This window comes from Xiphophorus hellerii, chromosome 6, assembly GCF_003331165.1.
Source record: "Xiphophorus hellerii strain 12219 chromosome 6, Xiphophorus_hellerii-4.1, whole genome shotgun sequence".
Classification (NCBI taxonomy): Eukaryota; Metazoa; Chordata; class Actinopteri; order Cyprinodontiformes; family Poeciliidae; genus Xiphophorus; species Xiphophorus hellerii.
Genome location: NC_045677.1, coordinates 19,280,494 through 19,423,587, shown reverse-complemented (window position 1 = coordinate 19,423,587; position 143,094 = coordinate 19,280,494). Strand labels below are relative to the sequence as shown.

General features: G+C 37.0%; 12 protein-coding genes and 1 long non-coding RNA gene across 15 annotated transcripts; 9 read left to right on the top strand and 4 right to left on the bottom strand.

Moving 5' to 3' along the window:
- Nucleotides 1–40,476: 40,476 nt before the first annotated feature.
- On the top strand, nt 40,477–41,991 carry LOC116721733 (ATP synthase subunit g, mitochondrial). Its single transcript, XM_032565643.1, has 3 exons — nt 40,477–40,618; nt 40,867–41,027; nt 41,617–41,991. Exons 1-3 carry the CDS (start codon nt 40,567–40,569, stop codon nt 41,713–41,715), a joined length of 312 nt encoding a protein of 103 aa, XP_032421534.1. The 5' UTR covers nt 40,477–40,566; the 3' UTR covers nt 41,716–41,991.
- Nucleotides 41,992–41,993: 2 nt separating this feature from the next.
- Nucleotides 41,994–44,287, bottom strand: ift22 (intraflagellar transport 22 homolog (Chlamydomonas)). 2 transcript variants are annotated; one of them, XM_032565641.1, is made up of 5 exons: nt 44,024–44,287; nt 42,972–43,054; nt 42,680–42,763; nt 42,392–42,594; nt 41,994–42,312 (listed from the first exon to the last, which is right to left on the bottom strand). In XM_032565641.1, the coding sequence occupies exons 1-5, from the start codon at nt 44,060–44,062 to the stop codon at nt 42,164–42,166; spliced, it is 558 nt and encodes a 185-aa protein (XP_032421532.1). In that variant the 5' UTR covers nt 44,063–44,287; the 3' UTR covers nt 41,994–42,163. The 2 variants fall into 2 exon arrangements, with proteins under 2 accessions (XP_032421532.1, XP_032421533.1); XM_032565642.1 differs by having other exon boundaries at nt 42,972–43,020; nt 44,024–44,169.
- A 153-nt stretch (nt 44,288–44,440) lies between these two features.
- Nucleotides 44,441–52,882, top strand: LOC116721725 (outer dense fiber protein 2-like). Its single transcript, XM_032565634.1, is given in 18 exon segments — nt 44,441–44,673; nt 44,756–44,919; nt 45,030–45,153; nt 45,267–45,398; nt 45,503–45,577; nt 45,674–45,745; nt 46,065–46,181; nt 46,293–46,478; nt 46,563–46,672; nt 46,773–46,908; nt 47,873–47,983; nt 48,503–48,607; nt 48,916–49,074; nt 49,388–49,488; nt 50,052–50,100; nt 50,102–50,215; nt 50,331–50,456; nt 50,570–52,882. Coding segments are annotated over 17 exon segments (2,043 nt in total). The 5' UTR covers nt 44,441–44,673; nt 44,756–44,770; the 3' UTR covers nt 50,747–52,882.
- A 189-nt stretch (nt 52,883–53,071) lies between these two features.
- LOC116721730 (CCN family member 1-like) lies at nt 53,072–54,980 on the bottom strand. 2 transcript variants are annotated; one of them, XM_032565638.1, is made up of 5 exons: nt 54,553–54,980; nt 54,241–54,454; nt 53,815–54,153; nt 53,556–53,746; nt 53,072–53,428 (listed from the first exon to the last, which is right to left on the bottom strand). In XM_032565638.1, exons 1-5 carry the CDS (start codon nt 54,592–54,594, stop codon nt 53,219–53,221), a joined length of 996 nt encoding a protein of 331 aa, XP_032421529.1. In that variant the 5' UTR covers nt 54,595–54,980; the 3' UTR covers nt 53,072–53,218. The 2 variants fall into 2 exon arrangements, with proteins under 2 accessions (XP_032421529.1, XP_032421530.1); XM_032565639.1 differs by having other exon boundaries at nt 54,241–54,480; nt 54,553–54,979.
- A 1,062-nt stretch (nt 54,981–56,042) lies between these two features.
- On the bottom strand, nt 56,043–81,386 carry LOC116721737 (uncharacterized). The gene is made up of 3 exons (XR_004339678.1): nt 81,254–81,386; nt 58,367–58,376; nt 56,043–56,054 (listed from the first exon to the last, which is right to left on the bottom strand). It is a non-coding gene; the product is annotated as an uncharacterized LOC116721737 (long non-coding RNA).
- bcl10 (BCL10 immune signaling adaptor) lies at nt 58,474–63,801 on the top strand. The gene is made up of 3 exons (XM_032565640.1): nt 58,474–58,990; nt 60,519–60,807; nt 60,886–63,801. Exons 1-3 carry the CDS (start codon nt 58,940–58,942, stop codon nt 61,305–61,307), a joined length of 762 nt encoding a protein of 253 aa, XP_032421531.1. The 5' UTR covers nt 58,474–58,939; the 3' UTR covers nt 61,308–63,801.
- Nucleotides 65,243–70,056, top strand: LOC116721736 (mucolipin-3). Its single transcript, XM_075074326.1, is given in 12 exon segments — nt 65,243–65,522; nt 65,605–65,772; nt 65,848–66,001; nt 66,710–66,791; nt 66,865–66,961; nt 67,232–67,327; nt 67,446–67,559; nt 68,011–68,160; nt 68,256–68,357; nt 68,430–68,552; nt 68,652–68,858; nt 68,962–70,056. Coding segments are annotated over 12 exon segments (1,656 nt in total). The 5' UTR covers nt 65,243–65,285; the 3' UTR covers nt 69,088–70,056.
- Nucleotides 70,630–79,856, top strand: ssx2ipa (synovial sarcoma, X breakpoint 2 interacting protein a). Its single transcript, XM_032565635.1, is given in 15 exon segments — nt 70,630–70,728; nt 73,230–73,367; nt 73,553–73,713; nt 74,372–74,578; nt 75,199–75,309; nt 75,381–75,516; nt 75,602–75,677; nt 75,762–75,917; nt 75,919–75,943; nt 76,336–76,477; nt 77,199–77,335; nt 77,424–77,597; nt 77,677–77,794; nt 79,139–79,292; nt 79,409–79,856. Coding segments are annotated over 14 exon segments (1,773 nt in total). The 5' UTR covers nt 70,630–70,728; nt 73,230–73,333; the 3' UTR covers nt 79,551–79,856.
- Nucleotides 79,938–82,385, top strand: LOC116721734 (guanine nucleotide-binding protein G(I)/G(S)/G(O) subunit gamma-5-like). The gene is made up of 3 exons (XM_032565644.1): nt 79,938–80,136; nt 81,964–82,106; nt 82,257–82,385. The coding sequence occupies exons 1-2, from the start codon at nt 80,056–80,058 to the stop codon at nt 82,087–82,089; spliced, it is 207 nt and encodes a 68-aa protein (XP_032421535.1). The 5' UTR covers nt 79,938–80,055; the 3' UTR covers nt 82,090–82,106; nt 82,257–82,385.
- A 1,325-nt stretch (nt 82,386–83,710) lies between these two features.
- gpt (glutamic--pyruvic transaminase) lies at nt 83,711–106,025 on the top strand. Its single transcript, XM_032565636.1, is given in 14 exon segments — nt 83,711–83,904; nt 89,337–89,523; nt 94,293–94,382; nt 94,560–94,668; nt 94,849–94,982; nt 95,708–95,951; nt 97,994–98,073; nt 98,158–98,232; nt 98,234–98,295; nt 98,439–98,481; nt 98,483–98,614; nt 99,726–99,881; nt 101,015–101,127; nt 103,022–106,025. Coding segments are annotated over 14 exon segments (1,551 nt in total). The 5' UTR covers nt 83,711–83,869; the 3' UTR covers nt 103,113–106,025.
- On the top strand, nt 83,911–85,839 carry fuz (fuzzy planar cell polarity protein). Its single transcript, XM_032565637.1, has one exon. It carries the CDS (start codon nt 84,209–84,211, stop codon nt 85,478–85,480), a length of 1,272 nt encoding a protein of 423 aa, XP_032421528.1. The 5' UTR covers nt 83,911–84,208; the 3' UTR covers nt 85,481–85,839.
- A 14,383-nt stretch (nt 106,026–120,408) lies between the features above and the next one.
- Nucleotides 120,409–122,337, top strand: c1ql3b (complement component 1, q subcomponent-like 3b). Its single transcript, XM_032566411.1, has 2 exons — nt 120,409–121,029; nt 121,405–122,337. Exons 1-2 carry the CDS (start codon nt 120,409–120,411, stop codon nt 121,582–121,584), a joined length of 801 nt encoding a protein of 266 aa, XP_032422302.1. The 3' UTR covers nt 121,585–122,337.
- A 1,731-nt stretch (nt 122,338–124,068) lies between these two features.
- Nucleotides 124,069–129,580, bottom strand: pter (phosphotriesterase related). The gene is made up of 5 exons (XM_032566410.1): nt 129,466–129,580; nt 128,235–128,691; nt 126,844–127,109; nt 125,844–125,984; nt 124,069–124,352 (listed from the first exon to the last, which is right to left on the bottom strand). Exons 2-5 carry the CDS (start codon nt 128,664–128,666, stop codon nt 124,142–124,144), a joined length of 1,050 nt encoding a protein of 349 aa, XP_032422301.1. The 5' UTR covers nt 128,667–128,691; nt 129,466–129,580; the 3' UTR covers nt 124,069–124,141.
- Between the last annotated feature and the right edge of the window lie 13,514 nt (nt 129,581–143,094).

Here is a 143,094-nt window from a genome sequence, read left to right as displayed (position 1 = left end):
ATGTGTGCACTGGTACTGAGATATAAACTCCTTTATTTTTAGCATCAGCAAAGAGTTAGTCAAAGGAAGCAAAAAAATGTAGAAAACTAATTTATAAAGAATGAATTTTCCAAGGCATACTGAGACATAAAACATTTGTTCAGGTCAGCAGGTTAGAGTTTACAAATCCATTTTCTCCATCAATATATCCATCCATCCACTTTCTAGACATGCTTAATCGTTGAAGGGTTTCAAGCTGCCTGGTTTCTAGCTAAGCTGTTTATTGGACAAAAGACAAATACAGATTCCCAGGACAATACAGAGACATAGTACAAACAATTTGCATCATTTACTATGAATGTAACATGACTTTAGTGTTGATTTCAAGTGTACTGTTTATATTTATGTTTTATTACTTCTATACTGGGTGCTTGAGTATGACATTTTCACTTCAGTTAGGTTTTATCAGCCAGTATAATAATCATATATTATTAGATTCCCATGCTCCTGTGGGTTAATGTTACTATAAAGTGTCATTGTGGTTTTTACTCAGAGTATGTTTAGTATGGAAGAAAAAAAAAATCTGTCATGAGCCTGGTTAGTTGGGCTTGTTTTGTGCTTTCTTTGTTTATATTCTTATTAATAGTAAGCCTCCATCTCATTTATTTGTTCACTCTCTGTGTCCAGCTTAGTTTTTTCTTGCTTATGTATTTATCATGATTTACTAAGTAGTCCTTGCTTTTCTTGAGCTCAGTGCTTTTCTTTGATTATTATATATTTTCTCCCCAACTCCTTTCTTGCGCCTCTCTGTCCTTTCCTCAGCCAGCCTGCTCTCTCCTCACACCTGCACCCAGTTACCAATCAACCACCTGTTTTCTGACAGTCAAACTCCTTAGTATTAAAGCTTCACTCCTTCTGTCACACTCTGCTGGATTCTTCCACTTATCCTCCGTTCACTCTCCTTCTCTCCTGGTTCAAACATGTACTGCCAATTCCTTTGCCTGATCCATGTGAACCTCATTATAAGATTACGTTATTTGTTATTAAAAGAGCATTACTTCACATTTTGTCTCCTGTTTTCCCTGAATTTGGGTCCAACATCTATACTATGACAAAATCATGTAGTACTAACTAAGTTTGGTCTTTTTCATTGGTTCCTCTACTGTATTAAAACAATGCAGGGTGAAAAAGTTGGCAGGAAGATGTGAAGAGCCTTCATGTAATACGATACCACAGACAAAAGGCTGATGCAGTGGGTAGGAAAATGGATATGAAGCAGATATGGATGGATATGAATTTTGTTTAGTCAAAATTCAGAAAGATAAGCACGAAAAAAAAAATTCAGTGGTAACTCAAGAACATTGGTCTGTTTGCCAACATCTGGCAGCAGAATAGAGTAACGAGATAAAGAGCAGGTGATTAGCATATCTACAGGAAACACACGCACAGCAAAGAGACAATGAAAAAACAACAGAAAATAAATAAGGAAAAGCTTCCCACCTAAGGATTTGGAGACTCATTTTAAACAGAGGAAGATGTTCTACCTCTAATGCAGACAAATGACACTGAAATGATGAATCAGCTCAAGAGTTTCATGCTTGAATGACTTTTCTGGCTTGTATTATGAAAAAAAAAATCAAAGATATAAGCTGCACATCTGGCAGACATGGATAAGAAGAAGAAATCCAAACTGCATCTGCCTTCAATGTAGGGCTTCTTTTGATAATACTCAAATAAGGGAAGTGATTCATCTTGGTACTTGAGAAGGCAATTACAAATCCATCTCTCATGCCTGACACCTAATTACACCGCACCATGGATGAAAGACTGATTTGTCCAGTGATATCAAAAAATTTGCTGTGTTTTTATAAAATTCAAAGGCCAATCAAACCATATAATCTAAAAGTGAATATTTTATTCTGCACAAAAAATTACATGCAACAACGCATGAAATATTGCTATAACCCGGTGATCTGCACAATTAATCACCTGGACATCTGCAACCTGATCAACCATTCAATAAATAGGTCCCACAGTTAGTTTACTAAAAATAAATGTTATGGGTGAATGACTTTCCTTTTGCAGACTCTGGCCCATAGTTGTGCTGATTTTATGCATACCGCTTCTCAGTTATAACATGAACCCTGATGTGACTCACTGTGTTTATATTTTCCACCACATTCTTCCCAGTATCGGAGGACACTGTAATGGATCTGTTTCACTAAGTGTCAGGCGTGGTCAGGGTCATTTAGAGCAGGTTCATGGCAGAAAGTCATCAGCAAATTGCTTCAACTTGCCTGAATGAGTCACTTGTCTGTGGTTTAATTTACTATCATTCTCCAAAAAACAAAAATACATTTACCAGAGCATAGCCCCGAACTTGGATTAATAGAGTGTATTTAATCTTTTTAACAAGCTAAGAGATAAACTTGTGTAACAATAGATTAACAATAGATTAGTGTATCTTTTCTTTCCTATTTAGACCAATTATGGTACATGAATCTTACCCACTCATTACATTTAATTTGTTTGCAGCAGCACAGAATGTTCTTTGTGAAAATTTTACATGACAAGCTGTTGAAAGCATTTTACATCCAAGAGAACAAATTATTCCTGAGTGTAAAGCTATTCATAAAATCACTCTACAAAGTCACTGAAGATCACTGTTCTCTGAACCATTTGATTAATTTAATTTCACACATTACATTGAATCACATCACCAATTAAAAATATACACAAAACAGAACTAAAAAATCTAAATGACTTGCTAATCACTAAGATTGTTTCAGGTTATTACATTCAAGTTAACGTTAACTAAATAGCATTAATTTATATTTGACAGTGTCATTATTAAATAAATTGTGAGCGGCGTTAACTCTGTCGCCGAGCATGCTGTGGCTGCAGTGTAGCTTAGCTTGTACAGTGCCTCAGTGTGAATAAGTGTAGTGAAAAACACTTTGGAGTCCTTTTAACTAGGTAAAGAGTGATATGAGTACAGACAATTTTCCATTTTACAAATTACATTTAAAAAAAATTGAAAAAAGTGTGTGCAGAAAAACAAAGTATGCTCACATGGTTCAGCAGCTTTCTGAGCCCACTTTAGTATTTGTAAGTAGTTGGCTTTCTCATCAGTCTTTTACATTACATTCTTATTTACAATGTTGCTTCAGTTAATTGAGATTTAATGACATGTTGTTTGTACAACACTTTTAAGGTCCCAGTAGACCAGTACATCATTTTGATCAGAGTTAGGTCTGAACCTTGACTAGGCCATTTTGCTTTATTTCTTTCTTGTTTTGCTAACAAGATCTTGTGTCATAACCCTGCTTCTGCAATGATCTCACATTTGACTGATGCTACAAAACAAACCCCAAATCATTATCCTACTCCCATTTGTTTGACTTTGATCTGTAATGCTATGGTTTATGGATAAGCATAATGGTATGCATTATGGCCAAACATCTAGCATCATAGTACATCAATGACATTAAATATATTAAACCTAACCATTACCAGTACACACCTAACCCTAAACCTAACAAAAAAAAAACATGTCATACTTTATTTTTAAACCTAATCTCTAACCCAAAACAGCATTGCTGCTATTTTCGGTTCAGCCTTTGGGCCCCATAAGGAGCAGTCGGTATTTGTTAGGAAAATAGTGTTTACACTGCCTCAAAAACAAGGTTACACACACACACACACACACACCAACACCCACACACACACCCACACACACCTATTTTATTGTCATCCTAGTCTTAATCGTAATGTTGACTTTTAATTTGTTATACCTTTTGCTGCTACAACAACTTCAAATTTTATGGGAAGGCACTCCACACGGTTTGTTTGTTGATATAAATTTGTCTAGAATTGTATGAGTGAGATCAGACATTGAAGCAAAAAGACCTGACTCATAGTCTTGACTCAATTCATCCCTAATGTGGTCTGTCAGGTAGAGGTCAGCACCAAGGTCCAGCTAAACTTGGATGAGAAAATTTAGTTCTTCCACACTAAACTCTCTCATCCATGCTATTGTGGAACTCACTTTGTACAAAGGTGTGCAGTCACATTTGTACAGAAAGGGCCATCCCCAAACTGTTCCTATAAAGTTGGTAGCATTAAATTGTCAAAAATGCCTTGCTTTGCTGAAGCATTACGTTTTATTTCACTGGACCTGAGGGGTTGAGCCCAAAGTCCTGAAAAACAGTCCCACACCATAATCCCCTCTGCACCAAAACTTTACATTTGACACAATGCAGCCCGACAAGTTCTGTGTTCTGCACAGACCAGACAAATGGATTCTCAGACACTCTGGAGTTCAGTGACGCCATGCTTTAGATCCCTGCATCCAAGGCTTTGCATTGTACTTGGTGATGTAAGGCTTGGCTACAACTACAACTCGCCCATGGAAACCAATTCCATGAAGTTCTCTACATACTGTTCTTGTACTAATTTGAAAGCCTCATAAAATTTGGAGGTCTGTAATTATTGATTTAGCAGAAGGTTGGCAACTTCTACATACTACATACCTCAGCATCTGCTGACCCGACTTGGTGATTTTATCTTTCCTACCCATTCATAGCTGTGTTGCTGTTGTTCCCAATTACTTCAACTTATATTACCACTGAATGTTCACCATGGAATTTTGAGAAGTGAGGAAATTTCACAACAGGACACAGGTGGCCTCCAGTCACAATATCAGGCTTGAATTCACTGAGCCTGTGAGAGAAACCAGTTATTTTACAAAGGTTTTTAGAATCAACCTATTTAAATGCTGGATTTTATACACATGTAAGTATAAAAGTGATTGGAACTCCTAAAGGCAGAGCACTGCATAGGTTACCCAATATAAAGCGAAAATGTACCTGTGTATTTGACACACAGTGTTTTTCTATTTCGGCTTCACCATTGATAAGAAATGTCAATCTGAAATATTTAGAGTTTTTGCACATTTTCAGTAAGATTTTGAATCAATGGCTCTCAGCTCTGGTTCTCAGGGACCAATGGGTCTCCTTGGTGTTGCTTACAACTACTTACATAAATGGGTGATTAAGCAGCACTCGATGGCATGCAGAGGAGGTCATGCAATCATTTAAATCAGGTATGCTGGAATGGATACACATCTAAACATGCAGGACGATTGGACCTGCTGACCAGGTTTGGAAACCACTGATTTAAATTATATTATTGTTGAATCTAGTAAGGATCAGATTATTTTAATGTGGTACTGATGCCTGTTTCCCTTGAATCAAGCAAACAATATGCTTTCTTCACCATAATGTTCCATATGTTTAAAAAAAATCCTCAACATTGTACCTGCTCAAGTTTAAACATGTCTGTTTTCCTTTCAAGACTATCATCCCTCTGTGTTCTTTATATCAACATTAATGGATACTAATTATCAAATTTAATTATTTTGTTGTACTATTGAATTTCCTTTATCCATGATTAGAGGACTTCCAACCACTGCTCAGCAGTTAAGTACAGAAAAACTAAATGAGACTCTACCCCTCTTTCTTTGAATCGACTGATCCATCGCAGTTATTTAAATATGTTTGTCTTAACTGATAAAGAAAACTGGGAAAATGTTGTGTTTTTCTAAACAGCTCTGGTGAAAAAAATAATGTATACTTTTACGTAAGTATTGCAAAGACTTTTGCCCTTTCTGCTCAGTACTTGAACACACCCAGCATGGACTAACAAAGCACACTACTCAAGTGTTTGCACGTTGCCATCTGACCTTGCTGTCTCACCAATTCACATCCCATTAAACACTGGGAAAACCGAATATTTCCTGGCACTCGAACACAGATAAAATAAAACAGTCTCATTCCTTTTCTGAGCATGCTTCTAAAAATGTCTGCATGGGTTTCCATGTGCAGGCCTGCATTGCTTGATTTATTGACTTTTCTGCAGTTCTAGCAGTGTTGTTTATGGAGTCCTTTGAAGATTTCTCCTTTACATATTGTTTCACTATCCACACCAGGATATGAAAATACTGACACCCTGTAAGGGCTATAAAAGTGTACAAAATGCAACCTTTCTAATTAGTCTGAGTAATACAAAAATGGATGTGGGGTGACAACTGGAAGAAAGGAGTGCAGCTATTCTATAAAATGTCTTTGGAGTTGGTTCCTGCTACAGTACAATCATTTCATGTGTCATATCTGGTGCAGAGCTGCTGCTGGCATAGCACACCAGACTGGGACCTAATGGCAGGCATTAAAGGGAAATTAAGGGGCCCACACTGTTTCAAACAGGCTTGATCTGCTTGGTAGTTGGCCACTCTGGTTGTTACTCTCACTTTTCAGATGAAACATGCAAACAGGAGGACATAAGACCAAGAGCAGCTCAGATTCACAAAATGAGTACAGAATAAACTGGAGTCCTAATTCTGCAACAGCATCTTGTTAGTGCTTTCTTTTCATACATCTTTGGAGTCTGACATTTTAAGCAATTTCTCTGCCAGAATCAATGAGAGCAGAGCTAAAGGAAGAGGAAGAAACTACACAAGAACCCTTTGTAGCACAACTGCAGCTGCCTCAGTACCAAAGGAGAATTAAAGTCATAATTACATTTACAGAACACAGTTTTCAAATTATGACTTTATCTAGTAAGGGAAAAACAAAACGACCAAAACCAGGTGAAAAACGTAAACATCGTACCTCGTTGTGTCCTCAATTGACAGCAACAACTGCCTTCAATTGCTTAATCCAGACACAACAGAGCGCTTCCAAGCATTGCCAGCGTGCTTATGGTCATGCCACAGCATATGAGTTTTAAGTTCTGGCATTGATTCAAAATCTCTTCATTCTTTTGAGACATTCACATGTGGGATATCTGGAGAGCTTTGGATTATTGTCCTATAACAGAAAACAAGTAGGATTAATTTCAAGGTTGTGAACGGATGGCTGGACATTTTTCTTAAGGATTTTGTGGTAGAGAAACTTCAACATGTCAACCAGGTCCACTCACAGTAAAACCACCCAGGCCCTCACAATACCAGCACAGTCATTGACTATTGGTATGATTTTCTTTTTCTGAACTGATTATTTAGTTTTATGCCAGATGCAACAACATTGCCTAAACCAAAAAATAGATTTTTTTATCTTGTCATTGTTGTCTGTCCTATAATTTTGTCATGTCTTGAGGAAAATTGTCCTGGGTTCTTCTGTGAACTTCTGAGTTGTTGATGTGCAAAATTTTAAGTCGCCAGATACGACAGATATGATGCAAATTTAAGTTGTTTTTGACATATACAGTATTTTCATCACAATTGACGGTAATATACGTAGTTACTTGATTGTGCTTTGAAAAAGAACCTCATGCCTGGAAGACATATAATACTCCCTTTAACAAATGAAATCAGAAATTGAAAATAAGTAATAATTTTATTTACAGAATAAATTACTTATGCTATTCCCCATTTTGTTACAAGAATGCAGCAAAGTGTTACACAGTCCAGATGCAAAAAACACAGAGGTTCCTCAAATTTAGCTTTTTTTCAGACACCTAAGGGTTAACACCTGGCTTACTCTTTTGTCAGTGTAATACTACACCATCTCTGGCCTCACACTGACATCAATTGCTGTAATCACCTAATTAAAAGGCATGACATGACATGAGCACAGGTAAAGCTGTCCTGCACAATAAATCAGAAAGTTTCTTCTTATTAAACTGCCATAAAAGAAATTAACACAAATCCTTTTAAAATCCTTCAGTGAATCAACACATTGATTCAATGTTTCTTTCTGAGCTTTGTTCAGTTCAGAAAGCAGACAAACCTTACAGTTGATATTTGTTTTTTTTGTTTGTTTTTTTTTGTAGCAGTCCAAGGTGTTTGAACCTCTCCAACCGATTGAGAATTCACGTGTTCTTGAACACACCCTATGACAGGCGGTTGGCTAAGACGGGATAAGGGTTAGATGGGTTACAAAGTATTTTAATTTGCACAGTTTGATAATGCTTCATGAAAAGCATAAATTAGGTGCTGGTAATTTCTTAAAAATGACAGTTCTTGTTACAGCAGGTCAGGATTAGAGTACTGATACCTCACCCTTTTTGTTACATCTCATAACCTTTCTTGCTTACTTTCCTGGTTCTTGTTAATGATCACCTAAAAGCCCTAGAGCTTTAAAAGTATTTAAAAAGAGTAATGGTTTTGATAGCCTGTTTAAAATTGAATTAAATTGTGACTTGGTTCAAATGACAGTCAGAAGGTGTACTTTGACTGTGCTCTCAATTTCACCATTTTAGCATTTTGCTTGTTTGTGGTTTGAGTCATTTGGCGCCATCTTTTTTCAGTGCAAAACCATGCCATCTACTAAGAGTTGTTTGGTACCACCAATACATCCATCTCTTTCCCTGATACTCAAAGTTTATTGTTTTTGGAGGATGCTGAGTTATCTTGCTTTTATCTGTAGTCACAGTCTGTCAGATCATAACCTAATGAATATGGAAAATAGATTAATGTTAAATTTGAAGGTAAAAATGTGAAATAAATTTGATTAGACATGAAATGTGATCAATTCCTTGACCATTTAGATCAGTAATTGATGAAAATATGGCATAATGAGCCATTGTTGAAGTACATATTGTTGAAGTACCTAAAATTGTTTTCAGGGGTGGAATGGAGGCAAGTATTGGCAAAATAGTGAACTCATGCAAAACTTATTTGCTAATGACAGAATGGGTTTGTTTGTTTATCAAATTTCTGTCAATCATGCTTGCAATATAAATGTTTTAACTTATATAATTACAGAAAATGGGTGGCAGACAAATATCAACTGAGGTTTGATTATTGTGTTATTCATGGCTTGCACAAATAAATGCATTCTTTTTAAAAACATAGTTTTGTTAATCTTTCTTCTTCTTGATACAGATATAATTTCTGCCTTTTAAGTGAAAGGAATCATAAGAATGTTGTAGCTTCATCTACCTAAACATTATGGGCTATAGGTTTTGTAATTGCTTTTCAGGCTAATTTAAAATTTACATTTGTTCTGCAAATCTTATAAATGATCAACAGACAATTCAAATCAAGATTAGTGCCAACTTTGATATATGTTTGCAACATTTAGATTTATAATTATTCATTCATAGCTGCAAATCACCTTTTTCTCATTAACTCACTGGACTTGATCTAATCAATATTTACCTGCCAGCGGTCATGTCTACTCATGCTGCAGTTCTCATGTTTCCTAAGTTTAATGTCTCTACCATAAATCCATTTTTGATACGTTAATTGGATCCATGTTGAAATATAATAATCTCCATAAGACTGTATTCCTGTCAATATCTCAGTGTTTTTTGTGTAGTTGATACCTGATGCTTCACATATCAGTGGAGTAAATTTTTCCCAGGCAGCGTTAAATCATTCTGTATTACCCACAGCTACCAGGGTGAACACAGTAAAATACTACAAATTTTTAAGGACATGAAGGGTGGTGTTCTTATTTTATGAGTTATTACTTTCATTCTCAAAGGTTGTGTTGGCAAGACCTTGTTTCACATTGTTTTACAGTAACAGAGGCAGTTGATTTGATTAAAATATAGATTTTGCTTCCAAATACATTTTAATATACTGTTAAGACAAAAAAGGTTAGCTGTGTTAAGCAGAGTGTCTAAGTAATGTTATGTGGATAGTTTTAGTCAATTAGAATTTGATCAATGATCAGAATATGACAAACATTTCTTTGCTTGGTAAAAATAAACCAAATTGTAAAACTTTTTATGTAAGCTAGTTTACTAAAAAGCCTAATCTTTTCTTTGATATTTGAGTGAGGGTTTCAAATTTACCTTTACAAGAAATAACACTCAAGTAAATGTTTGCAAATCCTGCGATGAGAGCCGTCCATGCAATTTAAATCTGATCGAGTTTAAGTTTTTTTATTTGTTATATTCAGTAATGTATAGCGGCAGGATAACACCAGAGCCAAGATTTCAGTTTACCCACAACTGTCTGGGACTTTATGATTCATCTGCAGAATTTTTTTCCCATCACATGCAATGTGAAGTCATAAAAAATGCACACATAATTGGTTGGGATTTTGATTTAGCACATTTCCTGCCAGAATCTTGACAGTGCTGTCAGATAACTGTCAATCATACTACACGGTGAAGTAGAGATTGCACCTAGATATATATATATATTTAAAAAATGTTTTCAGGCCTAAATAAATATTTGTGAGCAGAACTCTGTCATTTTGCTTTGTGAGCACCCAGTTTAGCAACTTTAATGAAACAATGGTTGTGAAAACGTTTGCCAACTTTGTAATTCACACAGTAATAAGTTTGCAAAGATACCAGAGATGCTATAATTTAAGTTTAATACTGTCTGATCAGATGTTTAAATCTACATTTCTGTTGATATTGATATTTTCACATTCAAAACATTTTTGTGGTTGTCTTTGTTCTCGTTTTGTATAAGCTAAATTAAAATGACAACCAGTAGTGTTGGCTAGAGTGCTCTGATTTTTCCAATATCTTTACCCAGATTGATGATTATTTTATTAAGCTGTTAACTTCTCTCGACTTACACTGTAGAAATAGGAAAAATGGTGGTTTCAAAAGTGCCTCTGCCTTCAACTTTGTCCTATTGAGTAGGAAGAACATTGATAAAATTGTCAAAGAAGTTGCTGCAGACATAGATAAAAATGATTGTTGGTAAAACGATCCTTTCTGCTATGAATTGAAATGTTTCATTCAGAGTAATTGAAAAAAGTCAACCAATGTCACAATAAAGTAGCAGTTTACCATATAGATGACCTAAACATTGACACAACTGACAAATAGACTATTATTTCTCGTGGCTCACAGCATAAAATGTGTGAAAATCCTGAATATGACTGAAGGCTTGCTAGTTCTGAAAAGGTATGAACTTGTTTGAATGCTTTTTTCAGAAAATAGTCATGCGTGATGATTCAACAACAGTTCTTTTTTACTGTGTGCATTTTAATCACAGAAGTCTCCAGAGGGTACAAAGGTTCAGGACCCTCGATGTCAAACCTTTAAAAGGAAATTAGATGAGTATCTGGAAAGATTTACATAAATAGGTGTAACAGAACCAAAAGTAGCATCACATTAAAAAGATGTTGTTCATTTGCATGCAAATTGGGATACTCTCTTGCTGGAAAGTACAATACAAAACACCAGACCTCTATTGTGCTCACTCCTAACTTTTATAAGAGCCAGGAGGGAACAATATAAAACATTCTGTTTTATTTTTAGATTTTGAAGATCATAATGAAAGCCATAAGGCTGCCCTTTTCCCTGAGAAAAATAATCCAGAAAGAGCTGTCAGAAGAAGCTTTACATGAATCTACAACAGGACAACAGCAGGCGGTAGTATCAGTGGGCCTGGCTGCACACTGCAACGCAGAGAAAGAGGAAGGAGCACATGTGCCAGCAATGGGATCCCTTTGCTTCCTTTCAGAAGAGTGACATTTGAAACAAAGAGCTCAGTTATGTGAACAGTGCTCTTCAGGGTAGACAGACGGACAGAGGCCAAATACTCCCAGCCCGCCAAGCCAGCCGCCCACGTAGGGTGGGGTCACTCCAGGATGACTCATTCATACACAAGGGAAACAGGAACACACACACACACTGCACACACACACGCAGTATAAGTATATACTGTTCCAACTTAAAAACATTACTTATCTGGGGCAAACATGTGTGCCCGTGCCAGACTGTGAGGATATGCCTAATGCAAACAGCAAAATGAAATAAATATCTGTACTATCTTCGAACATCTCTCCCTGTTATTGCTTTTATCCGCGACACAGGTGAAAGTCTTCCTGGTGGGGCCGCCTGTCTAGCCGCTGTCTCTCAGCACCTTAAGCGAGTGCAAAGCTTTTGTTTTCTCTTGCTATCTGGGCGACCTGCCAGAACAAATAAGACTTTTTAGCATTCGTTTCTAGGGCCATCCTTTGTAAGCAGACACCTCCTAGCATGGTTCATCGAAGAGGCTTTGTCAATATTTCAGCATCCATTTAGTAACAGTAAATTACACCAGGCAGACAAATAAACACCATTTACTGGAGTTTTCATTGGGTTTGTTTCACTAATAGTTGAAGAAAGCCAGCAGTGGCAGATTTTGCTGCTGGCCATGTACTTGAGGCTTGCAGTCTCTAAGCTACAGATTAGATTTGAAATATATGTTGCTGAGCCGTTGATGTTAATTTGATTGCTTCGATAGAGCCGGCTGTTTCCTGGCAACATAATATTTGGTCATAAGTGGAAAGTAATGGACAAGATTTGCTCTGGTTTCAATGCCCATTTTTATGAATGATTACCAAGCATGAAAGTTACCATAATTATATCGTAGGCACAAGCCAAGGGAACTCCCAGGAAAAAATACTTCAAAAGTTCTGGAAAATTGTTTGACCCAGGAAAATATATACTAGTACAAATACAAACTATTGTGTGACGTTTGCTTTTCTGCACAGGTAATAATAATTAAAGTACAAAACTATAAAAAATTTTAATGTGCCGCTTAAATATGCAGTTTGCTTCAAGCGACCAATGTAAGAATCGCTAAAACAAGCAGACAGCTTTGAATGCACAATGATCTTAAGCACATAACAGAGGATGGTAAAGCATATGCTTGTAATGTTACTGGAGTCTTTCTTGTGACACTGTAGAGGCAGCTCATGTCCCTGGTCTAAGCAATACTGTAACTAAAATGTTTTTTGTTGTTGTTTTTTTATTATATATTTGGATCTGGATGATGTTTTTAATAGCTGTTTCAGATAAAATGTTGCACAGTTTTGTTTCTTGCATCCTTCAATTGCAATCCCAATACGTTTTACTTTTTAAATAATGTCACTGTGCTTATTTTGAAGAATCATTCCTCTTATTCTTTTCTGACAACTCTATACTTACCTCTATTCCAATTCATTTTGGTTCTGATCCCCACTTTGGGACCATTTGTTTTTATAAAGTAGAGCAAATTAGAATAACTGCATCTTAATGATTTTAGTCATATGACCACATTCCTCTGCCGGGCACTATGCATTTCAAATTATGGAAAATACACATTTTGACATGTCAGAATGCAGAAGATGTGTCCAAAAATGCTCCAAAAATCAAATTTGAAGGGTTACAAAATACAGGAGGGAAAAAATGTGCAGCATCCTGTTGAATGACCTCTTAATAAACTTACACAAGTACTGATCATAATTAACTAACAAGAACTTGTAGTAGATAGGCTTGGCTCTATATCTATTTCCAGAGGGCTGTTTACTGCCGTAGCATAGTGTAATAATGCTTAAATTCCTTATGGACAACTACAATAAATAAATAAATTTATAGTTAAAAAAAATAGAAGAAAAGTCAATGGAAGAAGCAATGGACTAAAAATAATTACTATTTTTAAACTTTTTATAGTCCCTGGTTGAAAGATTATTTCTTCTTGATGAAAACCAGTCTTGAGCTGGATGCTTCACCATGTTCATCCAATGGAACATGACAAAGATACCATTTTTTCAAATTGATTTTTTGATATATTATCTTTATGTTCACAATACAAAGCAACTAAAAATGTACTCCTTAGACAGAAATAAAATCTTGTTACATTAAATTAAATGCAAAACTTCATCTGCATTTAATTTCTCTCTTTATGTTCCTCTTAAACATAAATAAAACTTTTTTTTTTCATTCCTCTATGCAGCCCAGATGGGTACAAATCATTTTAAGTATTTTACGTTTTATAGTTTGAACAAAAATGTATCTTACCCCAGGAAAGGAAAAAGTGTAGTTTCAACTGAGCTCACTTGCAGGTTATGACTACATTATTAAGTGCATGGCTGTGAACATATTTGAGAAGTAAAGTATGCACTGGAAAGTGGCAATGAGGCAGCCAGAAACAGCAGTTTGATATGTGCCAGGCCTCGCACTGTAAAACCCTCTGGATGAAAGCAGCCACTGAAGGGGCCTCATATTATAATAAAATGAGATCAAATAAATGGAGGGCAAAGGAATTGCTCTGGGATCACACATGTTTGATTAACGACAACCAGATGTAAGCAAACTGTATGATTACAGAATTGTAGCCAGAATTGTATACCCACTCAGACAGGAAAGAGATGGCAGCTGTTTGCCATCAAGACAAACGCACAGCAGCCTCAAACTATACGCCGCGGCAGTGCCTACACAAACACACATGAATACATGCACATGTTTGCAAAATTTACACATAATGCAGCCGGATGCAGGAGAATGTGGAGGCTTGAATGCATATACTTGGGAACTGATTCCTTTTATCTAATGTTTAACATGGGGGCCCACAGTACGCCTACCGCCATCTTAAGTAGTAAAGAACTTCTGCCAAATAACATAAACATCCTGAAACGACCGCCGTTCAGCAGTCATCATCATTTCCTAACAGAGCTTGTTGATTGGTTATATGGAGGGTCTAAGTGAGCCCCCAAATCCAGAAATTTCCTCTGTCCTCCACAGTTGTTATTTAGGGAAAAGACTTCAGTGTTTCCCTTTCTGTCCGTCGTCTCCCTCTTCTGGGTGTGTCTTTTTCTTCTTCTTTTTTTTTTTTTTTCTGAGGCAAACTCATGTGAATGATGTGGGCTCTCCCCAGTTGCAGTTTTGACTTAGTCCACACCCTTCAAACTTAAAGAGGAGTCAGTAGGAGGAGGTGGAGCAAGTAGAGCAACTGCTCCAAGCACAGTTTGAGCCTTGGACTTGAGCTCTGAGGCTTTAGCGAGCAACATGTTTGCACGCTGTGGCCTTCGTTCACTTTGTGCCGCGCACACTTTCACTTGTGGATCTCTTCAGTTTGAGTTTGTTTTTTATAGCAAAAGCTGCCTGCAGTCAAAGATATGTGTGAGTATGAGAACAACTTCTGCTTCTGTAGATTTTAGAGATAAAAAAGTGGTGCTTGAAAAGGTGAAAATGAAAGTTTGAATGTGTGAATGAGTGAACATTTACATTTATTAGAGCGCATTAAACTTATAAAAATCTTCATGCAAAGACTAATTAGTGTCATATTTTATTCACTTGTCTTCTGAATTTATTTATTTATTTTTTTACATAATTTAATTGTATTTTTTGGGGGAATATGTTTTTGTATTTTTCGATTTTCATTTTTCTGGTTTGCTGATAATTCTGTTACTGTAAAGAAGTGTTGAAGTGACAATTTCTTTGTAGACAAAGAAATGTTTACTAAATGATATTTTGAAGGAATAAATTTAAGTGGCGATTTCACGTCTATATACGAGCTACGACATATGTAATAAAACATATAGCAGTAAGGTCCATCTTGCTGTTTCAGGCGGCAGTATATTCAAATATCGGCCTGTTTTTGGGATCATTTTTGTTCATACAATTTTAAAGTTGCTTAAATTCTTTAAGCTAGAATTTTATGTACATATTCATATTTTTTGCTTGCTGCTGCTTTATTTTTGTTGGTGTTTTTCCTTTTTCTGCATTCTTGGGAGATTTTTTGGTTTTATTTAGTTGTGAACATATGGTTATTCTTGTTTATTTTACAGAACTCAAATAAATTATTTTAAGCATAAATACATATTGTTAATCTAGTAGAAAAATGAAAAAGCAGAGTGTAATTCCATGTGACCACGTGGCTTTGTCTTTTCTTTCTCATGCTTTCTGCTTTCCTTCCTCGCTCTCCATAAGTTGAAAGTTGGCACATACAGAGGAAGCAGCCAGCATTTTTTATGTTTTTTTTTTTTCATCTGACCTTGCTTTGGGCCCACACACATGAACAAATACAGTAAACAGACTTGCAGAGTTTTATTTCCTGTCTGATTTGCTTTTTACTTGCTGATCTGTGTTTTCTCAGAGATAAATAAAAACTCATACTGGTACTGTAACAGAACCCTGTGAAACTCACCCAGAATAAACACACCTGTCTCATTCTGTATGTCAGATATATTGAGACAGTCCAGAACCCGCTTAGCTTTTCTTTAGCACCGTAAGGCTTGGAACAAAGGGCCGGTGGCAGCAGTAGCCCATTACCATGACAGGACCTGGAAATAACTAGGGATAAGCCGGTACTGAAGCTCTGCAGCTGTTTCTGAGATTAATTTCTGCATTTTGTGTGAAAACAAATTTGTCAGAAAAAGCATAAAATGTAATTTTTACCTTTGCCACTTTATGATGTGCACAAAAATCTCAACATTTCCTCAACTAGTTAAGAAAGTAACAGGAAAACTCCAGTTTCTCAGGTTTTGGCTGTGGGGTCTCTGTAAAACTGCTTCAGATGTGTGGCGCGTCTAGTAAAATACACATGATTGGAGGAGCTTTGACTGAGACAGTGTCCAGGCCTCGCTTATTGAATTTTATTGGCCTGATACTTCATGAGCACTACAGGAGCTAGGAAAACCCACACTGTTTTAAAGATTATGTCGATTATATGCACTGACTCCAGAAATGCAGGGAGAGTGTGTGACATGTGGACGAGGTAACTAGCTTAGATTTCCACTCGGAAAATTGCGATAAAGGGCTGCATGTGAATAGACATTTCACATTTTAGCAGTTTTCAATTGTAGCATATTGTGCTTTCAGTTTAATTTGCTTTCCCGAGCTGCACATAGACAAGTTGACATAGGCCAGTGCGAGACTCTAAATAAAAATATCACTAATTAAATGATATCACAGTATTTTGTCAAATGTAAATAAGAGATATAGAATTCAGCTATTCTTTTAATATTTCAATGTACACCAGAAAAAAAGTATAATTAAATCTCATAAAAGTATTAGCAATAGTACTAGTCAAGTGTTTTATTTGCACCATATTAAACCTTTTTGCCATTCTGCTCAGGGTTACTTTAAAAAGTTATGGCTGTCTCTCTTTCCGAGCTTCCGTGCCGTGACTATCCTAGTTTTGTTTGTTTGTCTCCAGAAATGTTTCAAAATAGTTTAATTGTCTTTTTATGCAAGCAGTCTATAGGGAGTGAAAAGCAATAATTGGAGAAAGGGGCTCAATAACTCTGACTCTTCCTGTTGTATTTAAAGGACTTTACAATTCAGGAGTACAATGAAAAACTGGTTTTGACACCATAACCTCTTAACACCTTGGTATATCATGTAACTTGTAAATAGTACCTAGTTATTATCTTCCTAAATTATCCAAATTTCTCTCAATAAAGTGAAAACAGCACCTTGAGTATAAGAAGTCTGCTAAAAGGGGAAAGACACATGTTCAGTGAGGTGTTCTAAGGACAGCGACTGACGAATAGGAAAACAACAGCCAAGACCCAGACAAACAGAACACTAATGGCCAAGGAGAGTTTGGGAAGAAATGGAGGAAAACGGAGATGAAAGGCTAATCTTAGGTAGTGGCCATGTGTTGAAAGTGTGTGAGAAGATTTGTTCTTTTCAGACTTGTTTACAGGAAGTTCGTTTAAAAGTCCCACAGATGGCTGCATTCACAGAAAGGTTTTTTATTGGATTTTTCCGAGCCCCGTAAACTCCCTTTACCTTCATTTATGTGTGGGAAACTATGATTGCTCGTGCTGCTTGTGCTGCTTGGCTGAAGGTTGGGCTAATCTTTAGGGTCTCATCAGCTGCAGGTTCTCTGCAAATGTAACTGTCTGAGAAAGTTGTTCACTATTTGACGGTATTTTGTTGAAGAGTATTTATTTAGCTTGTTTGAAGTCAGCCTAAACCTTTGAGTAGACTGGAACGCTTAAAGCAACGATGTACAGTAGCTTGTAAAGAAGTGCAAAAACGAGTTCTATTTTGTTTTGTGATAATCTGACAAATTGAATACTAATAAGTTACATCAACTTGTCATGAAAAAATATTCAGCGAAAAATATCTTTAGAAATAAATTATGTGTAACATGACATAGTATTATGCTCAAATTCATTAACATTAATAAACCCTGTTGGCTTTTATTTAAAAAATGTGCAATAGTTGTTTAAATCTGCTACATTTTATGTGCAGAACATGGATAAATGCATCCCCATGCTGAATATTTCCTGCAAGCCTCCTTCTGCTGATGGATTGTACTAAACTTTATAAGGTCCATAAAGGTCTCTTTGGTTCCATGCACCCAAAGTAGCAATTTGTTCTTCCATTCAAGGCGAGACCCAACACTTTGGAGCTTTAGGCTGTAGCGGGCAATTTAAGCAGAAGCAGACGCTTTACCTCCCCCCCCCTGCAACACGTAAGGACGTAAATAAAATTAAGGGTCCTTTTTTTAGGGTCTTTCACCTCCCAGACTCGCCGTGATGTGGGCCTGCATTAGATTTAGTGGGCAAGGAGTTCCTGCAGAAGTGATTTGGCTCCTGCAGCTGGAACCGCAACCAAATTAATTTTGTTGATTTGTTTCACAGGCAAATGTAAACTATCTTATGCTTTGTAATTAGGCATATTTGGGAGCTTTTCTTACATTTACTTTTGCGCAGATGCTGACAATTAAGACTATCTGGAACAAGCATCCGTTCTAGGTTGTGCTTAGAAATGAAACTCTTCAAATGAGCAGCAGTGGAGTTGTTAAAGATGGATGTAATTATACAATCTTAGACTCCTGCTGGAGAATAAACATAATGAAACACCAGTCTCTTTATCTTTTAATGTTTACAATTAATTATAATTACAAGCACAATGTTAAAGATTAAAGTTTCCACTGAATTCTGCAGTCTGTACATAGTTTCTTTAAAGATGAAAATTAATTATTAAAAAAAAAAAAAGGAAAATAATATGGGTGTGACATCAGATAAAACCTGCCTGTGTAGAGACTGTTTCAGAGTTTAATCAGTTGTTACGGTGAAATCACGTGTGCATAAACAGGCTAAAAGAGGACCTAATTAATGCTTTCATTTTTCACAGAAACATCATGTCTCTTCTGACACTTATTTGTCTCTACATCTTTCTACTCTATTTAGCCTCCTGCCTTTGGTTCTCACAGAGGGCCAACATACCTAATGAAAATGCAGCGCCTCCTAGAGTTTCCTCTGACTTAAAACACCAGAAATGATCAAAATGTTCAATGGCTGCAGTTTAGAGTGGGTTACTGGATGCTGCAGGTCAAACTGGGATGAACCAACCATCTGCATGCTCCAAAGCACACCCTAGACCAATCATGTGCACCCTTGGCCCGCTCCCAGAAAAAGGGTCTAGCCAAAATACAGCACAGCTGAGGTTGTTAAAATCACGGGGTAATCACAAGAGAAGCGCTCAGGCGAGTAGCTCTCCAGCGAGCGAGAAGGTAAGCCGAGAGGAGTGAGGATTTGTAGAGCAGCCAACGAGGGCTCCGGTACAACAGGTCCATCTGTGCGCTGAGTGTTGGCTTAATGCATTCCCAGATTGCTGTGGCAGCTGCTGATGTGTCGGTGCTTTGGAAATAGATGCACTTTCAGGCTTCCCCTAACAGCACTTTTGTACTTCCAGCATACTTTGCTACCTGGTAATATCGAGGACAGGAAAACAGCTATTTTCTGCTAACTTCATTACTCTTTCTAAAAAACATGCCAACAGGTGAAGGTGAAAGGTCATCGTAAAGGGCTTCAGGGCCAGCTGCAAATGTGACAGTTTATGGAAATGTAGAACCTTAAGCTCTGACATTAGGGCAATAACTTTAATAATTTTGATAACTTGAAGATTTATTAGTGATGTTTTATGATATTATAAGAAATAAGTATTTTATGTATGTAACCCTGTTATCACCTGTTTTCAATAAGAGTCCTGATTAATATAATTAAGCTAAAACACACAAGCTAAAGCTTTTGTCTTAGATTCAAACAAGTCATATACTGCTATAACTCAAAAGCACCTTTGTGGTTTGTCATAATTCAAACTTGAACCTTTAAAGAATCTTCACATTTGCATTATGCTCTTATTTATTCATATGCTGAGTTTTTGCACAGGAAAATAGAGTTTGAAAGTGATGCTTCACCAATTATATTCCTGTGTGAAACTCATGCTGAGCATAAAATATGCACAGCATTTGTTTTTCACTCAGAGTAATTGTCTGGTGTAAACGGAAAGCAAGTCAAAATAGGTGTATTTAAATGCTATTATGTTGATTTTTATGCTACAGTATTTTTCTATTAGTTAGTTACTGTGACAGGAAACACCTGTTTTGCAACTTATCAGTAAGGAAATTAGTTTGTGTCTGTCCTGATTATGACAGACTGCAGGAGAGGGGAATATGGGCGAGACAAAAAGCAAATGATAAACCTCCAACAAATAAACAACTGTGAATTTCCCTCTGGGATAACGTATATTCATTCATTCATTCATTCATTCATTCATTCACTTCACTCACTCATTCAATTCTAACACTAAAACAGCTTAACTGGGCTTTGAGCTGGAAAAAGTGATCAAAATGAAGGCAATAAGGTGGGGTTAGTTCTTTATTTGTTTAGGTTTACCTTTGTTGTGTCTAGTTTGGGATTTAGCTTTATGGTCCAGTAATGGGGCTGCAACAGGTCAGTAGAATTTCAAGCATCTGCAGCTTCAAGACTTAAAAACATTGTGTACAATCTACATGAAAATATCTGCATAAACCTTACATTAGGAATGAATTGATTTATATTGGTGTGGTGATCGATTTTATAGAAAGAAGAGGTTGTTTTTGTATGCTGTCCTAGATGTCAAACGATCAGCAGCTTTGCAGTCTGGAGGGCCTGCTGTGTGAGGACTGAGTTGCTTACTCAGAGTTTTGAGATAAGATAGGTTCCATGAGAAGAGGGTGACGCTTCCACCTAAATAGTATCAATAAATCTCCAATAAGATGCTGGTTACTTTTTGATAAGAAGTTGCTTATGGGCCCTGATTACTAATATAGGGACAATATCAACAATCTGGCCTGCGTACAATTTTTAAGAAGATGACAGCTTCTTACCGTTATTTCCCAACTAAGTAACCATAGCAAATGTAATGATAGTTTAAAGTTTCATAAATTAGCACTAGAATAAATGTTTTTGAGATTGTGTCAAAGTCAGCTTTGCCCATGGCCTCACTTGGACTAGTTGTAACCTTTAACCAACTAATTAGGGTTTAAACTAAAGGAAAATGCCAAGTCAATTATCTACTTTAGATTTTTAATTGCTATTAAATTCTCCCTTCAAGCATTTAATAGTATTTCAGTGAAGTTTTTACAGTTCAAAGGGGCAGTCTGTACAGTCTCGTGAGATCTCTCTTCAGTCTATCTGCACTTATTTCAGGGCGGCATCATGGGACACATTCTGAGCAACAGGCAGCGATCAAAGACGCTTATCTGTTTTGTTCTCTTTGCCATACAAGATAAGAAGAACTTGTGATCAATTTCAATTCACTTAAAATACTTTATTGATCTCAAAGAGAAATCAAATTAGAATAATCAAGTTAATTCTTATAAAAAGGTTTTTTAGAACTCTACTGAGGTTTCCCCTTTCAGCAACGTCTCCACTCAAATGCCAGATGGAAGCTGAAGTTTGCAATAAAATCACAGCTTCAGACAAGAGCTGTCACTGCTTTTGAATAATCTGCAAGGCATTTGATCAGCTCAAAATCTAGAATAAACTCAAGCCTAGTGAAAACTGAACTGAACTATTCTAAGGAATGTTCAAATGTTTTGAAACTGACATTAATATATACGTTAGAAATAAAAGTTTCAAAAATCATAAGTCGGCTTTGACAAACTTTTTATTTTGTAGTCAAATAAATTCAGTCAGTTTTAGTGCGCTGAAGTAATCTGAAACATAAACAAAATCTGATCAAAAGGAGTCCAGATTCCATAAAAGAAGAAATCATTTACTTTTTAAGCAATGGCAACATCAAACTGACATGCGATGGAGGACAGAAAAGACCTCAGCTGGCTGAGCTGCTTCATTTATTAAATTCTGGGTACTTCTTTATTTAGTTGACTGATTAAAGACTCTGGGATCTTCTGGTTTGTAAAAATTGGTCTGGTGATTTTTTATGTTCTGGTAAATGAAAATATTCTTAGTGAGCAAAAAGCTTGAGCAGCATATGAACAGAATCTGCAGGTCAAGAAAATAGGAATGAAATTAAGACCTAATTGAGTGGAACTCAGAGATGCATCATCCTTCAGTGATCCCCTCTGCCAAGTTTCCAGCAGTTCTTGGCATTAAAATACTATTATTTGTCAATTAAATTCTTATTTTTTGTGGGGATTCTTTAAAGAACTGTGTTATTGATCATCACCTATTTATCATTTTGTATGGGTTTTGGGGGGTTTTCCACTACAGTAATATTTGGTCAGAGTTAAGTGGCCTAATACGCACACAAAAGACAAAACAAAATTACTACTTCAAAATAAGATATAGTAATCAGTTAAATTCAAGGGAAGATTATTATTATTTTTTTAAATCTAGAATCATAAAGTCTCTAGCTCTATTGTTCAAAACTCCTGCTAATGATTTCTTTTTTACAACCAGTATTTCTTAGGAAAATATAATTATGGCAAGGTGAAATCCTTCGAACCATGATGGCAGAAACATAGTAGTGACAGGAGAAGGCTAACACTTAAACATTTCAAAGTAAATCACAGTGTCATAAATACCACCTTTCAAAAAGCATTAGGATGAACACCAGGTTTTCCTTCACGGTCTATAAATCTGCTTTTTTGTGCAGGAAGAATGAGAGGCGGGAAACATGAGCGAACATTGGAATCAGCGAGGAGAGTGATTGGAGAACATTAGTCATGTACGAACTTCCTGCTTTTATTGGAAAATCGAGGCGGCGAGGCTCCTAACCAGACCAATTGTAGCTCATTTAGTTGTCAGACCGTCATGGTTGAGAGGCAACCTAAGCCCAGGAGGGACCTGCAATATTTCTCATTGAAATTTGGGCAGAATTTTTCTTATATGGTCATATAAAACTTTTTTATCAATCCATTCAAGTTAAAAATCCCCAGATTGTTACCATTTATGTTTTTTCAACCTTCACATGGTTGTGAACTGCCTTCTATGTTGAGGCTGGGATCATTAATGCACTAGCCCATATTTCCATTCCCAAACTCTGCTGTAGGGCTGGTGGTTCAAAAATGAAGAGATTCAGAAAAGGGAATATTGATGAAGATGAGCAGAAAGCACCGAACTATCTAGTTTCTGAGACTGACTGTCAGAGCCAAGGTCCAAAAATACATTAGTCCATGTCTATTACTGTCAGCCAGGCAGACATTTACTGCAGGAAGGCAATTAGAGAACAATTTATGCTTTTATCATACTTTAAAAACTAGCTATGCTGACCATGTACACTTGATAGAATAGTTTCTAGGTCTGGAAAAGGACAGAAGAAGTGAAGAGACTGGGGAAATGTTTGTATTTCCGGATATTATTCTTTATCCATGTCAGTTTATATTCTCTGAAACTTATTCCATTGTTTTAAACTTTCTTGATTCCTTTCTTTATTTCTGAGTTTCTATGGTTTAAAATCTATTCTTTCCTCCTTGCCTTCATTTTTTCCTTCCTTCTCTTGTTCTTTCCTTTGCTCCTTCCTTCACTCCTTTCTTCCTTACGTCCTTCATGTACTTGTGTCCTCCCTGCTAAACCATTTGAATGTTCTTAGTGGATATACCTCCTTCTGTCCCAAACACATAACTGGATAACTGTGATTGTGGTTATAAAGTTCTTTAAATGGTAGTATTAAGGCCATTTGTAACATTATTATTCTCTCTCAGTAGCACCTCCTGATAAAATGTCCTAAAGCCAGAGAAATCTTTAACTAGAATATCAATATCAGAGGAGCGGGAAGGCAGCTGTTTACTCTGGACCAGTCACTGAAATTTACTCTTTTTTCGGTCACATACTGCTGGGATAAATATTTTCAAAGGCTAGTCACAGGCCACTCCTTACTCCTGTTTTTTAGACACAAAATCAGGCAGCAGGTCAGCTGTGTTACCAAGTTGTCAAGTTATATTATCTGCCTTTGTTTCCTGTAAGGCAGGAGACTGTGGTTTTATTTTACCCTCAAAATCAAATAAAACTAAGGAATAATAGTAGTTTCTAATAAAGGCAGATTAACCTCATAAATACACTTTATTACTTGGTTGGCTCAGTTTAAAATTCTTTGCTTATTTTATTTCTTTGAGTTAGTTTGGTCCTCAAGCACTCCAAAGGGATCTGAAGAAAATAATCAAATCTTGAGCCCATGTAGTTAGTGAGCAAGATATAAAATAGTACAGTATGACCTCAAACATTCCAGCTATTAGTCATCACAATTTCACAATTTTCATTTTTCTTACATAAATGTAAGCACCATAAATACCCTGAGCTGCACAGGGCTTCTTTGATTCCATTTCATTAAATCTTTACTAAATTGTCCATCAAGAAGCATTTGTAAACAAAACCAAAAAAAAAGCCACCAAATAAGGTGTCATCAGAGGGCTCTTAAAATAGATCATGACCAAATAATTATTTGATAAAATAAGATTGGAGCTCTGTCACTGTAGAATATTTTAACCAATTCTGATACGTCAGCTACATTAAGTGAGATCAAATATCAAACGATTCATGACTTACTGTAAAAGAAATTAACTTGTTGCCAGTTGAAATGTGCCTGGAGGTAAAACAGAGCAGCTAAAGAAAAAAAAATAGTTAATGCAGGTTTTTCAACGGTTTACCTAATGCTGCTGGGGTTTTATGTCTCAAATTAATCTGTCTATTCTAAACCTGAAATTGACAGGGGTTTTTTGTTCCCTTTGTACTGATCCATTCACATCTTCCTCATTCCTTTTTTCTCTTTTAATTGTATTTACTTTAGGTTTTAAACCCTGCAGGCCATACATGTAGAGGAACACGCCTAGGTTTGGCCAGTTGAAACAATATGTCAACACCACATTGTGTTTTGCAAATTAGCCTTGAAAAGCAACACAAGGACAGGTATCTCTAGGGTTTTCTCAAGGAAGTGTCTTAAATCCCCCAATCTCTTTTATATGCAAAATTATATACCATTCAGCAGAACCAATAATGTCAGTGGGACAAAACTAACCGAACAAGATGAAGCATAGTGTGCTTCAGATGCGTTGAAACTTACTTTGATTTAGCTCTGAAACTATAAAGAGGTTTTATTTATTTTTTCTATAATGTTAGTTACTTTTAAAAGGTACTTGAATTATTGTTATTGGATCACATATTCTACTTTATTGAATATATATACCACTTTACCACTTTATGCCTTTTGTGGTAATTAGCAACAGCCAACATGAGTTTGTGATGAAATTCCTTCTTTGGTCGGTTTTGTAGTAATTTATTTTTTCAGACTTTGAAGGACTTCATAAATGTCCTCATACATTAAGAGAGAACAATCAATCAATAACCTTTCTCTCTTCGTTTTATGTCATATTTTTGACCATTGTTCAGCAAAGTAAATATAACATAATGAAAGGGGGTAGAGGTTGTAATTCTCAGGGATAAAAATAACTCAGCGCAGGCATACAGAGCTCCAAAGCACAACCCTGATGGATTACTACCACACAATCTTATAAGCATTCAGTCAGCAGCAGATTTAAGGGCCCACAATCAGCAGGAACCTATAGATGTAAAATAGAGTTGTGTTTGTCCAGGTGCATCAATGACAGAAAACTCTTTCAGCACACACTTACACCACATGCATGACGTGTGGGTGCACATGTGTTAACATTTGAAAGCCCGCGTCTAGTAATTACGTAGTGATGAAGAGGGTAAATGTACTCTGTCACGCTGATGTGCGCCCAGACAGACACACCTGCAGTTCGAAAACTTTCTCTGTGTGTACTCACCTGCAGCGTTCCCCTGGCAGAACATACAACCATTTTTTTCCTCTCCTGTGTTTAACCTCTTCATTGCCTTTCTCCTCTTGTCTTGCCAAACAGGATGCTAAATGGTTGCTTTAGCTGGAGGGATTCCTGGCAGAGTGATTTGGTTGTGATGTAATGAAAATCACATTGCCAGGGATTTCCAACCAGCTATAGCAGACACACACACAAGTCTTCAGTATGTGACGGCTGCCTACAACAAGAATGAAGAATCTGCTACATTTCCTCCAGAAACAAATGCTCCTCATTTTGAAGCCCCTCTTCAAATGAATGCTAAGGAATTTGTAATTATAGTCCATAACCTCCTTATGGTCTATAGTACAAAAATTAACATTAAATATAAGTGTGTTTCTTTTAGTCGCTCTTAGACAAGAAAAAATAGAAGAGATCATCCCATTAAGGCAGGAAATAGCTATAAGGAAATAAATCTTGCCGTATTGAGGAGAATAAGGGAGATAGAAAAAATTCTAAAATTCACTAAATTCTCTGTAAAAATATACTACTAAAAATAAAAATGTATCATTCAATGAACTAGAAAAAGTTAATTTGTTTCAGAAACAAAATTACATCACAAAGTGAAACACATTGTATGCATTAATTACTCACAAACTCTGTTCAAAGTCATCAATCCTTATTTCTATCAATTGGGACAATTTCCCACTTGCAGCTAATGAAAATGCAACATTTCTGCTTTGAATATGACATCTGAAAAATTGTAAGATTCAAAAGTATGTTTAGCATCTGTTTAAAGGTCACTTTTTTCAAAAGAGACTTAATCTAATCAGAATGCATAATGCAATTTATAGATATTCTATTTTACATCAGTACTTGCGTCATGATTTTGTCTGAGGTGCCAATAAATATGAAGGGATTTGAAGGTCATATCAGGAAGCAAGAGTGATTATATGTTATGCAGTGGCTCTGTTAATGCAGGGGTGTCCAGCTAATACTATTTTTTGCTCATTTAAGTATAGATGGCACTTACACAAGGAGCAGAAATCAGACTGTTGTTTATTGACCGTTTCACACAAAAAAATACCCATTGCTTTATTTCACAGGTATAGCAACTTATGTTTGTGTTTAAAAATATATTAACTGGTATGGGTCCAACACATACTTTTTTAAAGATGACCATACCAAATCAGTCACTGAAGTCCAAAAGGTCTTAAAACTAAGAATTCTTTTAATTATGATACACTGATGCATGTAATGTTCATGAGTGGAAAAGACATTTAAAGCCTGTGTGCTCTAGGAGTGTTTCTGTGGATGAGTTTGGTGGAGGTGAAGGACTTAGCTCACTCGGTGAACAGTTCAGTGAAAGCCTGTGTTCACAGTGGCTAAGTTCCGCTCCTCACAAACATTTCCAGCTTTCCACTATTATGACAGCTGCGACAAGTCAACATGGAAACAAGGGCAAATATGGAATCATGCACTACTGAAGCACATCAAGACTAGCAAAGGTGCCATATTTGAAGAAACAAAAAAAAAAAACCCACAGAAATATACACTGTTTTCAATTTTGTGGTTCTGCCCCTGTCTTCCAGTAAAAATAATGTTTGGGTGTGCTGCATAACAGAAACACAAGGTTTCTAAGCAACATTTTGAAAATAACAGGCATTTCTGCTTGAATATGTTGGAATGAAAGTCTCAGTGGAACTCAGCATGTCACTCTGTTTCTACTCTCACCATTTCTTTTGTATAACACCTGATTGTGAGACCTTCCTGTGAGAATAAAGATACCAGTTAAGAAAAGACGCCTTTAGGCAGGGAGGGGAACTCTTACTCATAGAGGAAGGAAGTACAGGAAATGTCCCATCAGGAAAACAAGTAGCAAACATGATTGTGCACTCTGAGCTCATTTACTGTCTGGGTGGTCATGAAAGCAAAGCACTAATTGAGGATCTGTGCATATGTATGTGTGTGGCTAATATTTTTCCTCAAAGGGTATTTTTTTTATGTTATGAAAGCTGAAAAACTAATTTGAATAAACACTGCAGAGGAGTGAGAGGGTGAAATTTAAAATGTAATAGTTTTTGCAAGCTTTTTTTCAGCTAGATGTGATTTATATTCTGCAAATAACTCCCAATCAAATTGTATACTAAACAAATGTGAATAAACAAGAACTACTGCCTTTGAAGAAATTTGGACTTTTCAGATCAAATTTATGTTTGTTATGACTTTCATTCCCTTTGAGTTTTGATGTATTTTATGAGTTTTGTTCCTCATCATTTGTTGCCTCTTATAATATGGCAAACATTCCCAGCTTTTTCCCCCTTTAACTCGCAGTTTATTTTTGCACCTGGGTTTATTTTAAAAGCATGAAAGGCAACTTTCTTTATTGTAGTGTAAGAACACTCTGAGGAAATCCACGCATCCTACACTGTCCCTTTTACTAATACTAATTTGGCCCATGCTGCAACAGACTTGCTACCTGTCCAGGGTGACCCCGCCTCTCGCCCGAATCGTTCACTGGAGATAGTCACCAGCTTGGCTTGGATAAACAGCACTCTGTTAACAGCCAGCTCCTTTACCAAAAGGTCTTTTATGGCCTACTCTCCTGTGGAGGGTTTTCCTGACACTCTGCAGGACAAGTGTCCAGTAGGCCACTTGTCCTGCAGTGGCCTACTGCCTAGATATATTGCTATTTACACCATTGACCAGGTCATAACAGGATATATTGTAACGTCATTTTGTTAGTGCTTTGTAAAAGTGTTAATTTGAGGACAAATTGAAGTTTATTATGCAAGTCATAATTACTGAAATATACCAAAATCAACACCTGAACTATTCCACTCTATTTGTAATATATAGTTTCACTGGACAAGCTGCGAAGTTTATTTTAAATGACAGGTGGGCACAATATGACTTGAAATGTCATGCATGAAACCACAAAGACTATTGCTGCTGACTTGAGCGTATTTCCCTCCCTAAAAAATTGGATGTCTGGAGTTTTGTGATTCTCTTCAGAGGGACAGTGCTGGTTTTCTCCTTCTGACTGATGTTCAGTTGATCCAGTAGTCCAGTTTAACAGGTTCAGCTGGTGTGGGCAGCAGTTGTAACAGAAGCATTCCTTCACAAGCGTGGGAATTTCACTGTAGACGATCTATATATAAAGATTGTTCAAAGAGTCTTAGTTAGTGTTAGATATGTTGCTATGAAAAATCCTTTTAATGACTAACCTTGCAGGTTTTTTAAGACAAAAATCTTGCTAATAATGCTAGTAATGGCACGCTAGACAAGGCTACATAGCATAGCTCATTAAATGCTTTCAAATGTATTAGTGGTTTTTGATTAAAACATTTTATTGTTGGGTTACTTCAAAAATTATTTCTGCCACCTTTTCTTTGCATCATTTTAACAAAAACACTTAAATAATTCATACGAAAGAAGTTCCTGAATTTGTGTATTTTTTTGTGCTCACATTTACTGATGATATTGCTTTTTACTTCTCTGACTAGATAAGTTATTCACTTATTGCTTTGTTGTTTTTATCTTCTGTTGGGTAAATAGAAACACTGCTATTTTCTCTGTTTGTCTTGTGCTTTGTTATTGTAAAACTTGAAAAGAATCAGAATTTTCCTTTCATTATGACTTTTTATATTGTATATTTTGAAAAAAATATTTTTCATTTAACAAAATTATATTTGGATGTTGAAATATATCTTACATAGACTGTTTGAATGAACATGTAAAATCATAGTGAACATTAATTTTCAATCTTATTTTAACAATTTTTTGCCTCTGAAGTTTGTTCCTATGGTATTTAAATATGTTGTTTTATGTGGCATTTCAATTTATTTTTTTTTGTAAATAAACAGAAATCCACAGTAAGTACGAATTTTCCAGTAAAGTGACTAATTAACTTTTTAAATAGTGCTCTAAATATTTTAATCAAATATTTTCAGTCTCATTTGAGGCTTATGCTTCATAAAGCAGGGTACCTGCTGATGATAACAGGGAGGTGCAGGTGCCTGGGCTCAACCTCCTGTGCCTACTGAGCTGATAACAGTTAGATATTAAACAAATACTGGCTCAGTTCAGCAGGAACCGGAGTTAGGCCCTCTCGAGACACACAGCTGCTGCTGCCAAGCGGCATGGATCACCCGTCCAACTGAGATACCACACTCTGTGCAAAAACAATTTGCATCTGTAATTAGCGTTTGCTACGTACACAATTCAAAAAGTTGTTTCTAACTAAATTCATATTTTTCTTACTCCACTGCTCTATAACACATTGCACATTGCAAGAAAGGCTTCATCAATGCCTTTGTCATAGTAGCAGCCAGAACTGAGTGCAATCATCCATTAATCAGAACAGAGGAAGCATGTGAATGTCCCCACTCTCTAAGCCTCCCACTGCAACGCTTCTGATGGAGGAAATCTGCTTCTGTTGGTTTGGTATATCTAAAAGATCACAGGAGCAGAGTTTTTCCAGCCGTGTTCACCTCACTGTTCATCTCAAAAGTCCCAGGAAAGCACCAAAGGGTGTCACTTGAGAACTTAAGACACTTTCATTCAATTTCTTTCTGATTTTATGTGTTGCATAGACTTAGGCTTAAATCTAGTTAGTGTTAACTATGGCTAAATGTAGTTAGACAAGTAATGAGTGGATACTTTTCTGAATTATATTAAAGTCATCAATGAAATTGATGATGCAGTCAAAGGTTGTAATTTTGTATTTTTTTTCTTTCTTATCTTTCATTTTCCTTGAACTTTAAAATTATGTGCCACTTGTTATTTGTACTGTTGCATACACCTAAATAAAATTCAGTATGTTTGGTGGTCATAATGTAATAAAATGTGAAAAAGTTCAAAGGGTATGAATACTTTTGCTGGAGGGTTTATATTTTTACATTGCAGTGCTTGAAAAGAAAACTTGATCCCAAACATATATTGACACTGGCTTTCAAATAGATAAAGCAGTTCAACATTACACTTCTAGCGTGTCCTCCCCAAAGACCTAACCTCAACCCAACTGAAAATTTGTAGCATGTCTTTAAAAACTGAGCCTTTGCCTGGAAAGCAACTATCGGTAATTAAAATAAACTCTTTCCATTCCAATGAAAAGAGGTTAAAAATCCCACCAGAATTATACCAGAAGCATTCTAAAAACCCCAAAAAGAGTGTGGGTGAGGTTTATGCAGCAAAGACAAATCTGGCAAAATTTTAGTGCTCAAGGGGTATATTTAGTGCTGAACCTGTATTCAAAATATTGGCCCTATGTGTCTCAGGGAAAAAGGTTACTCACCCAAATCGTTCTTGTAAGATCATTCCATCCTGGAAAAAGAGTCATACAAATGGATCATTAAAATTTGTCATGAGTTTATGTTAGCTTGTCCTCACAAGAGCAATAATGCTTTATTCATCCACATACTGTGAGCTCATTACCTGACAATCATTTCAACGACCAGAGAATGTTCAAGTAAGGATTTTCCAAGCAGTTTTACAAAGTCAATGCTATACCTGTCATAACGACATAAAATGAGTAAAGGGACATAAACTCATTTTTATGAGACGTGCATCTATTACAAACACAGAAGCTGTATATCACTAATTGGACTAATAAAAAAAGGTAAATCAATGCAATACAAATATTCTGAGCTACGTTTTTAAGAACATTTCACTACACAATATAATTCCTTGTTGAGTATCCATACCCATTGAATATTTTCAAAAAAAATTTAACATTGCAAAATTTTATTTTTGTAATTTAATTTTACTTGGATTTTCTGTAAAATAATTTATTAATATTAATAAATGTATATAGTGGTTATTGCAAATATGTATTTGCATAGCCCTTTGCAATAACCACTAGGTTATCCAAAGTGCTTTACACAAACACAAGAAATAAAACAGGATAAAACACAAGGGATAGTAGAATAAAATAAAAAAAATAAAATAATGTCTTGAGTCTTGATTTGAAGAGGCCCAGGTCATAGGTCAATCTTATTTCAGCCAGAAGTTTATTCTACACTCTAGCAGCCACCACAGAGAAGGCTCGACCACCCCAGTGCTTTCATTTGCTTTTCCAACAAGCACTGATTTTCCCTTAGTGCTCAGCCATGGACACGAACAGTTAAAAAAATCAAATAAATACAATGGCGCCAGACCATTAAGAGCTTTAAAACAAACAATAAAAGTTTAAAATCTACCCTAAACTGAATTGGGAGCCAGTGAAGGGATTTAAGTAATGGTATGGTGTGATCATGTTTCTTAGAGCGTGTTAGGAGAAGGGTGGGAACACTCTTCTCAGGCAACTCTTAGTAAAGACTGGTTTAGAGAAGACCTGCACAAAGTAGCACATGCGTCGGGTAAAATAAATACTGAATAAGAAAACTTTTTTCTAATAAATGTATTTCTATTATTTTTTTGTGACATTACATGTACAGCACATGTTGACTATAACCCAATTAATCATCACCTACAAAAAATACATTAGTCCAACAGATATGGGTAGAAAATTGGAATGACACTACAGCAGATGTAATCAAAGCACTTAGAAAAATGTGTTAAATACTTTGTGGAAAACTGTTTTTTTTTTGTTGTTTTTTTTTTTTGGTAATGATAACTTCCAAAAGTTTCCTAAACTCACATGCATTGCTTATGTGTGACTCAACTTCAAAAATACTTTATTTAATATATTGTCTGTGTTTTTGTAAACCACACTTAGCAAAAGGTATTGTTTATTGTTTTCTCAATTGTTGACTGTGTGGTGTCTTCTATGACTTTGTATTTTTGTTTTTTTCTTTTATGATGTAAAGCACTTTGAACTGTCTTGTTACTGAAAAGTGCTATACAAATAAACTTGATTGATTGATTGATTGATTGATTGATTGATTGATTGATTGATTGATTGATTGATCTTTAAATTTGAAAGTCCTGGTACATTTCTCTGTTCATCACCACCATGAAATTTTCACCTGAAAGCATCACTTTGGGCACAGTGTTGTAGGGGTACAGAACAATCCTTCTTCAAATATGATATGGGTAAATATCATATTTACCCATATCCACACTGTGATTTCTTGAGCTTTACCGTGTTTTTCTTCAGCAGAGGGGCCGTATGCAGTGAGTATGCTTCTAAGGTCACTGTGGTTCAGTGCCTTGCTTATTGATTTTATGTAAAAATAATAATAATAATAATAATAAATTGCCATTTTCAAGTCTTTGGCTACTGAACAACTATTCTTATTTTTTTTTTATTCATCTACCAGAAAGCTTACCAGATGCACACGACAATGGCTCTCTTAAGGTGAATTAATCTACTTTCCAGATTATGGCTTCAGTGACACCCACTGAAACATTCAAAAGTTTACAAAAGTTTGTCAGTGGCTTTGTGCACGTTTTTCTTTATGTGTTGAATCCTGTACCATTACACATTCCAAAAAACTCAATTAACTGACTCATTTGTTTAAATTTCTTTGTAATCCTGGGTTACAAAATTGCAAACATATAGCAGGAATTTTATCTCAAATAAAATGTTTAAAATATATACTTTAATGAGAAAAATGTGGACATGTTAAACACCTGTTTATCAAACTGTAACTGTGAAGTGAAATATGCATATGAAAAGAAACATTTTGTTGCAAATAAATGCCTGATTCAGCCCCTCTGAGTCAGTGTCGTGTAAAATCACCTTTCTTTATGTTGATCTATCAAATAATATCTTTATTAAATAGATAAATACATTAGGGATTGTGGTTGGAGGTGACTTAAATCTGAAATAAATATATAAGTCACTGTAAGAACTTTGAGCAGAACATATAGCATTGTTCAACAACAGGATAACAACAGGAACATATAACATTGCTCCAACTTTGAGTGTGACTAATTTTTTGTTATGTATAAAATTAAATATTCAAATGCCTCTTATTGCAGTACAGAATGTTCTCTGAGAGTATCTTCTTCAACAAATGCCAAATCTTATGCTTAGCTTAGTGGATGTGAGATAATTAAGAACTGCAATTATGATCCTACATAACAGGTCTAGAACAAGAGAGAGGAGATATTTATTTGCTCCTCATCCTCATTCTTTCCACCATCTGGATTCTCCAGTCGTGAGTCACATACCTGTTGTTTTTTTTGCCATTTCAGATTTGCTTTAATGCAAACAGTTACACCTGTATCCCTGCTAACTTAACTCTTGTATAAGGGGTTCATTTTCACAGTTACCTTTCACATTTCCACTCCCACAAGCTCAATGCCAGCCGCATGCTGACTTATACAACGTTGAATCACCAGTCTGATTGTTCAACATCATGTATTTAAATTTAAAAATTGCAGCGAAGAATGATTTTCCTGGAGCCTTTTGGCATGACAAACAATTTTCCCTGTTTGAGAAAAAGCCAAGAAACAAGAGTCTGCTGGATCTTTCAGTGGGTGTGCTTGCATTGTTTCAGATTGTTGTTCAATATGACAGCGAATCATTTATAAGTGCCTCATGCCTACATGTTTGACAGCCTTCAAAGCATAAGTCAGCATGAGGTCAGAGGCTGCAATAACTTAGACAAACCCTAATATACTCTGTTGAGAGGTTTTACATAGTTAATTTGCAAGGAATTACATAGAGTGGCCAAATGTGGTTATTTCTGGGTGTTTTAAATCATTTAATGAGTCACCTGAGAAAAGTAATCAGAAAACTGGATGGGGTTTGAGGCAAATCAAGATTTTTTAATTGGTTCCAGTGTGAGATACTGTTCTGTTGCTCTCTTAGGTAGGTGTTGTGTGGTTTCTTGTTGCATATTTACTCAACTGAGTGTGATCATTTATTTAATTGAAGCTCATGTTTACATTAAAGCACTTTTTTCATATTGAAAGAACTTATGGTCATCCTTTAGCCAGGGGTGCCCAAAGTCAATCGGCCTGCATCCTGCGTGTTTTAGTTCTCTCCATGGTTTCACACCTGCATCAAATGACGGCTCGTTAGAAGGCCTAAGAAGAACATTGACATGCTGAAAAGATTGTTACTACCACCAGGGAGAGAACTAAAACATGCAGGATGCCGGCCCTCGAGGACCGACTTTGGGCACCCCTGATTGACCTTCCAGTTTAGGTGGGTGCCTTGGCAGGTTCCACCTGTTTCCACTCTTCCTTTGACTTGACCAGTTCTCCATAAGATGTCATAAACTTGGTGGTTTTAAACTCTAGTCCTATTTTAAACGTCTCCATTTTCTTATGGACCTTTCCACTGCATTCTTTGGTGTTCATGATGCTGTTTTTCCACTGACGTTTTCTAGCAAACCTCTGAGGCCTTCACAGAACAGCTGGATTTAAACAGAGAGGAAGTTACACAGAAATTAACTCCATTTACTAAATAGATGGCTTCTGAAGGCCATTGGATTCACTAAATGTCTTAGACAATATCAACAAAAATGGGGCTGAATTTATAGTTATATTGAATTCGTTAGAATGCATGCCGATGAAGCATTAAATATTCTCCTATGAAAGGTTTTCAAACATCAATCTGTGTTAACATGTTTCACTTAGAGAATTGAGTTACTGCAATTAATTATATTTTCAATATTTTTCTAATTAATTAAATATGAATGTATAGGCCACTATTTTTACATTTTTATTTTTGATAAAATAAAGTATTATTTTCTTGTTCTTCAAGAGCTAGTTGTGGCAGAATGTATTTATAAAATTAACTATTATTATAAATAGCTGTCTGCATTTGATGAGTGCTTCTTCAAGTTAAGTAATATTGAATGTATTTTCAGATAGTTGCAATTTGGTGATATACAGGTATAAATTGCTCTGTTTTGCATAATAGAATAATATTTAAGCACACAACTGTTATCTTTAAGGTTCTGTTAATGTGGTCCTCTAGAGTCTAGCCGCACAGGTGTCAAACTCCAGTCCTCAAGGGCCAGGTGTCCTGTTGTTTTTAGATGTGCCACAGGTACAAAACACTGGAATGAAATGGCTTAATTACCTCCTCCTTGTGTAGATCAGTTTTCCAGAGCCTTGCTAATGACCTAATTATTCTATTCAGGTGTGGTGCAGCAGAGGCACATCTAAAAGTTGCAGGACACCGGCCCTTGAGGACTGGAAGTTTGACACCAATGAGAGGGTGACATATAAAGTTGTGACTGGCCGGATTTGGTCCCCAGTCCTTGAGTTTGACATGTGTGATCTAATATATAAAATTCCAGTAAAAAGCATTAAAGTTTGTGGTTTTGTGTGTGTAAGACATGTGGCTTGAAAAGCTGTCTGTTTATTATGAAAAGTGCTCTATTAACAGGCTCGGCTGTCTGATTTGATAGATATTTAATCGAGAACCGTAATGTCTGACAATTAACTTTTTCAACAGCTGTGAGGCTAAGCGTTTTTCTCTGCCAAATGAGCCATTTTCCCTTTCGTTTTAGCATACTAACATCAATCATCTCCCCTCCTGTTAAACTTTCATATTGAGTTATTGAATATAACTCCATGAAGCCAATGGCTGGGCTGGGTTACAAATTACCTCTTTAAGATTCTCTTTGCAGGCTGCATATCTAAGCATAAACTGTGTAAACACGGATGAAAAATGTAATTAAAATATGTTTGGGGTAAAACTTAATGTGAATTGGGATTTCTTTTATCTGATGTGTATTTAGACAATCTAATATCAAATCTGAAGAAAACCAAAGAAAGGGGGAAAATCATTATCTAGAAGCCAAATAAACTGACTTAAGATAAAGATGCTAAACAGAAAGAAGAAAAAGATTAACTGTTTTCTTCAAACTCTAAAATATCTACAATTCAGATTAAAATAAATAATGTCAAAACTCCAGATATGGCAATTAATATCACACTACCCCCAAAATCCTGAACAGGGTCTGTAACTGTCTTCGTGGCATAAGGTACTGATTATTGCTTATAGTTTCTACTCATTCAGTCTGTGTGCTGATGTTTAATGCTAACTCTGACTATGTGATGTCATTTGTTTTGACCATGTCTGTATGTAGAAACCATATTAAAGCTCATTTTTACAAAAACCTGCCTTTTGTACATTGAGGCATCAACTTCTTAAAGGCACTGTAAGTACAAGACAAAGGGGATTCTATTTTACCTGTTTTAATATACTGAGTGTGTTTTAACTAACCAAATTATTTTATGTTGGCAAAGATTTATTTTGTTTATTATCACTGTGAATCCATTTAATCATCTTTCAATTAACAAAGTCTGATTTCATTGTGATTTCACTCTCTACTTTAAACGGTGTCTTAAGCTCAAAATGTCAGGTGGTAATTTTGTTCTATTAAAGCTTATTTAGAAGGTTACAGTCATAATTTTACCTAATGCTGTGGCTGAGTCATTATTTAGTTTTTAATTTGCTTCTCCCTCTGTACTAATGCTTTGAACAGCAGACAAGCCTACCATAAATTACGTTTTAAGTGACATTTTTATTATACATTGAAATGGAAAAAATTTGAATGGCTGCCTTTTCTTTTGGAAGTCATCCTATGTATTTCAGCCTGGGGTGTCTGGTATCTTTGGAAACTAAGATCATTCATGTTCAACTCAGAAGAACAATCAGAGTGTTGTTTCCAATAAAACAAAATTTCCACTAACAGACAAGCCAAGGGAGTGGAAATCAAATTGCTTTACATTAACATAACACAAGATTGAAAAATATAAGAATAGAAGCAACACCCAGTTACTAAAACTTATCAAACATATTTAAGTCCCTCCAAACTATAAATTTGAGCAGTGTCTTATAAAATTTTTTGCAGATAACGACACAAAACTTTCAAGCAGAATCATTGTATGACATGCTAAAGAGCTCCCCCTAGTGATTTGTATAAATATCTAATTGCTGCTCAAGTCCACAGCAGTAGTTGAACTTGCTAAAGACATCGATATGTGAACATTGCAATTGCAAACTAACCATACTTAGATTACTCTGGTATGGTTCTGCATTATTTAAAAACATCTCAAATGGCCTTATGTGTGCTTTATGTAAAGGTTAATCTCAGCAAATTAGAATATTTATTTAATTTATTTTAGTAATTCAATTGGAAAAACATGCAGATAATGCGTCCTAGGTGCATTATAATTTTCTGGTTTATGTCTTATAGTTTATGAAAACCCAACATTCAGTTTCTCTAGATATTTCAACCTCATTCAAGACAATTTAAAACAGATTTTAAATACAATAAATTCAGCCAAATATACAGTATATATTTAGTACTTGGTCAAGACGGATGGATTACTGCATTAATATGGTGAGGCAGGGAAGCAATCAGTCTTTTGCTCTGCTGAGGTCTTGGGAAGCCCAGATTCCATTAATAGTAATCTTCAGCTCATCTGCATTGTCAAGTCTGATGTTTCTTATCTTCCTCTTTACAATATTTTGCTATTTCTGTATGGGGTTTAGGTCGGGAAAGTTTAATGGTTTTGGATACCTTATTAAAGCAGGTATCTGCACTTTAGGCAGTGTAGTCATGCAATAAGTGTTCATATAGCTGTAAGCTAATGTCCACTTCTTCCTACTCCTTTTTAAAACAGAAAAGTAGTGGTAGGCTCATTATTTTGTGCTTGTTTATGTATGTACCAGTACTTGTTTTCTTGTTTTTAAAAATCTGTTTGAAATAAATAAATGAAAGGAAATAAAAATGAAATTAAATGAACATGTCCTACAGGAAAATGAAATCAGCATCTCTATAATATTTTATCAACAGTGAACATTGAAAATTTTAATATAATATTTTAATAACAGCTGCACAGACTCTGGCTTTACACAATGGATGGACAACTGTAGATGACAATTTCCACAGAAAAATCATAATTTTACTAGAGACAAAGTCAAAGTCAAGGGACTTTGACTTTGACTCTAGACTTTTACTTTCATTTACTTTCATCTGAAAGAATGTCTGTGGAACACTGAGCAACAGTCCAGATCTTTTTTTTCTCCTCATACGGGGTAAATCATTTTTGTTATTGTTTCTGATTTATGAGAGGATAAAAATGATAAATATGATAACTCTTGACCTTGTTTAGTAGCTTTTAAAGCACTAATTCCAGCTGCAGTTCACTTCTTGTGAATCTTCCCTGATTTATTAATGTATTTTTTCTTCAAAATCTTCTCAAGGCTGCAGTTATCCTTGTTGCATGTGCTTCTTATGCTATAACAGGTATTTATTCCATTCAAATTACTATTACTGGTGGTAAGAGCTTTGCTTCTAAGCAATGACCATTTGGTTAACAGTCCTTGGAAGGAGCATCAATGAATATTTGCTTAACACCAATCAAGTCATTCTCCCCATCATTGTGTAGGCCATAACATCCCATTAGCATTAAAATACATTTTTATTGGTTTTGCTTTGGGTCTTTTTATAGCTGTAAGCTATAATCATAAAACAAACAGAAAATAATGCTTGAAATATATCATTATGCAGTGAATATGTCTCACTTTTTGATTAGAATTGCAAACATAAAGTATTTTATGTGATGTGCTACTTTTTAGAAGTACCCTTAGTTCCTGCTGGTGAAATAAGATAAGAAACATACAAATTTAGTATGAAAATTCTTTTACCAAAAAATTATAAGCTAAAAAAAAGTATGAACATCACAAACAAATTAAAATTCCTTTATAGCTGCTTCCTGCTGCTCTCACATTGTGAAGTTGTATATCTTTTCATGGATTGTGAATGGATCATGGACTGCAGTGTTGCTTTAGTAAACTATGTTTAAAAAACTATGTTAATGAAAACAGCACCATATCACATCTAGGTTTTCATATTAGAAGTTGTCTAATTTAAAAGTAATACTTAAGTCAATGTTGTTTTCTCTAACTGTAATAAATGTAAAAATTCCGAAAACAATGTGAGATTCTAGTTGTGAATGAATGTCTTAAATTGCATTTTAAAACTCAAAATATGGTTTATTCAATTTAATCTTGTTTATGTAAAAAGTGTATTCTGCATTAATAAAGTTAAATGTTGGCACTGGACTTTATTTTTCTTTGTTCCAAAAGTAGATCTCAGATGTTTTTTGTTGGTAATGTTTTGTTTTGTAACTGTTTTGTTTCATAAGGGTAACAGGGTGACTCAGAAAAGAGTGACTCATCCTTGTAATACGTAAAACCACAAATGAGCTACATTTCAAAACTGATGCATTGTTTTACTTTCCTTTAATTAGCACAGTCTAGAGTACTCAACTCTCCAAAGATTTTCAGGATTTATCAATGCATATTGATAAGGCCATTGTTTAACAGTAATCTGCTTTAGTAAGAAGGTTACAGTAACTTACTGACAGCTGGATGCCACCAAGTTACCAGATAAGTGTTTAAGGCAATACTACAGTAATGTCATGTAGAAAAAATAAATAAATAAAAATAAAAAAAGCAAAATCACTGTGATTAATTTACAGTGGTAATGGTGTATTTTTATTACACCAGTATCCCTTCTGTAATTCATTTAAAGTGTTGCTGTATTTTGACTCTTTGTGAGTTGAGTGAGTCAACCAAACTATATCTGAAGATATTTTTATCATTTAAATGTAATGTTAGACGAAAAAATGAAGCCCAACATTTTAATGGAAAATAAATTAAATTAAGTGCTTTGGTTTTCTCTGTTAAATGTAGGTTATACTTTATTGCATATTGATTAGAAGATATTTTCTTCTTTAATATCAATTATTAATACTACATTTAACATGCATTCAAAAGTAAAGATGATTTCTCTTTTTCAAAAACATAATTGGAAAACACCGTTTCCTGTCATTTTGCCACACGTACAGTTTGCCACTCACAATATGGCAATTATGAGGCGTCACGTGTTTCACGTCGGTAGTTTTATTTTGAAATTCCCAACCCGGAAACTAATCTGATTTCCTCTTCCTTTTTCCTGTGGTGTGTACTTGGGAGAGATTCCACAATGGCTCAGAAAGTCCAGAAACTCGTTGCTAAAGTCCCTACACTTCTCGGTGGTAAGTGAACCATTACTATGTTTTACAAGACTTATAAAATGGGTTAGTTAATTTAAAACCAAGCCGCGTTATTACAGTTCGTCATACATGCTCAGGTTCTCTGTGACCTCTGCGTATCGTCACATCAGGTGTAAAAACAGAAAACGCTGCTGCAGGTTTTCCTCTCTGTTGTGTGTTTAGCTTTCAAAGCCGAAGCAACCCTGCAGCTTCTTGCTTCTCCGAGTAAGGTGGTCTATGCTTTATTGCAGCCGCTGTCACATACTCCAAACCCCGGCTAGCGACCTTCTGGTACTACGCCAGGGTGGAGCTGGTCCCTCCGTCCCCTGCTGAGATCCCCACAGCTATCGAGGCCGCCAAAGGTCTGGTTAGGAGCTACCAGACAGGACGCCTCGGACGAACCACAGTCAAAGTGAGTAGTGCTGACCTGAAGTTTTTCATTCACTTAAATTACGATTGATTTAACTCCATAGTTTGTTCTTTATGGGAGCTGAAAATATATTTACTTGATCTTTACCTGAAAACGCCGAGATTGTGAAAAGCTAGAGTGATAGGCGCCTTAATAAAATTGTGTATATAATGCTTGACCACAAAATAATATGTTGAAAAATTCCAGTAAATGATTGACAAGTATGAATGTCAGTTTGGTGGAAAAAAGAAGACGGTCTGGATTATAAAAATAACGTTCGACATATTATGAAAAGCTTGACATTCCAAAAAAGACATTATGAAAAAAATAAATAAATCAGTCTTTTTAAGAAATAGATTAACAGCAATTGATTATAATAAACTACTGGTGATCAAATCATATTGAACCACCACTGTGCAACACTGATGGGAAAACAATCTTGTTCCCCTTGAACCAGATCACAAGAGAAACACACTATGTAGAGAGGAAATTAATCATAATACCCTTATTTTATTTGGGCGGGGGGAGTAAGTTTGAATTTGACAAGAAGCACTTTTCTTACCTGTAAATGGTTTCCTTTGTTTTGTTTCAGGATGCTGTGAGGAATGGACTTGTGACTACTGAGGTGTTGATGTGGTTCTTCATCGGAGAGTGTATCGGCAAAGGAGGCCTGATTGGATACAATGTCTAAATAATGAATTTCCTCTTTTCACAAGGGCTGTGCAATAAATAAAGAAGAAAATATATCACGATATACAGCATGATCAAGAACAGTAGGGATTACATTCAATAGAGTTTATTAATTTTATGTCATTTCAGATATTTAAAACAAACTAATCAATAATTATCGACTGATATTAAACGCTTATATCGTGATACGTTTGTCAGCCATATTGCGCAGCCCTACTTCTGAGTATCACATTCTGAATGAATTCCAACTAATTATTAAATGAAATCATTGAATCAATCTTGAATTCCCTTATATGTTTTATTTTCAAACAATTTCCAAAAATATTAGGGCTACAAAATGTTTCATAATACCTCATGAAGATCTTAAGGTATTAGTAATGAATAATGTATTTCAGATGTTCGAGTCAAAGTGTATGCTAACTAAAATGGGTGTTTGGTACATTTTACTGCTATGTAATGATGGACATCTCCTCTCGCTCTCGACTCTCGGACATTGCTTTTACAACATTTCCCAAGTATCTGTAGAAGGCATGTCGCATATCTTCGGGCTCTTCCTCCAGATCAGAATGAATAAGTGGCAACCTGCTCAGGTTTGGTGCTGCGTCAAAAAATAAAAATAAAATCCATTAGTCCTGTAAGATGGACACTGATTTAAGAGAGGACTACACAAAGATTACCTAAAGGCAGACGGCCATGTTCTATCTCACTGCCAGGCTTGTGGTGAGCTATGAGTAAACACTGGCTTTCCAGCAAACTTTGAGTGGAGATGAAGATAGAGTGCCACGTCTCGATTTCTTTGAGGTGACTTGGGATATCAGGATTAAAAATGATCACTACACCGCTGCAGTCCTTCATCAGTGCAGGCCAGCAGGATTCAAATCTGCAAAAAAAATTTTTTACTTCAATTTATGGAGAACCTTATTTCTCATGGCAAGATTTAAATAATGTTTAACAAGTCAACTAACTTAAAATCCCCTGAGCAGTCCCAAAGTTCAACCTCACAGATCTTGTCACCGCTGCCCTCAGGCTGGGATTCAAATTCCAGGATCCTTGAGACAGTAGAGAGCAGCTGCATTTAGTTAACTGGAGTCCAATAAGCAATACAATTTTACATTAGGCCATGAATTTAAACACTTTGTGAACAGTTTCAGACTCCTCAGTGAGATTCATATCACATTACTTTAGAATATGTAATGGGAACTTTAAACAGTTAATGGTTAAGTGTAGTGCTCTACTTTTAACACAGGACTTGTGTACCTGACTCCTTGCGTTGGTCTGTATTCCCCACCCACGTTTTCTGTTGTGTCTGAAAGGAAGTTAGCAACAACGGTCTTACCACTCTAGAAAAAGAAACACATATGTGGCATTACATAAATTGGAATATCTTTTTAACATTTTGCAACAACACATTCACTACACAGTCTTATTTTCTTTAGTGTATGCAGCCAACTAGAAATGCACTGATAAAGCTTTTCCTCAACTGTTTTACTTGTCTGACCTGCAAATTTCCATTTTCTAAGGGCAATAAATATTACAAAATGTTTTCCTCAGCTATTTGTTTTAAAAGTGTCAAAAAAGAAGCAGTTGTGAATTCTATTCTATCCTATCCTAAAGTGTCCTATTTTGTTTAGCAAAACAAATGTCTAAGCTTTATCTGACTTTTACTAAACTTGAAATCGGTGTTAATAATCAAAAAATAAGTTATTAGTTTTGATGTATTAAATGAACAGTGGAAAATACAGATATTCTACTGTTTTATCCGCTGAACTGTGTTAAAGCTAAACAAGTAAAAACTGACCAACTTGGATCTCTGGCTGAATAACTGCTGCATCACTAAATCAAGTTCACTTTATAAATAAAATTAAAGTCGGGGCATTTATGCCAATAAAACTTAGTTCAAAAATTGTAGAAATTACACAAACAACCACCAAATTTAAGATGGTGTCTACGATGTATGTTTGACACCATAATGCTCTCAAAAAGATGGTATGAATATCATGGACGGGATTTCTTGCATATCTTTTGCTTGAGAATGTGAGAACTTTACCACAAAGCCACAAAAGTATTACTAATAATGTTGTGTTTACACATAAATATTGTAATCAAGTAAGTACTACTATTTTGCATGTTGGGAGGTAGAAATGTAGGTTGCCAACATTATTGAATACTACCTGGATTATGAGAAATAAGCAAGCTTTAGATTTATTACACAACGGAGGATTTTACAGTTGTAAATGTTAATACTCAAGATGACTGTGTACTTGTCAACACTTTACAGCTACAGACTGTAATAAGATAATAAATCTTACCTCAGTAGGACCTACGAAGAGAATTTTTGCTTTAAACATTTTCACCAGCCGATCATTAGCTTGTCCAGCTAACTTGCTATGATTAAGCCCTGGCAACGCGAAGCTATCGTACTCGGATGAAAAATAAAATAAAATGAAAAAAGTAGCAGTGGTATTTTCAGTATAAAACAAGCAACATTGGCTTAGCTGTGTAGATGTTGTCGAAGCTGGGTAGTCGCTGTAAACTTCCTTTTCGTTGCTATGGTTTCAGTCATTTCTTCTTTTCATCATTGGCTATTTGGAACTCTACTTAAATTTAACCCCGCCTCTTATTCCGATCTAAAGAAGCCAATAAGCTTTCAGTGAATGTGTTTGCGTCATTACGTTGCCTGAAAGCTAACCAATCAAGTGTAGATATTGCAACGAATGCATAGTTCCCATTGTAGTAGCGTCAATAACAACCAGAAAGCGTAATATTTGTCCTTTCAAAGCATATATTTGTAAGGGACTATGTTTAGGCTCAGTAAGAGCAACAAGTCTGGTGGTGGTCTTGCTGGTTTCATTGAACAAGCAAATGTTTAGTGAGTGGATCGAAATGCTTAGCAGCTTCTCAACCTCATCTGTTGCTATGTGTTGACCTTCGAAACCCATTTGCTGGCACAAGTCATAAGGTAAACATATTCTAACTATAAAATAAATCGCACAATAGTCCTATCTTTTCTCTTAGCTTTGACTGCTACTCTCTTATTTTAGTTTTCAACGTAAGGTATGTCTCCAGAGGATAAACCCCAAAGTTCCCCACTTGGTTTCAGTCACATCAGGGAGGATCTCCCTCTGAGTCGTCGTGACCTAGACAACAGCGATGAACCAGAAGAGAACAGGGCGTGCACTAGTGTCCAGGCAAGAGCTGAGTCTGGGTGAGGATGTGGAACACATATTTGTTTGTAAAACGCAGCATAAGCTGGGCAAAATATGCAGTATGCTCTAGGATACCTGAAGGTTTTCTCTTTCTCAACCTTGTTTTTAGCCCCGAGAACTTCAGTAGTGGGAAGAGCCCTTTTCTGAAAGTCCTAATAGATGCAGAAGCTGCTTCCAGCGCTGCAGCAATCCAGCTTGTGGCTTTCAAAGATGCAGTGGACAACGAATTTGCTGTATGCTTCTTTTGTGCAATTTTGTATCCCACAGATTTTGTTTTAAACATTTGCAATTTCTTTAGAATGTGACTGTTTCAGAACTGTAATGCCTTTTTTTATTATTATTTTAGACCTCTGGGAAGTCTACCAAAGACAAAAGCCAAATCACCCGCCAGAAAGGACTTTTGCTGGAGAAGTTGGAAGAATTCAGGCGTCTGAATAAATCAGTGCGACAGAAGCTAAAACAACTTCAAGATGCAGAGGTAGATTTTGCTTTTTAGTATGTTGATTACATTTGTAAATATAGACCAGCAAATAGAAGATGTAAACATGTTTTATTCATAAGTTTGACATTATTTGCTCATAGGTATATCGAATTGATGCTGACAGAAAGATGGAAACTTTACTGAAATGGATCAGAAACGCTGAAAGTGAAAATGAGGTGACTGTTTTGTTAAATCATATTTGGTCAAATAAATTTTGTAAATAAGGTCCGATGGGGGGAAATGACAAAATTGTCCTTATTTTGATCCAAAAGAATTTAAAAAAAGACCTCGATGAGACCGAGAAGAAGATTGGTAAACTGATGGATTTGCGGAGAGAAGAGCAGGTTAGAACAACTAATACTCAAAAATATAATCTTTTCCCAAGTAGGCATGGGCTGGTTACTACTACAGAGGTATTCTAAGTTTTTAAAATGTCATGGTTCTTAAAATGTTTAAGAATGTCTATGTGAGCGTTTGAAAATTATTAAAACAGCAATAAACTATTGTTGTAGCTGATGCTATCAGTAATAAGCAATATGAAAACTAATGTTACTTTTCATGTTTTAAATAAAAGCAAATAGGCCTTGTAACTTTTTGTAACATTTTTTAAAATATATGTATTTATATCTTTTAAATATTTTTTGTTGTTGTTCATCTTATCAGGAGAACATTAAAAGCTTAGTTCACACCACCAAGTCCATTGAAGCAACTCGTACTCACCTGCAGGGGCAGCTGCGCAACAAGGAAGCAGAGAACAATCGCCTGACTGTGCATTTACGGGTAAAAACCCTCCACCCTGTTAACTTGAAACTGTGAAAGAAAAGTTTTAAAATACATGATATTAAGATTTTTCTTTTTTTTGTTGTTGTTGTTTTGTTTGGTGTGTTACAGACCCTGGAGAGAACTGTAGCAAAGCAGAAGTCGGAGACTGATCAGCTGAAGACATCCTTCGCCTCCCTGACCAAAAAGGCTGTGAAGGACAAAGAATCTCTGAGGAAAGCTACGCAAGCACAGAAACTGAGAGCAGAGAGATTCGAAGCTGCCATAGAAAAGTGCAGTGCACAGCTAAAGGAAAGGGTATGAAATCAAAACAAATGTAAGTGCTGGTTGTACAAAGTCAAATGCACCTTCAAAACTCAAGGATGTTGCTTTCACTGTCAGGATTCCCAACTGGCTAAAGCCCGTTCAGAAAGAGACTCCAGGAGACGGCGAAAGGAGCAGACGACGGATGACAGAGAAAAACTTGTTGCTCAAATAGACCTTATGAAAAGGTTTGTGCTCTACACAGTCGTTCTCGTAGACTCCAGCATGCACATAAGACAGCTGCAGATTTATACTGATAAACCTCATGATATTTCTCCTCCAACAAAGTGAGTTAGCAGAGTTGACACTGAGGCTTCAGAAAGAGAGGGACGAGCTAACTGCAGCTAATGAAAGAATGGTGCAAAGCCTTGACATACTCATTGCTGACAACAGGGACCTCACCATCACTAATGCAACGCTCAAGGTATGAAGCGACACACAGCTTTTGTAGGGAATTCATCTTTTCGATAGTGCAGATTCTAAAGGAAAGAAATTATGGTTTGTCTAATGATTTCATGTTAAACTCAATAGATTAGAGTATCATCAAAAACTGCAGTAGAAAAAGTCATTGCTTCAAAAACCACCACACATGAACATATCCAAGGCGTGGATATGTTCATGTGTGGTGGCGCTGCAACTGAGATTCCTTGTGTTGATAAAAGAGGACGTGACTGCATTGAAGTCCGCTTCTGTCCCTTTTCTGTTTAGCCTAATTTAAGCTGCTTCGAATGTTGTCCGCGGTTCATGAGAGACTTAGAACAAGAATTATAACTGTTGCAGCTCATTTTCTGGATGAGGTTCATCCTGCATGTGGAACTTCTTGAAGCACTGACACCACCTGTGGTTCACGCCTTCTGACTCTCCCTAATTTGTTAAATGGACTTCGCTTAACAATCTGGTCAAGGCCATGATTATCCTTGTTGTTTATGGAAATTGTTCTACCACAGGTTTTCCTTACACTCAACCTTCCATTACTATTCCAAGGAACAACTACTATCCCTTGCAGAGGTTATGAATGATTCCTTGCTGCACAAGTGTGCAGTCTTCTATATTTCCCATGGTTGTATAAACCATAACGTGGTCATATCTTAATATTTCTTTTGCACATCTTTCTCCTATTGTTAATATATCATGTTCAGTTTTTTGAGATGCAAATTTAACAGAAAGAAACAATTGAACTACTAACTCTGTGAACTCTGTATTGACCAATACAATTTTCTCTTATTATATTGAATTACTGAAAAAAAAGTGCTCTAATTTCTCAAACAGCACATTTGCCTTCTATTTCTTCTAGTAGGCTACATTTTTCACGGCTGTTTTTTCTGGCATTTTGTTGCTTTTACTCTAATTCTGCAGCTGAAATTATATTTATTTATGCGTGATTGCAGACGTCCGTGGCTCAGTTGGAGGAGCAGCTCGCTGATTGTGAGTCGGCGCTCGTTGAAGAGAAGACCATCTCGCTAGAAAAGAAACATGAAGCGGAACAATGCCACTTTCAGGTCTGTGTTCTTTACAATAACAAAGGCTCTGAAGGGAGGTTACCTTTGGATTATATTTAGGATGGTGATATTAATTTTTGATCGGCCACTTCACAACTTGGTTTCAAGTCCAACTTATAGAATATGTCAGGGGGTTTTTGCCTTTTTTTTTTTTAACTTTTCTTAAAATGAGCACAAGGTTTTTATTTTGGTGGGGTTATTCCTGATTACAAATGAAACTGATTTTAAAAAGCTGTTTCATCTTGGATTGCCCAGGCCAGATTTGATATTATCATTTACATTTTAACTTCCAAAATGGTAAGATAGCCCTTCACCACACTGCTGAATCAGCAACCATCTTCAGTCCTGTGTTGTTTGGTCATTTGTGAAAATAAAATGCTAATAAAACCCAATTAACTGAATGTTTTGTACTCAAATATCCATGAAGCCATAAGCTGATTAAAAAACAGAATAATGTGGCCATATTATAGGAACTCTGTTATCACATTAAAGACTCAACTGTCTTTTTCCTTTGTCTAGGTTGCAGAACTCAAAGCTGAGATTGACAGCCTTCAAATAAAATATGCAAATCTGTTGAGGGAAACAAGAACGACACAAGACAGGAAAGAAGCAGAAGTTGAGAAGGTATTCCCACCTCCACATTTTAATCCCTTTAGCAATTAATGACTAATGGTTGATTGAAGTAGAAATTCTCGCATAACTCTTGTACTTTTTCTAATATAAACAACTCCACATCTCTCTCTTTTTTGCTGATAAATTGCCTTTCACTATGCTGTTAGATCTCTTCTGATAAACCCTCAAATAGTTTGTTTTAACAACCTAACAGAATGTAAATCTTCTCAGTCTAAGTAGCATGGATGGGGAGCTTTGCAAACTTAAAAGTGTGTTTATGCTGTGCCTATTCCCTGCACTGGACCCACCCTGGAGCCCAGGTCAGGCAGGAGCTGCAGGGACGCATAGAGGAGCTGAGAGTTTACCCTGAGTTACTGGGTGAAGCCGAGCAGAGTCTCCTCCAATGCCAGGAGAACCTGCGCAGGTTGGAGAGGCAGTGTTCGGAAAAATCAGAGTCCATTAAGCAACTGCAGTTTAAGGTGTGCAACGCCAGCTGTTGTCATCAGATGTAACATGTAAAACTCATTTACATATATCTTGCCACTAGGTGGTAGTACATCCCGTGTCTCTATTGTGCTTTCTTATCTTGATGGTTTTTCTGGTTGCAACCAACAAAAAAACCTGTTTGCAGTGTAGAAAATGCACCCCTGTGTGTATTTGTGCTGTGTGAGTTCTCCATCACTTACATTGTGTCTCCCACATAATGTATTCGCTAAATAATTATTTTCCCTTTTGAACGGTTTCTCTTCATCCAAACCATGTGCCTCAGAATTATACAATTTCTATTTGCAGATGGAGACTCAAAGTAAACAGCTGAGATCATCTCTGGAGATGAAAGAGTCTGTTCATGAGGCCAATGTGAAGGTACAAGAAAAAGTGAATTCTCTCCAAAGGTAAGAACACACACAGTGGCTGAACCAACCTTTGCTTAACTGACATCTGCAAGTCGACAGGTGTATGTTTCTATCAGCTTTGTACATCTAGTGGCAAAAATGTTTGGCTGCTCATCTTTGACAAACAACTTACAGACACGATTATTTCACTCACATGTTCAAAGTTACTTCTTTCCCCAAACTAACATTGTAGAAAAAAAGAAAGAAAGCTTGGAAAGCTTGAATGGGGAGTCTGTGTTTGTGCTTTTATTTTGAGTCTTACCACAAATTTGTTTTATTTGATTTGGGCCTTTGCAGCAAACAAATAAGCTTTGGTATTAACCATTAGTGTCAAACTCCAGTCCTCAAGTGCAGTTACCGATTTTAAATGTCCCCCCACTCCAGTGTAGCTCAATTACTCCAGTGTAATTTAGTTACATTGTAGCTAAATTATCCCACTAATGAACACATAATGTGATTCAGGTGTGTTGAAGCAGGATCTAAAGGCTGCAGGACACAAGGCCTTGAGTACTGGAGTTTGACCCCTGTAGTTTGAAGTAGACATAAATACCTTTCCTCTTCAGAAAAATCGACCAGGTGCAGCAGGAGAACCTGGAGCTGGTCCGGAAGCTAGGCGGCTCAGGACGAGGCCCTTAGCTACAGCAACCGGCAGCTGGATCAGCGCTCCTCTGAGTGTCAAGCTCTGAATCGGCAGCTGGAAGCTGCTTTGTCGGATGTCAGAGAGCAGGTGAGCTTCAGCAGTTGTCCTGTCAAACTTTGAAAGACAAAGAAATTTTTGCTCAGATTAAAAGAAACAATTAGCTTAAACCAACATTAGTGAGTTAATCATTCATTTGTCCCAGGTGAGTAAAGTAAAAAGCCAGACTTCCTCCAGAGAAGAGGCTCTGCAGATGAAAATCCTACAGCTTCAGGCTGAGCAGAGCAGAAGGAATAATGAACTGAAGCTTCTTCGTGAGAGCAAGCAAAATGTGAGCATCACATTTCTAAAATGTTCTCCTTTTTTATGCCAGCAAATGATGCAATGTCTGATAGTTAAGCTGATGTCCAAATAAACTACTGCTTGTCTGCCGTCGATCTTCAGGCGGCGAAACAGTTTGAGGTGCGTCTAAAGAACCTGGAGCTCAGTCTGGACCAATCAGAGAGCCACAAACGCAGCATTCAGAATTACGTTGATTTCCTCAAAAAATCTTACATGGCAATTTTTGATGAAGGGGTGCAAACATCAACTTTTGTACAAACATCATATTTCCTAAAATGATGGTTTCCATTTTTTTGTGTGTGGGTGTGTGCGGGCGTGTGTGTGTGTTACACTGTAATATTTATATCAAGTGAGAGTCAAGAAGAAGACATTTTATTTAGAGACAATAACTGCTGCATACAGCTAACGGTGATAACCCCAAATTTATAGAGGTTTTGATAGATATTTTAGCTCAGGTCCAAAGAGCGGATGTTTCATATTTTGTTAAATGGATGCATTCTGTAAAAGTGCTAGGTGCTAAATCCTGGAGCTACATTTTTAAACTGGTGCAGCAGAAAAAATGACCCTCATCTGTGCACTCTGATGATTTTTTTAAGAGAAAGTTGTTGAAAACAAAAACACCTAAGTTCATTTGGAAACTAGAATGATGAATGGTAAATTGTTTTATCCAAAAATTTACTTCCGATTATTAATATTTCTACAATGTAAAATTTGAACAATAATGCCTAATCGTCAATATTCCTTAAATGGCCTTGGCTACAGTAGTAAGACTCTTTATATTAATAATTTAAGTGGCAGAAGACATATCTAAACTCTTCAGGCACATTTTTGTGGCTTTAAGGAGTTGGTTTGTGTTTTCTGTGGACTATGAATGTTATTAAGTCTTTGTTTCAAAGAGTTGAGAGGTCAGAACCTCAAACATTTCACTGAGGATAATTAAACCCCGGGGTCAGTGGAGGGGATTTAGAAAACTAAGACTCGTTGTTTGTTGATAACAGGAAGTTGCCTGAAAATGCAGGGTGTTGCACAGAGAAAGCTTCCACTTCCTGTGTTTAGCATATTGTCTGGGTGTAGTTGATTTGAATGCCTGAAATCATCAGATTCCTTTTTAAGGACGCATCTTCAGATTGAGCAGATGGTTCAAGGTCAAGGGACAGATGGATTTTTGTTTCTAAGCTCTTTAGTCTAGCCAGTAGCCAGTTGGTTAATGACTTCTGTTTTCTTTGCACACACGATTGGTTTTCAGTCCTGAGCTTGCATCATGTCAAGTATGTAGATCAATTGTCAAATCTGATTAACTTGGGCTTGCCACATGTGGGACATGTGGCACTTAGGCTTTTTTGTCTTTGGTGAATGGTATATGGATTATTTTTTTGTGTTTTTTTTGTTTTGTTTTTTTTACTGGAAACATGTTCCTTATTTACCTCTTGTCTTGTTGGAGATCTCTGGCCTGCATGTACTCATTACCATGTAGTGTTATCTCTCTGTGATCTCAGCTTTATACACAAAAATGTATGTTATTTCTCAGGAACAGTGAAATTTGGTAAACAATCTAAAGAAAACCATATTGATCTTCTAGATGAAGTTGTACCTTTATAAAAGACAATGAAATTTCTACTAAGTGCAGCTTATTAACATCAAAACACAAGACACTTATATTTGCTTACTTTTAACACTCATTATACATTACCATAAAGTTATCAGATTGAATCAGTTCTGTTGTTTTAGTCCCTTTTTTAGGTTGCAGTTTTGCAAACAGACATGTACTGTTTATTATTTTTGCATGCTTGTATGTTACTTTTTTGTATGCAACAGTCAAGTTGTAGGTGAATGTACGAAAACATCAGCGGTGGTTAGGATATTTTTAATCCTCATAAATCTGCTTTTCCAATGTCTCAAAAACAAAAACATCTGTTTTTGCAGTGATTTGTGAGAAGACGTGGTGCATATTTTCCTTTTCCTTCTCAGCTGGTATGAGATTAGTGAGGCTGTAAATTAATTTATTTGTGAAGATCTTGTTGCTGGTTTGCAAACACAATTACTGAATAACTGAAAACTTTTGGGATGTTTTCCAAACACATCTTGTAATGGTAGTGGATTACTGTAATTAGTTTTTCTTGATTTAAATAAAAATAATAGTCTTTTTTTATCCTTTACCGTCACTGTTATCCGTCATAATCTCTAAATTCTCATAAACTATTGTTTACTAGATCTCTGTGTTCTTGCAATGATCTTTTAAAATATAAAAATCCCATTAAGAGTCCGAGGAAAACTGCACTTGTGGTTTTGTGTTATTTTATGCATTTGGTTTCTTAGATTCTTATAGCATCATTCTGTTCTCTTGCCTTGTGAACTGGTGTGAGTGTTTGTCAGTTTTAGAATAATGTCACATTAAATAAATTAAAAGAAGCCTTTGGTATTGTGTTGGTGTCATTCTAATTTACTTGCTGGACTGGCAAATGTGTCATGTTTTGACACATTTCTTGTCAATGACAGAAACTAAGCATTAAATTGATGTTTAAAAAAGTGTAAGTGACGAGTTCAAAGAAAAAGACCCAAACTTTCACAACATGAAAGGTTTCACAAAGAAGCAAAGCACAATTCTCCAATGCCACAAATGGCTAATTCCAGAATAATAGTTTTTATTTGAATTGCTCTAAGATTCACAGTTAGCGTTTCTGAATCGTATTAGAACGTCCATAGAGGGTGAGCAACATTTTTACTGCTCTTGGAGAAGTCCAAATCTCACAGTCAAGAGCCAGTCATTGCTACCTTCTTCTTAAAAGTCTGTCCAGACTTGCTTTTGAAATGGACAGATGGTGTCCGGGTCCTGTGAGGCCGGCAGAATCGGCCGTCTGAGCAGGACCTGCAGTGTTTCGGCTGGAATGTCTTCAGTCTATGACAACCACCATAAGACATCTGAATTGGATGGACAGCCTTCCCCTTACATTTCCCAGCTCTCTGGAACAAAATTTAAAAACTTAGACTTTAGATGTTGAACAAAGTTCTGTAAACCTTCTCCAAATTCTTTTGCAGAAATAAATCTGAATTTTATGTGTAACCAACATGCAGGACATTGCAAGAGTACCTTTTGGGGAATTTCTTTGCAGGGTTGGATCTCACAGATCTGAGTTTCAGTCACCAGTTGGCACTTGATATTGTTGTTGGTCATCCTGGAGGAAACCCCATGACCACAGGATTTGGAGCAGGGTGACCAGGCTGTGGTCTGAGACTGACACTGGACTCCTGTTTCAAGCCTCTTTGGATGATTCCTAAAAGCTAAAATTAACCATTTAAGTTAAAGGGGTCCCATTCTATTTTAACAATGTCAAAAACAGAATACTCACCTGTTAATTCTCCTCTCCAAACATGTGGAGGATCATTCTTGTTAGAAAAGTCACCATCAGATGGGTCTTGTTTGTACTTTCGTCTGTGTTTCCTTGACCCAGACCTTCTTGTGTTTGCATTATTGAGGCAGATGAGTTGTTCACAGCACCATCCTTTCTCATTAACCCTCTTCAGTTTTTTACAGCCCACTCGGTACATCAAAAGGTCACGAGTGCAAAGCGAGACGCACCCGACAGATCCATCCATGCAGGTGCACTGATATTTGCAGTTTGGCTGGAAGGTTTCCCCATTCTGGAACATCCTGCCGTTGAACTCGCAGCTTCTCCCATCTGATTTAGCTATTGGAAAGAAATGGGAAAGATTAGGTTCTGGGGGAGGAAATAGACATTTAAATTAGACCAAGAGAGGAGCAGAAGCCAGCGTGCCTCGACAGATGCCAGGTGCAAAATCAGATTTGCCCCCGAAATTGCACTCCAGTCCTTTTGCAGTGTCGCACGGTTGAGTTTTGCTGCAGTTGTCATAGAGCTGCCGTGCACAGACCTTACAGCAGCCGCAGTTGTCCAGCATTAGACTCACCCCTGCTGCACAAACAGGGACGTCAGATGGACACTGGCAGGCTTCTGGGCATGAGGCCGACACCTGAAGTGAAAGACTTCATCACTTTCCTAACAAAAAGTCAATTATTAAAAATAACTAATCAAACATCAAGTGTGAAGAAACAGGTATTACTTCCTCACCAGAGTAAAGCAGAAGGTCACAGATACAAAGATTTTCCACATCTTCCCAAACCAACTCTCCTGATCAGAATTGGCTAAAGCTGCCAGTGAGCTATTCCTTTTAGACTCAATCCCCTTTTATCAAGCAGATCTGACGCATGTAAAGCAGAAGAGGTGTTCCAAAACTGTGAGAGGAATGCTTCGCTCCCTGCCCTGCCATGAGCCCGGCAGCAGGAGGTTTCGCCCTCCCTTTGAAAGAGGGAAACCTGGAAAACCGCTCCCTTTAGCTCTGTTTCAGTTTAATGGAAGCCTGGATGGTATTTCTTTTCTCACAGGACAGATAAAATAGGCAATTTTACTATACACTTTTAAATTTATAGCTGGAATAAATTATATTACAGTAATCCCCTTTGACTGATTAATATTTCTGTATTTTCAGTTGTGCATTTTTTTCAAGAAACGTATTAGTTTCACATCTTTTTTTTTCTTTTTCAGCTTTACTCTACAGGGATTTTGTTTTACTTGACAAAATGTTACAATAAACTGATAAGTATCTTCCAATAGTGAATTCTATTATGTTAAAATTGATGATCCTGATTATTTTAGACAAATAACTGAAAGAGACTTTCTAATACAAACATACATGTAGGTTTATGATGGATGGAATGACTTTCAGAAGTATGTATTATTGGGTTTACGCTTGTGACTTTCCCAAAGCCTGATGCTGCCATTACTATGTTTCACTATGAGGATAGTCATTTCATTGCAAGGTGTAGTGAGACTTCTTCTAATGTCTATGTTATTACCAGGGCTTTCCTTTCTTTGCATTCCTCCATGAACACCAGACTTGTGGACGTAGTTTATTTGTCCACAAAAACCCCAGGGGAACTTTACAGTTCCACCAAGGGAACTCTGGTGAACTCTAGTGGAACCAGAGACAACACAGGACTTAATTTTATCAGATAAAGTGCATCTGATGAAATCGGATTTAACCTGATTTTCATTTGTGGTTGTCATTTTTCGTTGACAGTTTTCCTGTGACTATTTAAAACTTTCTAAGTCATACACTAATGTGAATTCACAGTCCTAGTCACTTGTTACAAAGTCTTTCACATGTAACTTACAATTTGAGGTCATTAGAATGAGGCTTACATGTGGGGTTGCCTTGTGGTTGTTTCAGATTATTTGCTGCAAGAAGCTTTCTGATTATCTCAGCTGTGAATTATCTCAGTTTTTAACCAAAGCACTGTGTGGAGGTGTGTGTGGGTGGGTGGGTGGGTGTGTGTTTGTGGGGGTGTGTGTGTGGGTGCAGTAGCATTTTCACATTTCCTGTGCAGCAGACTATTTCTTATTTGTTCTTGATCTGCCGCACACTATGAAGTTATCCATGCAGCATGCACTTATTACTGACACATAAAATATTCTACCATTAGTCCACACATGGCCTCAACATCAGGGCACTACAAGTTCTGACATGAATACTGAAGGGAAGCTACATTCTTTTATGCAGCAACTGAATCTTTCTCTTGGCTGAGGAATTGGCTAGATTTTGACTGCTTGAAGAATAGTGCAATGGGTCTTTGTATGCCAGTGTTAAAAGTGAAGGGTGGAATTCCAATTAGTCGCCCTTCAAGGTGTGAGGCGGATTAACATTTGTGTCAGTGTTTGACTTTCAAATTTAGCTTTCTGAAGTGATTGAAGCAGAGGAATTATTTATACTTTTTAGGGAGGACACCCAGCCCAATAAAATCAGAAAGGATCCCTGAAGCATTACACTTTTCAGAATGAACATTGCAAGGTCTCTTTGAAGCAGCAACACAAGAGGCATCCTGCTTCATCCACATCAAACAACGGAAATCAAGATGGAAAATATGTGTTTTCTTTTATTGGAAAGTCTGAGAACAAAAGGCTGTGGAGAGCAGACTGGCACTGTCTCGTTCTTATCTAACTGAGGTTGCAAAAGGCCTTTTTGAGTCAGTGCCAGCACATAAAGAGCAAACAAGTGAGAGCTTGTTGCAGTCAATCATGGCAGCAATTTGCTCACTGTTGTGGTTTTGCAAGGGGGAATTCTCCTGCCAAAGATGTGATCTAAAGAATGTGCAGAACCATATTAGCTGAAAAGAACATTGGATACATGATAGGCAGCTGGAGAATATGAAAAGACTTGAGATGTTCCCTTCCAACAGAGAAGCATGTGACAACGCCAAGCCAAAGACAATGAGCCAATTAACAAACATATTTGGAAAAGTACAGCTGAGGACATTATGTTTCAGGTGATTAGAAGTTAACTACTTTTGCCAAAAGCAGTCGGTAGCGCCTGAGAATTTCTGAACATGAGATGATGATAGCAGGATTTACTGAGCTCAGATTGTAAGACAGAAATTCAGAAAAAATAAATTATGATTTTTATGCATGGAGTCACTCATCACATTTGCCAAAATCACAATTTATAGAGGTGTCAATTGTGCTTTAGGTTAGCTATTACTGTGCAACAAATAGAGGAAAATGTGTGCAACTTGTTTTTTATGAGGTTTAAAATGTAAGGTAAAATAAAGAAAATGCATGATTATCTCAATTAACACATGAAACCCTCTAACATTTATCTTGGTTTTATCAGCCACCAAAAACAAATTTTAATGCATTTATGTACAAAAAATATGGAAGTTTTCAGTTTTGATGGTATTTTATTTTCTGTTGATCACCTACAGATTACTGGTTGGAGTTCATTAAAGAAAAATTGGACAATGCCAGTCATTGACATTGTCTTACCAAAACACTGCAATGGCAAATTCTTGTAAACCAGGTTCATTCAGATAGAACAGCCATTGTCATTTTGAAATTACTCAAGCAGACCCCCAGTCATCTGATTGCAAACGTAATCAGTAGTCTCATGTAGGCAAGTTGTTTGGCAGAGAAAACAGCAGCAAGTATTCAAACTGTTTCTTGCAAATGTGTAGATGTTTAATATCCACCACTACTCTGCTGTATCCCATGGATATGAATATTTTCATTTAGAAATAGATCATAAAATCAGTTAAGAGGAGTAGCTTTTGACCTTCAATTGCTCTAAGACAGCAAGAAAGAAAAATATTTATTTATTCTATCTGCCACCAGCCAAGAAACTTCTACTGAATTAATGACTTGTTTTGAAGACTAATGTGCTATAATTATATATCATAGTCTTGAATAAGGAGTTTATGAACTCCTGGAGAGAGATAGGATGGCAAAGTACAGCTTCAGGGGGTAAGTTATGTAGTGAAGATGCAAACATAAAGGAAACAAGAATGATATTATATGTCATATATTTATAACATATAAATGCATTTTTTTTTCTCCGAGTCTCATTAGTTCTAAGCTACTGTTCTCAGTAGGTTTGAAAAACATTGTGAAATATCACAGTGGCTTTCTGGAAAGAAAATGATGAATATTGTTCTTTCTGTTGGCAGTGTGTTGCCATTTATGCGCCCCCTCCCGCAAGAAAACAACTGAAATTGTGTCTGACCTTTCAACACCTATTTGAAGCTGATGCATTTCTGTCACACATTTCCTCTAGAAATGGTGGGCAATGACAACATTTATCACACCCTGTGTTTCTCCTTAGCTTTAAATCACCACCTCTCAGCAGGGCAACAGAATGCCATCAACTCCTCTGCACTTGGATTGGTTTTCTGTTTGGGGATGGCTTTTGTTTGATAGGGTACAAACTGCATTGCAGAGCACTATAAAAACAAGTGTAGCATAGACGTCATAGGAAAGAGCCCTTAGTTTGTGAAACATTTATATTAAAGGGAAATTAAATTAATTGAATAATTTTGTGTGATCTGTGGGAGAATACAAAATGGTATCTTGTGCTTGTACAAAGTCTTGTCACTAGAAAAAGAATATTTATTTATTTATTTAAGGCATTTCTAGATAAATGGAACTGTTGTGAAAAGGCATCCGACAGCGCCCTCCAGTGGTCTGAACGAGAGTAGCGCCTAACCTGGGTTTTAAAATGTTTAAAAGTGAAAGATCTTTTTTCACCAGCCCTGCAATCCAAGAAAGTGGGAACTTTTATCATTTACTGTCAATGAAGGAGTTCATGTTTAAGTTTTTCTGTCAAAAAATGGTAGTAGATGGGCACATGAGAGTAAAAGTGAAGCTGCTGTGAGCACTTCTCTCTTCTGGCGTCGACGTATTATAACCTCGACACAATCAGGAAGTCCGGGCGTTTTTCCTCCGTGATTGAGATAGAAAACTTTGTTAGAAAGGGAAAGGGTCGGCTTTTAGCGATTAGTTATGAGGTGTCACATCTTTTAAGGGTCGCCGATCATTCATTGATGTCGTTTATTACACGGTTTTAAACACGTAACTCACTATTTAGGTCGTCGTTGTTCACCCGGAACACCTGGATTTTGATTTAAGAGAGATGGATGTTTCTCACCTCACTGAAGATGAAATGGCAGAGATAAAGAAAGACGTGAGTACGATAAATAGGTGATCAGCTGGCATCAGAATAAAAAAGTTTTTGAAAACGAGGTAAGCGGCGTGGAAACAACTTGACTGGCACAGTTTGTGAGCTTTGTTTGGATATAAAGGCCCTAATAAATGAGGAAATACTTCACCACACCCTCTGTGTGTGTTCATGTAAACACCCAGTCCTGTCAAAAAGATAACAAATTGAAATGCACTGTACAACATTATCAGTTAAATAGAGTATTAGAAATGTTGTCAGGGGTGAATGTTAGAATTGATAACTATAGGGCTTTTCAAATGTTTCCATACCTCTTAGACATTTCCATAAATGTTTACATTACAGCCACATAGCTCTGTAAATTTTATTGGGATTTTATGGAATAGACCGACACAAAGTAATACATACTTTTGAAACTGATGGAAAATTATTTATTTGTCTTGTTCTTGCATAATAATAATAGCTTGCTATTGGATGAAGGTCTGGACTTTGACTGGACTATTCTAACGCATGGATCTGCTTCGATGTACATCATTCCATTGACCTGGCTGCATAGGGATAGAAGGTTAACCTATGACTCAGACTCATTTTTTATTTATTTATTTATATTTTTGCATGGAGGGAGTATTTTTAATTTTTTTCCCCAATAAATAAATAAATACCTCAAAGCTTAGCTCAAGGTTCAGGATCTCTGAGATGTATGAAACTGGATAAATATTTCCTGACCGTTTTGTCTAGTGCCTGGTTTGTCAGCACCCATTTCACAGAAGGCGCAAGAAACACAAAGAAGCTTGCTGCTATGTCGTAAACATTTAAATAATCCAGTGGAAGTGAGAGTTGAAGGTGGTTATTGCTCTGTGTCCCAAATCAGATATTCCTTTAGTAAAAACATTAAACAAACTTTGCTCGTTGTTGGTAAAGCAATGAAAATGACGCCGCGGAGAAGATGGAAGAGAGGACATGAAAGTTAAAAATCACCAACCCTTACATGGAGGCCAAAAGGTTACATTTTCATTTCATCTGACCAGAGCAACTTCTTCCATGTGTTTATCATGTCTACCTTTATAGCTCATGGCAATTTAGAAACAACAAACAAAAATCTTTCAGCAATGGCTTTCCCCTTTCATAAAGTCCAGATTTATCAAGTTCATAACCAATAACTGTCTTGTCTGCAGCTCTTCTAGAGTTATCATGGGCCTTTTCGCTGATTCTCTGATTAATGCCCTCTCTGCCTGGCCTGTTGGTTTAGGAGGCTGGCCATGTCATAGCAACACTCTTTACAAAGCTTTGGATATTGTTTTATAGAGTAACCCTGCTAAACCTCCACTTCTTTCTTCCCGACCTGTCTGCTGTGTTGCTAGATATTCAGTATGCTATTTGTTCACATATGTTCTCTGCGATCTCTGGGGCCTTCACACAACGGCTGCATTTATACTGAGTTGACCACTAAGATCCCATGCAAAGTTATGAATCTTTCTGCTTTGTTGTTAGATATTATTTTTGTCCGGTTACATGATTTCTCTTGCATTCCCAGGTGCTGACTAGACTGCGGCATTACCTCTGCGACAAGATCAGAGCAGACCGCCACCTGGACTACCTGCGTTCCCGGAGGATCCTGACCCGGGACGATGCGGAGGAGATAAGCTGCCGGACCACGCAGACCAAGAGGACGGCAACGCTTCTGGACATCCTAGCTGAGAACCCTCGGGGTCTGGACGCACTGATTGACTCCATCCGGGAGATGCGCTCCCAAAACTTCATCATCACTAAAATCACAGACGAAGTGCAAAAAGCAAAAAACGAGAAGATCGAGTCTCTCAGAGGTCAGTTGGTTTATGCAATGAGCAAATGTGTGAAATGTTCTTTACCCACTCTTCTTTATTGTGTTCTCTGTCAATCAGCTGCAGGGGCTTCCAGTTCGTCCTCTGACAGCAGCTTCAGCACTCTGACCACAACAACTGACCTCCCCAACACCTTTTCAAACAACTCCACCCTCCTGTTCCACCCAGATGGGGAGCGAAGCCCTTCCACTTCAGACCTAGCCAGCTCTCTCAACGTGTCTTCGTTACAGAAGTGCGGAGACTTGCCCTCCGCAGCCGGGGCCAGCCTCGGTGTGGCACCCTCCTCAACCTCCTCCAGCCTCCCCAAGCCGGGGGACCCTGGGGCCCCTCCACTGCCAGACGAGGTCATGGCAGAGTCGCCCTCCAACATAGACGCCACGTCACCGGGGTGCACCAGCAGTGGAGGAGATCCTAATTTCCAGCCTCTCCGGTCGCGCTCGCTCACCCCAACAATACACATCCCTCAGTTCACTTCTCTGTAGGACACTTCTCATCCAGGGACAGACCCTTTAACTCAATAAGCACACCCATTGTCTCTTCAAACTCGTGCTGTACATCATGTTTCACGAACATGATGTACGTGAAACTACACGTTACCACTAGGCATGGGCCGCTGTGAGGTTCTCATCATGCTACCTACTCAAGCATTTTGAAATTTATAACATGATCTAAGTACTTTGATGTAAACAAATAATTTTGCCATCATATGCTGCTAAAATAATGTAACATGTTGATGTTTTCTTCCTTGTTATTTTGATTTTTAATACATAATCTTGGATAGAAATGTAGATTAAACACCTGCTAAAATTAGATGTAGTTTTCAAGTGCTTATGTTACACCTTTTTGCAGCTTTTACTTTTGTACAAGAGTGCAGTTTTAAATCATTTTTACTGTAAAGAGTGATTCCCCACCATGACCAGACATGTTCTATTGCCACTGAGATCATCTAAGAGCTGGCAAATCTGGCTTTTCTTGCAAGCAGCCTTCCTTCAGCTAAAGGCAGTGAGCAGCAACAGGTGGGGGTGGGGAAACAAATCTCTGCACTCATAGCCTGAGAAAACCTCATAACACTCAAACACTTTATCTGGTGTTAGATTAAAAGGATTTTGAATTGAAGGAGAAGTCTGATTACAAACTTTTGTCATGTCTTGATAGGATTCCTTTACTTCTCACACCTTACAGGGCTCCTACACAGTCTGAAAAAATATGCAATTTGATCTCAGTATTTTCCAGGTCTAAAAAATTGTGGAAAAAGAAAAAGGGGTATGGAAGAAAATGCGTATTTTCAGATTAAATTCTCTTGTCTGTATTTTAGATCCTCCTTCCTTCCTCCCTTCTGTATCTCCTTCATTCCTTCATTTCTTCCTTGTGTCCTGTTTTCCACCTTTCAGACTCCCTCATTTAAATCATCCATTGCTTTTAACCTTGTGTCCTGGTTTCCTCCCTCCTTCCTTTAAATAACTTATTCTTTCCTTCATTTCATCCTTGTGTTCTTTCTTCCCTCGCTTATCCCTCCTACTTTATTTTCTTTTTTGTGTTGTTGGCTCCCACTGTCCCTGTCTTTTATCCCACTTTTTCACTTTCTTACATCCTTGTGTCCTGTCCTTTATTTCCTTTTTATTTTTATCCTTCCTGTTTTCTTCTTTTTCTTTGTTGTTTCCTCCCTCCCTTTCTATATCCCTCCTATTTTTTTTCCTTCCATCCTTGTGTCCTACCTTCCATTAACGCTTCTACTTTCTTTACTTTTGTTCCCTGTACTTCTTCTCTCCCTTATTTCCTTCCTTTTTCCTTATGTCATTCCTCCCTAACTCCATTATATCATTCTTCCTTTCTTTATTTCTTCCTTGAACCTTAGCGACTTTTGGCTTTACTCAGTCACCAAAAACTCAAGTTGCTCCTGCCGTTTCTCTGGCAGTGAATCAAAATAATTTTATTTGCAATGTAGGAATGGTATGATGGGAACTTTTAGCAGTTTTACATACTAACTTTTGTAAACATCAACAGACTTTTAAAGCAGTACATGGCCCATGCCTAGATATAACTAGCTCCAGTCCATGTTTTCATAATGAAAATGAAGGTATTTAGCCTTATAATGTGTGTATTTTGGACTCTGGCACCACAAAATATATTTTTTAATATACATATATTTAAATGTTTTAACACAAAAAGATATGTAAATATGTTGTCCAAATGAATTGTACTACTGAAAAATAACAAATTATAAATTACAACCAGAGAAAATGTTCTAACTACAAACTTTTAATTTGCAATAGTTTGAATTAACATAATGTCATAAATTCCACCTTTTTTATAAAAGGCTCAGAAAATCTGAGTCACCAACAGAAGCTTTGTCTACTTTTTCTTCTCATATTTGTGGTGTGATTTCTTCAGAAGTTGTTGGGTGTGAAAACATGGCAGCTGCAGTTTAGTTGATGGAAGAGGTGTTTCCTGTTGTTTCTGTGCATTACTGCAAGTGAACAAGAATTTATGTCACAGTATCTTCACTACAAGTCTGCAGTCATAAAACACAATGTGAATAACTAATACCCTTCTTTCTTGCAGATCTTTGTATACGACTTGCATTGGTTGTATCCTAAATATTTAAAAGAATCAGATAGTGTTTTTTTTCCCTTTTGAATATGTGGTTCATAAACCAGCTGTGTGGCAGACAGTGGTGGTTTTTGCATTTTGGTGCTTTATAGGCTGAAAAAGTAGGGACACTTCTTCAATTAATTAACTATCACTGGTAGAAATACATAGAAATAAGTCACAACTGCACGGGAACATGGCCACTCGTGGGACAAAAACTATGAAACAAAAAAAGTAATTACATAGCTTATCAGAAACATTGAGACTTAATCCATTTGTTTTGGTTTTATGCTTTATCTACAGTAAGGTGGCCCTAATGACAAGAAAACAAAGACATATGCTTTTTGTGTGTGTGTTTCTTTACAATAAAAGATTTGACAAATATAACATGGTGTTCCAAAGAATCTTTATCAGTGTAGAATTGTTCAGTAAATATGTGTGATTTTGAAAATGGGGTACTGAGCTCTACAACGGACAAGAAGAAAAAAAAAAACATTAAAAATGGACCCTGACTTAGTTTAAAACTTTTGCAAGATCCTGACTTACTTTTGCGAGATCTTGCTAAAGTAAGTCAGGGTCCATTTACTTTTATTTTTTTTCTAGATGTCCATTACAGGGCTCAGTAGTGATGAAATGCAGTCCAGACATCTTTTTTAAAAATCATCAGAACTGCCATTAAAATTGAGCTAACTCTTAAGCTGTGAACCAGAAACCTAGAAAAATGTTTTGTACCATTGCGTATACTGCAGAGAGTGCCCATCTTAATTGACTGGACAATCAAACAAGTATTAGAAAACTTCAGTGTTACCTTTATTTATGTTTTTGCCTCCTTGCCATTCCTCAGGTTTTGCTCCCCTGGTTAGAAAACCATTTAACCCAAATGAAAAACAGTGACTGGTAGCATATTCATCATATTGGTTACAGTGATGACTGTCTGTTTTTCATGGATTATAATATTCCTTTATGATGCAAAAAGCTGAAAAGAACACAAAAAAAATGAATGGAAGAAAAATGTGCCAAACTAAAATAACGCAAAATATTTTTTTCTTTTTTGTACATCTCAAAATGTGTTTATTATGTTTTTGATAGTTTAGATTTGGGGTATTATGGTTACTTTATTTAATTAAAAAATTTCTCCAACCTGCACTTGGTTAGTTTCTGGTTGTGCTGCGTCTGACACTGGAAACCTTTTTTTGTGTGTGTTGTGGAAAAACTGGAACAACACAGAGGAATGACAGTCACTGCGGTGAAGACTGCTGTGACGCACTGTGACAAGCTGCTTTTTAAAAATCACACATAAGCCCCACTGGATGGACGATTGCTCTCTGGATCGTTGGTTCTCATCAGGTATTGCAGGTCAACTTTATGTTTTTATTCAAATTATTCTGTAGACATATTAATAATATTCAATAGATAATTAACTATCACTGGTAAAAATACATAGAAATAAGTCACAACTGCAAGCTTTATTGGGTTTCATAGCTTTCAATCTTTTTTGCTTGTTGTAACAAGTTTTAAGCCAAATGTACATTTATCAGTAAAATTATAAACCAACAAATTTTTTGAAGAAGCTTTTAAAATTTGTTCTTTAGCTTTCTCCTTTGAGTTTCTGTCTGTGCTGCAATGATCCACCATGACACTAAATTAAACATAAGACATCTGTCGCTATATGTTTATGTTTATAGTATATGTTAAATGTTCTTATGAAGAAAGTTTATGTTTCTGATGAAGAAACATAAACCTTCAGCCAAGACAACAACATGTAGCAAAACCAGTTAGATAAACATCAGAATGACTGGAATGGCTGATAAGGGTTCCTTAAAATTTACAGTGTACTCTGTGCTTTGCGGTCTACTTGTCTGGTTTATCTGATGCTCTCCAGTTTAATGGAGGAATCTGAGCAGCTGTTTAGCCAGAGGTCAGAAGGGAAGAGGTCCAACGGGCACTGCAGATGGAGCACTCACTCCCTGGATTCAAAGGCAGTGGAGGATTTCAGGAGGAGGCTGAAGTACTTTTTTATGAATCCATGCGAGAAGTACAGAGCCAGGGGTCGGAAACCATGGAAACTCATGTTGCAAATATTGAAAATTGTCATCATCACAGCACAGGTGGTGTAACATATTTTCTAGCTTTGTTGTTTTATTCAACTGGCATAGATTTGTTGCTCATCTTACTGTCTCATTGTTACAGCTCGTCTTCTTCGGCCTGAGCAATGAAATGATGGCTACATTCAAAGAGGACAATCTAATGACATTTGAACACCTGTTCCTGAAAGGATTCAAGGACCACTGGCAGGGAAACTATGTTCTTTATACTAAAACCGACCTGTATGATCATATCTACCACATCATCAACACGGTACATGAATATGAAAAAATGCTTGGGTTTTTTTGTAACATTGTATTAACATTGTGTTCCACTCCTTTTTTTCAGTACGCCAATCTTCAGAACCTGACTTTAGGAAATCATGCGTATGGGAAGATTGATGGCAAGTACACCCCGCTGTCCGTCTGTCAACTGCTTTACAAAAACAGCACCATTGATCCAGAGAGAGACACCTTCCACATTGATCCACACATTGATGAAGGTACAGAAATCAGACCTGCTGCAGGTTCAGTTCTTTATGCAGAACATTTAGAACCTTGCAGAATTACTCTAGCCAGTGCACTGTTTTTTTTTACACAACAATCACAAGAACAGAGCATTTTGCAGTAATTTTATATGGCATACCAATTGCTACATAAAGTAGCAAGTAATTTGAAAAGTAGGAGTAGCATGATAGACAGTTTCAAAAATTATTTCTAAGAAAAACTGGAAAATGTTGCATGCATTTGTAATGTTATTTTTGCCCTAATCTTGGCAAAAATAATTCAAGCTTAATCAGACTGAATATGAAAAACAATTTTCAAGCTATATCCCAGACAGAAGTCTAAATTGAAGTCTGGACTTTGATTGGGACATTCTAGCACATAAATATGTGCTGGTTTTTAGTAGTCTATTGTTTTCTAATGCTACTGTTTGCTATGTCCCTAACATAACTTATAACAAACATCAAAAGGCTTTCTTTTATTAATCAGCTTTCTATTTGCCAATCTTCGTTAAGGGTCAGGCGTGTGGAGTGTTTTTATAAAAATCTGACTCAAAGTCAAGACTGGAAAATAATCACAACGTGCCGTTTCATGTGACATAAAAAGAGGAAATAACATATTTAGTTAAATTAGTGTTGAATTCTTATCCTTATTCCACTGCTGTGCTAGCTAATGACATCTTTAAACACATTTATCCTCCCCTTCAGAGTGTGTTTCCGTATTCCCGCCGACATCTCTTGACAATACTAATCTGGAAAAACACATCAACTTCTCTGTAGATTTCAAAAGGTAGGAAATTCAAAGCTGATGTTAAACCAGCTGACAGCAGTGATGTCTGCTGATTGCAAGTCTGTGTGTTCAGGCTCGTGTCAGTTAACATCAACTTCACTCTGAAAACCATCAATCTGCAGACTGTGAGGCATCATGAGCTACCAGACTGCTACAGCTTCCACATAAAGGTTGGTGAGAACATCTGATAACCGAAATACCATCATATAGGAAATGTTAGGAGTCTAGACCGATCTACAGACAAAGCAATGAATTTTACATTTACCTTATTTATTTAAAATCTTCTTAAACCCTTCATCACTTTTAATCATTAGCATTTTCAGTGTTTTATATTTGCATTTTATGGAATAATGATTGAATTAGTGAGTTAATTAAAACTTTAAGCATGTCCCACACATTTGAAGTGCATAAAACCTTTCAGTATTTTTCCTCACACACAGATCATATTTGATAACTGTGCACACAGTGGAAAGATAAAAGTGGGTGTCAAAAATGATGTTCAAATTCATGAGTGCAAAGACTATAACGTGAAAGACGCCTGTAAGTTTTTACCCACAACTTATGAAATAAAATGCTTACATTGCTTATTTAGGATGCAGAATAATACATAAAGTAGGAATAAATTACCTGAAAACTGTGGCTCTGGTTTTGCAGCTGTGAAAAATTGATTATCTCGTCTTGATGTTTGATTCCTTGGTCATCTTCGCCTGTGTTGCCTCCCTCATTCTCTGCACGCGATCTATTGTCAAGGGCATTCAACTCCAGTTTGTAAGTTAAAGAAAGTTGATCTATCTACAATGTTTGCTGCTGTAAAGCTCAGTCATAGTATTATTTGAACAGAACTCACAGTTAAAATCCCAGCAACGTTTAGCACCATATTAATAGGGATGATGGTAAGACAGATTGAATAAATGAGTCTTGTTTATACACGAAGAAACACCTGGGTTACTAATTAAAATTTCTAGACACTCTGATCAATCTAAAAGGATAAATAATAATTTCCAAAAATACTTTTGTTGTACATCTTTTATAGGAATTGGAAGGGATAGTAGTAAGTGCACCACAATTTTGTTATGAAAAAAGTATTTTTATATATCTTTGCTAGAATCTGCAGTAAGTTTTGAGGGCATTGTATTAGATTAAAAGACAAGCTCATTAGAAAAAAAATTCCATTAATATTTTTTTTCTTTCTAACAGTGTACTATTTTCTTGTATCCAGGAGTTCAAAATTTTCTTCCAAACCCACTTCAATAAATTGGTGACTTGGTCAGAACGCATGGAGTTTGTGAATGTCTGGTATATATTTATTAACATCAGTGACACGCTAACCATCACTGGGTCAGTGATAAAAATAGGAATACAAACCAAGGTTTGCTTGAATTTTATTGTTACATACTATGAGCATTTGTTAGAAACTTTCAAAGAGGGGCTCACAAACCTTTAATGCAACTTTTCACTCTATAGTTCCTGACCAACTATGATGTCTGCAGCATCTTACTTGGAACAGCCACCATGCTGGTGTGGATTGGTGTTATTCGCTACCTTGGTTACTTCAAGAAATACAATGTAAGAGCCTTCTCCTCAGTTCTGGATAATATATTTTGTCCAGAGAACCTAAGACAACTCACTTCCCTTCAGATCCTAATCCTAACCCTGAGGGCTGCCTTTCCTAACGTTATCCGGTTTTGCTGTTGCGCTGCCATGATCTACCTCGGGTATTGCTTCTGTGGTTGGATTGTCCTTGGACCTTATCATGACAAGGTAGGAATAATTCACTTTATGAGTGTGATGAATGGGCCTGATCTTCAATTAATCACCAGATTATTATCCAAAAACTATTTTATTGTTTTCATTTTTCAGTTCCGAACATTTAACAAAGTGACAGAGTGCCTCTTCTCTCTCATTAACGGAGACGACATGTTTGGCACCTTCCTTAATATGAGAGACAAGAGCTACATGGTGTGGCTTTTCAGCAGAATCTATCTATACACCTTCACATCTCTCTTCATCTACATGGTGCTCAGCCTGTTCATCGCCCTCATCACAGACACCTACGAAACCATCAAAGTCTGTTTCTGCTGATATTTTGTAAATAGATTGTAAATGTACATTGACATTAAGGTCTATTTTCATGTGACATGCTCCTGTTTTTTTTTTTTTTTTTTGTTAGCATCACCAGAAAGACAGCACCCCAGTGTCCCTGCTTCATGCCTTCATAGCAGAATGCCAGAATCAGCCTGAATTTGGACAATATCTATATGATGAGGAGTCTTCAAGCTGCTGTTTCTCTCCATGAGGCTGGTTTCAAAGAATTGCAAGGATGTTGAGTTAACTTTGAGGACAAAGTTGTTGCATATAAATGTCTTTGGAAGTAGCTGGTGATAAAAATGTCTGAAGGTATTTTTCAAACTGCCCTGTATAATAGTGTAATGCAAAGGAGAAGTTGTTAGATTAGCCGCAGTTTCCTAATTTAGTTTCACAAAGACTTGTTTAGAAACCAGTATAATGATGAATTGTAAAAGGATGCTTGCCGTCTTTGCCATGTTTTAAAAAAAGGTATTCTGTATTTTAGTCATACATTTTGGGGTTGTTAAAAATTTATGTTTGAGTCAATGTTGACCGCTGTTTTATTCAGCACTCTGCTGTCTTTAATCTCATGAAGTCTAGTTAGGGGCTGATTTCTAACAACTTTTTTGGGACCAAAAACGACATCTGGAAACTCTGATCCAACCCCTCATAGACATTTTCAACATTTATACTGTGTCCCTGTGGAGAGATCTTGCAAGAGATGTTTTAATACTCCATAGCAAGAGGGATTATATAGATGTTGAAGAAAAGTGGCCTCCGAATGGAGCATAGAGGAACTTTGTGTGGTCTTTGTTTTTTCTAATTTATAATTACTAAATGACACAAGTTATATTCAAGGTCCTGGTTCTGTTTTCAAGAACCAGGACCTGGACAGGCTAAGAAGTGTAACCACTTTTTTACTTCCTTGGTAAAGTTCACTCTTGGGTTTTAGAAAGAAAGCTCTGACTGATTGTCATACGTCTGATTCAAGAGCAAGCAATGTGACTTTGGGTGAGGGGATCATTAGATTGGTTGGCCAGTTAATATGTGTTTTGTGGAACTTGAGAAAGCTTACAACCATGTCTCTCAAGGCATTTTATTGGCATCTTACACTGGATATAAGATAGTGAAACAAGTTTTCTCCATAGTTTGATTGTCCCCTAGTTGTATAAATAAATAATACTCATGCATTTATTAATCTGTGTGCTGTCATTTTGTACAGTTCATGCACTAAATGTGACATTTACCCCATCACCACAGGGGAGCATTGCAGTTTGTAGAACCACACATAAGGATTAAATGGAGATCATCCATCCATCCATTGCCTGTACCTGATTATCCACGCAGGATTACAGGCTGGGCTTCATTTAGTGGCCCAAATGAATATAATATGTACAGTACTGTAAATAGTAAATATTATGTGTTAGATATACATTTTTTATATTTAAGGTGGTTTAGATATAAAGACTATATCCAAGACTATATCTATATATCCCCAGACTATACAGATATTGTCTGGGGCACCAGATTGTCCGTGAATGTTTGTGCTGTAATATGATGTTATTATACAATACAGAGTTACACCAAAGGTGGCGACTATCTCCTGTCGCCACTAGGGGTCATTGCTGTACATTTCTCCTTTAGACACCTGACAGCATTTTCATCTGCATAATCATTCACCGCCGCACATGTTTGTCCAATGTACGTCTGGCACACTGGTTGCTTAACTACGTTTCCTCCAATAAGAAAGCAGTTTAGTTGGATGACACCAAAACGATAGTCTTGATAAGAGAGAGAGGAAAAAAAACACAGCTGCTGCAGAAGGCAGAGTGGAACCTGTCGGTTGTTTTCTCCCGTTGGCTGAGTTAAGGTAGTGCTTGTATGTTGTTTAACGCTTCTAGCAGGCTGTAGACTGAATTCGGTTTCAAAGTTGTAGGTTTTTTTTTTTTAATGCAATAAGGTCTCAATAATCAAAGTCTCACCACCAAACTTGGGAAGGTTAGTTGACCTATTTCACGCCCTACATGAGTGATTGTGTTTATGATATTAGCAACGAACGAACAAACGAACTTGTTGAAAGGGGGACGTTAGCTACCGGTTTAGCGTATAAAATTACAATAATACATCATAACCGCTTGGCCAACTCAAATCTAAAGTTAGGTGAAATGACGCTATTGTTTTTACTTATTAATAGCCTTGCTAACTCATCACTGTTAAACGACTACACGTGTTTAAGTCGTAGTTTAGTCAAGTTAACTGGCCATGTTACGTTTTGTAACCCACTGTGTTATCTCTGAAGATAAAGTTCTGTGTATGTGTGTGTTTTCTGACTCAGCTCGATAAGAAAGCAAGTTATTTGAGCAGTACTTGCGCGCATACACTATTGTCAGCCAATTTTCTTTGCGTTCCTGAACACCAATGCAAGTTTTCTCGTTTGTTCACACTCACAAAATGTACATTGTCGCTGTACACCAATGGGAGTGGCTGTGGTCGTGTCTCTCTGGCTCACCCTAAATTTCCAGGGCATTTTATTTGTGTAATTATTACCCCGAAGATCTAAAGGTTTAATATCAATTTAAAATAGTTTTAATAATAACTCGCATGTTCCACTTCTGACTAGTCTTATACACTGATTAAGCATATATATATATAAAACACTGATGGAGAAATGAAGAACTGATTATCTCTCCAGCATGACTCCTGTTAGTGGGTGGGATGCAAAGACAGCAAGTAAAAATGCTCTCAAGGTTGTGTTATTAGGAAAAGTTGGTAATCATACAGCTTTGAGAGAGTTTTCTGCTTCCCATTCTTCAGTCTTGAACCTACGAAAACTAAGTAAACAGGTCTGGTTGATTATTGTCTAGGCTCAAGATTATTATTTATTTTTTTACCATTATTAAGATTTTACCTTCTATTGTGCATGCTTTGCTTATCTGGGGAACACATTACACCCCATACGTTACATGCCATAGTACATCAACCAAGATGTACTATGGCAGAAAGGGTAAGCCAGCAGAAGCAGTGTGATGTTTTGGTTCAGGTTGTTTTTAGAAAGCCTTGAGATGTTCCAAAGAATGTAAGCATCCATGTATGTATGCATGGATGCTTGCATAACGCGACAAATACGTTATTAATAGGCAATATATTTGTTAAAATATTCAATATACTAAATATTTACTAAACTTTGATCCAGAGATGCTGGGAGATGTAAGCAGAGGAAAAGCTTTAGCACTTAACTTCTCACAGTGAGCTAAGCAAGGTGAATGGCATCAACTAAATCACTGTCTCTGGTAACCAAGCAACAACCTGAAAGTTGAGTAACCTTTGCAGCAGGAGGTTTAGGTTTTGCTATCATGCTTCTTCATAACTTCTTAAAAATAAAAAGTGGCATGGAGTGAAAACTGTGGATAAAACAGGAAAGGTAGCTCTATCAGTGTGGCAGTATTTCAGATATTTAAAACAAACAAACAAAAAAAACTTATCAGTAATTGTCCATCAACAATTATTGACATTGTCCAGCCCTGTGTGTTTGTTACTTTGACAATTTCCACCTACCTAAGCAAACTGCAGATGGTCTCTCATGGAAACTGTATTCTGTGATGGTTGTGGCCTTGTTGGACTTGATAATGTGCATAAAGAAAAATGTTCATACTGTTGCACAAAGAAATTATTGTTCAGGAATGCTTAGAGGAGCACAAAGAGAGTTTCAGGTGTTGACTTGGCCTCTTGTTTTCCCTTATTTTATTTGAGCACCTATGAGACATTGTGGACAAATGGAGCCCATCTTGCAAGTTGGATGATTTAAAGCACAGGTGTCAAACTCCAGGCCTGGAGGGCCACTGCCCTGAAACTTTTAGATGTGCCTCTGCTGCACCACACCTGAATAGAATAATTAGGTCATTAGCAAGGCTCTGGAGAACTTATCTACTCAAGAAGGAGGTAATTAGGCCATTTCATTCCAGTGTTTTGTACCTGTGGCACATCTAAAAACTGCAGGACAGTGGCCCTTGAGGACTGGAGTTTGACACCCCTGACTTAAAGGATCTACTGCTAACTGTCGCTGTAAACCAGTGGGAGTGGTTGTGGTCACATTCCCCCACTTGTTGAGGCTCTTTTGGCAACTACGGATCAACACTGTTGGGCAAGTGGTTATGTTATGCAGTGATTGGTGCATTATTCCTTCTAAACCCTCTCTTCAGAATAAAATCAACCTATCCCTTTGCCATTTAAATACCAAGGGCTGACATGAGATTGTACTCCAATCTCAGTATAAAACCCCCTTCCAGGGAAATCTGTCAGATAATCCTGTGTGGCTGAAGCATCAGCACAGATTATTGCTGGTCCGTCTAATGGTTTGAAGCTGTTTTGCAGGGCTTTGGTCCAGTGAGATCTTTTGATCGACCGCCTGACTGCTCATCTATCTCAGTGCTGATAACTCATGACCTCACATCCACGGGTCCCAAAGTTTCTGTTCAATGGGGGAGTGGAGAGCAACTAATGCATATATGGGTAAGTTTCTTTAATGTGCTGCAGTATTTCAGGAATAGACAGGCCCATTTGCCTGTTCTTTTTTTGGTGTTCTGCTTTAGGTGACCCACATTTTTGTTCTTATTTATAGAATCAACCCAGTTGATAGGAGAAGGCACAATAGATGCAGTGTACTAACTATTTCTATGTTTTCTCTCTGTTCTCAGAAGACCCTGAGATCTCAAGCATATCACATGTGACGATGTCTCCCTCAAGACATAATCATGTGCCGGTGTACTCTTTGCCCTTGTTCAGAAGCTCCTACAGTGTAATAAGTGCCTTTTGCACTGAAGATAATGTACCTCAGAGCATTTCATACCTAAATCAGGTATGAAAATGTCAAGGTTCAGTGTGTTTTGTGATTAAGGTTCAATTAACATTAAGATCCCACAAAGAGGGAATTTCTAATTTTCAAGGTGACAAACCAGTTTCAAAGTGTCACAATTTAAATGAAAGTTACAAAATGTTTTTCTTAAAAATCTGGTAGATGGGCTAAGACCTAACATAGTTCACTACCAATAAAAGGCAAGAGTAAGCCATTGCACATTTTCACACAGTATTTAGGAATATATATAAATTTCATCCAACTTGATCAGACCTTTTAAATGGTATTAGGCCTCAAAATACTTGAGTCCTATGGAAAATGTTTTGCAATAAACTGCAAATATAATTTATTTTTTTGGCTGCTTTAAGAAAATCCACCTTAGATTTCTATCTAAGGTGTAGGCGCAATAGTTTGGGAGTATGAATTTATGACATAATACAAGAGATGCTTAAACCTGCTTTCAAACAACAAATTGTACATCAGCAAAGAAAACTGTAAAAATCTATTCTTTTGGATACTACTACTACTACTTTTTGGATAATTCTTTTGAAACTTCTCAAAATTTAGTCGAGGCCTCCCAATAAAGTTTGACCTGTGAACACTAATTTATGAAACAATCGATCATTTAATGATGCATTAAAGAACTCATTTATCTTTCCAGGAGCTTGCCGTGCTCGGCCTCTCCATGTGTATTGAGGCCAGCTCATCAGAGGGAGCGAGCCTAAAAGCGGTGCCAGTTCTAAATGCCATGTATGAATTGCTCCAAATTCATAAACGAAATATGTGCGCTTTAGAGGAGATGGAGAAGGAACAGTTGAAGAAGCTGAGCACCTTAGAGCATATTCAGATAAGCAATTCCAGACTAAAGGCAAGTATGTATGGAACCTCCATAAATTTGACCTTTTACATGTGCATACACAGATTTGAAATGACTTGTAATTATTCACAGTCACTACATGTAGATGGCTTAAACTTTTTTGCTTTTGCATTTGACATTGTCTCTAGCCGTTGATCCCTTTGTTAGTTTTGCAACAGTGTCTTATTCTGAAAATGTTTGGGGGGAAATTATAGAATTTATTTTTTGTAATGGCTTCTTGAGACATGGTGAACATGGTAGTGTTTCTGAGTTGGCCTCTCTGTGTCGAGTCAGAGTAATAAGCTGATGGACTGAAAGGCAGAGCCAGAACTAAGGAGCTCAATTGGGTTTATCAGGCCTGATCCACTTGTTGAAAATGTGGTTTTGTTTATTCATCTACTGAGCTAAGAAACCAGATGTTCAGGGACTCAGTCAAGGTCTTTCAGAGTTGACTCAAGACTTGTCAGTTTGACGTTGTGTTAAACCGTTTTGTGAGCAACTTGCCTATTGTTGAGTTGGAACTACTGCTTAGTTTTTAAATTGCACAAACCAGTTTTAGGGCGGAGGCTTTTGGCTTGAGAAAGAGCTCTTGTAGCATTACCCGTATTGTTTTGTTTCTGATTTTTCTTCAGGAGCAGTTGGAGTTGTCAATGAGGGAGAAGTCGGGACTGCATGAGACAGAGAGGCAGCTTCAACTAAAAATAAAAACTCTACAGAGCTGCCTAAAGACTGAAAAAGAGGAGGTACTGTTGAACATTATGGTGTGCTTTTAGTAGTAAAAGCCTGACCAGGTTGTCTCCTCAAATCTCGACAGGTTCAGAAGCTCCAAAGCATTATTGCTAGTCGTGCCTCTCAATATAGTCATGATGCCAAGAGAAAAGAGAGGGAAGCTGCAAAACTGAAGGAACGCCTCAGTCGGCTACTGATTGACAGAAAAGAAAAGAAACTAGGTAAATCTGCTAATCTTTAAGGAATTGTGTGTTTAAAACTTTAAATCCAGGAGCAATTAGTGCTTTATTTTTATTTTTTTCATAGCTATTGATGTTCTGAATAGCTTGGGGCGATCAGATGGAAAAAGGAGTATGTGGAAGACAGCAAAATTGTCAGCAAGGTATTGTAGAAACCAAATCCCAAATAACTGTTTTATTTGTGGGACATCTGTAGCCTAATTGCATGCACAACTGTCATTCTGCAGCCATGAGAGCGAGATGTATAAAGTGTTGCTCGGAGACTACGAGACGAGTCGGAAGGCTTTGATTTTGGAAAATGCCGAGCTTAAAAAAGTGCTCCAGCAGATGAAGAAGGAAATGATGCACATTCTGGCTCCACGGCAGCAGTCCACCAGCGGAGCCTGCTGCTGATGACAGCCAGGAACAGGTTTGTAAACCAAACATTTGTGGAACCCATTTCACCTGGTAGAAAAGTTGTGACCATGTCAGGATTATAGGCTACCATACTTTTACACATCTTCATGGGAGCAATATCAGAGCTTTGTGATGTTTCAAAACATTGACTTTGTTTTCCTTGAGACACTTCTAACTAATTTTGGTCCATTGTTCATCTGGAAGACCCATTTCTACCTGAGCTTTAAATATTACTTCAATATTACCACACTTCTTTCCCTCATGATGCCGTCTAGGTTGAAAAGCTCACCAGTTGTTTTTTTTTTTTATGCAGTGTATGCAAGCGTCTGATTTTTACTATAATTTCTCAAAAACTAAATCAATGCTATTGTCTGGTTTTACCTGATTTGCTTTGTTTTATTCAAGGTTGAGTCGGATGAAGAGAAAGCAGGGAACGCAAGCAGGGAAGCGTTGGACCATTCTTGTGAACTTGCCAGGGAGCAACTCCTCAACAGCATCCGCCAGCAGTGGAGGAAACTGAGAAACCATGTAGAAAAATTAGACCAAGGTACAAGTGTTGCTATATCATTTTCTCTATGCTGCATAATCTTTTTTTCACCATATTTAGATTTATTTTGGCTTGGGTTTTTTTTGCTGTTTAGAATGTGAAAATTTTTGTTCATTGTCATGCAAACGTTTTAGTAACCTTGAAACTTTAAAGTAACAACCACAAGCTACAATGTATTTTTTGACAAGCATAAAGTAGTGCACCATTTTTAAGTGGTGCACTACTTAAAAATGTAGTGCACCACATTTAAGTGGGCTCTAATGACTTGATGTGCAAATTGCTTTATACCTTAGTAGCTGAGATGCTAAAGCTCATGTAGAGTAGTGAGGATGTTGTTTTTTATATTAAAAAATGGGCATTTGAGAATTCATATTTTGTCGAGTTGATGCTTTTCAAAACCACAATTTTCTGCAGTCTCAGCCACTAGTCATATGATATATATCTACAGCTTTTATTTAGTGACTGTTTTTTTTTTTTTAACCCATTCTTTGAATAATAACTTGAGGTCAGATCCTCAAGTCTTGTCAGAGATTCTTGTTTAGCGCTGGACTTCAACTTTAACACATGAATAGGTTGTGATAGAAAAATTTCTGCTGCTGGCCAGGCTGAGAGTGAAATCATGTCAGATAAAATATAAATACACACAACCCTGTTTTTAAAGGAGGATAATTGCTTCATGCTAGGAAGGAAATTTTGAATAATTGGTTTTCTGTTGTCTTAGCCTCACAGGTGCAGAATCAGATGGAGTCCAACAAAGAGACTATACCTTTGGAAACTCATGAGGATGAGATGGAGAGAATGAGGCAGGAAGTCCAGCAATGCAGGGAGTTCATTCATGCACAGCAGCAACTTCTCCAGGTCAGTATCGGCTAGTTTAAATGCAAGATCAAGTCTGTTAAAGGTGAAGGTTAATGTTTCACTTTTTTTTATTAAAATTTTTTATTAGCAACAACTAAACACATCATTTGATGATGAGACAGCAGCTCTCCTTAACGACTGCTACACGCTAGAGGAAAAGGAGCGTCTCAAAGAAGAATGGAAACTCTTTGAGGAGCAGAAGAAAAACTTTGAGAAGGAAAGAAAAAACTTTACTGAGGCTGCTATTCGATTAGGGCGAGAAGTATGTGTTATCATACATCATTTTAACTTTAAGTGGTGGAATTACTTTTATTTAATTAAAAATATTTTGTATTCCACAGAAAATGGCCTTTGAGGAAGACCGTGTTGCATGGCTCAAGAATCATTTTTTGAACATAACGCCATTTACAAATCGCAGGAGATACTCCTCATCAGATGGTCAAAGTGCCTTATCAGTTAGTAAGTCTATTTAATAAACATTTTACTTGAAGAAAAAACTGTCATGGATACAATCATTTAACAAAGTAAGATTTTATATATAAAGTGATAATTGCCTGCTCCATACAGGTTATAAGTATGGTAAAGTGCATAAAAATATCTGAATTTATTTCCTTAAACTTTCAACTAAATTGAAGAAATTATTTTAAAACTGAGTACACGTCATGTTTCATAGTTTAAATAACAAAATCTAGCATGCATAACTTAAAACTTTCTTAGTTGTGACTTGCTAGTAGTGTCTATGCACCACTCTCACTTTGACCACATTGTCTTCATCACATGTGGTTTTAAGTGTTGTAAAAGTATATTCCAGACACCTTGTGCCATTTCATACCACAATCAAGTAACTATGTTGCCTTCAGTAGTTACGACAATGCTGTATATATTGAAAATAACTTGCACTTCAGCAAAAGAGGCAAGTAGCTAAGCACGGCCTCACTGTTTGAACAAGTTGAGCAACAGCAACGTGCTTTTAATTATATACAATTATTTAAGGGATCTCTAGCAAGTCTGAGCATGTCTATACAAGCACATGTTTTACTTTTAACAGAATGCTAGCAAGGAAAAATTTTAGGAGTGGTCTTGAAGGTATTTCTGTCCATTAATCTCCTCAGAGTTTAATAAAACATAAGAGTTCATAATTTCTCACAGGGAAACATTTACGCCAGATTTCAGTCTCATCAGGGCCAGTGCAGCTTCACTGAGACCGTCCGTTGCTGAGTTAAGTTTCCAAAGATTTGAGAGGTATGCACAGATTCTAGCTAAGACCCAAGTTAGCTTATTGAATGTAAACTTGATGGGACAGGAGGGAACATGAACAAATGCTGTTTTGATTTTGTTCATGATTTGACCCAGATCTAGTGAGCATCGGTGACACTGGTAAGATTGTATCTTGAGTAGAGCTGCACATCTTATTGGAATACAACAGCCATCATAATGTCACAGTAGCAAAGAACTGTGGATTCGGTAATAATTCACTTCCCATGTTATTTCAATTGCCACATATTCATGGTCTACAAGTCATTCAAATACTGGGTCATTTAAGTGGGCTCTAATGACTTGATGTGCAAATTGATTTATACGTTAGTAGCTGAGATGCTAAAGCTCATGTAGAGTAGTGAGGATGTTATGCTGAAGGGTAAAGTATTAATTGTTTTTATCCAAATGTTTGGCAATAGTACCCCAATTACAAGTTCTGGTGACATTGTCCTGCCGCAACCTTAAGTCTACGAATATGTCATTACAGATTTCTTCTTTTTTTTTTTTTTTTTTTTTTTTTTTCTTCTCATATTTCTTACATGGCAGGAAGCGAACCAGAGGTTAGGATGTCTTCTGCAAAAGCAAAGAGGTCCAAGTCGCCAACCTATACTACATTCTCCACTCCTAAACCTTCACGAAGTTCTCCCATGCCATCAACAACTGAACCTTACAGGACTCTCTGCCTCCTATCAGACAGCAGGTGCTTATGTTTGTGTTTACTATTTTATTAATACTTTGTTTCCTTTCACTACAGCTTAAGCGTTCTTGCTGAATCACAAATTTCTGCATAATCTCACCGGTCTCTTCTAATTTCAGTTGCTCCAAACATTCAAATCGGGGACACTGGCTTGAGACGAGTACCGTAGAAGATGGACACCCTCAGATCAAGTCTAATCTCCAAGCTCGCACTGATGAAATGAGTATTTTTACTTTTGGTGAAGATCACAATCTCACTTAATCGGGGTGTCTCTGGTGCCTTCCCCACCCCGCTCCCTATTCTGAACACTAGCATTGACTTATTTGCCCTGACACAAGTGATGAACTAATTTTCTATTGATACATGGATGATGGATCACTCACCAAAGCTGATTAAATAAGCACTTTATAGAGTTCATTTTTATTTTACAAACTGATCAGCACTGAAATTTTAGATTGTAAGGTATATTTATATATATATAGTGAGTTAAATGTATAGAATTTTGAAATACGAAGTCTGTAAATTATAGGTTTTAATAAAATGGTGTAAATGAAAGTATAATTTATACTTCTGACACAATAAAGCTTTTCTTTTCCAAATGTTTAATTTTCTCTGTACTTTGGCGCCCTCTGGCGTCCAAAAACGGCAGCAGTAAAACAACCGGAATCCGGATGTTCCCATCTTTTGCTTTTGTTAGAGCATCGTCGCCGCAAGAATCGCTACTATCGTTCTGCTTTGGAGACAAAAACGTACAAACGCACAAAGAATGTCCAGCTCTTCTAACTTGACCACTATGAAAAAGGCGGTACAGCAGCTTCGCTTCGAGGCGAGCATAAATAGAGTGAAGGTGAGCAGGAGTTTAGCTGGTTTTTGTGGCGAATGTCCGAGAAGTGTCGCCCGTTGCACTGATCCGCTAACACTAGCTAGAGCTTGAAGCTATCGGCCGCATCTAGGCCATGATCAACAGGCATAAGAAGGTAATTTTGCTTAGAGTTGAAATGTAAGGAATGTTTCTTTACTTTGAACATGTAAGGAGCAGAGAATGTTGAGGGTTGCTGTTTGTAGTATCAGGAGTTTCTAATGCGTGTTAACTTGTAAGAGGAAAAATACAGCGCGTATAATTGTTTAAAAAACCACTCAAGTTTTCACCATAAATCTTTCACCTGCCTAACACTAAACATAAGGGATCTTTTAGCTGGTCATAAAAGTTGAATATTGACAATATGTGTTACTTATTTCTATTACTGTACTATATGATCTTTGCAGAAGCTAACAATAGTAGGGGTACAGGTCCCCCGATATCCCTGGGTAAATAATTTAGACTGGTTAAGATATATATATTTCTTTTCAAGTAGGGGGGTCTGAAAATGCTGCAGTTTAAGAAATCATTTAAATGTTGATTTACAATTTGTGGCAAATGTGTAGGTTGATTTAAGAATGTTTTAGGGTATTAAATATGCAACAAGTATTTGCACTTGTACAGTATTTATTTCATGGGTGTATTCAGCAACACCTCAGAATGTTCAAAAAAGCCTAACCTAAAGGGGCATCACTACTCTTAGAGCAGCTTAACTAAACATTGCCAGTTTTACAATGCATAACTTATTTCATGGAGCACTGTGGCAAAAGAACCATGAGATATTTCCATCTGTCAGCACCACGCCTCTGTCACATGGTGTGCTTTGCGTTGTCGATACCTGACAGAAATTATTAACATGCCCCTCCTCTTAAAGCTGCAGTAGGTAACTTTTATTATATATATGTATTTTTTTTTCATATTTATTAAAGGTGTCACTTGACACTAAGACATATCTCCTGGTTTTGATTGGTTGTTTCTAATGAGGAGTGGTCCATTTCTGCAGATTAGAAATACAGGAAGGAGAAGGAGGAACTTTTTTTTTCTTCACAGATTTGTCTCCCACTGTGAGGACATGTTAATTTTAATAAATATGGAAAAAAAACACAGTTAAAGAGTAAGACCACAGAGCAAGAGTTAAAATGGGATTGGTAATAAATTGTACAAGTGTAACATTTTGTTAGAGCTTAATAAACAGGCACTCCCTTTCATTTAGTTAACAAAATATTAAATATATGGTCTTTGATAAAATGTTAATGAAGTTGTTGCAATAGATTGATTTTTCCGCTCCTTCTAATAAAAAGCCGCATTTGTTTGATGAGAACTTATTAAATGCAAAGTGACCACTACAATGGGATTTCTTCAGGCACTAATGGGGAAATATATCAATACTTTTAATGACTTCCTGAAAATAACAAATGCTGCATTTCTACATTCCTAAAGCACCAGGCCCATATAGTGGGAGATGATCTGTTTTTATAGCGATGCTGCAATTCCAGTTGGCTTGTATTCAAACTGATGCAACAGGTTTTCAACTACAAGCTTAAATGACACCCTGCTATTTTTAGTGATGCAGTATTTATTCTACTAGTACAACTCCACCCAAGAGATTAAAAGAGCTTTAAGTATTTGTACAGTTTAACTCATTGGTATCCTGCTATAAGACTCAAATTTATTATTCCTACTTTTAAATGTACTTTTTTTATTGTAATTTCCCTTTGGGATCAATTAAGTATGTTTTAATTGAATGGAATTTTTCTATTTAATGGCAGTATATGTATTTTTCCATGAAAGACCTGATTCCTCTTTGGTTGTCAGGTTTCCCAGGCAGCTGTGGACCTGCAGCAGTTTTGCTTGCAGAATGCCTTGCAGGACCCTCTGCTCACTGGAGTGTCCTCCAGCACCAACCCCTTCAGGCCGCAGAAAGTCTGCTCCTTTTTGTGAAATTACCCTCTTCATTGGTAAGTAGGCCATACATAAGCATGCACAATCACATGTATGACTAATATATCTGTAAAGTAGCTTTAATACTCTGCAATGTTTTTGCAAGTGTTCTTTTTTTTAAAACAAAGTCAATTTACTCTGCCTGTGGTTGTTTCTTTGTCCTGCAGGCCTTCATTTAAACGTTACAGGGAAGTTGACCTCAGCACTGCTCCTCATGCCAAGCCATTATACTGCCACGGGAAGTGTAGAACACATTGAAGTCGAATCAGGAAAATAAATTATTAGGAACATTAGAGTAAAGGAAGTTTGTTTTTTTTCATGGCACACTGTGTTTTTTAAGTAATTCATTGTGCCTTTTTGTATCAATCTGTTGTGGTCTTTTTTTTTTGCTTTGAACTTTTTGTATTTAAAAATAAAAAAATTCATAACTACAAAGTTTTTTTTTCTTTGTATTTTAAAATGTAAGCGGTTTTATATGAAAACATTAACAGAATGAAGGAGCCAACAGAAGATTACAGCTGTGATTTTTTGCAAAGATCCTTGACTTTTTTATTTGGTTATTATAGTAATTATTGGTAATTATTAGAAGCAGAGATTCGAGAAGAGTGAAAATGCAGAAATAGTATGGATTTTATATCAAATTTATCCAGCATGTAGTAAAGATAAAATAAGGCTACATGCTATATTAAATACAAGTGATGGGATTTCCAATTAATAACACAAGAAACTACTTTGTTAATATTAAAAGTAATGTTTATGGTAGCTTATGTGATTCAAAAAGCTTAAGAGAACAGTAGGGATTTATTTATCACAGGATCATATAATCTTCACATAAATTTCCAAAACTATTTATTTGGTGAGATTTCAACCCTCCAACAGACATTAAAGTACAACAGATATTAAATTACATTTTACATGTAAGCAATAGTTAAAAAAAAAAGAAGTTATATTTGATTTTTTTTATATACTTTAATCTTAAAGTGATCAGTGTTGACTTCCTACTGAAAAATTAATTTGCCATAATTTATGAATTTCTAAATAAAATAGATTAAAAAAATGAAAAAGTCTAGTTCCAGGCGATGCACTTTTTTCATGGATAATATATAATCTTTTATATTTTTTTACACCAGATTAAACAAATTTTTAACATGTGTCCAAAAAACTTGCAATGGCTCTCAAAACTACTTGGACCTCTTAGAAATCACAGATTTTTCCATGTCGAAACAATTAATAATTTCCAAACTCTTAATGAAACTTTCCACCTTTAATGTGACATAAATACTGAACAATTTAAATGAAAATGTGCTTAGTGGGAGAAAATGTAAAAGTTAAATAAGGCTGGTTGTGTAATGATGAACACCCTTAAACTAACACTTTGTTGAAGAACCTTTGAAAATAATATATATGATTGTTTTAATAAATAAATGTTAATGTTTCAATAGTTTAAGTTTTGTTTTGTTTAAGTCAGAGATGGAAAAACGACGTACAGTATACGTAATACCATGGGGAAAACATCATCAGCGCCATAGATATACGGCACTGAACGTCACCATAGAACGTCATCTGCTCGCGAGCCCGCGAAGTTATTAAATTCCACTCTCGCGAGATGTGCATACCGGATAGTCAGTTCAGTTCTTGGACGTGAAAGACACTTCCCGGATCTCCAGGAGCTGAACCCAGGTCTGTGTCCGCATTCCGCTCCTCGGCGGCTACAGCATAGGTCGTAACTTGGAACTGCTGCTCGACCAGCCTAATGAAACTGCCCTCGCCGATGTGAAGAATGAATCATGGGACAGCGTTACTGTGGAAACGACGGTAACCTCTTTTGTTAATCTAGCATGTTTAAATACAGCTAGAACAAACAGAAACCTAGCGGCAAACGAAGCGGCTGTGTGGGAGAGCGTTTTATTGCAGTTATGTATGTCGGTTGATTTCTGTTTCCTTCATCATCCAGTCATTTACGCTAACGGCTAACCGTTGCTGATGCAACACTGGGAGTTTTTGCCTCTGTTATTACACAACCGGCTCAATGAAACTAGTTAATCGAGCGGTTTGATAATTTGCCACCGTTGAAATACGAGTTTGTTTAGTTGGTTGATTGCAGCGGTTGATTGTGGTGATGCTACAGGATGGTTCTACCCAACTGCTCTGCCTCACAGCCAGCAGCGGGGTTCCTCTTTTCACAAGGGGGGCCTCTAAACAGCTGCCCTTCTCAGTCATCGGCTCTCTGAATGGGGTGCACATGTTCGGAGGAGGACAGGGAGCGCTTTTGTCCTCCTGCGAGACTGAGGGTGGGGGAAAGGTGGTGTGGAAGGTTTTCCACGACAGTGTGATGCTCATCGCTGTGAGTGGAGGTGGATCAAGTGGAGCATACAGCGGGGCGGAGATGAGCCGCTTACAACGCCTCTTGGAGAATGTTTGGAGCTGCATGGTGCTGGTGCTGGGACAGGATGAGCTGGTTAATCTCAGGAACATTGAAAGACTCAAGAGGGACCTGCGGTCCTGCTTCTGCCTTATCGATCAGCTGCTGGAAGAGAAGCACCAAGGAGTTCTGGGAAACCTCACACACTGTGCTGATTCACTGGTTCCTCCAAACCCAACTCCTCTCCAAGAAGCTTTGGATGGCTTTGCTCAGGCTGCAGACAGCGAGTTCGGGTGCCTCTTTGTCCATGGGAGGATTGTGGTAGCTACTGAGAAGTGGTGGCGCTTGGCACCGCAGGAAGTTGTCTTGCTGTGTGCCTTGGTACGCACCTTATCTGCATCTGGATCAGCTTCCTGCGATTACCCAGTTTTCCTCCCTCAGGGAAGCCCCACAGTTGCCCATCGCCTGCTCCGCTTCCAGCTGCTCCCAGGAGCAGATGTATGTGTGCTGTGTGGTCCCACCCCATCCCTGCAGAAAGCTGAAACCGAGCTGGTGGGTCGATTATGGTCCCCCCTCATAGAGACCCTGAGAAGCTGCCTGGCAGTCGGAGAGCGCTGCTTACCAGGCTCTGTACCTCTGCGGCCTGATGTGCTCGCACTTCTTCTCATTAACCGCGAGACCCGTCGCTCAGTCTCCTGTGTGCAGATTTCATCTCATCATCCACTGAGTGACTCCTCACTATCCAAATCCCGCTGCTGGGAGCTGCTGGAACTATTTTATATCTTCAGCATATCACGCTACTTCACCCAGGATGAGACGTTATGCGGTTCACCAGTGGAAAGCACTCAAAGCAGCCACACAGAAGACTTTCTTCATGGATTCTCCCACCAGCCTCAACAATGCTATCTAGTAACAGAAGATTGTAAATGTTATGGATTTCAGACACAGCAGCACCAGTTTTTTCTGCTAATGTTGCCATCTGTGCCCACCTTTGCTCTGCGTACAGTGGCTACACAGACTCTCACCTGATATAATTTCTGCAACAGCGTTTTAATTGGACTGATTTGTTTTAGTTACACCCACAGCGACAGACCTAATGTTTATTTGTTTGATGGAAACCAAAAAGCGATTTGATATCACCAAGAGAACTGAAGTAGGTTGTTGATACTGTAAAGACGCACCAGGGTATTTTGATTAATATTATTTACAATCAAGTCACTGTTAGAGATGTTTCTGAACTACACTGGCTTTTACGTTGCTTCTGTTAGTATTGAAATCTGACTAAATTGGTTTAGAGATTAATGTGAAGAATAATGTGGCACTTTGATCAATAGGTGCCTGCTGTTTCTTGTTGACTTACTTACTCATAAATATTACCATTAAGCTTGTGTGTTCTTCTTTTTGTTTTTATGAAATGTGTGTTATATCATTAAAAACTATCATATCCCACATTTGCAGGAAGCAGTGGGTAAATTATGAAACAAAAAGCATTATAAAGGGAGACTGGAACAGTCGAAAAACCGGGTCCATTTCAATCTTTTAAAACAACTTTAATTACAAACAAATACAATAAATAAATGTAATAACACAGTTGATAGTTTAGTCATTCTTTTTATTTATATATTAACTTTAAATATGGCCTTTAATAACATCCAGAAACAGCTATAATACTGTTAGATCAATAATACAGTAGACACTTAAACCAACAAACAGGCTGATTTGAATCCCTGAATAATATTACTTAAATAGGCTCACAAAAAAGTGAGATTTGCCAAATGTCACCATTTGGCAAATGGTGTTTCAACTTCTCAAAATGTATTAAACTGTTTGGCCCATTGCACTGCAACACCTAACATGTATTTACATCTCCATTTGAAGGAGTACATGTTGGAATACAGGCTTTATTGAGTCATTATTCCAGTATTTGGGATTAAATACTGAGAATGTTTAATCACAAAGTCCAGATTAGGAGGCGATTTCAGAAGAGTCAACAACAACTTGGTATGCCATGAACATGTGCCTGTGGTTCTATAATGACCAATGTTTTACATGTGCAAATGATTGGCATTTTGTCACATGATGACACAACTGATGTGCTTTATGTAAAGCGCAGTGTTTTCACGTCGGCAGAAACACTTCTCTTGGAAATGTGTACAGTGGTGGCTCTGTCTGCATTCCACCACACAATCTTGGATGAGCTGGACAGGCATGCAATGTTGACAATGCATCATCAGATTTACCCTGAAAATTGTACTTAGCGATGCACACTTGCTTATATCCCTAAGGTGAGCTAAGTATAGCCAAGAGCTGGTGAATGTCACTGTATTTGTTCCATTTGTATGACTTGTAACATTAGAACATTTTCGGCATTAATGACTGTTTTATGCTTAAACAAATCTCATTATTTCTCAAGGTAATAACACTGAGGGGTTTTGGTCAGGTCCTGGAACTGATAAACAGACCTGGGTGGTACTCAGAAGGGAAAATGGATGAGCTACAACAGGAACGACAGTCAGAAAGGCCGGTGCTCAATAGTTGATTTGCATTTGCATGGCTCCCAGCAACTGCTTTTAAATATGAAAGCCTCACCTAGGCCCAAGGGGAGGAGGGTGATAGGGCAACACGGACACACAGTTTTTGACAATTTTTCGCAGTTCCCTACAATTTTCCATTCTGACAAAAAACTCTTGCCGATAGCCCTCAATCTCTAAGCGCACGGCAGCGCTAGGTGTCAATAACTGTCAAAAATCCCACTTTTTTTTCTGGTGAAAGTTTCATTAATATAAAGATTTGTAGATTAATAACACATTCCTTAATATGTGCATGCTTAAATCAGTTATTACATGTCTTAAAGGGGGTAAAATTGCTAAATCAAATTTCTTTTAAGTTACGTTTGATATGTATAGCATTTTTATGACAACTGAAGGTAACATAGTTGACTGTGCTATAAAATGGCACCATGTGCCTGGAAAGTACACAATACTGCCCCTTTAAATAATGACATTCAATTTCAGGCAAGTTCAGCATAGGGCTATAGAGATTTTTAATACAGAATAAATAAAATATGCTCTTTTGTATTCACATTGCACAACTTTACAGAGCACACATGAAGGTAACTAAAGAGCACATGTGATTTATTGCACATGATTACTGAAAAGTCTCATGACATAAGGAATGAAAGACCTCCAGAAGTGCTGGGTTTTACTCTGTGGATGCTGCAGCAAAGGATGTCAATTTATCAACATCTTTCTCTCACCATCTAACTCAGCATAGTCTAGTGGCCGATCCAGGACAAAGCTGACTCTCCTAACCAGCCTATTGATTCTCTTTATGTCCCTCACAGTGTTCCAACACCATAAAACACTGCAGACACCACACTGTCCTAAAATTGTTTTAGCAGTTTTTTACACACACCAAGAGACCCCAGTTTCCTCCATCACAAGATGGAGGTGACTTTGACCCTTCTTGTACAGAACATTTATGTTTGAGAACCAGTCCAGTTTGTTTTTGAGGTAAACACCCAGGTACTTATACTCTTTCATAATTTCAATGTCCAAGCCATGGCCTGGATTTTCACTGGTGATGTCTGTATGGACTTCATGCAAAAGTCAATCCACCATCTCCTTTGTCTGTCATGCTTGTGAAGGTTGTTGGCCTCACATCAAGTAACAAAGTTGTTAATCTCCTTGTACTTCAGGTCGTTCCCATAAGATATAGCCTACGTTATCATCCGAGAACTTCTGAACATGGCAGTGGTCTGAGTTGTTTGAAGTTCGAAGTGTACAGAGAGAAAAGGAAAGGTAAGAGAACTGTTGCCTGAGGTGCCCCAGTGCTGCAAACTACCAGTCTCAAACACAGTCAGAAAGCCTTCACATACTGTGGATCTGTTGGTGAGGTAGTCCATGGTTCAGGCAGCCAGCTGATAGTCCACACCAGCTAGTTCCAGCTTCCCCCTCAGCAGAGTGATGGGGATGTTGCTATTATGGAAAATGCAGCATTAAGAAAAATGCAGAATATTTAAATGAATGTTATTATTGCAAATATTTAAAAATTATGTTGCAATGTCATGTTTTCCTTATACCATGCAGCTCTTAAGTTGCACTAAGAGGGCCTAAGCATCCCCAGTAATACTCCATGCAGGAGGAGCATTCAGAATAATGAAGGCGAAAAATAAGCCTTCCAAGTCTCCTCCCAAACTGCATGGAGCTCAGCATAAAAGAGAATGAAGCAAAGTTAGAAGATTCAGTTGACCGTCTGCCTGAATTTTCCTGAGCTGTAGTGGTTCAGTAACCGGAGAAGTGGCTCTGATTGACAGACTGACGGTGCGTGGGATATCTGGGCGAGAGTGGGAGGGGCGAGGGATGAGATAACGGGCTTATGAAGCAGCAGAGAGGGGTGGGATACGCCTTCTGGACGGATTTAACAAACCCTCACCCCCAAAAAACTTTCTGAAGTTAAAAGTTTGTTAAAGAGTGTGGATATTGTTGGGTTACTAGGCGCCACCTTTTGGCTAATGCTTTATCGAAGTCGCATTAGAAAGGTCCAAAGGTCTGATCGCTCAGGCATTTTTAAGAGCGCGGAGGTGCCAATTACGCCACTTTGATTTCTCTGTCCGAGGAAACCGGCGTGGTGCTGGTCGCTGTGCACCTCTGTGGGATTTAAAAAAAAAAAACAAAAAAAACTTTACCAGCTCTTTAAATCAGACTTTGTGTAACATGTCTGCCACGCGTGTGCAGCTTATTTCACCCAGAACCCTACGGCTTCTAAGCCCGGGGCGAAGCGCGCTGTTCTTACCCGGCGGCGGTGGACCGCATCGGGGTGGCGGTGTTCCCGGGTTCCGCTCACTCATCTTTCCTTCTCTGTCCTCCTTTTCTTCTCCCGGCAGAGCCTTATCCAGTTTGAGCACTACGCGGCGTGGACTTCCCAAAACAAAAATGTCCGATAACGGGACGATGTCTCGGGGCAAGGTGCTGACCATCGACAACATGAACCCCACAGTGAAGAAGGTGGAGTATGCCGTGCGGGGGCCCATCGTGCAGCGAGCCGTGGAGCTGGAGAAGGAGCTCAGTGAGGTTAGTATAGCAGGCCAGCTGATAAAAATACCATCTGGAGCCTACATGCTTACGTTGTTTGTTGTGCAAGTTCAAAATGTTTGTGCTCTCAAGATGTATTTCTTAATTTGGTCTAACGTGGACATTTAACAAAAGAATTTGATCTGATAATCAAGAATCCAGCGTATGTATTTAAATGATAATGGAAATGACTGTTAATGAAAATGACCCAGATCTAGTCTGCAATCCCTGTCTGACAGACGAGTTAAAAATAAAATACTGTTTGCCAAACACATGAACATAAAACGGCACACAGAACAGATGATGTCAAGAGTTAAAATGTATGAGGAACAGCATCAGCAAAACAAATGCCAACAAGGAAAACAACAATGTAATATTTTGGGTCTAATCCTACTTATCAAAGTCCACCAGTTAGTTACTTATTCTTGAATTTGATCGCTCTTGACAAGCTAAACGAGTCTGATCATGTTAACACAGGTGTGACAGTGTCACTTTCTTTGACAAATTAAATGTTATTTCCTACATTTCTAGGGCTCAATGTTTTGGCTTTAAAAATGTCACTTGTTTATGAAAGCACTGGAATTCCCCACCAGAATTAAAATACATCAATTTAAGCTCATGTACATTTAACCTGCTTCAGCCATAAAGCAAGTTAAATGTAATTTAAAACCTTTTATAAACTATTAAGTTAATTTAACTGAGTTGTTTTTTGTAATCTACATAAGTTCTACATTTAAATACATTTTTTTATGTATTGAATGTAACATACTGAAACTTTCAGAAACCCGTTGTAAGCTACCTTCTGTTTGTCAAATTTTTTTTTTGGTCAATTATAATTTTCAAATTATAGTTGCTCATGAAAAAGTCTAAAGCAAACTGTTTATACAATCTTCTTATGTCTTTGTTACACAGTTTAATCTCAGTGGCTTAAAGCAGAGTTTCTCAATACTTTTCTAAACCGTTTTTGTAGAAAGCACCGATCCAGTTTCCTGACCAACACCCATTTCTTTTTTCTGTAGCACATAAAGAGAAAAAACATTCCGCAGGTACTTTGACAAATTAAAAAAATACTAAATCCTACATTAAAATACAGTGAATAAAGCAAATCAAATTCAAATAGCCACTTGTTTGAAGTTTTTTATTGCTGTGAATAGAAAAAATCTAATTACCTAACTTCATTTTGCTGCATTTTTGAGTAGGAAAGATAGACCTGCTGATCACTGATCAAAGCCAATCGAAGGAAAATCTATTCAAATCTCTGTGATTTTCTGGTGTATCTACACTTTCAAAATAAATGTACTTATTTTGTTTTTCATTCATTTACTTTTAAAACACATCTCCTTTATTCATGAATGCATCACTTTCAGAGAAATGTGTCTTCTGTGAATATGGGAAACAGTCTTCATCTCTAAGAGATTTTCTTGTAGCATTTATCATTTGTTTCCAGTTATTATTTTCCCCATGATGAATCCCTCCCTGTTGAATCCCTGTTTATGGTGATGTGGCAGCTGTTAATGTACCAAGTGCAGTCGGGTGTGAAAACTGTCTTCTCCTGAGTGCTTTTGCTGAGAAAAGAATAAGCATGGGACTGCGTTTCTGTGACGTGTCCTGGCTGGGAGTGTAATGATAGTGGTAACCTTTTAACCAGATGGTTCACTGGGCCCCACAGATGTAATGCTCTGTTTACTCTGACACAGGCTTGTCCTCATTTGATCTCCCTCTTTATTGGTGCGGTTATTTGGTTTTCTTCCAGCTAATTTATTTTCTTCTCAGCAGTACAAAAGTTTGATCAGGTGCTATTGAGCTGACATGTTGATGCTCAAAAAGCAGAATGCTTTGTAGCTGGCTCTGGCTTGTAAAGCTCAGCAGGATGTTGAAAGACTTTTAGTGATGAATCAATGCATTTTTCAAGAATTTATTAGGTTTTATATAGATATGCACCAAATAATATAAATCAAAATTTTTCTCACTCAATTCTTAGTCTACAGGTCCACCAACCATCAGTATCCTTTGATGCCCATTTTGTTTTTAATTAAAACCACATAACATGTGCTTTGGTGCAGAAGTATTGACACCTGTGTAATTCCTTTTTTTTTTCTGAATAAAAATAGGATTCAAATCAACAGCCTCTTAAAAAAATAGATTTTTTTTCACCATTATAGTTCAAATAAAAATAATAGAATCAACAGATCATTACTTGACGAAAATTACACAACAAATCTGATCGATACATCTTTGGAAGCATAATTGCTCTCAATCTTTCACATTGTTCAGTACTTTACATAATTACTGACCTGATCATTATTAAACTCATAACAGTTTTAGATTTCAATAAAAACAATCTCCTCCATTTTTAATTGCTTAGATTATAAGGCTTTTCTTTGGATGGTGTTGGGTTACTTTGGGAAACAGGTCACTGTGGTATTCTCTCTTTTGTCTAGGACTTAAACACTCTCACACAGTAAGGTACAGTGTAATTTGCTGCTCATGTTACCTACATGATCTTTTTTTCAGATAGACTGGACAAGTATTCCCTTGTTTTTAACATAATACACAGTATGTGTTACACTCTGCTACTCAGCCGGTGCACTGCTAAAAGTATCATGTGAAGTTATTCCATTGCAGCTTTTGTTTTGTCTTAATGAGGCACTTGTTGATAACGAATGAGGACATTGTAGAGAAAGTAGCCAAGGTAACGGACACAAAGCAGTTATATTAGTCAAATTTCATCCAATGTTTGAACTCAACTCAAGCAGATTGGCCTAGTACAATTATTTTAAATGAATATTTTTATTTTAGTTCATATCAGTGACTGAAAGCAATAAGCATCGAGCTTCTCACGCTGGTTCAGTGGTGCAAAGGTTAACATGTTTCAAAGAGGTCACCATCCTGAATGAGAGGTTCCCTTCACAAAGGGGGGAGTTATTCACATATTTTGATGTTATTGGCTCAGCCACGGAGACGCCTCTCTTACGCCCAACCAGTGACGCAGCCAAAGGTCCAGGTTTCGTAAAATCCAAGCTGGACTGGATTTATCAAACAAACAGGCTATTTTGATTGCTGCGGGGCGTCAGAGTTCCTGAGGTTCCTCTGGTGGCTTCTCTCCACATTGTCTCCCTGTTTATGATCTCTGTGAGCAGCTTGCGTCAATTCTGTGTCTGCAGCTCCAGGAGCACCAGAGTTCAACTTTCAGCAGCAGTAGTCGATGGACTTTTCTGCTGTCCTCTTATTTTAGTAATACTCTTAGCTCTCTTCGTGGTTTTGATTTGCAATTTGCTCCTTCCTTATGTTATCTTGTTCTCTTTCAGTTTACAGGGAATAGTTTGAAGGCCCTATTAAAATATGATTTTGTTTTACTGTTTCAAATGTTAAGTATGATAAGAGGCTTTGCTAATGTTGCAATTTTGTCCCCATATTTGTACAGTCTGTCTTCATCAATTCTGTTTCAAATAGACAAAAATGTGTTTTCTTTTTTCTTTCATTCTACTGAAGTAGTTTTGGTGTCTAATCTTCCAAAACCACTTTGCTTTTTCTTATGGACTTCTTGATAATTTGCTCTAATGCATTTATTATGCAAATTATTTACTTTATTAAGAGTGTTTCAATAATGATAGCAATCCTGACCAAAAGTGAGGAAGCAACAGGGTCAACAGACATAGTTAAATTCCATTATTTGTCAGATTACAACTATTTAAATTTTTTTTTTTTTTTATTTGGGTTTTAATGTGAATGGACAACACAAGTTGAAGCACAACTTTAAGCAGCAGGAACGTGATAGATGTTTTTAAATGATTTTTGTAAATAAAAATCTTTAACGTGCGGTGGGCACTGTTCATACACACCCTTATCTGCTGGAAGGTGAACCACCCAGACCTTCTCAAAGCTGGTGCACTTCTCCAACAGGTTTTCATCCAGGATTGCCCTGTATTTATCTCCACTCATCTTCCCACCAAGTCTTAACATCATTCCTGTCTCTACTGTTGAAATGCTTCCCATCAGCATCATTCTGCCACCACCTTGTTTTGCTCTGGAAATTATTTGTTCAGAGTAATTAGGTTAATTAGGTTAAGGAGTAATTAGGTTTGCATGTTGGAAAATAAAAAGTTCAGTTTGGTCAGATTTAAAGAGCACCCTGTCCCACATGTTTGCTGTTCCACACATGGAACAGCAAACATGTTTGGAACTTGTGCTACATGTGTAAAAAAACAACAAAACAAAAAATATGTACCATCTCTTTTCAATTTTTTTTCTTTGGTTATTAAATTTCTATATTCTATACTACTCTTTTTCTCTGACTCTATGTTTTAAGTAGCCTCTGCATTTTCTGCAAAAAAAAAAAAAAAATGCAACAGGAAGCCACTGAAAACACAGCTACTGTAATGCTTCTGTAAATTTCCGGTGCAATCTTGAAACTGGGGTGTTTTCTAATTCAGCTGTGAAGTGTTTTCCTCCTCAAGCAATTCTAAGCATAGTAAATCTAAAGACATTAGAAAAAGGTTAGCATTTCGTATAATTCTTATAAATTGCTGTAAAGTAAACTGAGTTGATAGTTGGTTGTAATTATTTTTACAAGTGTGTTTATGTGCTGTAGCCTTGGTTTCAAGGTTGTTTATTTGATGAGTTTGTAGTCAGCTTCCTTGTTTTTGAGAAATTGAAGTAGTTTTGATATTTCTAATCATTACTGTAAAAGAAATTCCATAAATTAAATTATGTGAACTATTCAAACATCATTTCACCAAGGTTTCTCTATATTCTTTTCATATATTCAGGGAAGGAAGAAGCCCTTCGCAGAGGTCATCAAGGCCAACATTGGTGATGCGCAGGCCATGGGCCAGCAGCCAATCACTTTTTTCCGACAGGTCTGCTCCTCTGCCCTTTCTCTAATTTTTCTTATAAATACAACAGCTCAGATTGTTTTTTTAAAATATAAAAACAGCTTCACCCATAATACATAGAAAAATGCCCTTTAGTTTTGCTGTGCTGTGTGATACATGCTGGATATCAAATCATTTTGCCAATTCATGTTTGATTTCAAGGTGCTGGCGCTGTGTTCCTATCCTGAGCTGCTGAGTGACAGCACATTCCCAGAGGATGCGAAAAGTAGAGCATGTCGCATTCTGAACTCCTGTGGAGGGAACAGTATGGGTATGTATGGCTGGGATACACCTTTTTTTATATACTCAGAATACGTTTTAAATTTAATAACTAAACCTTGCATTACAAAATTTAATGCTGACATTGCACATTTTCATTTAATAAAAGGTTTTCTGCGAATGATTATTTTTGTGAAACTTTATCATAGCAGCATTTATTCTCACCCTGCAGGTGCCTACAGTGCAAGTCAGGGCATAGGCTCTGTACGTCAGGATGTGGCTCGTTACATCGAAAGGCGTGACGGCGGCGTGCCCTGCGAGCCAGACAACATTTACCTCACCACAGGGGCCAGCGACGGCATTGTGGTACTTGATTAAATCTGATTCAATTAATCCTTTATTTTTGCTTCACAAAATAACAAGGTGTTATGTTTTCATTAAAAGCTTGTAAAATATACAGGTCTGTGTAAAGGTCTTCAGCTCATTTTCCAATAAGGTTAACTTTTTTAATAATCTCTTTAAAGATTAGAACTCCTGAAAGTTCTTCAAGCTTTCAGAAGGTATTTTTTATTTGTGTGAGTCATCATATATTTTCCATCTAATTATTTTATCTGAATATTTGAAAAGAATTCTAAAAGGATTGTGTTTTACTTTTTTTGTAAGGAGCATTACTGACCCATGAAATATTTAAGCATAAAAAGTAATAAACCAGTGTTGACATAACATGTTATCATATCACCTGTTACAAAGACACAATATGTTTCTATGACTTTAGTTAAAATTTCAAGAATTTAAAATACAAAACAATCTGTCTGATATAGAATAGTATTTTGAAAGGTGAAAATTTGGTTCATTTGTTGAGTTTTAACATTTTTCTAATTATTACACTAACTGACCAAAAACATAGACAGGTGAAGGCAAGCATTTAAGATGAAAAGTACATAGCAGAGCAACCTAAGTAAAAAAATACCATAAGTTAACATTACATACTGATTTCATGCTTAGTAGTCTAAAGTAAAATAGTTCATTCTGGTCCAGCAGGTAAACAAGGTAAATAAACTCTTTGAGTGTCCCCTGTACTTCTCTTTCAGACCATGCTGAAGCTTCTGGTGTGTGGAGAAGGTGCAACGCGCACAGGTGTCATGATCTCCATACCTCAGTACCCCCTGTATTCAGCTGCGCTTGCTGAGCTCAGCGCTGTGCAGATCAATTATTACCTTAATGAAGAAAAGTGCTGGAGTCTGGACATCGGTGAGCTTCAGCGAGCTTTGGATGAGGCCAGACTCCACTGCAACCCCCGCGCCCTGTGCATCATCAACCCTGGAAATCCCACAGGTACATTTTTATCACTTGTTGTTAGGCCTATAGAGTTGATGCACTTGATAATGTTATTGTTTATGTCCTATAATACAGTTAAATTCATAGTAACAGAACAGTCACAACAATCACAGGCTGTGATAAATTAAATGGATTCTTGAAGAACATATGGGTGTCTTTTTACAAGACAAACATAGGGAGCTAATCCTCTCAAATCATTTTTATAGAAATTTACTGAGCTCTAGATAAACCATCTATAAGTACACATTTATGGTCTGAGTAACTGCAATATTTTTTTTATTAATGATAAAGATAAGATGCTGGCATTTATACCTGAAGATAAAACTTTTATATTCTAATATTAAACCCTTACAGGAAGTAGCATGACTTTTAGTTTTTCCTTCTATTACTTATTGCTGCACTTAACATATTTCCTTTATTACACTCACAAAGTCAGTTTTTAAGGAACTGTAAAGAACATGCAGAGCATGCTAAGTGGATAATTGCTAAGTACACAAAATGTGAGCAAGGAATAGTCAATATGCTATTGAGTTCTTGTTACCTGAAAGTTGCTGATGCATTCTGCACTCATGACCAGCCAGGATTTTTTAAATGATTTTGCTTTGTGAATATTTTCAATAGTGAAACAAGATACATAAAACTAACTATGTACTTAATTCCAGTCTGAATCTTAAAGTCTGTACTTTTTTTTTTTTTATCCCAAAAGGATCTCAGTTAAGACCCACAATCTTTAATTCATAATGGAACTCAATTATATATAATAGTTTCTTATTCTTCTAATTTTTGCCTTAATTTGACATACATTGACATTTTAACCAAGCTAAGAAGATCTGAGGCATCTTTACTAAACAGATGTATGGAAAATAATAACAGTTCACAAATTTTCTCTTTTTTACATTCTGAGATATTGGATTTGTTTCTACCAGATCATTTCAAAATTGTTAAGATCTGTGTCCGTTGCAATTATATAAGATATATTTCAATGTAGTGTATTGTATTAGATTAAGTAATTTACTGTCACTACACAGCACCCTATTAATATTCTGTTCTGATCAATTATTAAGTACTTAGATTAGGGGAAGAGGTGAAGTCACACCTCCTGTGTGAGCAGTTGGTGTTACACAGCTCCACTATTTGATTGAAAGCAAAGAGAAAATGATTACTGTAGGCATTTTAAATGGTTTTTAGCTTCTTTTATTAGTGATTTGCACAGTTATGATTAATAGCAATTGAATAATTTTTATATAACTCAGATCAAAATAAAAATTGCAAACATCCCAACATTGTCTGGATTTCCTGCTGGGTTTGAAGATTCTCCCCTTAATTTCCAAAAAAAATACATATCCAAATTCAGTCTGATCCATGACGGATGGAACTGGACCCTTCAAATGGACAAAAACAGAATAACTTTGCAGCAATACATTCATCTTCCTGTTGTTTTCAGAAGTTTCCCCCTCTTTAAAATGAGTAGCCTAAAGAAAGAGCCATCATTTCTCAATAGAAACTAATTTTCTTTCTCTAAAGCTTCTTACGCAGTTTGTGCTGCCTCTTATGTCTGGTACCAAAAGCAGCCTACTGACCTTCCCTGCAGAAACAACTCTAGACCTGAGAGTGTTGTTAGCTTCTAGGTATGGATTGGATTTTTAGTTTCCAACTGGCTGATCACTGATCCGGCCTGATCAATTACAAAAGTGGCTGATTAAGGTCATCAGCCAGCTTCTCTGTGCTTCTCCACAAACAATTACTTTATTCTATTTACAACAAAGCAAAGAATTGGAATTTTACAGAATTTGATAAAAGCGAAGTATTTTCTTTTTTGAAACTAATTCAAAGTCCATTTGTTTTCTTTAGGTATTTCAGCAACTCCTCTGTCCATTTTAATTTGTGATATGTTGTATTTATTTTTTTCATTATTAAGCAATTTAAAATGTAGGTACATAGCAAAAGGTCAGGAATTTTTTTCCACATTAAATATTTTGAGAGTCCATTGAATCCACCAGATGGCAGCAGAAGCTTTATAATGGTTCCTTCTCTTTTAGGTCAGGTGCAGAGCAGAGAGTGCATTGAGGATGTAATCCGATTTGCTGCAAAAGAGCGTCTCTTCCTCATGGCCGATGAGGTACTGTCACACATGTTTTTAAACATCTACCGTCTTTAGATCATGTTCACCCCTAATATCAGGCATTGTGTCCCGTACCCCCAGGTGTACCAGGATAACGTGTACGCTGAAGGTTGCCAGTTCCACTCCTTTAAGAAGGTTCTGTTTGAGATGGGGCCAGGAGTACTCTGAAACAGTTGAACTGGCATCGTTCCACTCCACCTCCAAGTGTTACATGGGAGAGTGAGTCTTCTCTATGATAAGAGAAAATCAATTCACAAGGATATGAACGCATAAGACGGATGTTTATGTTTTAATTTTTTATTGATCCAATTCTCTTCTTTCTTATTTTGCCTTATGTGTTGGCACATCTTTCTTGCTTTCAGGTGTGGCTTCCGCGGCGGCTACATGGAGATCATCAACATGGACTGATGATGTAAAGGACCAGTTGACCAAGCTGCTTTCGGTCCGTCTCTGTTCTCCTGTTCCTGGACAAGCGCTAATGGACCTGGTGGTAAACCCCCCTCAGCCTGGGGAACCTTCATATGAGCGCTTCATCAAGGCATGTAGAAAAAACTGATTTACAAATCAGGTGTAATCTACTATTCATAGGAAATTGCCATATTTTTATTTGTGAAACATGAATGTCATTTTTTGCCTTACAAAATGTACAAATGCACAGTAATAAAACTTATATATTAGGCCTAATATTTTCCTTTGTGCTGTGCTAACAGCTTCAAACTGAAAAGCTGAGAATTGTTTCTCTTTCTATTTCAGGGAATTCTGGCCATAATGAGGTTGTCTAATTTTTTAACAGTAATAATATATGTAAATAAATGTGCCCCAGTTTAAATGGAATGTATTTGGTATAAGGGATTGTATTAAAAAGTAAAAGAAAATATGAATATTTAGCTTACAGGTCAGCATTGTATTTTAATTTGCGATGCATGTGTCTTAATAGACTTTAAAACATATAAAGTTCAAAACAGAGTCAACATAACATCCTGTAAGACTAAACAGTACAAAACCAAATAATTTACTAAACAGAGATAAAAGGATCTCATTCTAAAATTACATTTAATTATGATTCTATTGTTTCTCTTGTTTAGGAAACTGGTTCCGATTTAATTTTAAATCCAAGTAAATCTTGTTAGTGTAGTTTTAGCTCTGCAGTTAAGGAAGTCCAGATCTCTGCCCCTCGTCCAGAGAAGAAGGCTATGCTTGATGCGCCATGAATCATTGAACCACAAGCTGTAAGTGGTACCAATAGGCCACTGAGCAACACAGGAGGCTTTACCATGTAAGCCAGTTTGTGGTTTAAAACCTTGATGCAATTTTTATATTTTATCATATTTGGCTTCTTAAGAACACAACAGGTAAACAGTCTTATTTGCTGCCTCCCTGCAGTCACAATTGTCCTTGTTAGCAATTTTATTGTTGTAGGTTCTGCTTGTGACCAAGAGGTTGCACCAACAAATAATTGGCAAAATATTATTGAATGCATTAAAATATTTGCTGCATTATTGATTGTTTTGAAACCAAAATAAAATCAGACTCTCCTTGCGCTTGACAGTCAGCTGAGTCAGGATCTGTATCACAAATGTTGCTTATGTTCTGAGGTTCTAGTAAAATCTGTCTTTTTTTTTTCTTTCTGTTTTCTCTCACTCTTCCAGGAACGCACTGCTACCTTAAGTGCCTTAGCAGAGAAGGCCAGACTTACTGAGCAGGTACTCAATACTGTGGAGGGCATCCGCTGCAATCCTGTGCAGGGTGCGATGTACTCCTTTCCTCGCATTACCATACCTGAAAAGGCCATCCAAGAGGCCAAGGTCAGTTCTGAGACTTTTTCTTCAAGTGTTCCAGTGGTTTAAGCTGCTTTGTGTTGTTGATTCATGGTAATTAGACCAATTTTGAACAACAAAAAGCAGGAGAATGAATTGAGTGAACACGTAACTATTTTTACCCCAAACACTCCAATCATTCTTTGTTGAATATGTTTTTTCTTTTGTGAACAAACTAATACACATAAAAAAATAGGGCTGCAATTATGCTCAACAGTTGGGACTAAATAATTAAACTTGGTCATGATGTTGTACTTCTTCCCCACTGTTTGCAAAGGAGAACAAATGATTTCCAATAGCTTTCAGTGGCCGTTCTGTCTTACAATTGACTGCCTAGTAGGAATTTTAGGGTTGTGTGAAAAGTGGCGCTGCTTAGAAACTGATTAGCTTTACAGAGGATAAGGTCAGAGTCTACCTGACCTACTGAAACCTGATCAATCTGCCTGACTTGGTTTAGTATAGTCAATTCTCTCAAAATGTTCCCCAGCAAAGATACAGCTTCCTTATGTCATTGACATTATCAACAGTTTTTGGATTGATCTTTTGAAAAATCATAGTTTAAATACTATATATACAAGTACCCTACGTATAAAATCTATTCACAATCTTAGAAAAACATTTAATCAAGAGCTATTTGATATGTGCAGAAGAAGTGTGTTACTGTGCCTTTGAATCTGAATAAAGAATTTCTGCTTTAAAAAGCAGAATAAGGGCTATTAACACAGTAAGGAATAAAGTCAAGAGTATTTTAGAAGTGTTTATCAGAAGTACATAGCTGATTAATAATCAATTCATTTTGGAGGTAGGTACAGCAGGGAACTCTTGCTTGAAAAGGTGACTAATTTAGACATCTTGACTTTTTATTTCAGTCCAACACTATTTAAATGGACTTATTATACAACCATTCCTACTGAATTAAAGTAATTTAAAAACAAAATTCTTCATAAAGTCAGTGAGTTTTCTTTTATGTCTACCTTTTTAAATAAAGGGATAGTCTGTTCTCTTTTTTTAATAAAAGATTGAAAATCTCAAAGTAAAGTTTTTTCACATTTATAATGGTAGACTTTTGTCAAAAGAGCCACAAACTTCAATTATATAATTTTTCTCGTTTTCTCTTCCAGAAACTTGGTCAGCAGCCGGATATGTTTTACTGCATGAAGATGCTGGAAGAGACGGGAATTTGCCTCGTCCCTGGAAGTGGTTTTGGCCAAAGAGAAGGAACGTACCACTTCAGGTACAGAATATTTCCTCTTGTAGGCTGCCAAAACATGTCGGATCTTATTGGGGCAGAACAAACTTGTGGAAGGAGGTGCAGTAGTCAGATAAGATCAAATTTTTTTTTAGCTTTTATCCAAAGCAGTATGCAGAAGAATGGCACAGTCAAAGTCCAGAGCTAAATCAACAAAGTATCTGTGGTGAGACATATCCCAAAGTACATCAGGTGTAACTGAAATGAAACGTGTTGTTAGAAGGTGTTGAGTCAGAGGTGCAGTCTCCACATGCAAAATGTATATATTAGTTTGTAAAAAAAAAAAAAAAGAAAATATTTCTTTCACTTGAAAATTATTCAGCAATTTGTGTTTTGGTCTATCACATAAAATCTCTAAAATATAGCTTGAAGATTGTGGTTATAACTATGCAAAATGTGGGAAAATTGTAAGGGGTTTAAATCTTTTGCAAGGTCCTGTAAGTTCATACAACAAGAGTTCTTTCCACTCAGAATACACAGCTCCAGATCGACCTTGTTGGCACGTGAATAAAAGTTTTTCTTGTAGAAGGTTTTAAACTGAATGAAAGCACTCAGAAGTGGCAGCAATGAGAGATCTCTAAATGTTTGGGAACACTAGATGCAATGCCTTATTATTCTCCCTTTTCATTCAGGAAATGGGAAAAAAATAAAGTTTCTACACGGGGGCTGCAGAATTTTGGCCAGCAATTACACATTTTGTTATGATTTTTTTTAACAGCCCTGTAACATATAAAAGAATATGAGCAACAAAGGATGTTTTCTGTGGTCTGAGAGCCTAACTAAACAAGGTTACTGCATTATGCTCAATAGCAGTGATGGCTCTGTCCTTACACAGACACACATATGGAGTATATGTGTGTGTGAGCATAATATGGCAGAAAGTTATACAAAAAGTGAAAGTGTTTGTAAGCAACTTATTTTACAATTTGCCTTCTTCCTATCTACGTATCACAGGGCACTGTTCTTTGCAAATTTTTTTTAGTGCAAACATACAGTATGGTGAAAAATTGTCTGTTTTATAGGCTGTTTGCTTTTCACATCCAAATGATTCCAATTAAAAAAGATTTTTTTTAGACAAAAAATTGTAGAAGCCTTAATAAACAGTTTGATCTTAGTTGTTGGAGTTTACTAACTTCTATCAATTTAAAAAGGGTTATATCAAGAAGTCACCCAGAAGATTACTAAAGAACAACATCGAAAGCATTTCAACTTTCCTTAGTTGAGTCTGGTGTTTTTGATTGAAAAATAGGAATAAATTGGGCACAAATTGCATCAATGACAATAAGGTGAAAATCAAAAAAGAACATAAATACCTGTCTAACATTTGCAAAAATAATCTTGAGGCTTTTTGGAAAATATTTTGTGGACTGAGAAGACTGTATGACATTTTTTTTACTTAGAAACAGCATTTCTAAAGAAACAGTCATAGTTGTGGTAGTGAAAATGTTCTGAGGATGCTCTAGAAGTCTTGCTGTAAATGATGGAACTATGAATTCTTGTCCTGCCATCAGTCTGTGACCGTTAGCTCAAGCACACCAGCAGGTCCACCTCTGAGTAACTCAGGGAAAAAAACGGTTTTGGAGTGGCCTAGTAAAAATTTGGACTGGAATCCAATTGATATTCTGGTGATCTGAAAAAACTTTACAATGTGACTGAATTAAAAATAATTCGGCAAAACAGGGTGGGCTAAATTTCCATTTCCTTCACACTTATGTGAAAGAGTTACTGTAATTATTTCAAATAGCTCATGACAGTTGTTGCTGCCAAGGGTGGCACAAATGACTCCACATTCTACTACCATATTCTAATAAATTTTACTTCTTCAACATGTCTGAACATTCATGTTAATTTTTGCTACTCATTTCTCTTTTCAACCCAGAATGACCATCTTACCACCAACAGATAAGCTGAAGATCCTGCTGAACAACGTTAAGGAGTTCCACCAGAGGTTCACCCAGCAGTATTCCTAAATTAGAGCATCAATTTTACCTCGACTTCCTTAAGAAGAGTTTTTGCCAACCACACTAAAAAGTCTAAGCCAATCAGAATATATCTGTCTCTAATAAGTGCCTTTTCTACAATGGTTTCTCTGGTGGTCCCTGTGATGAAGCACTTATAGCCATGCACATTTGGACTTTTATGGACCAGTTTACAGGGAAACTGGGGGAAAAAAAATCGTAACTGGAAATGAAAAATAGACAGCCCTGTGTTAGTTTTGGTGCACAAAGTGCGGCTTCCTGTCTGTGATGTTTAATTTTCAAAGACTGTAAATACTTTCTGTCTGCGTCTGGGCTTACAGTAACTGTCCTAATGTAAAACTGAAAAAAGGCAGTACAGCTTATGAAAAACGTTGTGCATCTCAAGCTTTAAATGTTTAACTGGGAGAGGTACTTCATTCCTTCAGACTAAACTCGATGGCAAGAATATACTGAAAGTCTCACTTGCATGACATTTTAATAGGCATTAATTTTGTGGAGTTAGTATTAAATGTGAAAACATGTTTTATGAGTTTTATGACCTTTAAAGTTAGAAAAATATTTTAAATTGGGTTGTGAACTTTCTTTGCTTTTCTGTTGACTGTTTTCAAAGCTTAGTTCTTATTTCTCAAAACACAATTTCAGAAGAGAATTTTTACTTAATTTTACCTAATCTTAAAAAACATGTTATGAATAAGTTTACAGTTTTTTGTTGGTTTTTTTTGTCCACAATGTTCATAATTTCACACTTAAATTGTTTACTGTATTGTATGTGATGGGCTGGAGGAGAATGATTCACTCTTAACATGTCACTGGTTTAAAATGGGTTAAATATTAAACACAACTATATAACATTTTAAAGGAACAATAACTATTTTTTGTAAAGTTCATTTGTTCAGTTCAAAGTATAGAGACTGCTCATAATGATCCAAACAGAGGTGGTTCTCCTTCAACCTGATTTGGATCAGAAGCTGTTGAGTTTCTCTAACAAACTCTTGATTAAAATTGCTGCACAGATGGGATTAGTGAAGCACTTGACTGACTGAGCCTCCATTTTCATCTCCTCCTGTTAGGAAGTGAAAGCGGTTTTCTTTGACTAACAAACCTCCAGATATAAGTGTATAATTGTTCCATTTTCGCCCACAGTGTAGTTCACCGATTGATCTTTGAAGAAAAATTCAATAATAATTGTTGTTTTCTTTTTAATGGTAATTGTCCAAACAATTACCATTTAGTTGTAAACATTTCACTGCTGAGTTTTTATTTTCATTAAAAATGAATAAAAGGGGCAAACAACTGTTCAGCATTGTTTAAGAGAGACTTGTGGAAAGTCATTATTATCCTTTTTGTTTTAATTAAAAAAAAAACATTTTTAAACGACTGATTCATTCTGCTTCTCATTGTTGCAACTATCAAGTTGTAAATGTAATTCCTAAAAGTAAGGAGTCATTTTTCTGACCGATTTTTGAATGTTTTGTGATGTGGAGCTCTGTCCAGGCCCTTATGGTTAAAATCTTTTGACTCTTTATCTGACTGTAACAGACTTCAGATTGTTTATTCCCAGACAGTTATAGATTGAAGTTTTTGAGTTTTGAGCTATAACTTTCAGTAAAATTGTCATCTATACAGCGTAATCTAACTTCTTTTATTCATAATAGAAAAGCAACAATTCTCACTGCAGTTAAGATGGTACAACATTATAATTATATTACTTAAAACATTTCTTACGCAAATATACATAAAGGTCTAATAGCATGTATAGATAAAAAAACATTAGTTGGTAGATGTGTAGATGATTATTGCACAGAACATTATACCGTACATCTGTGCCATCATGCTTTTAATAGTTACACAAGTACTGGTTAACTGGACTCTACTTTCAAAAAATTTTTAAATGAACAAATATTTGCCAACAGCCAAACTTATCTTTCTTGTTAAAGAGGGAAAAGTTTAGAAGCTTTATTTCATCTACCTTAACAACAGTGTGGAGCAACAAATTAGAAATGGCCAGAACGTAATCTCGCCATCCTCAATACAGCTAGAGAAAACTCTAGCTGTACATCTTACCATACGGTACGGCAGACACATTTTATTATTTTGAAATGACTTTTTGAAATTCTCCATATACCTTAATGCTGATTAACAGTTGTTTCTAGCCTGCATTTGCTGTATGTTTACAGTGTTGTTCTGTTAGAACATTCTGTTCTCTTCAGCTCATGTTCCTTTTGTGTATAATCACATTTTCAAGTATCTTTCAGGGTTCAAGCATTGCAGCGGGTTTATGTTGAAGGATTTTAGCTTCTCTGGTTCCAGCATCTTAACCTGGATACTTCAGCAAACTCATGGATCTTGGACTCAAACCAAGGAGCTCCCAATGTCACAGGAATGTACATGCTCACCATCACTATTCAAAAACTTGGACAAAGGATGTGTTGGTGAGATTAGACTTTAGAGAAACATTTTGGTGTGGATTCTGGAAAATCATCCAAGATCAAATGACCTCAGACGGATGAGGCGAAATGATGTGAGAACATTTTATTGACCAAACACAGATCTGTGTCTGTGTTAACGCTCTTTAAAAGACATGATTAAGGAATATGAAACTGTCATGGATGGTGTTTTATGGCCAGAGGAACCTAAAGTCGGGCTGTTTGGGTTTCTGCTGTGTAACTTAGTTCATATTGACTGAGATAAAATTGAATGAATGTAAAGGCATTAAAACTTAAGGGTCCCAACACCCCTGTACCTACTCTCCTCGCTGACTGTGACTCGGTTACTGTTTCACCATTTTCCTTTTGCTTACATGACAGAATCAAGGAGTTATTTTCAACCATAAGCCATTTCTCTGATGTAGAAAAAACTCGGTTTTATTTAAAAACAAAGAAAATTAAAGCTTCAGAAAATAAATTGCTTTATGTTTCAAAATATTTACTTTCACCCTCAGGTTTATTTTCCGGTAATTATCCTTTGGGATCCAGAAAGTATTTTTGAATTGAATTGAATTTGGAGAGTTTTAAAGGAAAAAGGAAGTCCAACATAAAGGTCACTATAACAACGTTTCCGTTTTGCTTTATTTCCTCCTATGTCCCGTTGTATTTTAGTTTTAGATTTTCTGGCGGCCTCTTAATTGCTCTTTAAATGAAGTTAAATGAATTTATATTTTTCCTATTACGGAATTTGTGTTATTGCATTTTTCTGGTTAAATCGTAAGTTTACAAAAACACTACCAACAAACACAAGAGTGGCGATATGCAAAATGGTTGTTAGTGAGCACAATAACAGGTTCATTGCTCTGATGGCAAATAAAGGTTCTGCTGCTGATTAGTAAAAATAAGGGATGTGAGCATAAGCTAAAAAATAATAGAAGTAGCATAAATCAACACATGTTAACATTTGAACCATTTGTTAAATTTTGGAGGGGCGTGAATAATTTGTTATTGTATGTGTGTAATCAAACAAAATTAGCATCCACGTAAATATCTTAAAACTCACTAGGCACATTTTGTCTTAATTTCAGAGCAGTTGCAAAATAAAAACTATCTGGAGCAAAAGAAAAACAAACATGGCAATAAATTAATAAAGGGTTTTGAATTCATATAGCTCACCACTGAGTAATAATTAGTCATTTGTTGCAAACTACTGCCACTTAGTGTACTGTTTGTATGAACTTTCTGAAGAGTCCATATTTAGAAAATAAAAAAATGAAATTTGTAGTCACTAATAAAACGAATCATTTCACAGATCTCATTTTGTGATGCTAACGTAACATTATTAAACCGAAAAAACCATTTGTTGTGTTTGGGTTACGTGGATATTTTGACATCATTTTAACCAGAATAAGGTTCAGATGGTGAGATGTCGGCACACTTCACAAACTATCAGCTCTAATAATGTGCAGTTAGCTCAACAGGCTTCCCTTGCAAAAACCACAGCAGCTTTTATTGTCTGCGTACTTGATCTGTCGCCTCTTATAATGCCTAGTGTGCAATATGAGAACAAGCAGCGATGATGGATGTTACTTCAGGTGGCGTGTGGGGGTGTGCATGTGTGTGTGTGTGTGTATGAGGCAGACAGAGGCTGAAGGATGATGCAGAGTGAGTGTTAAAAGTGAGCCCTGTAGTTTGAAGGGATTTTCTGCTCCTTCCTCTCCACTCCACAGTGGCTGTCAGCTTTAATTATCTTTGACAAAGGGCTTTCTGAATCCTAATTATCCTGAGCTTTGTCTTTCCTGGAGCCCTTCAACGTTAACTCGAGCTGCTTGACGCATTCACTCGTTCCACTCCTCTTCACCCCAAATTAATTGGCCGCGTTTGCAGTTTTTCCTCCTGTCTCCTGACATCTTTTGGGAATCAAAGGTCATCATTATTTCGGGTGAGGATGTCGGGCGACAACGAGACAGCTATGCATCAGACATCAGCGCTGTCATGTGGCTTTCCTGGTTATGACAGTGACCAGTCAGGCCACAGTCTCATATGTGGAGAGTCGTTTAGCCGGCCGTGATCGCTTGCTGAAGCCTGCTGATGTTTGAGGAATTGTATTCATAATGTTTTCATTACTTTATTCTGTAATTGTGAAAGGTGCTCATAAAAGTGATCTTGTCAAGCACTCACTTTTATTGGATTTGAGAAATTATTACATAGACGTTATGGTGCTCTACTAAAAAGCTCTTCTGTGTGTTATTTTAGGATTTTATGTGATTGTTCAACACAAAATATCCCGTATTTGTGAAGTTGAAAGAAAATGATTAGTGGTTTTCAATGTTATTTTTTTTTTTAAATAAATAAAATCTGAAAAGTGAAATGTACATTTTAATTTTTATTCCCTCCTGATAGGATCATGATGCTGCCTCCACTAGCTTTCACAGTGGACAGGGTGTGCAGAGGATGATGTGTCTTATGTCATTCTTCTTGCCCGTCTTCTGTTAAGATCATGTTTGAAGAGTGTATAAGAATTTTTTCAGGTTACACCTACGCTGTGGGACTCTGCAGCTCCTCCAGAGAAACTATGGGCCTCTTGGGTGCTTCTCTTATTAATGCTCACTTTGACCAGCCTGCATTGTCTTTCCTGGTCTTATGATGCCATCTGTTCATTAAATGTCATTAATTTAAATTACATCATTTTGTCTAAGTAAACAAAATCGCAAAAACTTTTAGTTTTGAGTGCGCTTCTCTGGGCTTGTATAAGCAGCCGATATCTTAGCTGCATTAAGCAGCTTTCTCATCGGAAAGTTGAGCTGATTGGAAACAAGTTTAAAGTACTGTATATTTCAACCATCTTCCTTATTGTTAATTATTCCAGATGCTTGTAAAATGGTAAAACTTCAACAATAAAGTCAGGTCAAAGTTCATTCTTTAAAGATTGGATAGGTAGCCAAAGCAGTCGAGTAATGTTGAAATGTCAGGCAAAGCATCTATACTGTGGCATCGTTTCCCACTCGGTTGAAGCGGCATAGAAATAAATGCTTTTGTTCTGCAGAATTGTCCACTGACTGCATTTATATGAAGACAAGTCTTTGTCTTGGTGAACCTGTGACTCTTGCGGGTCTCTTTTTTGAAAATAACAATTAATCCTGGATGATTTAGAGTCTGGATAGTATCATAAGCATCCATATCCAATTTAAATAAAAAAATATATTTACATATACAGAAAGAAAATTACATACCACAATTTTACCTTCTTTTTTTTTGTATCTTTCAAATTGACAAAAACTAATTTTCAAAATAGGATATTTCTGCTTGCTTGCTGCAGTTAAACTGTGTTGAAACAGGAGGGGGTTCATTTTACTAAGACAGACAAACCATCAACATTCCCAATCAGCAACTCTATTGTCTGCTTAAAATAAGTTAGGCAGTCAGATTGTAACATAAGCTTAAATGTATCTGTTGCAATCACTGTTTTATCCACACTGACTATGTTGTGGTTAAAATATAATTGTATATTTGTGAAAAGTTGGAGATTTCTGCTTCTTTCTATTTCACTTTCATGTTGTGTCTGAATACAGTATTGGTTTGATTCCCGACTATTTTAGGGGAGGAAAATGTTCCTCTCGGTTGTAATGTTTCCTCACGTATCTTATCATGTAAAACCCAACCTCAGAACAAGCAATTCAAATGTTCTATCATAGTTTTACCCAGAACGCATTATGTTGAATATGAGTGAGATGCAAACGCAAACAAAGAGCAAAGCAGCCTCCGGCTTCTGTCCAAATAAATTTCTGTTTAAACGAGACAAATATGAGAGGAGGATCTGTTTTCATTGCTATTAACCCTTTGATGCATAGTGGTCACTACAGTGGACAGCTATCTAAAAGCCATTTTCTTGTGCTTCCTGTGGATTTTTATGTTATAAATGCACACAGACCACTGAAGTGGACACTAATGCATCATAAAATATACCATCAACTACTGGCCATCAGCTGCAAATGCAAGAAATTATTTTTGTTAAATACAATATGGCCGACAGACAAAAAAGCATGAGAACCGACCCGGTCCCTCCTTCTACTGTAGACGACTCTTGCAAGTAAAAAAAATATTGTGACATCAGATAACCCCTAAGGATCAATAATACTGATGTATTTTTCAAATAACAACTTTGTATTTGGACAAAATTACAATTGATCACATAAAAATAAAAAATAAAAAAAAATTTATTTTTACAAAAAAATTTTCCTACCTTTTTTATGCCTTCAGAAAAGAATTTTAAAAAATGGAAAAAAAATTCTGACACAAAGGATCATAATTCATGCATCAGAGGGTTAACATTACTTGTTTGAAGTATTACTATACACTCTGGTTGTGGAAACTCTAAAATTAAGACTAAACTCTGTCCTTCATGAAAGAAATCCAGCCATACAGAATAAACTGTGATCTGAATTAGAAAGACAGAGAGAAAAAAAAAAACATTTTCAGCTGTCATTTAAATAGTAAATGTTCCTTTCCATTACTAACCCAAACCTCCAATCTATAAAGGCTGTAAAGTTACAGATCAGTTGCCTCATTAGAACATTATAGTAAAAAACACATGTTCACTAGCATCAGATCTCTGCAGGACTACAATCAAATGATAAGGGGATAAAAGACAAGTCAGATACCTGTATAAGACCATCACCACAGATAAATATTTTTTTTTGATTGAAGTGGATCAAAATATGAACAGCTCCAAATATGTCAGTTTTGACTTAAAACCTTTGGGTTGCTAAAAAGGTGAGGCTTTAGATTGATTTTATTTTTCAGCACCCAAGCACACATCCAAACCAACAAAATAATTACATCACGAGAGAAGAATGAACGTAGTGGACGTAGTTCTGACCAGTCTGCAGAACTAAATCTGACATTAAATCTGTGAGGTCACTTTGAAGAGGGCTGTCAACACAAGATGTCCGAAGCATCTGTCAGTTCTGGGGAACCTTTGTAGGGCAGAGCGGGGCGATATTGTCTAGTCAAGCTGTGGGATCCTGAGAGATTCCAACCAAAGAAAGAAGACTGAATCCCAGAATTTAGATCCAAATGGGTTTGAAAATGCATTAGTTTAAAAGTCTGGGTCAAAAGTTACCACTGTGTCATTGCAACCTTTAAGACCTTTTTCCTTCAAACGGGTTGACAGGCTTTTGACTGTCATATGTGGAAAAAGTTGAAATAATTTACAGCCCTCTTATTTTTTTACTTCACAAAATCCAGGCATTTTAACAAGGGGGTAAACACATTTGGGAATCACTTTATATAACAGAGCAGATCAGCAAACAGTAAACATATTTTATATATGAAATCCAATATTGGTGCTCACAAAATGCACTCTTCACATGTGAATTCACCTAAAATGTGTTTTTGAGACATGATAACATGAAGTCAGATCAGAAAGAGTCTGGCAGCAGCTTAATATATAAAAAAAATGTGTTTTGATGTTAAATCAAATTAAATGTTAAAAGCTTTCCTAATCATTTTTAATTCTTGTAAATGTGCATTACAATGTAAATAAAATCAAAATGCTTACATTCCAGCCAGAATTTTAAAGGTATTTCTAAAGATTTTCATCTAAGGATGTATTTAGTTTACATTCAACCTCTTTAAATGTAGGATAAAATATTTCTCCAAAAAAGGTGTGGTGAAAAGGTTTTTGTGTCCCCTCCCCACATCCCACTAAACTGAAGTTTTGTTTTCATCTTCTTTTCTTGTCAAAACAAGCAAATCATTTAGTCCATATTCATCTGTTTAATTAATGAGCATAGAACCAGATTTCAAAGAATCAAATTAAATCTTATTATAGCACAAGGGCTCATTATGGGTTCTTAATATTCTTTTTTATTGTTAATTAGAACTGAGATTAAAGGTCGCAATAACCTTGTTTTTTTTAATCCTCTTTTTTTTACCTGTCTGAAAAAAGTAAAGGCACTCTGCTCCACTTTCACGTGACACAGTCGAGTCAGTAAATAGAGAAACAGGGACGGATTTGTTTAAGAAGAGAGAGAGAAAAAAAAGCCTCTTAAAAGAAAACAGTGAGAGGGGTGGGGTGATGATACAGAGATTGGGTGATAAATCTTGTTCTGATCAGGTTTCTGTGGTGCTCTCACACCTCAGTCTCTTTCATGGGGTAATTAATCAATCCCAGACTGAGGCCATTGATCGGCCTCTCGTGGCCCTCGCTATGTTTACACTCCTCGATTGTGTTTGCCACTAAGCCCCTCGATGCCGTTCAATCTCATCGGCAGAAAATGTGACACTCCACCCTCTTATGCCATCAGCAAAACAAAGCATCGATTGACATCTCGATGAAAATCAATCTACTTATATATTTTTTGTTGTTGCATGGAGAGGGTGGGATTTGGTTTTGCCATAATCCTCTGCTGTAATCCCGTCCTCCAGGTGTCAATGCACAAAGTTTTACTCTGAGCAATCATAACAATCCAGGAATAAACAGTGGAGACGTCTGCATACAGATATGGATGGAGGAATGGAATGTGTTTACCTACAAATAGTGGAACTTAATTTGCTTTATCTTTTAAAATGTCGTTCTCTTGCTTAAATATTTGTTTTAAAATGTTTATAAAATCTTGGGAATTCAGATAAACTGCATCAAAATTAAAATACTCCTCTTTGCTTCAAATGCTCAAACCAACAGCTTTGATTTTGCTGTAACCTCTGAATTATTTATTATTGTGAAGTCTTGACATTTTCTCTCTTTTTTTTCCTTCCTCTCTGGATAGAAACGTTTTGTATGACTTCCTATATTACTCCTCAGCATTTCACAGGCTGCAGCTCATGATTCAGTGTCTTATTCAAAGATGTGAGCAATGACATGTTTGGCTGTGAGCTCCTGCTGGAGGACAGGAGGACGCAGAGAAACAGCCAGACGTGAACACTGAATTAGTAATATGAGGCAGCGCTAGAGTCACTGATCTCAAGTCATAAGATATTTGCAGAAGTTCCTTTGAATGGCTCTTGAACATTTTTGCTGTTTTTTTTTCAGGTTAAGATAAAGTAAATCACAGAAATATTTACACACATTAAATTTTTGTTACAGTTTTCAACCACAAGATGCAATATTTCTTATTGGGATTTTATGTATTAGATGCGTATAGTGTAATACAGAAAGTGCATAAAAATCAAAAGTTGAAATGTATGTCATGGATTGGTGCTGATACAATAACTTAGACCAGCATAAACTAGAACCGCCTTCCTTCGCTGTGACATCTGAGTCTTTTCGGATGTATTTCTAACAGACTTCTAGATGATGGAAACATCAATTGTCAAGTCTTGCCTCTGAATATCAGTTCAATTTAGTTTCGAATTTTATCTAGGTCATTCTAACACACAAAGGTGCTTTGATTGAAACAGTTCAACTGTAACTCCAGCTGAATTTACAGGTTCACTAGAGTCACAGTTGAACTCTTCACTGTTCTTCTGATTACTCCTCTCCTTGCCCAGCCTGTCACATAAGGTGGATGGATCCGGGTTTCAGTTGAGCCATTCTGCTTCCATTGTTTGATGATGGATTAGAAATTGTAAGATGTCCTAGACTTAGGATATTGTTTTGTAATCTAACCGTACTTCTTCACAACTTTATCTTAGGGAGGTGTTATGTATTTGTCTTCATGATGCCGTTTGTTCACTAATGTTTCATAAAATAACTTCACAGGACATATGGAGTTATACTGAGATTAGACTACGCTCAGGCAAACTCTGATTATTAATTAGGCTACATGAAATTAAAGTTTGTGGTTTTACCGTGACAAAGTTCAAGAGGTCTGAGTAGTTATGCAATACTCTGTTGAGAGTTGTAGTTGCAAAAGTCGCTATAAGCTATGATGAAAGTAGAAGACCAAGACTCACCTCTGCTACAGAGGATGACTTCATTCAAGTTAACAACCTCAAAAATCCTTTCACATTAGACTCACATGGTATACACAAACATTTCAGCATAAGCTACTTGATTCAGGTTCTTATTATCAAACTAATACAAAGAAAACAATTAAAACTCTAATGGGAGAACTCTAAGAACTACATAAAAAAGGAAGTGTTCAATCAATTTCTGATAGTTACCAAACTGATGTAATTTGATGACGTTTTAGGGGCCAAAGGTCAGTCCAAATTGAACTGGACCTCCAATGCCTGCTCAGAAATGCTTTGCATCATAACAACCAAGTGAGTATTTGACAGATTAGCATAATGTTCCAACTGATCAGTGTTAATCTGACACGTTGGGAAGGAAAAGAAATTATCCAAGTTTAACTGATTCTCTGCATCTCCATTATTTCTTTAAGGTTGCTGACAGCTTAATGTCAAAAACTGCATTGGACCACCTCTATGCATTTGGCTGACTCATCCATCTCACTTCACAGTTTGCACCATCTGGCTCTCACACTCCTCTGACCTAAACACAGCTGGTAATTTCGTTGTGTTACTCTTTTATCCTTTTTACACATCAAGCTAATAAAAACTAGATTGGTCTCACAGTTCATTTATCAGACTGTTAAGCCGAAGTAATTCATTGAAATTCACTCACTCATAAATGTCATTACTGTGGATTTTGATTTTTTTTTTTGAAGGGGATGATTTTACAACATGCATTTTTTATAGACAAAAATTGGAAACACAAGATTAAATTTATTGTGAAATTTCTCTAAGACAGACATAACAATAATTTATGCTGACTTATTTGGTTAAATGTCCTCTAACATTTTGAACCTCAACCACAGACTTGGTAAAAATCAACAGGTTCCTGGTTGAAATCTGGCTGCATTTCTTTTGGAAAAACAGGAAGAATTCACTTTAATTAGATGGATTTCTTGCACAGACTTCGTTTTTAAGCATAGTCCATGCCTTTTCAATGCACTTGAAGTCTGCAGTTTCTTCTCTGATGTTGCCGATTTCATCCACAAACCTGCCTCTCTCTGGAGGCAGGTTTTTCTTCTCTGTTTTTTTTAAACCGTTCTTTGTAAACCAGAGAGTTGGTTGAGCATGAAAATCCCAGCAGCTTCCGAAACACTCAAATCAGCCCACCTGGCACCAACAGCACCACGTTTAAACTCTTTCAAATAAACTTTCCTTCCCATTCTGATGGCCAGCTTAAACTTCAGCAAGTCGTCTTCAGCAATCTTGATGCCTTGGTGCACAAAGTTGCTGGTATGTGATTGGCTGAGCCACTGTTTTTGTTCACAACTGAACAGGTGTGCCTAACATAAGTAGCTAGTGAGTGTGTATACATATATATTGTAACTATATATATGATTTGGATCCTGTAAAGTTTCAAGCGAATGTATATTAAGTCAAAAATGTTTTTAAAAACCCTATAGTTCCAAATCTATTTTGGGATATTCTTCTGTGCGGTTATAACTCATCTAATCTGAATTGATTATTTCCTAAGTCCACACAAGGACACCCCTCCAGTGTTGGTAATTGAAATATGAAAAGACTCAGTGACACAAGGACATGCACCCAAATTGTTAGCTGGTCTGCTGGAATTAAATAATGAAATCAAATAACACAATCACACCTTGATTTCTGCTTGAATGTCCCACCAAGGACAACTGTGATTGCTTCTCCATCTAAAACACGGGGCAGGAGCAGCTTTGAGTGGGTGGTGTGGAAACGCACGCTGTTGCCACCCCCTGCTGTGCTCAACGGTTGAGTCCAGCCTTCTCTTGCTTTTTCAGTGGAGACAAAAAAAGAAATAAACAGCCAGATTCAGAAAGAGCAGAATGAGAAAAATACTGAGGTGAGCACACATGGTGTTGTTATCGGTTGATAAACACTTGGGTCACATAATGTTTCTGTTCATACTCCCGGCTGCTAATGAGAGGTCCATTCACTTTCCTTCCCATTCACCACTTCAGCTCCTTGACAAACCTGTCTCAGCTTTGATTGTCATAACCACATTTGAACTGCGCTTAGCCAATCTGACCAGGCTACATTAAGGTCATACATATTTCATGCCCTATCCCACTTATCTGACAAAGCTTTTTCTTTTTTTCTTCTTTTTTCCTCGCAAACCAAAATCACACCTCATATTTTATTAGGCTCTCGTAGAGCTTTTGCTCCGTGGTCAGATGGGCTGTATGTTTTATTCATGTCCTCTGAACATCTGCTTGTCTGGGTGTCAGAAAAATCATCAGACTCCCAGTGGACTCCTGCCTGACTGGTTGTAAATGAACTCTGAAGCTGAGACTCAAAACAACCTGTCAGGGCTCTCCACCACCAGAGGAAACTCTGGGCACAGTGAGCCGTGTAACGAAGATCCTGCACTGGACAGAAGTGATGGAAATGAGCTGCGGACAAGCAGCAAGTCAGTCCTTTTCCAGCTTAAATGCGATATTTAGGATCTGATTCAGTTGTGTGAAAGTGCAAAAAAGCATCTATCACAAGTTGATTTTGTTTGCCTTCCCACAGCTTTTGGTGAGTTTTGACACTGTTGTTCATGCTGGCTCCTGGTCGACAAGTCTCCCTGAGTCACTGGAGGTTTGTGCCAACTGGAGGGAAGGAGTCTGACCACTAACAAGTGCTCACTGACTCATAGCCGCCACAGTATGTCCTACTGTGTTTGTGCATGAGTGACTGTGCACCAGAGTTTTATATACTGTTCACTTATATACTTGTCTATGTATCACGCTTCCCACAGAAAATGTGTCCTTTTAGAAATGATAATGAGTCTTAGCTCACATGTGCTGCCCTTTAAACATGCAAACACCTGTAAGACACTTAAATCTAGTCTGATACCATAATGACTAAACGCCAATTAGTTGCGTCAAACCTAGAGGGCATATACAGTCGCTTGGAGAAGTATTTTCATAGCTTGAACTTTCTCACATTTTTCATAAGAACACCAGATGATTATTAATCAGATTTTATGACCAACACATAATACTGGATTATTGTGGAAGGGATAAGATACATGATTTTCAAAGGTTTTTACTAATAAAAAGCTGAATGTGTGCTATGCATTTCTGTTCAGCCCTTTTACTCCGATACCTCTAAGTAAGATAAAACTCAAAACAATTATTTGCCATCGGAATTATTATCTGGATTGTCTCTAAAACTTTTTGTAAATCCTTCTGTGAACTAATGAGAGAGAAGAGGAACTTTTTGGAAGGTGTGTCCCCAATTACATCTGGCATAAATTAACAAAACAGTTAAAAAATGGTGGTGGTGGCTGTGTGATGGTTTGGACATGCTTTGTTGCTTCAGGACTTTGGAGACTTTCAGCAACTGAACCATGAACTCTGCTCTTTAGAAGAAAATCGCAAAGGTGAACGTCTATCCATTAATTTGGGTTCTTAAGCTCAAGCTCACTTGGTTATGCAGGACAATGACGTGATCACAAGTCCACTTCTAAAGGGTTAAAAAAGGGAAAGATTTTCTACCTGGTCCCAGACTGCACTTAAATTTAACTAAGAGGCTGTAGCCTAATCTTAAATGCGCTGTTAGTGTTCAAAAACACAACAATGGTTTAATTGAAACAATTCTGCAAAAAAGGGAAGGTCAAAATTCCTGCAGAGATGTAAAATACAGATGGGTAGTTGTTGCAAACACTTGAGGCGGTTATTACCAGCTACAATCAGTTATTAGCTTTAGGAGATAATTAGTTTTTCAAATAGGGCCAGATTTGTTTGGGTAGTTTTTTTCCCCCACTTAGTTAAAGAAATCCTCATTTGAAAAGCTGCTTTTGTATTTACTCAGGTTCTTTTAATCTGATATGAATATTTGTTTTACATATTCATGTGAAACATGAAGAGGGTACTTACCCTCTTACCATCTGTAAGAGGGTAAGTACTTTTTCACAACACTGTACTGTGATTCTGTGAATTATCCTTAGTTAGTTTTTCTCTGAATCCTGACCAAATCTATCATGACTTGGCCATCAAGTCGTTCTTATGTTGCAGATTGCTTTTTGTTTCAAAATGTTCACCCTCATCCAGATATACCAGCCCAATGCCAGAACCATTGCTTGTTTGTTCATATCTAACTAGTCACAAGGCTAGAGCTCGGTGGTGGAGCATTCTTGGAACAAACCCAATAACATCAACTGCCATTCAATAATAAACTGAAAATTACATGTGACCTTGTTTCAGGGAAAAACTGAAATTGAATGTATGAGTCTTTATACATTTATATACAATACTATACACTGTACACATAAGCAAAACTAATTATAAATTCAACACTCTGACATCCTTGAACCATGAATAGTGTCTCTGCAAAGTGTATACACAGCCTTTTATACATTACAATATTGGGTTATTGTGATGAAAAAAACCCCAGATCAAGATAAATTACTTCTAAGTTGTTTATGCATATACCATTACATTTGTCCTGTTTAATTCAGCTGTAAAACAAGCTAATTTATTAGTGGAAAAAAATAAAAAGCTTTAATGAAGGCTAGGCCCTTAAAGTAATACTCTTTTCAATTCAGTTTCAACTTTTAATTTTTCCTTGAGTTTACATCTGCTGTCAGTGATGGTGAATTGGATTAACCTGAATTAAACTTCAACTGTCCTAGTTGGAGTTTCTTGATATTTGCTTATGTGCATCCAAAATCCAAACACATATTTTCTAGAGAGATTGCAAAGGATCAAACAAATCTTTTTTATAGAAAGCAGTCAGGGGAAGAGTGCAAAGAAAAGTCCACGCCACATATTTGTATGGTACTTAATTTTTTTTCCAAGATGGATGAAATGATGCATAGCTTCGAACAGTGTGTTTTGGCTCGAAACCTTGAATTACCTGCCAAAAAGTTGAAGATGAGGAGGGATTTTATTTTTCATCATCACATGACTCCAAGGATGCATCCAGATCAACTAAAGAATGACTTCATGGGAAGAAAATTAAAGTTTTGACTGCAGACTATCTCCTGCTGAGTGCGACTCAAAGTTCAACATTTTGACTTTTGAGTGGAAACAGAATGCTCCTCTTTCTGTTTGTTGCATAATTATTGTTATTGGTAAAAGAGTGGGTGGAGTGCCAACACTGACATCAGTTTGTTCAAACCCAATTATTTCTAATAACTGGACCCCCCTCTAAATAAATTACTCAAATTACAGCCTGAAATTTTCAAATTTTTTTTATCTGTAACATTTCCTCCTTTTTCTTTTACTTTATAGCATTTTATTTTAGCCTGGGTTTTAAACCAGCAAAGCAGAATTGCATTGTAAATTAGTCTCACAAAAAGGTCAAGCCATGACAATATCTATCAAAATATAAAACATCATATAAGATATGAAAATTTGAATAATCAAAATGGCACATGGTGTGGAAAATTTGTAACTCAGATCATAATTGAGGAGTTGAGAATATTTAGCATCTAATAAATCAATTATAATAAATAAAATAATTTTAAAAAGTTAATATAAAAAAAATTTAATAAAACAATAAGAATACTGTTTTTATATATTTTTTTAAAAAATAGCTGAAATGTTTTTGTTTTGTGAAAACGGGTTTCTTCTTGCACTGTGATACACTGTTGTGCTTTCAGCTCCCCTGCAAAACTCTTTAAGAGAAGAGAACAAAAACCTAATGAGAAGCTGGATGAGATCAATCAGGATGGAGGGGAGAGTGCAGGGGTATGGCTCTAACTGCTTGATTCTCTTTACTGCGCAAACACATCTGATGACAGCCTAAAGTTTTAGCAGTGGCTCTATCTAGGTCTCAGTCAATTTAACAAAGACTTTTTTTTCCCATAAAGTTCTCAGAATTTAATTTCTGCCACAATCAGCGCTTCAGAAATGTGTGCATCACTGTCACCTTTACTTCCTATTTGAAATTCAGAGATGTTCATATTTAAAGCAAATATACAAAATGTACACATTCCTCTCAATGTGAGCTATAACCTGGAGTACTTTTTATATAACCCCGTTTGCCCCCCTCACCCCCAGAAATCTGTGTGGAGAAATTGTGCTGAAAAGTTATAGGTCACAAAAAGGTGGAGCAAGTTATGAAATGATTTGTTCTGATCTCATTCCAAATACCTGTGGTTTATCAGATCGGGGCTACCATTTTTAAATAACAGCCACTGCTTGATGCTAATTAAGTTATTTTTGCCAGCTTTTTCTGTAAGTGGCCCAACACTGGTTTCATCAGTATATCTGTGGAGTCATCCTTCAACAACAGCTCCTACTGACTCCTCTCCTCCTTTCAGTGGCTCTATAGATTTTCTCCAAATGATAAATTGGACACAGGGAGCCACTGAGGTGTGACCTTTTGTCTAAAATGGACCTAATTAAGTTGAAGTTGTTTGGATAAGCCCTTACAACATATTGTAGGATGGAGCTTTGAAATAATCAATTGGAAAACTGATCCATATAAAATAAACCTCTCCTTTTACTCCACAGACAAAAAAACAAAACAACTTTTTTTATTTTCAAAGTTTGAAGTTGCATCAGTGTTTGTATGTTGTTCATCCTCTCCCATTTGATTGAAGAAACGCACTGACTCTTTCCCATCCATCACTTCCACCCCTCCCCTCACTCTTCAATTCCAGAAAGGAGTAGCGCTTCATTTTGAGCCCATTTTCTCTGTGTTGCTCCGCGCTATAAGCTGAAACTTGCAGAAAGCTGCAGTCTTCATGTCCTCGTCTCCCCTGAAAGTCTTCTGAAGAAGGTGGAGATGAGCCGGCTGGATCGATCCTCCAAGGCGTAAAAGTTTTGGATGGTTACTTTTGCGCAGCGGTTTAAAGACTTTTCCACCTCCAGAGGCTGCGGTGCAATTCAAGAACGGGTCCGATTCTTTCTTCTGCAAATATATCGCCCGCAAGCAGGCTGGAAGACCATCAAATTGGAAGAACGCCGCGAATACGCAGGGCGCAGATGATCGCAACTGGTGTTTGCGGCGTGGCGCTGGTTCTGGTGCTGGTGGTGCTGATTCCGGTCATGGTGAACTCTGCCGGAACTCCTGCACGCTATGAGATGCTCGGATCTTGTCAGATGGTGTGCGATTCCCATGGGACCGCGACGGCAGCCACGGCGAAAGCGACCCACCCGAACAAAGACAACCGCCTGGTGCAGTCGCTGCCGACTTTCATCCAGGGTCCCCAGGGAGAGCCGGGGCGTGTCGGGAGGATGGGCCCCAGGGGTCCGGTTGGTGAGCCGGGGCCACCAGGACCGACGGGTCCACCCGGAGAGAGAGGAGCACCTGGACCACCAGGTCCACCTGGGCTACCAGGAGCGAATGGACCAACCGGTGCCATCAGCGCAGCCACTTACAACACGGTGCCAAAGATAGCGTTTTACGCCGGGCTGAAGAAGCAGCATGAGGGCTATGAAGTTTTAAAATTTGACGACGTGGTCACAAATCTCGGCAACCACTACGACCCATCAACCGGGAAATTCACCTGTTCCATACCAGGAATTTACTTTTTCGTTTACCATGTGCTGATGCGAGGCGGGGATGGAACAAGCATGTGGGCTGACCTCTGCAAAAACAACCAGGTAGGATCGAAACCAGGGTTTGATTCTTTTTACCCGAACGGATCTTGTACGTAAAAACACTTTAAAGTGAAACGCTGCGTTTTACGCACGAAAGCTACCCAAACAACTCGACGTAAAACAGAAACATTCCATTGTTGATCGCACTGTCCATGGTTCTGATTACTGAGTGAAATCTACTGAAGGGTCACCGGAACTTCACTTCAGCATAAAATGGCACAATTTATGCCTTTTGCGCTTTTACGCACAATATATCACCTGCTTTAAAAATCAAGGTGATGATAAATGTTCAAATAAATTGATAAACCATTTAGTATTCAGCAAAAATGTTGATGGTTCTCATTCTGAATCTAATCAGTAGAAATCTTCCCTTTTCAGGTGAGAGCTAGCGCCATCGCACAGGACGCGGATCAAAACTACGACTATGCCAGCAACAGCGTCGTCCTCCACCTGGAACCCGGGGATGAGATTTACATCAAGCTGGACGGAGGGAAGGCGCACGGCGGCAACAACAACAAGTACAGCACCTTCTCCGGCTTCATGCTGTATGCTGACTGAAACAGGCTGGAGGAACTGGGTCCGACTCTCTACATATAAGCTTGCTTTCACAGCTCCTGCTCAGTCCACCCGGGATATCAGAGACAGAAAGAGCTCACCGTTTCTGTTGAACATCATTCCAAGAGATTTGCAGGAAGTCTCATGCAAAAAGAAACTCTACTTTGCAGCAGTGAGGAGCTGAGAGTGTAATAACTCCAGTTTTCATTTTGTACAGCAAAGTCAGGTTGATGTTTTGTTGCTTGTGCGCTCTCAATGAACTGTTATAGGCTTTACAAATTAACTAACTGTAGTTGCTGTGGTAAATTGGAAGTTTCAAGTGTCTACATTTAGCACTTACTCACAGATGCTTATTATATATCCACATAACCACTACTCACTTCAGTGTTCGTCGATTTATGTGCTTTCTTCACCAAAAAGAAAAAAAAAGTCCAAGTCACTGGATTTTGGGCAAAGATGTTAAAAGTCGTGATGCATGTTTATAAGACGTTGACATTTTAACACTGTGCAGCATCTTATGATGTGATGTTTATGAAGCACAAGTATATTGGCAAAATGATCAGTGCAAGTCATTTTTCATGTGTGTGTGTCAAACATGGCATCTGGTTTGAGCAGCAGGGTAGCCTGTTTAGTCACCAAAACTGGACAGCAACACTGACATATCTTTTCTAAAACTCTGAAACGTTCACCAATCTGCTTACTGAACTTTATGCTTTCCCTGATCAGAAACATCAGTAAAAATGTAAAATGAAATCATCTGGCTTCCTTTGTAACGTCCTGACATGATTAATCCAACTTATGTATTCGTTCATGGTGCGCAGTCAGCTGTGGCGATCTCGCCATTGATCATGTGTTGAAGTCACCCTGTGAGGCCACCTGTTCCCAGATGAGGGAAGGACGCGTCCTTCATCTGGGCCGGCCCGCCAGCATTCTCCCATAGGCACACGGAGACACCCAATGAGGGGGCAACAGGACATCTCATCTAACACAGGCACACGGAGACGAGATTCGAGGAGCATACTGATTACGAGCAGACTCATTTATTCACCTGCCAGGAAGCATGTTCACAGAGATGTCTCAAATAGAGGAGGAGTGATGATATTTAAATTAAAAAAAGGTAATTACTGTAGCACCATATGTGTGAGCACCTCTCCAGAGAATACAATCAGACCAATCAAACTGGCCAAAACAAACAAAAAGGCCCCTCCTTTATGAAATGACTAATAATCACAAATGCAAATCAAATAGTTTTAATTAGAGATGTACTGATCAAGTTTCCTATAGTCGATAGATTTGTGTTTTCATTTAGATCTGATTTGCCAATTTTGTCTGGTGTTTTTAATTTTTTTTTACCATTACAGCTAACTGCGATAGTAGGTTTGAATCAACTTTGCTGATTCCATTCTCTGGCTGATCGGTTGGTGTATTGCTAATTTTCACCAACCAATCAGACCAAAACAAGAAAAGAAAAAGCACATGTAAATCACAAATATTGAGCAAAACTTCTTTGCAAGAAGTGACTAATGCATGATCAAAAGTGGAAAGAAAAATTTAGTTTTTTCTTGTAGATAAGGCTTTGATGACTAATACCAAGTTGGAGTTTTTGAGGTCTGACCAGGCAATTTCAGAACTGACCGATTAAGATAAAAAAAATGTTATTCACTGTACTGGGAGGAGAAAATAACAGCGTTATTTTCTTCTCCATGCATAACACCACATGTCCCTAACATTTATCTGATATTGATTAACATAATACATTAGCGTGTGAACGTGTGTGAATGATTGAATGTAGTGTGAAGCGTCTTGGTGTCCTCTGGACTTGATAAAACTCTATACAAGTACAGCCTATTTACCATTTACAATAGATCAGTGCATTTCTAATTTGAATCAGTTGAGGAGGCCACAGGGGAAAAAGCACATGAAACAGAGTGGGGAATTATAAGTCTTGACAACAAAGTGAAAACTGTATCATCAAAAACACAAAGCAAATAGTAACTAATACACCACAGTACTAATTAGCGATGCCTCAATTACACTTTTTTTTTTAGATCACTTCCATGCATCAAAAATTGGATCTGTTTTTGGTTAAAATCAATAAAGAAAGTGCATCTTGTTGGTTATTAAATATTAAAGACAACTGAGCTTTAATACATGTAATAAAAAGGAAAACTAAAGTCACATTCCTCAGTATTTGATCTGCCAATTACTGATGGGAATCAATCAAGGGAAAATAAAAAATATATATATATATATACAGTACAGACCAAAAGTTTGGACACAACTGTGTGTCCAAACTTTTGGTCTGTACTCAATACAGACAAGTAAAACTTTTGGTCTGTACTGTATATATATATATATATAAATAAAAGTTCTTCATCTGAACAATCTGCAGCACAAAATTATGTTTACAAAACACAGAAAAAAATCGCTAGCACTCTTTATATTTAACCATTGTGGGTTAAACAAATGGTCGTAATGATCTCAAACTGTTCATTGTGTGATACTGAAAAAATAAAATCACAGCTCTGTCAAATCAGCTTCCATTATTCTTTTGTTTGTTTTATTTGAAGGTCAGCCAGCGTTTAGGGTTGTCGATTAGGATTTTGTCCACCTGGTGCTGAGTGATACCTCTAGTCAGCATCTTTGGCACGATGTTCTTGAGGATATGGGAGTAGCCGTGGCCACCAAACTTGGTCAGACGGTTCTTGGTGTGGATGTCGTGGGCCATCAGTACCTTGTCCTCGTAGCCCTCCTTCACTAGAAAAGCCAAGCTGGAAACGCACCAGCAACAAGCATGTGAAAAACCAAAGAACAAAGTCTGCATATTGCAAACATAAAGACAGCTCCAATTCCAATGAAGTTGCGACGTTGTTTAAAACATAAATAAAACTGAATGCAATGATTAGAAACATATATTCAATTGCATTATCTTTAAAAAGACAAGATATGTAATTCACAAATTAATAAACTATTGTTTTTTTCACTTGGAATTTGACACCTGAAGCACATTCCAAAAACGTTGGGACTGTGGCAAGTTTACCGCTTCGTTACATCCTCCTTTCATTTTAACAACACTCAAAAAGCATTTAGAAAATGAGAACACTAGAGCTGAAGATTTGCAGGTGGATTTCTTTCCTATTCTTGCTTGACGTAGAACTTGTAACACAACAGTCTAGCGTCTCTGCTGCAGTGTTTTTAAGATTCATAATCCGCCACACATTTTCAACGGAAGATAGGTCTGAACTGCAGGCAGGCCAGTCTAGTAATCGTACTCTTTAACTATGAAGCTACGCTGTTATAACAGGCTTGACAGTGGAATAAGCAGGAGTGTCCCTGAAAAAGATGCCGCTTATATGGCAGCATATGTTGCTACAAAAACTTTATACACCTTTCAGAATTAATGTTGCCTTCACAGATGTGCAACACATCACCATGTCGTCACAGATGATGGCTTTGGAACTTTTAGCTGATATCAGTCCTTTTCCTTCTTAGCCTGGAGGAAACAATGTCCATGATTTCCACAAACAATCTGAAATGTGGACTCATCAGACCACAGAACACTTTTCCACTTCGCATCAGTTCATCACAGATGAGCTTGGAACCAGGGAAACAGGCAGCGTTTGTCAGTGCTATTGGCTTTTGAATGACTGTAGGTGATGAAATTCGTAAATTCCTCACAATAGCTAAAAAAATAGCTGAAAAAGTTTGTTTCTAAACTGTTGGACAATTTGCTCACACAGATGTTCTCAAAGTGGGGAATCTCACCCCATCCTTAATTATGAATGACTCAGTCTTTTGGAAATGTCATGAAACTCACCTGTTTCCAATTAACCTGTTCACCCAAAGAAGAATCCAAATAAGTGTATTTTGAGCATTCTCAACTTTTCCAATATTTTATTGCTCTTATCCCAACTTTTTGTAATGTGTTGGAGGCATCAAATTCAAAAGTGAACATCTGCAAAAACAAGATAAAGTTTATCTGAACATTAAATATCTTAGTGAATTTAAATGACTAAAGGTTGAAAAGCATTTGCAAATTATAATATATTTTTTAAAAGTTTTACAAAATGTCCAAACTTCATTGGAATTGGGATGGTACATAAATCAGCTCATTGGCATACACGTCATATTTTAGTATAACAATCATGACATAAACCAGATAATGCAGAATACTGCACTAAATTAGAAGTGTTTGAACAAAGGATGTTGGATCCCTTACAAAACAGGAAAAACTTTTGATTGAGAGCAGCGGCATCACTCACATTCTCACTCTCTGGCTGTCGCTGGGCATGTCCACTTTTAGGTTAAACGGGTAATTCAGCATTTCCGTTCCGAACAGGTCGTACTCCAGGTAACTCCCCATATTTGCAAACTCAAGCAGCTCTCCTTCATCAAATATAGTCCTGAATGAAAGAAGCGGAAAATCTGACTCATTTAGCTTCTTCATGACGCGTGTTTTATGAGAATCTGAAATAAATCGTTGCCATATCTCACACCAAACTTTTTCGAGGATCTAAGCGGTAACTAAGCAGTCTTTATTTAGATATTTATATTTGAAATTTGTAACACAGAAGCCATCATAATACTATGTTTTATTTACGTTATTATCCGAGTTAAATGTTCAGCTTTATATTTCATTTCAGAAATGTGCAACTGAAAACTGCATGCTTTGATGGTCAGATCTTTAAATATAGTTCTGATGAGCATGCTTGTCATTAGTTTTGGATGTTTAATGATTAATTAGAACAGTTAGGTAATTCACAACTACAGTGGTTATAAAAAACAAGAGTTTGATGTAAAAGTATAAATTTTCTCTTCATTCACACAGGATTTAAAAATTTACATATATTCACACTAATATTTGGATAACTGGCCCTTAGCAGACTGTAGAAAAACCTCACAATTTGTGTAGCCATAAAAAACCTTTTGCCATAACTAAGCATGGAAATGGTTGATGGCCTATGTGATGTTTCTTAAATGGATTTCCCAAGGCCTGACTTAAAACATTGTTGAAAATTTATAGCTGGGTCTTAAACTGAAGACCAACTTGTTCAAATCAGTGAATTCAAACTTGGGTATACAGTTCTTGTTATGAGTTGAGTATGTCGCACAAACATTCACAACGGAAAAAGAAAAGTTCAAAGTGTAATATGCTTTTAGTAGATTTTTCATGAGAGCAATGAAGGTAATATGGTAAGAAAGCTGGCCAGCAGATACGGTGGGATGCCCCTTTTCAGAATTTGGGTCTAATGAACTTCTCACCTGTCCAGGTGAGACATGACAGTTTTGCTAATGTCACCGCCGGCTTCCTGGAGAATCCGGATGATCTCAGCTGGAGCGGCCGGGTCCCTGCCAGGATGGATGATAACCGGGCAACCCAGCTGAGACTGAGCATGGGCCGTGGCTCTCAACACCTTCTTCTCGCTCTCCGTGATGGGCCAGCCGGTGCCGATCTCACCGATCACGCCGCATCGGATGTCTGTGCCATCAGTGCCGTGGAGCACCTCGCTGACGATGTTATCCGTGAGCTGACGGAAATGAGGAGCGAAAGATGGAAAACATCCCGATTTAGACAACCGACTGACAAGTTAGTGACATTTTCTGATTTCTCTTCTTCTCTCCATGAACAGACATGAACTTGAGCAGCAGTTTTGAATATTAATACGAGTGCATGCACACTGTCAATGTGTCAATACAGAAAGACTGAACAGCCAGAGATCCATTCAAATCAATCCAAAGTTTCAGAGAAAATCTTTGCATATTAACACAAAGTGTTGAGTGAAGGTGTGATGGATGAAAACAACAACACAACAATATCAAGTAGCGGTCCTCCAAACTTATAATTGCAGCCCCTTTTTATCACATTTTGTCAGGTTACAACCACAAAGTTAAATGGATAAATTAATTTAAAGTTGGGCCTGAATTTATATTTAGCATCCTTTACTCTGATACGTGTAAAAAATTCCAGAAGTCACTTGTTAAGCAAAGTGAGTCATGTCAGTGTAATCTAATTTTCGTAAAAACACAAGTGCCTCATGAAAAGGAAAGAAAACATCAGACAGGTCAGAGATAAAGGTGTGGAGAAGACTGTTGACTGTGGTAGAGGTTCACTTTCTACTAGAAAAACAACCCAAAGCATATACAGTAGTTACAGATATAATGCAACAAGATCTCAAACTGCAGTCCTTACTGCAAGTTAAGTGTGCAATATCCTATATATACCATTAATATTCATACGTGCTTACCAATAGTATATTAGGCCAGGTGGATGAATTTTCATTGACCAATCCTGAACTAGATCTGAGTAACCAATATGTTAAAGCTCAAGGCAAATGATTTGTCATCATGATTGACGTCAGGAAGATGTGAGTTAATCATAATAATTATTGCAACATTCTACAACACTATTGCCATGCTCTAATATTGTGCAGACCTGGTCAAGGCATATATGTGTGCTGGAATGGCCCAATCAAAGTCCAGACCTAAATGTAATTAGGAATCTATGGATCTTATGGTTTTGGTTGTAATGTGACAAAGTAATAGAGGTATGAATGCTTTTGATAGGCAGTCTAATTCGCCTTTTGCTATAGAAAACTGTACACACACACACAGTGAAAAGCTCATACTATCAGGTTTCATGAGATGGTACTCACCTTCTCCACACTCATTTTCTTGGTGGCCTCAGTGTGGGTGCAGTCTATGTAGTACCCCGCCCCTGCAATGATGTGGACCCCGGTGTCCTTGGCCAGCTGTCGTAGGGCAGGCAGGTCCCGGTCGATGCCCGTCGTGGTGTTCTCCACTATCGTGCCCCCGCCGGCCTTCCTGTAGGCCAGCAGCTCATCCCGCAGGGCGCTTAGCTCCTGCGACAGGAACAAGTTCTCCCTGCAGCTGTACGGGTGCTGCCGGAGCCAGTGCATGTGCTGCATCTGGAACGGGTTTTCTGCCACGGCCTCGTCACCAGGTGGAGGTGCGGTGTAGCTGCACTCAAAGCTCATGACCAGGTGCTCGTGGGTCATGGTGCGGCCCAACTGGTCTGGATCCACAAGACCCAGGACGGTCTGGACCTTTCCACTTAATACTGACATGATGCTCCAATCCGAGGTCAGGTTACTTGGAAAAAACAAAACAAAACAACAAAGTAAATAGTTGTTTATTTTGGAAAATACTCACACCCCTTAAATTGTTTGGGGATTTTGCGAGACAGACCCAAACAAAGTAACCCGTAACTTCCTCCAAAGCAACCATGGGCGTCTGGCTGCTTCTCTGTGTAATGCTATCCTTGCCTGGTCAGTCAGTTTGGGGTGGTATGACTGTACGCCACATTATTCTAATTTGTTTTTATAAAAACATTAAAAATGCATCATTTTTCTTCCACAACAACTATGTACGTGAACTTGGAGTGGCTCTATTACACAATATCCCCCCTCCCCCCAAAAAAACATTTAAGTCTGAGGCTGGACCGTCACAAGTCGTGACAAAGTTCAAAGAGCGTGAATACTTTCATAAGTCATTCATTGTACAACTGAGTAAAATCAAGATTAGCCCGTACAGCAGAACAAGAGGATATTTGTGTCTGTAAGCAGATATCGTGTTAAATCATTGACAAACCTTGTTATAATGCATGCACAAAGAAGGACCTTTGAACTACTAAATGCATATATTCAATTGTTATTTAAAACTCCATGCGTAACTCTTGAACCAACTTCGCAACTATAAACTCCCCTTGCAACAAGCTGCTGAGGAACAAACTCAAAATACATTAGCGTCGTGAAACTTTTACCGAAAGAACATTGTGCAGTAGTTCGGAGTTCAAACACAGATGGGAAAACGTTTCTGAAATTAAATCTCTATATGTTAAAATGTCCAAACCCCCAGTATTCTAACCTTGTTTCTGTTCACCGTGCTCTACTTCTACCACCAACCGAGCTCGGACAGCCGCTGCAGCAGATTAGCTCCAAAACACGTCTAGTCCAAGAGTAAATTATCGCGAGAGATTCCGAGACCGTAGTTCAGACAGCGCTTACTTTCAGGGTCTACATCAGTATGAGGAACAAGGAATTTGATTTCGGTTCAAAACAGAAACATTTAGAATATAAATACCGTAGCTATGTCAATAATGCAAAAAAATAAAAATAAAAAAATAAAAAATATATATTATCTGTCTTTTTACTGTGTTTAGATAAAAGAGGAAAATGAGGTTGAATTAGTGCAAATAGTGTCAATCTCCTCTGTTAAGCGTTCATAAGAGAGGCAGCCTGGATGAAAACTCTCTGTGTCGACACTGTGGGAAAAGTCTAAACAGTTTGTGTACAGGATGTGTCAGGTTTGCAGAGATTTTAGCTGCTCTTGTCCTGAACTTAGACCTATTAAAATTTTGGAAAGAGATGATTAGCCCTTATGATCTTCTCTGCAGACCTAATTGTCTGTTGTGGTTTGGAGCTGACCAGTTTTCTGGATAAGCCAAACCACAGACATGAATTCACAAGCCAAACCACACAGTGATGGACAAATAAAGCACAGACTGAATAATGACAGAATAGAAAATACACAGCATCTCCCATGACAGGTTGTACTTATTAAGTTTTTGCAGAAGGTAAGGTCTTTGCCTTCTGAACAAAACATCAACCGTGTGTGAGGACCATCTCAGGTTCTGAGAAAGGGTGGGCCAACGAACTGCTGCAATGGATCAGAATAACAGTGAAGTCATCTGCAAATTTCAGGAATTTCACAGATGGCTCTGCAGAGGTGTGGTCCTTTGTGTCCAGAGTGAAGAGGAATAGGAACTCTGGTCCACCGGCTTCCCTAGGTGGTGCAGGATGTAGTTCCAAGATGACTGCATATTCTGCGGAGTTGTTTGCCCCAGGCCTGCTGTCATTTATCCTGGTAATGTTGCATTCTTGTTGACCGCAATGATGGCGATGCGCTTGAAGCAAGACTGAGCCTGAGGATTTGACTTAAGATGGGGGTCAGCACAGGCTTTCGGGCACAGGAGGAGAAATTGTAAGGCTTTGGAAGTTTCTTGCTCTTCTTATGCTCAAAGAACCTATTTACATCTTCTGAAGAGATCATATGTCCAGGCAGGTGGTCTGAGGAGAGAAGAGTGGCTGGTGCATGGGGAGCTTTCGTGTCAGAGTGAGATGTGGATAATGTGGTGGGAGGTGTGAACGACTGCTTTTCAAACCTGAGCTAAAAGTTGTTATGGTCGTCTGCCAGATAAGGATTCTGCTTAGGGTTACGGGATGGTCCACTGTAGTTTGCATTTAGACATTTATATTGTTATTAATAAATGGTTGTTTCCTATCTAAGATGGACTAATTTATGTGAAATTCAGATGAATAAAACTGTTGCTAAGAATTGCTTTAAAGATAATGCTAAATACAAAATGGAACAACTAGTACTTTGGAAGCTATTTGTTTCTTTATTGGTAAAGTTTGATTTTGCATTCCACCTATGAGTTTTGATTGTTTTGGGGGGCAAAATTTAATAAGTAGTAGATCAGTCTTACACTTTTGGTTAATTCATTTAGAAATCACAGATGCAGATCTTCTGCCTTTATCTCACCCTATTTCCAGCAGAACCCTTCTTCACTACATTCCTGAATTCTCTCTGTCATTCCTCTATTTTCCTTCACCATGGGAATTTCATTTTAAACATCCTTAGTCCAAACCATAACAGCATTGCCTCTCTAACTTCATCTCAAAACCTGAACTATCCTCCAGGAAAACGTATTCCTTATCCTGTTCATTTTAGCCACTAACAAAGAAAATGTCACCCTGCGACATCTGGCTTTGCCCCCTGTCTTTTTGTCGGTGCCACCATATCTAACTCATACATCACAGCAGGTCTCACTGCTATCTTTCCCTTTCACCATTTCTTTCATGCCTATTGCTATCCTTCTGACACAAATCATCCCTGACAATTACTTACCTTCACTTCACCCTTTCTATACACTGTCACTGCACTGGTTTTGAATTGTTGAACCAAGGTGCTTAAACTCTGTTAATTTACTTGTCTCCCCCTCATTTACACACAAATGTTGTTTGGTTCACCTGAATTTTACTCATTTTCCATCTATACCATAGCTCTACCTGTAACTGCTCTTTTTTCTAATCCCTGCTGTCACAATAGATCAGAATCTCATTCTCATTCAGCTCAACACTTGGACTGTAAGAGACTGGATTGGATCTTGTGCCAAATTCTCAGTTAATGTCTCTGAAAACACAAAGAGACATTATACATTTTTCTGTTGTCCTGTCTACTCCCAGTTATCTCTCAAAGAAAATATTACATTTTTATACTCTAAAATCATACTGCTGCTTTCTGTAAGTCACCTCTTTTCTGAACTGATGACCTTCAATATATCTTGCTTATGGCTCATCAACCTGATGTAAATGTGTACATCAGTATCAGAATGCTTCTCTGTTCCTCAGACACCCCACCAGTCCTGATGATTTGTGTTTTGGTCTCTCACTCTGACATATCCAAGCCTTTACAGGTAAGAGAGGTTGATAGGAATATCCAACCTCCTATTTTTCCACTGAAGTCCAAACTTGATAAGTTGGCTGAAAAGCAATTGCTTCTCAATTATTTTACATATGCTTCAAATATGTGACTCTAAATATATAATAAAAAAACTATTTAGCTGTTAGTAATCTTTTCTAATCTGTCTTATATGTTTTGTTGGTAAAAGAATATAAATGTATTAATCACAGCCATTTAGATGGATTCTTCACATGCCTATACTGACACAGTAAACACTTGAAGATGATTCATGCTCCAGGAAACAGATTGTGACTTTTTCTGTTTGCTCTCCACTAAGCAGATGGTGTCCACAGCAGCATTTGGTCAGTTGTTGTAGGGAACTGCCCTGTGCACAGTCACTATCATAGATGCGAATGGTCAAGCAAATTCACAGACTGTGGGACATATATGCCATTAATTTGTCACTGAAATGATTACTCTACAAATCAAGAAAGTAAACCGGGTTGAATGTGTTGGACGTTGACGATCAAAGTGGTTAAGTGTTATTTTGTCTTTGCCATTCTGAAAGCAAGCCATTTGGATGATTATTCATCTCTTTTCTGGAGACTAAATTATTTCAGTCTTCTCTCACTTGTTTTATCCAGGAATAAACAGTTATAGTTGTGTTCCTTAAATTCCTTCAATGTTTTAGAAATAAACTGGCTGAAACGTTTGACTTGCTGCTAACAGCCTATGAATGTAAGCTTTAGTTGGTTGTGGTTATTTTTTTATTCCTTGCTCATTTATTTTTAGTACACACTCTGTCCTCTTCAGTCAGGGGGAGGGGGCAAGTCCATCCCAGCAGTCAACCAACAAAAGGTGAAGTACACTCTAAAAAAGCTGGCAGTCTGACAGAGTGTCTCTGTGTTATTTATCATTATCATCTCTCATGTTGACTACTTTTCTTGTTTAACACATCTAATCTATGCATGGAGTTGAAATTACAAATGTAAACATGTCTACAGTTTTGCATGATGAGCTCAAAATGTGTTTATAAAAAACTGTTATTCGACATGAGAGTAAAAGAAAATAATCAAAGGGAGAAAATAAAAAAGATTTGTGTCATAAATGTAAAAAGATGGACATTGAAGCCAGAATAATAAAAGCACAAATAAACTCATAAATAAATCACTTGCTTTAAGGACGAACAATCGGAAAAAATAAAATCAACAGAGAAGCAGAATTACAAAATGTTGTTACTCATAAACCTGGAGTATCATTCCACTCCGGGGGTTTCTTATTACAGACAAGAGAAAATGTCACCTCCCATTCATCTGTATGACTGACATGTTTCAGACGGACACAGCCACAGGGAGCCTCTTAAATAGGGGGCTGACTAAAACCATCTCACTCATGTCGACAGGCCTCCAGACGAATAGCTTAAGCGATAACAAGCGTTTTCATCTCATGTACAGTTTGATGTTCTGAGACTGATTTACTTGCACAGTTCTGATGTAAATCAATAATTGACCACGGCACAGAAAACAAAAAACTAAATAGATGGGCCTTAACAAACCCATCATTTAGTGCAAGCTCTCCACATTTACAGCTTGCAGCTATGTCAGAATCCAATATTAGATAAACAGAAATTGCTACAAAATATTTCAGTGACAAATATTTTCCTTCTAAATGAGGAGTGGTTTTGTGGATCTGGCCAGTCTCATCCAAATCTCCAAAAAAACATTTGGACTCTCTCTCTGTCTTTCTCAAGGCACTTTGAACTGCCTTGTTGCTGAAAATGTGCTATATAAATGAAATTACCTCACCTCTCTATTTTCAGCTTTTCTCTAATTATCTCTATCTATCTTTCTATCTATCTTACTTCCTTAAAAACATTTCTGCTTAATTTTATGACTTTATCCCAAAAGCCAGAGCAAAAATTGCAGCAAAGCTTTGTTTTCTCAGCATTCTGTGTCCCAAAATGAGCAAATAAAACATATCTTGTGATGTGCTGCCCCCTGCAGACAGAGATGGGACACAGTATTTCAAATTAAATGTGACAGAGCACATTTAAAGGCCGTATCCAGCCTTTAGTGGTCAACAGAGAATCTGAAAGTAAACATGCATCATTAAAGTGTTGGTTCCACTTGCAAATACAAGTATGCTGCTTTTACTTGATAAAAACAACTTTATTTTGAAGTTTTTATTTTGAATGTCACCTATGGCAATATGTGTGCAATTTACTAATATTGCAAAGGACTGTTTGTCATGTAATATTTTTTGGAGTAAGAGCTGGCTGTCAGTTATTCAGTACTTAAGTGTTTTACTTATTCTCAGCCCTTGTGGCTTAATCTGGCATATGTACATGACTCTTTGATGCTGATTAATATGGATGGTCCCTTATTAAATAAAAAAAAAGAAAAAAAAAGTGGTAACCAAAGCTCTCTAGTTCTCCTTGTGAATTTCTTCTGGGTTAATTTTCTATGCTAAAGATCTTCTTGTGTATCTCCTCTTAAAAGGCAACCCTTGAGCTGAAGCCTACACCAGGCTTCCCAAATTTTAGGCCTCGAGGGCCGGTGTCCTGCAACTTCTAGATGTGTCCCTGGTCCTACACATCTGAATCAAATGGCCAAATTACCTCACTATGCAGTCACTTTCTCCAGAGTCTTGCTAATGACCAAATTATTTAACAGAGGAAGTCTAATTATGACCTGTCCACCCTCCAACATTTCAATTTACTCCTCCACTCCATTGTTGTGTATAAACTGATTTAGATCTTATTTGGCTGACTGGATCTACTTTGTGGCATTTAGTAACTTTATAAGTCATAGCAAACAATATCACATGTGAGATTCCTCAAGGCTCCATTCTTGGATCAATGTTATATAAAATATATGATCCCCTTAGCTCAGAATGCGAAGTACAACACCTCATTCAATATCTATGCTGATGACATATAACTATATTTCTGTGGCACCACTTGACCGTAGTCCTGTACAATTACTCAGTGTGTCCGACCTTATCCAATGGATGGGTCAAAAAATCCACTGGCTTAATACAGAGAAGACAGAAGTAATTGTCTGCTGTTTTTCTTTTTTTAATCATATTATCAACTAGAATACAAGGCTAAAAAACAAAGATGATCAATTCTGAATTTAAACCAAGTAAAGTATTTTGCTAAAGCAACCTACTCCCACTTTAAAAACATGGGTATGATAAAGTTTCCATATAACACAGGAGATATAAACACAGGCTGCAGGTTGAATTTTTGTCATGGGGCTATACTGGTCACTGTAAAAATTGATCAGGCAGCAGCACATCTCCTTGAAACTTTTACTGCCAGAGTCCTGACTAAATCTACTATTCGGTCCCTGTTCATTCTTTTTTCCTGTCAAGAAACTGGAATTACCTTTAGTATGAACGATGCTTTACAGATGAATTTGCCTAGCCTATAGGATTGAATGTATTTGGGACTTTGATTCTAAGGCTTTTAATGACACTTTCAGACATATCCCACTTTATAGTGAAATCATCAGCGATTCAAAGCTGAAATAGCAGTTGAAGAAGCTGCAATTTGAATCTAGTTTATAAATCAGATGACATAAATAAATAAAAACACCATATACTTTTTTTCTTTTGAAATCATGATTCTTTGTGACAAACCCTCGATGCAGTCCTTGCAAACATGTCACACAAATCCATATTTCACAGTTCCACATGATAAGCCAATGGTTTTCCAGGTGCTTCTTCACATGACTGGCTTATATAAATCATTTTCATTTGAAACATCCATTCAATATTTCTTCTGGAACAAGGAGAGATGAACAACAGCATGGCTATGAGGACCTTTGTAGTGGTAGTCGTGTGCGTTCTCTTTTTGGGAGTGTGCATGATCACAAGCGGGAAAGAAGACAATATCCCAACAACAAGCGCCTACTGCAAGATTGTCTGGTAAGACTTCAGCTACCTGTTTTTTTTTTTTTTAGAGTTTTGGATGACATAAGTGTATGAATCTGTAATGAAAATATATATGTATATTTCACTCATTTTCAGGTTATTTGGAATATCATGTGATCAAGTTAATGTCGCCATTGTCACTCAGATTAAAGCCATGGCATCATACAAAGTAAAGCAAAGTATATTGTCTATTTTCACAATATATTTGCCTGCAGCACAGCATCATCTTAATTTCTCTATATTTGTGTTCCAGCTTGTTTCAGTGACTCCAAAACTAATTCAGGCCAATCACACGTCTGGGTTTGGCCAACTTGAAAAAGTTAACTTCACTATGATACCGACCTCCAGGATCCTGGGCTGCCATGTACAAGTAAGAGATACAACTATGGCAACGATGTTTGGCAAATGTTTCCATACACATTTAACTTGTTCACATTTTGTTAACCTAAAATCTTAAGTATGTTGTAATGGAGTTTTATTTGATAAATACAGAGTAGGGCATAACTGTGAAGTGGAGGAAGACAGACACATGAAGTGTAAATATTTTTAGCTTAGTATGACCTGTTTATCATAGATACTCAAATTTTCCGTCTCTAGATTTAAGCAGCTGGTGGAGACATACTCCCAAAACTTGCAACTGTAATAGCTACAAAGGGTGTTTATGCAGAGTAATAAATCAAGAGGAATCTATACTAATCCATAATCACTGATCAGCATTTTACTTGAAAATACCTTAAATTTTAAACATAATTTTTCTTTTCTTCTAATTCATGAGCATGAAATACTTTCTTTTGGTCTATCACCCAAAAATCCCAAGAAAATACAATGACATTTGTGATTGCAATATGACTACATGTGGAAACATTTACAGGGTGTGAATATTTTTGCAGGCATTGCATATTCTATATAAGTTATATACAAGTTTTTTTTCCCCCTTAGCCCTGCATCAAACTGAAATAATCCTCTTTCCTGATCTGCAACTAGGGAACATCTGTGTCAGCAAATTGGTTCAGCCTGTTTGATAACGGCACCAACTACTGTAACCTTCGCAATGTAATCAAAGGTAAGAAATTATTTCACTTGACAGTGGAGGAATTTCCAGATCCACTTCTAAGTGCTCTAGAGTTTTAATTTTGGTCTTTTCTCTCTGAGCAGGAAGTGCACTGGACAAAGCCCCCGGCTTCTTGGAGTTCACTAATGAATGGCTCTGCCTTAGCTGCGGATTATCAGCCTGCTGATTGTTCCTGAGTCCTGAAATGCGTGCAGAAATTTCAGTTTCATCATACAATACAGTGAATTGGTTAAATAAAAGCCCTGTTTGTAAAGATCATGTGTTTTCCTTCAGTGCTGCAGCATCTTTGCTGTGACCAAATATGCATGATTCCAGGACTATAGCTGGAAAATCGTTTTGCTTGTGGAAAGCGTAAACATCCTGTCACAATCTAAGCTACAGTTTTGATTTTGACTTAAGACATGTGCTACACACTTTTCACGAGCTAGAAACTTAGATATAAAAGCTTAAAACTGATCTGATGGTATGATCAAATTCAACCAAGTTAATTAATGAATGATTAATATATTTGCTGAGAATAGGTGCTGAATAAATAAATGGAATTTTTGATTATTTTCATTTGGTTTTCTATATTTGGAACAATATATATATTCATGGCTTTTTGTTCTTGTAATGCACACCAGATGATTCCCTCAATTTCCATCGTCATCCATCTGTACAATGGGTCCTCATTCAGTAATCACCCTATTGATATTCATGCCCATCATCATTTTTGATTTATTGTCAGGTCTTTCTGATTCCATTTGGATTCAGTTCTTATGTCATGCTATTGTTCAGCTTCATTTACTTTGTTTACAATGAAATCTTTTTTTTTGCACCTTCATAAACAATTTCTGAGGTGTTGTTTTTTTATATAAGACCAACCTTTTAATATACAAGGTTAGAATATATAAGAACAGTCTTGTTCTTTATGTAACTCATAATTTTATCTTACATTTTCTTGTAAACTGCTTAAAGAATTAAAGCTACATCTCATCTTTTGCTGAAGATTTTCAGAATATATATTTCTAAAAAATGTTAGTCAAGAATGAAGGCTGTTTTTAGTTTTCAAATATTTCAACTCTTTAGCCAGCTGGGTAAGTCAGAAAACAAGGAATAGGAGTGGAAAACGCAGCTTGATTTTGAGCACGTGATGTAAAACAGAAGAAAAATCACAGGATGGAGACAGAGGCCCATGCTGCGTTTATGACAACATTGGCATGATGCCACTGCAAGATGACACAATAAGTGGCCTATTATGGAGCTGTTCTCTCATCAGAAGCTTTGAGGCAAAAAGTCATTTTGCAAGGTCACACACAAAGTTTCTCTCAAAATGTGTCAGAAGCATTCAGTATATAAAATGTCCTCATTGAAGAGGTACCACATCTAAATCTTATTTCCGACACATACCAGCTTAAAAATGCAGCAAAAAGGAACAAATGACACCCCATTGCTTTTTCTGCAGAGTCGTGTCCTGCTTGTCCTGGACACCAGCATTTTAAGAAGGGAACCAATCCACAGTTGGCATCTGGCGCCCTCTGCAGACAGATTAAATGCAGCGTTCAATAAGAGGAAAATCTTACAATCTCCATAGAGTGCTGGCAATTAGTATTTCCCCCCACTTTTTGTCTGGCTCTGGTCCTCAAACAAATCAGGCAAATAAAAAGGAAAAAAGCCAGAAGAAATGTAAATTGTATGCCGTTTCCTTGGTGGGAACAGCTGCCATCAAGTGTAATGACTAGAGATGAGTCTTTTTACATCATTGAGGCTAAATGTTAGGCCCGCTCTGATGAGCAGAATTGTTTTAATTCAGCAAGATGAGCACGGACTGCCTGTTTAAAGCAATGCTCTTCTTCTTTCTATGAAACTGAGCACACAAACATTTTAGCTAAAATTCTCCCTCAGGATTTTCTGGCAGTCAGCAGAATTCATGGTTCCATTAGTTACATCATGTTGTCCAGATCCTGAAGCAGCAATTTATTTTTATTTTGTCAGAAATATTATTTTTACAAAAGTCATGACTTTTTAAGACATATGAAACAGATCTTTGTGTTCTTTTGATCAGCAGTGGCTTTGGCATTTTCCATTTTTCAGTCTTTTTATTGTTAAATAATAACACTTAACTGAGGCTAACACTGTTAGCTTAACATTGCTTTAAATGATATTCTGACTGTTTTAATGACCTCCTACATGAGTCACTCATACACTCTTTGAGTAACTGTGGACAACGTGTCTCATTTGGCATGGAATGGAGAATCCAAGTTCAGAGAACTGGCAGATGAAAGATTTTGATGAACAGGCAAGAATAAAAAGGAAATTTACAACAATGTAGCATGGAGGACATTCAAGGAAACCACTGGACCACAGCAACACTGGATGCCAAAGAAGGTACAGGAAAACCAGCAGATTGCAATGGATGGAACCAGTGAAAAATAATGAAACCAGGGAGCTTAACTATACTAGGGAGGAAGTGGAAATGACACAAGACCCAGAGAGACTAATTACAGGTGAATGGATGCAGCTGGAGAAGGAGCAGGTGGAGCCTTATGAGGAAATGATTATCAGCTGGGACTGGGAGCAGAATGGTAGGCTGAAGCAAAGTGAAACATGAACAAAGAGAATGAAAGAGGAAAGGAAAACTGAACAATAAACAAACATAATCTAACATCTAATCTAACAAAACAAATCCAAAACACAAGCAATGAAAACTGAACCAACACAAGGAATATCTACATTGTTTCCAGTGTTGCTAATCCAATGTACTTAATTGCATTTTCACACTTCCTCATTTTCTATAACTGATTAATTTCTCTTAATTTTATTCAGTTAGTGTACAAATAATTACTTGTTTTGACTGTTTGCTTAGTTAGTATAACCATTTTGATCATTTCATTGTGTCTGTCGAGGTTAAATGTCTGTTTATGCTTTTACAATTGACTATGAAAAGTGCTCTGCAACTAACTTTTGTTCTTAAATTTCTGTCAATTGGGGCATAGTGTGTTGCTTTTTGAGGTCTTTTACTCTACTTTGTGTAATGATGCAGATTCTATTAAGTGATTTCTTGATTCTACAAGTTTGACAGTAACATTTTGATAATGAAGCCATCATGTCGGCACTACATTTTCTATTTAATCAAGTTATATTCGCCTGATACTAAAATTAGCTTGATGATGTGAAACATACATTTTATTCACATTTTGTTAATACCCAAATTGTAATTATTTCTGCAAGTTCAAATGAGAAGAATGACATTTAAAGTCAGCAGATTATTGCGGTTTCCCCTTTATGCTCCCTCCCTCATTTTCAAGCCAGTTAGGCTGTGGAGGCCTCTGGCACTTTGAATTAATGAGCCAGTTTGTTGCTAGAAATAACAGCGGGATAATGGATGTTAAGAGCTGTGAAGTGTGATCTATTCCACATCGACCAAAGGGGCAAGTGGGATTGTGCGTGGTTGTCCATCTTGTGTGTCTCAGCATCGGCTCTCTAACTAAATCTGCCCAGGGTTCACTTGCCTCTTTCCCTGTGACAGCTGGGGAATAACCCACCCACCACCAACAACAACATGAACAAACTAAAACAGGGACGACGAACGAATGAAGAAAATTTCACAGTTAAACCACTAAATCATTTTTAAGCTTTTTAATCACACCCCACATTTGACAAGCAAAAAACATCTCCGCTACACCCGCCAGCGTTCCTCTTAATTTCTTGATTAATGGGAGGGTCCAAAATTTAACAAACAAAACCAGACTTGCATTCCAGACTAGTCTGATAAACCAGACTAGTGGAGCTTCACAAATATTTTTATATTTACAGTACAGACCAAAAGTTTGGACACACCTTTCTAATTCAATGGGTTTTCTTTATTTTCATGACTATTTATAAGGCAAGAAATCCCACTTATTAACCTGACAGGGCACATCTATGAAGTGAAAACCATTTCAGGTGACTACTTCTTGAAGCTCATTAAGAAAATGCAGAGTGTGTGCAAAGCAGTAATCACAGCTAAAGGTTGCTACTTTGAAGAAACTAGAATATAAGGGGTATTTTCAGTTGTTTTACACTTTTTTGTTTAGTGCATATTTCCACATGTGTTATTCATAGTTTTGATGCCTTCAGTGTGAATCTACAATGTCAATAGTCAAGAAAATAAAGGAAATTCATTGAATTAAAAGGTGTGTCCAAACATGAACATATGTTCATGTTTTTGGATTTTTCTATGAAATTAGCCAAGGAAACAGTGCAGAGGTGAAGCTGAAGCTGAAAAGTACATCATGTACTTCCATAGCCATAACATCATCATCAGGACTTTCCAAATAACCTGGGAAATTAATTTTAGCTGATATCAGCTTCTATCAATCTGGAAATGTTTGATAGAGTTCAAACACTTTAAAACACTCATTTGTGCACATACAAACCACAAGAGCCACAAGTCATATTCCGGATCAAATCAATTTCAAGCAGACAAAGTTTTTATCTTCTACTTGTTCACAGCTCAACTGGATTAGTCATGGTTCAGACCAACAATGTGAAAACAAAGAGTCACATGCATCACATAACCACAGCAGTTTAAATTCTTCTGGCATCATGACAAAAAAAACATTGGACAAAAAAAAAAAACTAATACAAACTGTTACGGTTAGGGGTCAGAAGAGAAACGTTACACTGTCTTTTTTATACAACAATGTATTTTTTTTTCTTACTGATATAGCGTATAGTTGCAACAGATCTATGGGAAGCATTTTCTTAGGGACACTCAATATATTTCAGTGCTAATTATTTCAACTTCATTTATCAGGAACTCATAAAGTTCTTGAAAGAGGATGACCTGCAAAAAAAAAAAAAAAAATCTTAGAAAAACTTTTGAATTTTTAAAACCAGGAATAGTTGCATAGTGATGAAGGAATCAGCCTGACTTCTTGGTACACAAAAAATTTGCCCAAAGGTTATGGTTGATTTATTCAAAAGTCTCTTTTGCTATTGAAGACTTTTACATAATCCTATAGCTTTGTGCGCACTGATTGAGACTGCCACTAATATGGTTGTGAATCTATTAATAGATAGATTCACGACATGATAAATGCTGTAGGTAAATATTAAGATTATGTTACAAACCATACCTCTGTCATAATTATTGTGAACATCAAATCAGAAATTTACAAAATAAAGATGAAGAATTTATTTTTCATGTTAGGGTTCACATGGAGGAAGTACGGAAAATTGCACTGTGACTTGTGTCACCTCACAAGAGGCTAAAACTTGAACTTTACTTCAATGTGACACAGTGTTGTTATACTTTAATATGGTCATGTTCTAGCCAAGGCCCATGGGTGCAGACTTCTTTAATCGTCCTACTTTCCACAAGATGCTCTGCTTACAGTTGGCAGGTCTGAATACGTTAATATAGCTGTAGAAAAAACTGACTTTCACAAGTGACTTTATTCACAGTTCCTCCATATGCCATTCAGGTCTGATTTGTGTAATTGCTTCTGTCATTGAGAAAGTAAACACAAATGCCGCTCTTTCCAGATTTTTATTTGGAAATCATTCCTGCAAAAGTTTTCTTTCATATCACAATCATGGACAAAAACACCACTTTGTGTTGATTTACAACATATATCACCATAAAATGCATTAATGCTTGTGGATGTAAGGTCAAAACAAATTAGTTTTGCAGAAGAAAATTATTTAATGTAACATGTCTGTTGGCTATGTTGATGAATTCAAAGAATTAATTGCTACATTTAATGAAACTCCACTAATATCAGTTAGAAAAGAAAACTGCTTCGTGGGGATCAGTTTATGGAAATTATTTTTAGAGAATATTTAGACACATGAAACCTAAAGAAAAAGTGAAATGAGGGACACTGACATCTTAGAAGTTACAATTCTTTGTTGCATGTTACTGATTCCACTGAAGGGCACAAGCCTTTGTTGAAGATCTCCATGTAGCCTGGGACCTGGCTCAGACCGCTTCCTGTTATGTAGAGATAAAGTTAGAGACTGGAGACACACACAGACTGTTAAACACTGTTTTGTGCAAA

Bases quoted from the DNA above. Each gene is read 5' to 3' on its own strand.
- LOC116721733 (XM_032565643.1), top strand. From the start codon at position 40,567: ATGGCTCAGAAAGTCCAGAAACTCGTTGCTAAAGTCCCTACACTTCTC. The intron at 40,619-40,866 runs GTAAGTGAACCA...GCTTTATTGCAG, and splicing joins AGTCCCTACACTTCTCGGTG to CCGCTGTCACATACTCCAAA. The intron at 41,028-41,616 runs GTGAGTAGTGCT...GTTTTGTTTCAG, and splicing joins TCGGACGAACCACAGTCAAA to GATGCTGTGAGGAATGGACT.
- ift22 (XM_032565641.1), bottom strand. From the start codon at position 44,062: ATGTTTAAAGCAAAAATTCTCTTCGTAGGTCCTACTGAG. The intron at 42,595-42,679 runs GTTAGTTGACTT...TTTTTTTTGCAG, and splicing joins GACTGCTCAGGGGATTTTAA to ATTTGAATCCTGCTGGCCTG. The intron at 42,313-42,391 runs GTAATCTTTGTG...TTTTTGACGCAG, and splicing joins ACATGGCCGTCTGCCTTTAG to CACCAAACCTGAGCAGGTTG.
- LOC116721730 (XM_032565638.1), bottom strand. From the start codon at position 54,594: ATGTGGAAAATCTTTGTATCTGTGACCTTCTGCTTTACTCTG. The intron at 54,455-54,552 runs GTGAGGAAGTAA...CTTTCACTTCAG, and splicing joins TGACCTTCTGCTTTACTCTG to GTGTCGGCCTCATGCCCAGA. The intron at 53,747-53,814 runs GTGAGTATTCTG...GGTTAATTTTAG, and splicing joins TTGGAGAGGAGAATTAACAG to CTTTTAGGAATCATCCAAAG.
- bcl10 (XM_032565640.1), top strand. From the start codon at position 58,940: ATGGATGTTTCTCACCTCACTGAAGATGAAATGGCAGAGATAAAGAAA. The intron at 58,991-60,518 runs GTGAGTACGATA...TTGCATTCCCAG, and splicing joins TGGCAGAGATAAAGAAAGAC to GTGCTGACTAGACTGCGGCA. The intron at 60,808-60,885 runs GTCAGTTGGTTT...TCTGTCAATCAG, and splicing joins GAAGATCGAGTCTCTCAGAG to CTGCAGGGGCTTCCAGTTCG.
- LOC116721734 (XM_032565644.1), top strand. From the start codon at position 80,056: ATGTCCAGCTCTTCTAACTTGACCACTATGAAAAAGGCGGTACAGCAG. The intron at 80,137-81,963 runs GTGAGCAGGAGT...TTTGGTTGTCAG, and splicing joins CGAGCATAAATAGAGTGAAG to GTTTCCCAGGCAGCTGTGGA.
- fuz (XM_032565637.1), top strand. From the start codon at position 84,209: ATGCTACAGGATGGTTCTACCCAACTGCTCTGCCTCACAGCCAGCAGC.
- c1ql3b (XM_032566411.1), top strand. From the start codon at position 120,409: ATGATCGCAACTGGTGTTTGCGGCGTGGCGCTGGTTCTGGTGCTGGTG. The intron at 121,030-121,404 runs GTAGGATCGAAA...TTCCCTTTTCAG, and splicing joins ACCTCTGCAAAAACAACCAG to GTGAGAGCTAGCGCCATCGC.
- pter (XM_032566410.1), bottom strand. From the start codon at position 128,666: ATGTCAGTATTAAGTGGAAAGGTCCAGACCGTCCTGGGTCTTGTGGAT. The intron at 125,985-126,843 runs GTGAGAAGTTCA...TCTTTCATTCAG, and splicing joins GTCATGTCTCACCTGGACAG to GACTATATTTGATGAAGGAG. The intron at 124,353-125,843 runs GTGAGTGATGCC...GTGCGTTTCCAG, and splicing joins GACAGCCAGAGAGTGAGAAT to CTTGGCTTTTCTAGTGAAGG.